Consider the following 137,517-nt stretch of genomic DNA (forward strand, 5'->3'; position numbering starts at 1 on the left):
CTAAAAACAAACAAACAAACAAAACAAAAAAACCCACTTCATGTATTGAGATTACATAAATCAAAGCATGTAAAAGCAGCTGTCACACAGTAAATGTTCAATAAAAGAAATGTTTGGTTACTACCAAGAGGTCATACCCACAGGGCATTCTGTAATGAGAAATGAGTAATCATGAAATGTGATTGTGTTCTAGGCATATAGTACCTTGAGGGGAAAAAAAAATACTCGCTTCGATTCTAGACTTCAGACTACCACGATAACTATGTAAGTGCTAGCTTTGCAATTTACAAAACTTCTAGTCACTGAAGTCATCTGGATTCCTTGGGTCTTTAACTTAAAGGGGAAGAGGGATACCAAAGGGGTTTGGCACATGGGCCCTCACCACCACCACCACCACCACCTCCACCACCACCACCACCACCAAGTGGCTCCCTGACCTTCCTAAGTGGCCTGTGGACTTGCCGTGTATCTCTAAGGATTGAAAACCAAAAGTAAACTATACGATTGTGGAGGCCTCATTTGGGTTATTAAATATCGCACCATCAGGGTCAAGCATTGATTGCCAGTCATTTATTAACACGGCGGTCAAGAAAAATATATGTACATTATTACAACTAAAAATCTTGTTGTATCATTATTATCAGAAATAGCTGGCGCGCCTTTGCACCCCTAAGACTGGGTAAACCGGGAACAGCAAGCTTGAGAAAAGCCTCAGTTTCCGCAGTGTCTGGTTGCGCACAGGGTAACCCGCCCAAGCTCCGCCCAAGCTCCTTCCGGTCTTCCGCAGAGTGCCACACAGAGAGTGGTCCCCCAAGCCTTTTCCGATGTCCCTGCTTCTCTTCATTCCCGCCCTGTCATGACTCCTAATCTTGGTGAAGGCCTGGGGTCCCTTCTGTCAAACTCTAGGTCATCAGCTGCGGCGCCGCTCACCAGGGCGAGCAGCCTGTGTGGTGTTAACTAGCAGTCCGGCAGCCGAGTTCTCATACGTGCGGAACCAAAGGTGCAGACTCGGTTTCCACCAGGTCGCGAAGAGAAGCGCCACTCAGGTTGCCTCTAGCACTGTGGCGGTACGCTCGCTTCCTAGGGGCCGCTTCCGCGGTTGCCAATGAGCTCGAGTCTCTTCCTTCCTGGGTCAGGCTGCTGAGAGCGAGAAGATGAAGGCGAAGGCCACCACGCCGGTGCCCCAAGCAGGGCCTATCAAGAAGCTCGCTCGGAAGAAAGCCAGGAAGAGGGTCAGGAAGAGCAAAGCGCAGGGAGGAAGCCGGGCTCCGGGAAGCCCCCCGGCAGCTGTCGCAGGCCGACCGCCGAAGGTCCCGGAGAACTTTTCTCAGAATTGGAAGGCGCTGCAAGAGGTGAGACTGGCGACAGGCTACCTTCATCCCGGACTTTTGGTCAGGTAGCCACAGACCACGAAGGAGGACTGCGGGTGGTTCCAAAACGTGAAAGGGCCAGTCAACACAGCACGGATTCCTTCACAGGAACTTTGGCCTATAGGCAGTAATGCAGTTGCCAATTTTAGTAGTAGCCAATGCTTCTATTAACTATAGAAGTTACTCTCTGCTTTACTCACATACCATAAATCCCACATTTCGGTTGCCATCCTGCCAACGTCTTAAACTATGTCCCCGAACTCTGTCCCAGGCTGTTTAGAACTCGTGTAGCTCAGGGTTTCCCCCGCACTAGTGGTAGTCTTTCTACCTTAGGTAGCCTCCTGAATGCTGGGATTGTGGGTGTGAGCCACTATACCCACCTTCATTCTTAAATTCTTACATTCTAGTTAGTCGCTTTTACTGTCCTTGTTTCTTAGATTGAGAAACAGAGCTTAAGGTGTTTGGTTTAAGGATGGTCACATAGCCTATAAACAGCAGAACTGGGATACTGACCATGCTTTTTCATCTGTTGACCTCCAGGAGTGTATGCCATGGAGCCTCAGTTAGTAAGAAAGAGAGTATAGAATTTCTTGAACTCCATAATACTCCACCTTGTTCCTTAGTGTGGATTTTCCTTTCTGGACACACAGGACCGGCCAAACCCTGTGGACAGCTCCAGCTCTCTAAGCCAGCTCTTGTTCTTTCTCCCATGATAGTAAAGTAAAATTAAATGCATGGATTGCATATTTACCATAGGGAACTTGGAGTTGGCTCTCTTCAGGTCTCTTGACTATTAGGTGAGTGGGTAAGTAGAAACCCACTACATCATCTCTCAGTTGGTTGCCATCTTAACTGGAGATTTGAATACAAGGAAGAAATTGCTCTCCTGGACTCTGCCTCTGCCTGGATAAGATCAAAGCTATGGCTCTTCTCATCAACCATCTCTGGTTGACAGGATTTTTTTTCTTTTCATTGAACTACCTTCTCTTGGGTGTTCCTCAGACCCTGAGCTGTAGCCAACCTCCAGAGATAGGGTAGAGAAAGTGATCATTGTGTTGACCATGGAAGTCACTCTAAATGCAACTCCAAATTAAAGAAGTGAAAGTGATGCTCCTGCCCCAGGCAATGAAGTGCCCTGGGGTGTTAAGTCACTCGGGTACACGTGGTATAGAGTTCGAAATGCAGAGTGAAGAAGCATTGCCAGATTATGCATTGTAATAAGCAAAGGAAAAGAATCTCAATGCCAGTGATTTAGGAGCATACATAAGGCTTTTCCAGGGGCTGGAGAGATGACTCAGCAATCCGGAGTGTGGATGCACTTCCAGAGGACCCTGCTTTAATTCCTGGCACCCACATGGTGGCTCACAACTGTCTCTAACTCTAGTTGCAGGGGACCCAATGTCCTTCTGTCCTCTGTAGGCACCAGGCATGTATGTGGTGCACAGATACACATGCAAGCAAAACACCCATATACATAAAAATAAATTTTAAAAATTAAAAAAAAGGCTTTTCAAATCATTTTCTCTCAGTGATGGTGACTGGAAGCGTGTGTGGATGATAGATACATGTTTGCATATACATTTACGTACAAGTTTCTTTATTCTGTAGTATGTCAGTTCAGAATTTAAATGTGGCATGTATTTAATTTTGATCCCATTAGCTGCTGAAACAAAAGTCACAGGCCCCAGAAAAAACTCTTGTCTCTCAGATGGATGACAAAGTGCATCCCCAAATAATCCAGCAGAACAAACAAGAGACTGCAGATAAATCAAAGGGAGAGAGGAAGAGGACGGAAAGAGACCGGACCACTAGGGGTGCTGTTACATCTACATCTAAGGACAGGAAGATACTGGAACCTCCCACAAATAGCTCTGGAACAGAACAGAAGAAAGGAGTCAAGAGGAGGACATATAGTGACATCTCTTCTCATCAAGGGGACATCAAGCATAAGTGGAAAGCTAAGGAGGCAGCTGTCTTGAATCAGTCCACACCCACTGAGTGAGTACCAACTCTGCTGTGGTAACGGGTATGTCCTTTGCTGCTGGGGACACAGATACAGATGGTCCTTACTAGGCATCTAGCCTCCACTGCCTTCACCACTAAGAGGAAATGAGCATTTGGCCCTGGTGCGGTCTTCCTCACCCGACCCTATGATGCCTGTCACTTGTTTCCCCTAGAGTGTGGATTGCCGAAGGCAGACCCTTTTGTATAGTCAGTGCTGTGTCTTTGGCCCCAACACAGAGCTTGGCACAAGGTAAATGCCAACAAAAACTTTGGCATAATGTGTGCTGGAACTAGAAGGAGTCCTCTGAAACCCAGTCCTGCCTCTTGCCAGTTGATGGCTTTGGGCAGGTTTCTGCATCCTTTCTTCCTCAGTGTGGCCAGCTGTATAATTAGGGGGACTGAGGTGCAGTATGTGCTGCTTAGTGTCTTTTGGCTGCTTACTGAGCACTGTGGTGACACTTCTCCTGGAAGGGATATGTTTAAAAGGCAGGCTGGCTCCTGCTAGCTGAGCCTTTCCTTCCCTTTAGCCTAAAGAAAAGCTTGGCTCTGGAGTGTGGGGAAAGAGGACATCTCCCTGGGAACCAGTATGGGAAATGTGTTTACGACAGCTTGGTCAAGTCAAGCTAAACTGAGCCCATGACAGACTATAGCACCTAGTGCTGAAGGGTAAAGTGGTGTGGGTTTGGCTGCCTCTTCTGAGTCGTACAGGCAGGCTGGACTAGAGGGGCAACAGGGCCCCTCCTTCCTAAGGCTGATGTAAGCAGGGGAGACACATAGATGTTTACATTAGCATTTGTATGGGGGTGGTCAGGGTAGCCTAGCAAAGAAGACAAAGGAACACAAAACAAGAGGCCTGTCAGTTGAGCCTTTTTTTGAGTAATGACATTGAAATCAAGCTGAAAAGCTGGAGTTCACCGGATAGCCATGGAGCATCCAATATCGACTCTTGTCTTCCTCACTCTTCCAAAATGTGGGGACGGTGCAAGGCATGGGTCCCTGTCTGCCATGCAGTCCTCCTACCTGTGTGTCCTGGTTGATAACGCATCTATCGTTTAATTAGAAGATGTCAGTGGTCATTCTGCTGAAGTGGGTCATGTTTCTGTTTTACATTCTTTGTGTTTTATGTGTCGTTCCTAAGTCTTAGATAATAGGTATATTCGCAGATTTAAAAGAACAACAGTGAGGGGCTGGAAAGATGGCTCGGTGGTTAAGAGCACCGGCTGCTCTTTCAGAGGCATGGATTCCCACATGGAAGCGCACAACTTTCTGAAACTCCAGTTCCAGGGGATCCCATGCATGCCCTCTTCTGGCCATCACAGGCACCAGGCATGCAAGTAATACTTTCAGGCAAAATACCCGTACAAATAAAGAAGTAAGGAAAGAGAGAACAGCAGTGAAGGGAAAAGGCAACAGCAGGCCCAGCTGGACTGAGTGTCCTGCCAGCCCTCATGGTGCCGCCCCTCACTGCCAGCCCTTCTGGTCCTCACAGCCTACCAGCTGGGCAGAGAGAGTCTTTCAACAGGCATCCAGTGCCCATGTCTTTTCACAGCCAGCTGCATACTCTCATCTTTGCCTCATAGGGAAGACATCTGGTTTGATGATGTGGATCCAGATGATATTGAGGCTGCCATAGGCCCAGAGGCCGCCATGCTGGTACGGAAGCGGCTAGGGCAGAGCAAGAAAACCATCTCCCTGGTGAAGGAACAGGCCTTCGGCGGGTAAGCTGGGCTCGAGCAATGGCTGCTGGGAATGTTCTGCCTTCTGGGGCTGGAATCTCTCGGGGAGGAGGAGCAAGCACTGAGCCATGACTGCCCAGCAGGTCTTAAGGGTGCAAAATGGTGATGAATGGGCTTGGCTCACTGGCCTAGAATCTCAGCCTGTGATATTTATTACACTGGGGCCTTTGGTTCCCCTCAGCCTGACAAAAGCCTTGGCCCTGGATTGTGAGATGGTAGGCGTGGGCCCCAAAGGGGAAGACAGCATCGCAGCCCGTGTCTCCATCGTGAACCAGTATGGGAAGTGTGTTTACGACAAGTACGTCAAGCCAACTGAGCCCGTGACAGACTACAGGACAGCAGTCAGTGGGATACGGCCTGAGAACCTGAAGCAGGGTATGATGCCCATAGGATTTGAGTGTAGCCATGGAGATGGTGGCAGGACTCATTTCCCTCCTGCCTTCCCTTTTGTGTTCCGAACAAGGCAGGACAGGGTCCTGGCACGTCTTCCTTTGCAGATACAAAAGATACCTGGCTGTTGTGCTGTTTGTGTCCTGTGCTTCTCTGCCTCCTGCCCGGGATGCTCTTAGGTTGCTTTCTATTGTATGGCAGTGGGGAATAAAATGGAGTGTGTTAGGGACCAACCAGGAGGGAGGCCGTGAAGAGTGAGTAGGCTACATGGTGGGAACTGGGGGTCAGATCACAGGGTCTGTTTGGGGAACTCTAGTGCGGTGTTAGCAGTGAGGCCTACAAAAAGATCCTTTGGTCATGACATTGAGAACAGGGTAGAGACCAGAAGACTGGTTCTGAGGTGGGAGTTGGATAGGGAGGTGGCTGGAAGAAGTGACCTAGCATAGCAGAGGCTAGGTCTGATTTGTAATAGGAGAGGACATCTAGGATGTTCTGAGCCTGCCTCCTAGAGAGACCTGGATACCACTAGAGATTCAACCTTGTAATCTCTCCCCAACTCCTCCCCACATTGCCTGTTTGCTTCTCTTGGTATCCATGGCCAACAAGGTGGCTCTGTTGCTCCTTGGACCATAGGTTGACCAGCAGCTCTTGCTTTCTGTCTCAGAAGGGAGGCTGGTCTTATTAGCTCTGAACAGAGTTGGGAAGTGAAGTGGTTTTGGTAGGAGTGGGGGCAGGGTGGTCCCCAAAGGATGTCTGCTGGGAAAGAGCAGCAGAGCAGATTCTAGGGTCCATGCAGCCCTCTTTGCACTGTCTGTGGGAAAGATCCAGTCTAAATCCACTTTGGAAGTCTAAGTATGAGTTGTAGTGAGTGGGAAGCATGTTGTTAGGTGTTCCTGACAGTCTTAAGTGCTCTTGTGCTTCTGGGGTTTGCTGACTGGTGCCAGTCCACTGACAGAGATTGGCTTTGAGTAGAGCTTGTCTTTTTTTTTTTTCAACTGTCCCAGAAGTAGGAGCAGAGCACAAGGCACAGTGGACCCCTCCTGTCTTTGCACTTTCCTGGGGTCCAGTGCGACACTTCTAGGGGCCTACCTCCCATCGAAGCTCTGTGTATCATTAAGGCCAGACTGATGACCTGTTGTCATCAGTCTGGCCAGGGAATGGGAGGAACTTCCCTTAGAATCTTGGTGAGTTATGTGTTGTTAACCACTTTTTTGTCTTGTTTTCAGGGGAAGAATTTGAGGTTGTGAAGAAGGAAGTGGCAGAAATGTTGAAGGGCAGAATCCTGGTGGGGCACGCACTGCACAGTGATTTAAAGGTGCTGGGCTTGGGGCCATATCTTTTCCTGTGAGCTACACACAGCCTCACATGCCTGTCTCTAGAAGCACTACTCTGGGGGATTTTTCATTTTGAATTTTTATCTTGACTTGGAAATTCTCTAGGAATAGTGTCAGGTATCTGAGCTCTGGCTGTGTTCGAGAGACCGCATTAGGTACTTGTTTTTAGAGTTCTGACTACACTGTGGTTCCAGTGCCAGAGTGCTGACAGCTCTATGTAGGGGGCTTTGAGTGTCACCTGTCTGATCTGGCAGATGGCCTGATGTCTAACTGTGTGCCCCATGACCAGAGACAAATTTCTTTACACTGTCAAAGCCCTGGGGTTCTTGTGTGCCCAGTTTATATCTAGGCATTGCTGTGATGCTGGAAGCCCAGCCTCCTGTTCTCTGGCATCTGAGGAAGACCTAGCCTGAGTTTATTACATGGGTCGCTTTAAGTTCACAAGCGAACTGCAGTCTGGTCCATTTGAGGGTGGAGCAGGAAAACAGGAGCATAGCCTACTTGGCATAAGGGACACCTCCGCTGCCATCTGGTCTGGTGGACTTCTAATGCCAGACACCAGAGCCTTACTAGGTGTCACCAGCAGTCATACAGTGTAAACAGGTCTTGTTTAATCCTTTGAAGATAGGTAGGGATCAGGCTTATGGGTGACAGAGCTGAGTTTTAGGGTACTGAGAGAAGGCTCCAGGAGAGCAGTGGGTACGCACCAAGATACCTCCCCCACTGCTTCTCAGCATCTCAGGTTGGCAGAGCTGACTGTTGCTGCTGCTACTTCAGCTGTCCCTAGAGGTGAGGAACTGGATGGGCATGTGTTTCCTCAGGGTGTCATTCTAGCTAGTCACCTCCTTCAAAGGCTGGCCACACATCAGCCAGTTAGGTGATAGAGCTCAGAGAACTCCACCTAGTGCTAGGGCATCTGACCTCCAGCTTCTGCCTTTTTAGATGCCTGCTGATTTAACAGTGGACATTGTCCTTCCTGGGTATGAACTGTGCTGTCACTATTCATGTGTCTCAGGAACCTTTAGATGGGAGTTCAATTCCCATTCTAATGTATGGGGCTGGGGTGTAGCTCGGTGGCAGAATGCATGCTTTGTGTGTATAAGGCCCCAGGTCTCATCCCAGCACCAAAGAAATAAAAATAACAAATGTTTAACAATTAAAAATTAACTAAAGTTTCCTGCTATACAAGACCTACTGATACGTTGAGTTACCTTAAAGACGATTGTCACCAGGGCCACACATGCTTCCTCTAGTGGGTTACTTTTTTGGGCTGTGTGAGTCCAGAAGTCTGCCAAGTTGCAGGGTAAGCTGTTCAATTTCATTTTTTTTGCTTCCTCATGAACAGACTCAGCTCAGATAGAGAAGGCAGTTGCAGGTTAATTGACTTTTCCTCAACATCTTGATGTCAAGATTCTATTCTATTTACTTTTTGATCCACCTGCTCCACCCCTAGAGTGCTAGGATTAAAAGTGTACACCACACCTGGCCAAGATTTATTTTTATAACATGGTTCTTAATTTTGGGCATCACCTTAAGTGAGAGTGATTAATTTGAGAAGCTCTGCCTTTTTCTGAGTCTTATACCTCCGGTGCCCTGTGAGATGTTCTTTGGAAAAGAGGGCTCCCCTGCTGCAGACTGAAATGAAGATACTTGTCATCATTTTCCTCTAGGTACTGTTCCTTGATCATCCAAAAAAGAAAATCAGGGACACCCAAAAATTCAAACCTTTCAAGAGTCGTGTAAGGGTACGTAATGAATGAGTCTTCAACCTTTGTTGGTCCCTTTCACTGACCCCGTGGCTAAAGGAATTTAGTTTGTTTTAGTTTCTCATTTTAACCTTTAAGAGTGTTTGCTGCATAAGTTTGATCCCTGGAACCCACATGAAGGCGGGAGAGAACTGGCTCCACAATGTTTCCTCAGATGTGGCTCCATGGTTAAGGGCACTTGCTGCTCTTGCAGAGAACATGAGTTAAATTCTCAGCACCCATGTCACGTGATTCACAGTCATCTATAACTCTAGTTCCAGGGGTCCTGACACCTCTAGCCTTTTCAGGCCCTGTACTTATATGCACATACCCACATGCAGATAGACATACCTATGAATCACTAATAAAAATTTAAAAATTAGCCGGGCAGTGGTGGCGCACGCCTTTAATCCCAGCACTCGGGAGGCAGAGCCAGGCGGATCTCTGTGAGTTCGAGGCCAGCCTGGGCTACCAAGTGAGTCCCAGGAAAAGGCTCAAAGCTACACAGAGAAACCCTGTCTCGAAAAAACCAAAAAAAAAAAAAAAAAAAAAAAATTTAAAAATTAAAAGCACTCTACTACTTGGTAGAGCTCCAGCCCCTGACTCCTCTATTGGCTGATAAGCAGTGTCATAAGCCACAGCAGGCTAATGGTTGCAGCCCTACATGCCACAGACCTCCTGGTGAAAGGGAAACTGGGTAACTTAGGTGTGCTCAGTAGCCAGCTGTGTCCTCCTTGGGCAGAGCCTGTGAAAGCACATTCAGTGGTATGCACCTTCTCTCTACAGAGTGGAAGACCATCTCTGAAACAACTTTCTGAGAAAATTCTGGGGATCAGGGTCCAGCAGGCAGAGCACTGTTCGGTAAGAATCATTGGGAAACAGCCCCTGACCTTAATACCTAGGCATGTATCCCTTGACAGTAGACACAGAAGAGGATCCTAAGCAGATCAGGCTTATGAAATGTTGATTGTATCTTAAATATTTACATTTAGCTTGAACTCAATACTTAGAATAATATACTGTAAGAATCTGGAACAAAATTCACCAGTCTAATTGAAGGCTGTTAGTATACTTACAGTTTTTTACTGAAAACCTGAGGTTGGGGACTTCATGGTAATGAGGCTTAGCTGATCAGAGGGATGCCAAGGAGGGAAGAGCAACAGTTCACTCTTGGAGGAACTGACTGGTGTCTCAAGAATTACCTCATGTGTTTCTAGCACACTCTGACCTCCCGCTAGGCCCCAACTCTGAAAGGTCCCATTACCCCTATACTGCCATCCTGATGACTTAGGCTCCAGCACTTGAGCCATGGGGAATAGAGCCTGTCTGAACCTTAACCAAGGTGCTTTAGCACCTTATGGCTCTGGGCTCTCCTGTGCCAACAGTCGTCTGTCCTGTCTGTCGTCCCCATCCGTTCCTGCTGCTGTAGGGTTTCCCTTTCTGCCCTATAAACAGAGTGGCCAAGTCTGAAGCACAGGAATTAGCTTGTGCTCTGGTGTCCCAGCCATTTCTTCATAGTTTTCTCCTTCACTGCCATACTTCCATAGTCCCCCTATGAGGTGTGCGCCTCTTTTGGCCTTGCAGTCTCAGTGCTGTGGCTATGATGAAGACTCAGTAGTCATAGGGTGGCTTCTGTGGCCTGTGGCCATGTGTTCTCACTAGCTGGGCATTCAACATTGTTGTGTGTCACCCAGGTCCAGGATGCCCAGGCAGCGATGAGGCTTTACATCATGGCAAAACGGGAATGGGAGAGCATTACTGCAGACCGGCGCCCCCCAGCCACCACCCCAAACCACTGCAGCGAGTACGCTTAGCACCAACCTACTGCTGTCACCGTCCCTCCATCCTTCAGCGACTCCTCAATCCAGTGGCAGTTGGGATGGGGTAATGGAGGCCCATCAGGTCTCTGCATAGCAGGGACTCTGGTGAGCATTTTCAGAGCTATGGCTGCAGGGTTGTGGCGTGTGAGCTGCTGGAACTTCCTCCTCCTGGACTCTGCTACCAGGACCTGGTCCTGCACCTGTGTGTCGAGGTAGACTAGTCAGATACCAAGACAGAAGTCAGGGGTCTGATGTAGGTTCAGAGGAAAGAGCATTGGAATGGATGAGTGTGCTGCAGTGTCTACATCTACTGACCACCTGTACTACCACTTAACAGTGAGCACAGCTGGATTCAGCCAGCAAGGGCACTCAGCACCTTCCCCTAAGAAGCAAGGAGCTAAGCTGGTGGACCTAAGGGATCCAGGCTAAGGGCCTTCAGTCTGCTGCAAACCCTCTGGCCAGCACAGCAGCTGCCCAATGACGACTTGATTAAAGCTACTAGGCTGGGGGTACTTTCTCACTCCTGTGTCCCTTGGCCCAGAGTCATCTAAAATGCCAACATCCAGTACAGTACGGTGTTCCCCACACAGTCCTTGGGGTGAGACTTGGGGCAGAGGTACACCCAGAGGTGTAAGATCCTACTACTTGGGGCACTGTGAACAGAAAGGCCATCTGCCTGCTGTGTGCTAGCAACAAGTACAGAGTGACCAATGAACTCTGTGGACCTACCTGACAACCCTTAGAATGTCGCTGTGAACTGAGGTGTGGCTCAGAGAGCACTCGTCCACTGTGTGCAAGGCCCTGGCTCCCATTCCCAGCACTGTCAAAAATAAATGGATGGGTAAATGAAGTTCGTGGAAGCTTAGTTTCTTCCCATCATCTAGGATTTTCCGAAGCCCTGCAGTGCAGGACCGCTGACACCACAGCCAGGCATGCCATGAACAGCTTAAGGCTTCTTTATTAGTCACCGCAAAACACAGTACTGGTCCTGGTGATACTTTCCAGGACCAGAAGAGCAGCATTTCAGGGCTGGAAGATAGGATCCTGAGGTGGGGAGGAGACCTTGGCTTCCGGCTCTGAAGCAGGTTCAAGCTGCTGCTCCAGGGGGTTGGGGTGTGCAGCTGCTTCTAGTGCCTGAAGTACTATGTCAGCATAAGAAATCAGCTCCTGGAAGGAGGAAACAAGCGAACCATTTGTTACAGTGGCTTCAGGATCCAGGAGCAATTACTTTGATGACACCCCCTGACTGGATGGAATCTTTGAGGTGGTCTAACTACCCTTCCCCCTTGGGATTGGATTCAGCCCAGCCACAGGAAGAGAGTCGTAGAAAAGATCACAGGGAGCTCTGGGTCAGTGCCATGTAAGTGTTCTGGCTTGATAGAGGTATCACCATGACTTACCAGGCTAGAAGTAAAACGTCCCCGGATCACCCGGACTAGGTCCTTAATGCCTCCAGACTCCAGCTCTGGCAGGATCTCCTCTGCAGGAGCAGAGTAGGTGATGAGGTTCAGGATCCCTGCCCACCAGCCAGATAAGGTCAGTCGGGTGCTACTTTTGTTTGGAATGAATGAGTGGGAAGTCACAGGGGTTTGAGACCAGGCTCTGGGGCTCCTTCCCTTCCTGCCAGGGAAAGGACAAGGAAAGGGTCCTCACTGTAGGAAGCCAGGTGGGCCAACAGCATGCAGAGGTTCTCAACCACCTCAGGGTCATCCTTGTAGAGCTCGTAGATATCTTGGAGGAGGTAGAGGCCACTGCTGCCTTCTTCCAGTACTGCCACTTTGAAGGCCACCAGTTCTGGGGGAGGGAAGCAAGGGAATTTGGGTTTTTAGTATAGTCTAGCATAGTTCCTTTGCAGCTGCCCTTTCTTCTGAGCCCCCTGTGCCCAGTGTCCCTGGGAAGTAGCATGACTCTGGTCCTAGGGTTGCTGGAAGAGCCCTCTTTGGCCAGGAATCCCAGCCTTCTGTGGAGGAAGCTCCTGAAGTCAGGGCTGTCCCCTGCTCTGGAGAATGTTGAAGAGGTGACTGCACCACTTTGCCTCTCTACAGCCTAGCTTTGCATCCGTTGGCAGCGAGCCCCATGCCCGAGGGAAACACAGCACTTGTGTTCCTCCTCCCGTCAGAGAAATGGAGGCTGTGATGTGGCACTGTGGAGAGGAGCTCTGCTGCAGGTGACCCTCCTCCCCTGCAGCAGTTAACAAGGTTCAGAGGGGCTGAACCTTCCCCACAGGGTGCTGCTTTGTATAAGGGTGTCAGGATAAGTCAGGGGGAGCTAAGATCCCTAACTGATTCCAGGGGGCCCCACCAGCTTGGGTAGTCCAGTAGACTGGCATGAGTAGAACCTAGCAGGAGTGAAACCAAGGAGATAGCTCTTGGAGCAAGGGAGGTAAGTCGTTACCAACCAAGGGTGAGAGCATCCCTGCCATTCACCACTGGTGACCATGACCCGTTCCTGGGCCCAGGGATCTCTACAAAGGACAGCTGTGCCTCTGTGCCAGTACTTAGTGTGAGGCCTGGCATAAGCCTGCACTTAGAGACAGACTTAGATACAGGAAATCCATGCAGCTGTGGGATGTGTATCGGCGGAGATGTGGTCCCAAGACATCAAAATCGAAAAGTCCCAGTGGTATTTCCTGAAAGCTGTTTTTTCCTGTTCCAGTTTGGGGTCACTAGGTGGACATCACTGGAGGGAGCCAGCTTTTGTCCCACCTCCATGGTGGCAACCTGTCTTGTCCCAGACTTACCAGATACCTTTGCAAGGCTGGCCAGGCCACGACAAACATTGTTCACCAGCAGTACTCGGTCAGGGCACAGTTGGATGCTTCTCAGAAACAGCTCTACCACCTTCTCAAACTGACTCTCCTTTATGCAGCCTACAGAGCACAAGCCTTGTTGCCTGATGTGTCCAGGGTCACCCTCCCTGTTACCAAGACCTCAGGCTGCTCACCCAACAATGACAGCAGCCAGAGCACTGCACAGCCAGCCTCAGCTATTTCCACATCCTCGGGATGCTTGGCCAGCACCAAGATGACCACAGGTGAGAACTTCTGCAAGGGCTCTTTGTCCACAGTAGCAGCTAGCACCAGGACAAGGATGGGAGACAACAGGCCAGGTATGAGCAGAAGTACCTGCTGTCTCTGTACCCCTCCACACTGCTCCCTCCCACCAAGAACAACAGAGGAGAATCAAGGGGATAGATGTCCTCAGAGATGGAAACGGGCTTTCCAATGCCACAGTCTGCGGTAGACTCATCAGCAGAGATGAGGACTTTTTGCATTTGTGGCTTCTGCAGTTTTCTGGGGTTGCCATGGCTTGGAGCCCTCTTTCCTAGGGTAAGACAGTATCTAGAAGAGGTGGGAGAGCAGACCTCGGAACCTCCATCCTAAACCAAAAACCAGAACAGGGCATCAAGTTCTGGCTGACCTCTAAAGCCAGGGGCTGCCTACTCATTGCACAAGGCGTCCTGAAGGCCTTCCTCTCTTACCTCACTTGTGTCTCACTGTGCCTATGTGCTAGACTCTCAGAAGAGCCCCAAGGGGCTGGGGTTGCCCTCCTGTGCTTAAGGGATAAGATAGAGAGTAGCAGCAGCTCTCTACCTGTGGGCTGCAACAGACTGAGAACTGTGGTGGTGTTGTGTTCCCCAAAATACTGTGCCCGCTAATAAACTTATCTGGGGTCAGAGACAGAACAGCCACAATATTAAACATAGAGGATAGGCAGTGGTAGCACACGCCTTTAATCCTAGCATTCCAGAGGCAGAAATCCATGTGTTCAAGGATACAGCCAAGCATGGTGACTCACTCCTTTAATCCCAGAGAGTGGTGGTAGAAAGCAGAAAGGTATATAAGGAGTGAGGACCAAAAACTAGAAGCATTTGGCTGATTAAGCTTTTAGCTGGTTAAGCTTCAGGCTTTCAAGCAGCAGTTCAGCTGAGAGCCATTGGGATGAGGACACAGAAGCTTCCAGTCTGAGGAAACAAGACCAGCTGAGAAGTTGGCCAGGTGAGGTTAGCTGTGGCTTGTTCTGTCTCTCTGATCTTCCAAGTGTTCACCCCAATACTTGGCTCCAGGTTTGTTTTATTAATAAGACTCTCTAAGACTCATGCTACAGAGAACTGCTGATACAGAGGCTCTAGCCCAGTGGTTCTCAACCTTCCTAATGCGACCGTTTGATACAGTTCCTCGTGTTGTGGTGACTCCCAACCATACAATTATCTGTGTTGCCACTGTTATGAATCATAATGTAATACCTGTTTTCTGATGGTCTTAGGTGATCTCTGTGAAAGGGTTGTTTGACCCCCAAAGAGGTCGTGACCCACAGGTTGAGAGTTACTACTTTAGCAGGTCTCATGCAGTGGGGCTTGTGGAGGGAGGGCCTTACCATCTATCAGAAGGGACCAGAGCAGGCTTAGGATAGCGAGGCAGATGTCCCTGTCCTCCTGGAAGTGGTACAGTTGCTCTTGGGCAATCTGAAACAACCCCTCTTCCTCCAGCTCTTCAGACAGCAACCCTGTGGACAGCCACAGGCACTTGGAGGAAAGGTATCCAAGAAGCTTTCCCCAACGCTGCCTTTTCCCAGTGGGCTGGTGCAATACCTGGTCTGCCTGGCTGGTCTATTTCATGCCTACCTCTAATACTCTTCTCACTCGAGTGTGCTTAGTGTAGGTGAGAAGTCAGAGACCTGGAGTGGCCCAGTGCCTAGTCTTAACCTGATCTCTTAGCCAGCCATTTGATTCTCGGCCTCTGTCCTCAGCCTTCAAGTAGTGCCCATGGCTGCCATTGAGAGCAGAGAACAGTATGACTATCCATCTTGGGAATGAGCCCCTCTCCTGCCCATCTCCCAAGGCCTCTGTTCTCTCCCTGGATTTTCAGAGCAGAAAGGAAGGGCAGAAGGCCCGCATACTCACCTTGGCTGGAGATGATAGTGAGCAGGTTGTAGACCAATGTGATAAGCCTCTCAGAGTTGGGGTGGCTCCTCAAGGCATTCATCAGGAAAGAGATGATAAAACTGCCCCTTGGGATCTCCGCTTCTGAGTCTTCTGCCAGTGCTGATTGGGCCAGAGAAAGAACATGAGTTAACCCCACAGTTAAGGCTCTAAGGTAGACAAGTGTCCTCCCTCCCTAGTGGGGAACAGCATCACCTCTTTGTATAAAAGAAACAGATCTGCCTATTCTCTAGGCACTGGGCAGGTCTTTGTAAACATGGGACCTTGCTCACCAAGGATGTGGTTGGTGTTCCAATTCCAGCCTCTAAGATCTTCCTGGGTCCTTCCCAATGACTGGGCATGAACATTTAGTATAAAGTATTTGCAAGAAGGCCTGGATTTGATTGCGCTCCCCCCCCCCCCCCCCCCCCCCCCCCCCCCCGCCGCCGCCAAAAAAAAAAGACACAATGTGGTGGTTAGGCCTTCAGTATTAAGACTAGAAAGGTAAAGGGGTAACTAGATGCTCCAAGCTTAAAGATGTAGCTAGTTTTCTTCCTGTTCCTGAGAGCTGGGGGAGGCTTCTACTAAGGACTTTAGTGCAGTGCTGTCCCGTGCTGGCAATCACACACTTCAAGCCTTTCCTGGCTAGGAAAGCGCACTAGACCATCCTGTCCAGCTCCTGGGACATGACTGGAGTACAGTCGAGAGGTCCCAGCAGGCTGGGTCAGGCTCCATGTAGACCTGGTGTAGGCAGACATTCATTATGCCCTCTACCACTCTGAGATGGAGTCACATAGGCACAGAAGGGAACAACAGACTGGAAAGGCAGATGTTGGGGATAGGTGGGAAGTTGGAGGAGCTGCTGAGGCTGAGGACCCAGGAGGGTGGGGCTTCTCCATCCAGTCTGGTGCCTACCTTGGCCCAGAATACGCAGCAGCAGGGAGCAGGTGCTGACCAGAATGTCCAGGATCCTCTCGTGTTGTTTCATGATGCTGATCAACTCCTCCACCAGCTCTGTGGGCCATGGCAGGTCTGCGGAGCACGCAGCACAGGTGAAGCGCAGGAACAGCTGGGCTGTGTGACCCAGACCTGATGCCCAGAGGCTGCTGGGAGCCCACTAGTGAATGAAGAGGGTCCAGGTGAGTGAACACAAGGGCAGAGAAGGACGACCAGCCCACGTGTTCAGAGTTCGTGAAGCACACCATCTGCCAAGGTCCACATTCTGTGTTGTCCAAGCTAACTGAACTCCAGCAGTTCTCCTGCCTCAGCCTCCTGAGTGAAAGACCACAGGCACAATAACAACTTGCCCAGCTCTGCCAAGGCATACACTTGGAGCAGCTTCATGAAGCAGGTCTTCTCAGTCCTCACTTTTAGACAGCAAAGCTGAGAGTCAGTGGTGAGCATTTGGCATTAAATGGCTGTGTGAAGCTAGCCTGTCTGACCCCAGGGCCTGTGGCTGTGACTGTCTTGAGACTTGGCTTGTGATGAGGACGTCAGATTCAGGAACACTGATGCCCAGGAAAAAGCTATAGGAAGTCCACTCTGACAAGGCTGAGGAAGAGACAGCTCCAAGGTGGTGGGTGAGGCCCCCTGTGGGATAATAGCCCCTCTTTTCCAGAAAAGCAAAATCTACCTTATCCTGGGCTTTATCTTGGTCACAGTTTAGCTATAAAAGGGACTTTAGGAGAGTGATGGCTAATATGAAGGGTCTGTTAACTCACTAGGAGTCACACCTCAGCCTCCATGTAACCTCCACTGTCCTAACCACCGAAACAGATCTTTGGTGTCCTTTGGATGTGTTTTGTGGATAGATAGACAAGTAGGAATGGATAAGACGGGTGGGTGGACAGATGGGAGGTTACAGGAAGGAAAGGATGGAGGAAGTGGTGAACTAGCTGGAGGGAAGGGTGTATGGATGGCATACAAGCATGATATTTGAGCAGGAGAGGCAGGAAAGCATGTCTGCGGACATTCAAAATTTCCCAAGAAGCTTAATACCCATCAAAGGGGATGCTGGTAAAGAGCTGTTCTCAAGCATTCTGGTAGGAAGGCAAGTTGGTGTGCTTATGGGGGATGTCTCTGTTATTCGGAGGTACATCTGACAAGCACGTACGGCCACATATGCCAAGTGACTAGTATACCAGGTGACCAATCATGGTGCTGTTTATAACAGTGGAAAACGAGAAGCACCTCAGATGCCCACTGTAGAGATGGTGGGACAGATGGATGAGGCTCTTCAACCAGGTGTGATGGTGCACACTTGTAATTGTAGGCACTCTGTGGGCAGAGGCAGAAGGATCACAAGTTCAAGGACTTTTTGGACTACACAGTGAGTTTGAGACCAGCATGGGCAACTTTGTAAGACTCTTTCCTAAACTTTAAAAACAAACAACAACAAAACCCCCAAAGAGCTGGGGAGGTAGTTCAGCATTGAAGTGGTTAACTAGCATTGTACAAGAATCAGTCTCTAGTACCTCTACAACCCCCAAAAGTGGTCCATCTTTTTTTTTTTTTTTAAAACAAAGCTTTGTCTCCCTATAGGTCAAGCTCACCAGGTCTCCATCCTCTTGCCTCAGCCTTCCTAATGCTAGATGGATTTCCTGTTGACCTTTTGAAATCATGCATAGAAGCCAGCCTCTCTCCTACCCTCCTCTGCTAGTAAGCATGGGATCAGGAAGAATTCCAGTTAGCAGCACTGGCCAGAAGAGCCTGCAGTGAAAGGCTGGCAGTTCCCACCTCCATCCACAATGCTCCATTTCCACCTCCCAGCCTTTCCTGGGAGCCTCTGGGGAAGGTGCAGGACCTTTACCTAGATCTTCCTCTGGCATTGTCAGAAGCTTGTTTAGGGCCCTGAGCTGGACCTCTGGTCGGGTGGAGAAATTCTGCATGACATCTGCAGGAACAAGAGGATATAGGAAACCCTACTGAGGGCCAAGCCATGGGGTGCAGTCCCGAGCCTTGCATCAATTAGGCTACAAGGCAGCACTCCTATCGTCACTTTTCAGAGGAGGGTGCTCAGGCCCAGGAACTCCCCTAAAATCAAATCCAAGTCTTTGGGAGCCTATTAGCCATAGTGCCTGCTGTCATACACTCTGGCACATAGGAAGCACACAGCCAGAGTGATGAAGACACCTGGTGTCCAGGGCATGGAGCCAAAGGGACTCTGGAGAACACGGGCAGTGAACAGGTCTTAACTACACAGGGGACATGTCCAATGAGAGCAGGGGGGCAGGGCACGGGCAGGTCCAGGATACTGAGAGCCAGGGAGGGTATACAGCATTCCGGGAGGAACCTGGAAACTGTTCCCACTCGCTAATCGTGCATAGCAGCAGGTCTAAGACCAAGTTGTGGGAAAGAGACACTAGGCGTCTAAAACTAATGCCAAGGCCACAGCAGCTCCCAGCACTGTCCCATGTCCCCACTGTCACCTAAAACGTTGGCCATGTTGCCTTCTAGTAGCACATCAGTGATGAAAATGGGAACCGCCTGCCGGTGCATGTTCAGAGCAACACAGGAGTTTCTGAAGGAGGTGCTCATGAAGGTGATTCGGATCACATCCCTGGCAGAGGGACAGAGAATACAGGTGGCTTTCCATAGGAGCTTCCCTCTGCCTTGGGCTATGGGTGACCCACAGTGGCAGATACTGAACACCAGCCTTCCTGGTGGGTGGGGGCTCTCTGTCCCAGGTGTATCTAGTAACCATCTTTGTGGTTCCACTTCTAGGGACCTACTCTGTGAAGTCATAGGACTCCCTTTGTGGAAGGGCCCCCAAGGATGGTCCTGGGTCTAGCACTTTTGCCTTCATGCCCCCTTCTTCCTTAAAAACATATGAACATTGGGTGGTGGTGGCACAGGACTTTAATCCCATCACTTAGGAGACAGAGGCAAGTGAATCTCTGAGTTCTAGGCCAGCCTGGTCTACAAAGGGAGTTCCAGAACAGCCAGGGCGGAACAGAAAAACCCTGTCTTGAAAAACAGAGAGAGAAAGTCAAAGGAAATGAGAATAAATTAGCCGGGCGTGGTGGCCCATGCCTTTAATCCCAGTACTTGGGAGACAGAAGCAGGTGGATCTCTGTGAGTTCGAGGCCAGCCTGGTCTACAAAGTGAGTTCCAAGACAGCTAGGGCTATTACACAGAGAAACTCTGTCTCGAAAACCCAAAAACAAAACCAAAACAACAACATGAACAGGTTTTCTGATTGACATTATTAGAACAGAAACTTTTCCTGGGCTCCTGAAAGTGATGTGTGTCCTTGAGGTTGTTCTCCGGCACCCACTGGGAAAGTAGGGCTGCTTGTATCTTTTTTTCAGAGACATATTCAAGCCAGGTACTCACACCTTAATTCTAGTAGTCAGGAAGCTGAGGCAGGAGGATCACTATGGATTCAAAGCTAGCTTGGGCCACAGAGTGAGACCCAATTTCAAAACCAAAACCCCAAATCCCCAGCATCTATCTATTCAAGATTAGGGCTGCCAGGTAGCTGAGGAATGTGTGTAGACAAATCAGGACAGCTTCCTGTGTGTGAAGGTGGGGAGGTGCTCAAAGGTCCACTGATGGGTTAAGAGAAGACCCAGCCCTGAGCTCACTTGATGGCTAGTCGATCCGAGGGTTTAATGTGCAGCATGAAGGGCAGAAGCAAACAGAAGATCTCTGCTCCGGGGATCTGCCTCTCCTCCATGGTCTTCAGGATGGGCTTCAGGCTGCCTGGGTGATGGCGGATGCCCTTCCTCAGATGCATGGCTTCTGTGTCCTTTGAGGAAAGAGGGCATCTGACTTGGACTTTCCTTAGCCATGAAGAAGACTGCTGCTGTCAATGTTCCTTCACCAGGCTGAGCAAGAGCTGAGGCAGGGGTCTGGGGAAAGTGAGCATACTGTAGCCTGCATGGAACAGAGGGAAGGTCAGGGTGGCATGGTTAGTAGGATGAGGGCAGGTGGCTTCTCCATGGGAAGCTCACGTTCAGGAAGGAGCAGGTGGCCATGTCTAGAATGATGCAGCCCAGGGACCAGATGTCAGATTTGCAGGTGAAGGAGAATTTGAGAGCTTCAGGAGCCATCCAGGACTTCTGGCAGGGGTCTGTGGGCAGGACCAAGGTGGGAGAACCACTGAGTCCTATGCTCGCTCCCTGGGGACAGGGAACAGAACAGAGCAAACCTGCCCAGCACTACCACTCCCCTTTTTAGTGTTTGGAGAGAGGACCCCCTGTACCCCAGATTGGCCTTGAACTCCTGATCTTCCTGCCTTCACCTCCCAGTGCTGAGACTTCAGGCTTGCTCCATCACACGCAGCTATATTGTCCCCATTTTAATGGTCCTTTGCAAGGACTTAAGTCAGGAGCCCGGCAGTCACCCTCCTTGGGTGAGATGAGAAGTGTAAGCTGCAGGCAGTTGAGGCCACTGTTATGACAGACCTTAACCTTTACCAAGGAGGCTTGTCTGTCCGGGCAAGTGTCTGCCAGGCTCGCCCGAGGGCCTGCCTGTCTGTGTGGCAACAGGCAGGAGATGGGAGAGCCATGTTCCAGAAAAACTAAAGTGTGGCCCTCTTTGAACAGCTTATCCCCTCTAAATGTCAGGACCTCAGGGCAAAGTTCTGGCTGCCCTGCCTTCTTCCTAAACATAAACCCTGCAGAAAGAACCGAAAGTACAGCGCCCTTGCCCTGTCCTATCAGCGTGCCTGAACTTGGGTAGTCACTCCATTTCCCAGCCAAACAGCAAAGGGCCAGACTCCAAGGACACACACCATTGACACCTCCAAACAACCCTTCCATGTACCCACCTAATCACCAACTCACCCACCCACACTCTGTGTGCCAAGGACAACCACTGCCACCGCAGGACTCGGAATTCCCTTCCAGGGTTGCTGTCTATCTGAGACAGCTGTTACAGACTTGATACTCTACCCCTTTTACCCTACCATCTTTTCATCCCCTGGGCTACTTCAGGCCTCTGTGTAACCTGCATGGTCAGTGCCTATATCCCTGAGGACTTCTGTACCCCCAAATACAGCTTTTGTCCTTCTTGGGTGCTCTCTTCCCCACAAGAATCAACATCTTTGGAGGACCACAACCATAGCTTTGTTCCCCAGGGCTCTCTCTCACATGTTGGTGTCCTTTGGACCCTGCACCTTACCCACAGAGGCATGTCTGTTGTGTTATGCCCTTGATAGGGAGTCTCTGGACCTTCTGAGCCAAAGAACCCAGCCCAAGGGTAGCCACTGCCCTCTGGGTGCCAAGAGCCACCACCTCCCTTGCCATTCATTCCTAGTCCCCCTCCCCCCAGCCACCTTCTTCTGCTCGGACATTCCACTTGGCTTCATGGGTCATCAGTGCCTGGGAGCTCAAGTCCTGCAGTTTACAGTAGTTGTCATTGATAAGGGCGATGTTGGAAGGCTTCAGGTTCCTGCAACCAAAAGCAGGGACCCCTGGTGCCATGCAGCTGCCTGGGTAGGGCTAGCACATGCCTGAGCCTTAAGCCTGCTCTCCCAACCCAGTTCTAGCCCTTTTCACTCTTCAAGAAAATGCCCTGCTCAGCCCACTTATTAAATAATTATTTCTTAAAACATGACGTCTACTCGGTTTCTATACATTAGGGAAGACCCCCCCCCCCCCCCCGCACTGTAAGTACAAACACCCAAACCTGAAGTTCCTCATTAGAGAAGGTATCCATTATTCTGTACATCTGGTGACATTAACATGGGAACCCATTCTCTTTGCACATGTGGCCCATGTAGGGGGAAGCTGTTTCCCAGATCTTCCCACCATAGATCTTGGGCCTGAAAGCTGGGTTCAGGGGTCAAAGGCTGGACCTGGATTGCAGCAACTTATACTGGCCTGTCCAGAGGCTGTGCCACTGCCGGCAACCTCACCTCTCTTCCTTGGCATCTTATCTCTGTTTCCTTGCCCTTTAGAACCACCCTGCCTGGCCCCCACACTCCCACAGCCCTGTGCCTTTGGCGTGAGTCAGGCGCTCAGAGGCTTCCTGGGGAGGTGCCCTGTTCTCTCAGAAAAGAGGAAGGGGAGCTCACAGAAGATGCTCCATCCTGCCCAGATCTGTCCCCCGGGCCTTGGCATCTGGACCTGGGGGTTTGGTCAGTCTCCAGAGGAGGCCCCATCACCTATGAATGATGTTCAGCTGGTGTAGGTACTCCACCGCGTCCAACACTTGGCTCAGCATGGTATGCATCCACTGAGGAAGAAGTTGGGGATGTGACATTGGAAGGGGCCTGGGAACTCCCTAAGGGGAGGTCTCTGCAGAGCTTTGTATGATCATACAGTCAGTGGGACAGTGACAGTGCTGGAGATGCTGGGTGCTGTGGGGCTGCCAGTGGCCACTCTGTGGGCCATGCTGCTCATGGAAGATGGCCCCTGTGGGTACTACATATGCTGAAGCCTCAGTGCCTGTCAGAGCTTGCACTTTATGCTGTTAGAGTGAAAAGAGCCTGTGAGAACATCATGGGAGTAACAAAATGCACTTAGTGCTTGGGGCTACCATTTTCAAACAATGTACCTAGGACTCCGGAGTCCCACATTAGGATTTAGAGACACCCTGAGGTGCCAGAGACTGGCTGGGTAGCAGGAAGCCCACATCCTCCCACTGTGGCCCCTATCCTGATAGAGGAGCTCATTTGATGGTTCTGTGAACATTTCTGTTTCCCAGATTTCCACCAATGACAAAGGTGCAAGCCCATTCCAGAGCCTGCCCCCGAGGCGCAGGCAATGCAATGAGCTACATGCCCCCTATGAGTCTCTCGGGGAGATGGTGTCTGGCCCACAGGAGCACAGAAATTCCCAGTAAAGTGTGCTCATGTCATCTTGGGAGGGTAAAAGTGAAAGTTTATAAGCTTCTAGAAGAAAACTAAGGAAGGCCCCATGACCTGGGGTAGGGAAGGCTGTCTAAGCCAGGACCAAAAGGGCCTGACCACAGGGAGGATATCCACCAACTGGCCTCCATTACACTGAGAACTGCCTTTCACAAGGTGATAGCAAACAAATGAACTGGCAAGCCCCAGACTGGGTAGGGATATATGGACACTGATATCCACCATATGTAAAAGAATGTCTACAAATCAATAAGAAAAAAACCAATTTGAATGGACAGAGGATTCAAACAGGCATAGAAGAAGAATTCTGAATGGCCAACATGTTGCTGGATGTGGTGAAGGAGGCCTATAATCCCAGCACTGAGAATGTGGAGTCAGGAGTATCAGTTCAAGATCATCCTTAACTAGTGAGTCCATGGTCATCTCAAAAACAAAACAAAAAACACAACATAACAAACCAAAAAAAAACCACATATCTAAAATGTGCTTGCCAGGTCTACTGATAGGGAGGTGCAAATTAAAGTCATAACAAAATGTCACTCACCCCTGAACTCTTGACAGGGAAAAGACAGGCCCAATGATGATTGGCCAGAGGGCCATATGGAAAGGGAACCCTCTCTGCTTCTGGGGAAAGTAAACCCTGACCAACCAGCTTCTGCTAGAACCTCCTGAAGCCACATCCCCTGCTGTCTGACCCAGCAACCCAGTCCTAGACGATTAGGCAAGAAACACTAGCCCTTCCACAATGCTCCTGGCAGCCTTACTCTACAGCCCTGAACTGGGGGTGACCAACGGCTCATCAGTGCAGGAGAAGCAGACCCACTGAGCACTGCCTTGCCATGAACAAAGGTGTCTAGCTGACCACAGGGAGAATCAGGGCATGGCTAGACCTCAGAGGCATGGGGCTGAGTAAACGAGTATTCAGTTTTGAGCCACACACTGAACTCATCTTGATAATTTTAGGAAGTGCATTACAGTCTTTGGAGGCAGAGCCCCATCAGTTGCTTCTGCCTTAGAACCTTCTGGGTCCTAAGGATGTCTAACCCTTAGCACAGGGTGGTGGCTGCGGCTGCTAGTGCTGTGTGCACATTTGCAGTGCATCAAGATAAATGCAATTGAGATATGTGCATATAGTGGCATAATGCCTCTGCACATGTAAGAGAAACCTAAGGCCAGACCCTTCAGTTCCTCTGTCTCCTACTACAGGGGCCTTAAGTGGTATAGGTTTAGGTAGCCCGCAAACCTGGTGGCCCAGAGTGTCTCTTACCTCAGAGTCAATATTCTCGCCCATCTTCCTCTTACTTTCCATGATAGTCTGGAAGGTTCCTTGGGGGGTATAGTCCATCACCAGGCAGAGGAACAGAGAGGAGATCTGTCAGAACACAAGGCCCCGTAACCAGCTGCCCAAAGTCTGGGCCTGGGGGTTGTGTAGGACCTCTTGCTCCAGGGCATCTTCCAATGGCCATCATCTGTGGTGGCAATGGTAGCACTGCCCAGTGGGGACCCCTTGCTCTCTTGCTCCCATTCCTGTGCTGTACCACATCAGGCCTTGTTAGTTGACCTTTCCTGAAAGTTGCAGTTGTTCCTGGCCTCGGCACATGCAGAGCCCTTTGTGGAACGGTCTTTACCCCTCGATTGCAGGATAGTTCCTCTCTTAAGACTCTGGGAGCTCCTCTGAGTATCCTACCCTGCTCAGGGCCCAGTATGTGGCCAATGGCCAGCTCTGTTTCCTCCAGTGAAACATCCTCTCTGAAAGCTTCAGGGTGCTTGGGAGACTCTGGAGGATTCATGCAGTGAGTGCCATCCCTAGCCCCGAGTTGTCAGCCTAGCAAGGAAAGATGGAGATAGGACACAGTAGAGGCCCCTCAGTCCCCTCTGATCCTTCTGGAGGTGTGATTTCGGAGAACTCTACTCATTGCAAAGACAAAAAGTCCTGTTGCCAATAGGGCACAGGTCTGGGAAGCCCCACTTAGGATCCACTAACTGTGAGGCACTGGGGCTTCAGACCCCATCATGAAATGAAAGTAGTGTTCCCACCCTGCTCTACTATCTAGTAACCTGTTCTGGAGCCATGGGAGTAAGGAGTCTACAGCTTTGGGACAACTGGGGGAGGAGGCAGAAGAGCAGCTTCCTAGTTTCAGCCCCTTCTACAGAAGCCAAAACCCCACCATTAAAGATGCAGTCTGGAGCCTAACACCGGACCTCCAGCTTTAGCTGTCTTCTACCCGAGGAACCCAGAAGTAGTTGCTCTTAGCCTCAGCTTCCTATTTTGTGAAATGGGCTGACAGGCCTCCCTGTGGTGAGGTTGTTAGGGGATCATTTGAGATCACCCACAGGACTCAGGCAATGCCGGCCTCTCTGTGTGCTGTCAGCTGCGGGGCTGTAGGTGTTTCAACCCACCTCACTGTTCCACATGATGAACATCTCATGGTACAGAGAGATGTTGGGGTGCTGGAGCTTCAGCAGGGGCATCAGCTGTACAGAGAGGGAACAGAGTGTCTCAGCCAGTACTGCTCTGCTACATATTTTCAAGCTCTGCTACATATTTCAATGAAGAGATGGGCCACCAGCTGCGCGCGCGGGGGGGGGGGGGGGGGGGGGGGGGGGGGGGGGGGGGCATGATGTGGATGCAAGGAAGCTGTGCAGCCTGCTGGAGAGAGGCCAGGAGGCTGGTGTGGGTCTCCAGAATGGGGTGATCGTGCTATGTGACCAAGACTTGTTCGTCAACCTTTCTAAGCCTCACAAGTACATATACAAATGGTGACAGGCTGGGGTGTAAGTTCAGGAATAGAGCCCTTCTCTTGCATGCATAGAGCCCTAGATTTGATACCCAGCACAACCCTAACCACCAATGAATTGGTGCAGACCCAGAGGGGTGCCAGGAGAGGAAACAGCCAGGCTGGGCTGGAGAAGGTGCTGTGCAAAGTCACAGTGAGAAAAGTACTTAGGAAATAAACCCAATCAGGCAGCAGAAATGGCCTCCTGGACATATTGCCAGATGGGCAATGACTTTGCCTGGAAACTGGATGGGAAAGCACCTGGCTTGGCAGATGTGAATGGGAATGGACAACAAGGCAGTGTGATGGTGGAACCTCCCATGCTCTTTCCACATGTCAGAATATGACCAGGTCCTTCCCTGCCCCACTGACACTGTGTGTGACACATGAGATGTTGACTGGCAACGTGCAAGGGCAGGCAACTCCAGAAGGAAACCAACTCACAAGTGACCGTCATGGAGGAGGAGACACCTCTCACCTCGGGTGAGATTTCTAGAAAGGCTCAAAGAAACTGCTCATAGGTGCTGTCCATAAAGCTGGTACCTGTCTCACCTGTGGCTGTGTGAGGGTAATTAATCATCCTCTCGCCCTTCCCTGACTCCTTCCTCTTTCCCTGCCTTGCATATTTGAGGCTGGTGCTTTACCACAGAGTCACATCTCAGCCCTTGGGCTGGAACCTCACAGTGCAGTCGAGGCTGCCCTCAAGATCCAGTCAGTGCCAGGACTGTGGGTGTGCACTAGCACACCCAATTCATTAGCTAGTTGACATTTTCTTTGTAAACATTTTCTCCGTGTGTCTCCCAAATTTGTACTGTTCTTCTTTTATAACTAGAAGAAAAAAAAATTTTTCCAGTGCTGGGGATAGTACCCAGGGCTCTGAGCAATTGAGGCATATGCCCCACCACTGAACTACAGCCCCAACCCTAAAGAAAAACATCTTCAGCAACTGTGAGATGGCCCAGTGAGTAAAGGCACCAGGAGAGAACCAACTCCCCAACGATGTCTTTTGAACTGCTCGAGTGTGCTATGAGTCACACATATGCACATGTACACACACACTAAACAAATGTAAAGAAAACAAGAATTTTTTTTTTCCAGACAGGGTTTCTTTGTGTAGCCTTGGTTGTCCTGGAACTAGCTCTGTAGAACCAGACTGGCCTCGAACTCAGAGATCTGCCTGTTGCTGCCTCCTGAGTGCTGGGATTAAAAGCATGTGCCACCACTGTCCAAAAAGAAGATTTTCTTAAAAAGATGGTTACTGGGGATCGTCAAGATGGCTCAGCAAGTTAAAGTGCTTACTTTGAAAACTTGACAATCGAGCCAGGTGTGGTGGTACATGCTTTTAATCCCAGCACTCGGGAAAAAGCACAGGCAGGAGGATCACTGCGAATCTGAGGCCAGCCTGATTTATATGATGAGTTCCAGGACAGCCAGGGCTACATAGTGAGATCCTGTCTCAAAAACAAAACAAAAAGAAAACATGACAATCTGAGTTCAGCCTCCAGAACCCACATACAGGTGGAGGGAGAAGTGACTCCACAGAGTTGTCCTCTGACCTCCACACATGGCTATGCATGTGCTTTTTGTCCCCCTCCAACAACAGTCATAAATAAATACAATATAAAAAGATGGTTAGTGGTAGAGCAGCCATTAGGGGACTGGTGTCCCAAGGGGCAATTAAGAGGTGGCTGTCCTGAGCATGGACTCCCTTTCTGACCACTGCAGGCTTCCCTTCACCCTGTCACTCAGCAAGTGAGCACCAAATGCAGTTCCTGTATTTGCTGAGTCCTGATCCTCTCCGGGAAACCACTGATTATTACCTCCTCCAGGGCCTCATTGGCGTGATGCTCATCAATACACTCCACCTGTAGGGCAGAGGAAGACAAGCTCAATGCAAGTGTGTGGTGAACAATGGCTGTTAGTACCGCTGCTGAGTGATCACTGTCACCGTCATTATCAAGCCACCACCACCACCCCCACTACCACCATCGCCATATCTACAACCACCACCCCCGACCTTCACCCCCACCACCACCATCACCATATCTACGACCACCACCCCGACCTTCACCACCACCACCACCATCACCATATCTACGACCACCACCCCGACCTTCACCACCACCCCACTACCACCAGCTCTACCACTTCTGCCTTAGCTTTGACCTCCTTCTCCACCGCCACATCAACTACCGGCTCCCACACTAGTACCATCATCGCCACCACTGCCATTTCTAGGAAAGTTAGTCAAACATAGTAAAATCTTTGACTGGGCATAGTGGCATGTGCTTATAATCCCAGTGCTTAGGAGGCAGAGGCAGGAGATCTCTGTGAGCTTGAGGCTCATAAAAAACCTAGTCCAGTCCTGCCTCAAAACCAAACCAAACCAAAACAAAATGAAACAAAAATCCCAAAATACTTATTCTAAAACAACGTAAAGAACAAATTGAACCAGTGATGCTGGGGACAGGATTTAGCTCAGTGATGTAGTACTGCATGCTTTTAATCCCAGCACTCTGGAGGAAGAGGCAGGCAGATGGATCTCTGTGAGTTTGAAGCCAGCCTGGTCTACACAGTGATTTCCAGGACAGCTCGGGCTACATAGAGAGGTCCTCAAACAAAACAAAACAATTAAACCAGTAAAATCTTTCAATAGTTCCTGAAGTCCTACTCCATGGATTTTTTTTACCCCAGGAAGTTATATGTGCTCAAGAGGGAAAGACCCTATAAAGATCTCTGAAGATGTTTATCACAGAGGTTCATACTGGTAAAACAAGGCAAGCTAAGCCGTATGAGGGGACAGGCTGGGCCAACTACAGCACACGAAGCAGGACTAGTTGGGAGGAGACACAGCTATCAGATAGAGAGGAGGAAGCCGTGGTGACATGAGACAGTGTCACTATATGAGATGTTATCAACCTCAGTACCGTTCTTACAATCATATAAGAGACTGGAAAGACACAGACTCCTGCCTATAACCCCTGACCTGGTTTTTATTTAGAAAAACCAGGCAGCTAGTTTTACTTGTGTGTTTGTTGAGACAAGGTCTTACTGTGTAGCCCAAGCTGGCCTTGAACTCCAGCTCTACTAGTCTTCCCCCCCACCCAAATGCTGGGGGTATAGTAGTGTGCCATCATGTCTGGTGTGGCTAGCTTGTAAAAAACTCTTTTAATTGCTCAGAAGACAGGCAGCTACTTTGGCCACTGGCGTGTGAGACAAGGCAGCTGACCCCACAGCTAAGCCCTGGGCTGAAGCTGCTGGGAGGCCTGGCAGAATATGGTCAGGCCCCCATCCCCAAGGTTCCTGTCACCACCCCAGAGGAAGGTGTACAAGGGACTTATACAGCAGCCACTCCTCTCTAGGGTGCTCCTGTGGGCCTACATCCCACCCCAGCTGTGCTAGTTATGTGCCCTTTGCTCAGTCTCTGTGATCCTCTACCCCCCCAACCCCACCCCCTTGGTAAGACCAATGGCCCTGTCCTAGGTAGAACTGTGCTACTGCTTATCAAATTCAAATCCTTTCAGAAACTGCAACCCTGGTGAGGATGGGACTCCTGAGTTTCACTATTTCTGGCTGGGGAATGGGGGTACTTGTTCTGGGTTGGCAGGATTGGTAGGTCCAGTGAGATGACAGCAGGCATGCAGACAAGCATCGTGGTTAGTGGAGTAAAACTTAGCATTTCTCCTCACCAAGGTGTGTGGGGGGAGGGCAGGGGCAGGGACAAAGAGGGAATTCCAGGAAGTCTCATGATACAGCCCAACCAGGCTTGTCTGGGGGATCTTCTGGAAGTCTGTGAGACCTCTCTAAGCTGGGATTTGGGAGAGCCACTGTTACAGACTGTATCCCATGACTCATGGGGCTCTGTTCCTTACCTGTTTTATCACGTACTTGGTGTCGGTTTCCATTTCCTCCACCACCAGGTTCACTCCCAAGGCCCCAGGACTGCATTCTTGCAAAATCTACCCTCAGGGAAGAGAGAGACTTTGAGGAAGTGCACACTGCTCTGTATTTCCCACATGTGCTGACTGCACACTGGGCCCCCCCAAAGCAAGCATCTTCTCTCAATTTTGCTGTGGAGGAAATGGCCTCAGGTGACCGAGAAGTCCTCCATGGTGGTGGAGCCAATACAATCTCCCTCGAAACCCATTCTGGAACGCTTATTTTATAGCCTCATGACTCTCTCCCAGACTGCAGGGACAGCCTGACAGTAAGAGCAAGCTGCCCTGGGACAAGGGATTTAGTGGTCCTAAACCACAGTGACACCACCTTCCAGCATCCTTCTCCAAGGAGAGCATCCCAACAAGGCCCTGTAATTGGTGAAGCTGGCACTGTCACAGCCTCCTTCAGGGCTCAGCACTGCAGAAGGTAATGCACAGCCACCCTCTGTGGCCTGTACTGGTGCTAGCTACCTACAATTTACCTGAGAGATACTGAGGCCTAGGGAGCAAGGTCCTTGCCTGAGTATAGCACTCTGGCGTCTGAGCCAGAGCTTGTGATGGAAGCCACACCCTCAGAGCTGGTTTAGTAAGCCAGAACTCTGTGAAGGTCAGGGCTGTGGGGTATAGGTGTCTGAGATCTCTGAGTGCTGAGGCAGTTATCCGGGTGGGGGAAGGGGACAAGATACCTAGAGGCAGTACAGGAAGGACAGATAGAATCAGGGAGTCCTTGGAAATCAGCCCAGGCCTGTAGGCAGTGGATCAGACCACAACATAAAAACTATTTTATTATTATTATTTTAAAAGTTTCTGGCAGCCGGGCGGTGGTGGCGCACGCCTTTAATCCCAGCACTCGGGAGGCAGAGCCAGGCGGATCTCTGTGAGTTCGAGGCCAGCCTGGGCTACCAAGTGAGTTCCAGGAAAAGGCGCAAAGCTACACAGAGAAACCCTGTCTCGAAAAACCAAAAAAAAAAAAAAAAAAGTTTCTGGCTACCAGAAGTGCATCTGCTTGGCTAATGCCTCTAAGCCTTCTCAGAGAATACTGCAAAAGGGAGGAAAATCTAACCCATGAAAGCAAAGCTTTTATAGCTGAGTCTAACATTTAATGAGGCTGACACTTTAGGTAAACGGCAGTTTAAAAAAAAATCCATTCAATGTTTTTGTTCTCAGTGTTCTGCCGCTAGACCTCAGCATACAGACACACGGAGGGAAGGGCACACGCACCATTCTCCAACCAGAGGTCAGATTGGGGGTTGGTCATCATTTTAGAGAGGGAAACTGAGGCCTGGAGAAGGGCTCGGAGAAAGTCACTTGAGGGACTATGGGGTCAGATTGTGTGGCCCTCAACCTGTCCCCGCTGCCCACGGACCCTGGGCAGCACCTGATACTTTTCCATGGTATCTCGAGGAGACACTCTATGCCTCACTGTCCCTCTGCTGGGTACACGGAAGACAGTCAATCCCCTCGAGCCAGGCCGGTAGTCGGACCCTCAACTGAGCATGCTCAGTAGTAACTACCCCGTGTGCCCACCCAACCCCCCTCAACCCCACTATCTGACTTCGATGACTCTGGGCGTGTCTGCCTATCCCTTTGGCACGCACACGGCGTCTTCGTACTCCGCCCCTTAAAGAAGCCGCAGAGAATAGGGCGCCACGAACGGGACGAAGGGCGGGGCCCGGTGTGTTGGGTTGGGTGGAGGGCGGGGCATGTACTGTGACGACAAGGGTAGGCGTGGCCTCAAGCTCCACAGGCGGGAGCTGTGGGTGGCAGGAAGTCTAGCGCGGTAGGCGGGGCCTGTTATACCGTGAGCGTGTAAAGTGGGCAGGGCTTCGGGTTCTACGGGAGATAGGGCTGGAGGAGGCCCGCAGGGGCTATAGGGGGCGGGGCCTGGAGCGGAGGGGGCGGGGCATGTCTATAAAGGGCGGAGCGCCGGCGGGCGGCCCCTTGAGCGTGGAGGGCGGGGTCTGGAGCGTGAGGGCGCGCGGCGGGCGGGGCGGGGCGCGGCGGGCGGCGCGGCCCCTTTAAGGCTTGGCCTACGTGGCAGCCGCTAGAGCCGCCGCGGCGCAGCGAGGCCGGCCGCCGGGCACTTCCTGTGGAGGCCGCAGCAGGCGCGAGCGCCGAGGAGCAGCCAGCTGAGCCCGCCGCCGCCGCCGCCATGGGCCAGAACGACCTGATGGGCACGGCCGAGGACTTCGCCGACCAGGTGCGGCCCGCCCCACAGCCCTCCAGCCCTTAGGGCCCTACGGACGCTCGCCCTCGCGGTCCTGGTTAGCTCCACGGAGAGATCCGCGGGCGTCTGGGCGGGGGTCGGCCAGGGAGGCTCCCAGGGCCCGCGGTGCTGCGCTCTGCCCTCTGCCCTCTGAACCACGGCAGCCCCTTGGGGACTCCTGGGGATGGGGATACTCTGTGTGCGTCCCGCTGCCCTCCGTCCGGGACCATGCTGCCCCTCCCTCTTCTCGTGGACTCTGCCCTGGTTGCCCGGCCTGGGTCCACGACGCCGGAGGAGAGGAGCCTGTCCCTCGGCTCGCTTTCCCTAGTGTACAGGTGGCGAGTGAACCACAGGGAAGGCCTGGGACGAGCTTGGGCCCGAGCGATTAGCCGGGCAGGATTAGAGCCCGAAAGAGGCGCAGGTGGCACCCGCTTTTTAAAATTAAGTTCCACAGGAATGGGGTGGGAGTTGTGTAGGTGTGAGCCTTTAACTCCTGAAATTACACCGTTAGGTCTGCGAAGTAATAATGGAGCCTGAACTAGCACTCACTGTAGGCTGAGTGGTGCCGGGCCCATCCGCCAGCCTGTTCTGGTTCACTTAGTGTGTTCGTGGCTGTCGGTGATACGAGGGAGCATTTTGTGGCCTAGACTACTAGAAGGCTTGAGTGTGTGTGAGCATCTTCAAATGAGCTGTGGGTCAAATAAGCTTCTCTACCCCTCCTTCGGAGGGGAGTCATCTCTCATGCATTCGGTTCTGTTGAACTACTTTCCTGTGAACTGATATTTTTTAAGTCATTTTCACCCCCTTTGGAAAAGGTTTTTTTTAAGGTCATGATTTTGCGTTAAAGACACAACCTTAAGATTGTATTCATCACAAAGACACAAAAGTTCTCAAGGACCAAGACATGTCTTCCTCATGTGCTGGGTTCCATTGACATAATTGTCAGTGACCCAGTTTTATCTCTCTGAGTAGCAGCTCTCTAAGAAGATGGCTCCATAGCCAGGGGAAGTTTGTGAGCTGCTGCTCACCTCACAATCTTCTACTGGAAAACCCTCCATTTTGCAAGTGGATTTCACAACCTGACCCAGATAAAATATCTCCAAGCAGCTGCCAACTATCGAATGATAGATTTCAACTAGAGGAAAAGTTCATCTTTAATGAAGTCCCCCATGCATTTTGTTTTGATTTAAGCGAAAGCAGCCAAATTTTGGGACTGGACACTTTTGTGGGGAACACGTGTCCATCTCCACCAAGTGTTTGGTTTAGGCTCTTGGACTTGGCAGTGGCCACCACCCAGGAAGAAACTCTGGGTCTCCTACTGCAAGCCTGGTGTTCAGGGCAGCTTGCATCCCAGGCCTGGAGTTACATTTCAGCTACACATCAGTGTGAAGATGCCAGTGCTGCAGATTGCCTGTTGCTTAAAACCAGAATTCCCAGTTAGTGTCTGCAGAAGCTGGCAGGGATTAGCCTCAGAGTCCACCTGGAAGATAGCAGAGGACACCACAGGGGCGTCTGTGAGACTGCTGGCAGATGTGACTCCTGCTCTTCTGAACCAGTGTCAGGACCTGTGTTGCCAGTGAGCAGGCAACAGGGATCCTTCCACAGGCTTCCCTGTGGCCTCACTGTGACCAGTCCTGGGAGCTTTTGTGTTGAATATTCATCTGTCACATAGAGGAAGGTGCTGATGGTCCAGCTTTTTAAATGAAAGGATCTAATGTGTTAGGAATCAGGTGTTAACTCTAATGTGTTGTCAGATAGTATCGCACATCCATGTTAGCTAGCCTTGTCTTTAAAAGACAAAAGTAGAACTGACTTTGCAAAAACAGATTCACCCAGAAAATCAGGCTTCTCATCTGAGACTTGGAAAAGTGTTCCTGACAGTGATGACAACAATGAGCCATTAAGTGGGCATCCCTACCTTCCTGGGAGGCTGGCCATCAAGGCTCCATCTTCCCAGGGCCACAGAGGTTTGTCATGATCTGCACAGTTCTGGTCTTGGTACCCCGAGGTCAGCATCCCCATATGTTGGTAGAACTCATCCTTTCCTTTTAGTGTGGTGGAGGCTGGTCCCTTGGGATATACACTGCCGGGGCTCTCCTGGCAGGTTCCTGTGAGCTACATCTCTGCCCTGGCATCGAGCTCCTTGCCCTTGGCAGCCAGGGAAGGTGTTCTCTTGCTCCCAGGAAGCCAGACCCTGAAGAAAATGCTGAGAGCCAGGAGATAGGCCTTCAGAAACCCTAAGAAACCAGGTGGGAAAGAGCTGGGAACCCAAAATCAGACCCGTGTCCTGTGGCTGCTGCTTGACTCAAGCTAGACAGATTGTAACTTCCAAGTGAATCTACACCAGGAACATTAGTGCTTAATGGATTCTGCCTCATGGCTGTTACCAGGGTGACAGGAAGGCTACACTGGGGGGCCTTCCTTTCCCAGTGTGGACTTAGGTGTGTTGACCTATCCTTAAGGGTGGCAGAACTAGACCAAGGAGCTGCTGTGGGCCTTTGTTGAAGTAGTGCCAGAGTGGGCCTGATGAGTTCCTTGCACCTCATGTACTTGTTTACTTGTGATTAACACCATATGGCCTGGGTAGGGCCTGGTGGGGGTGGAGGGGCGTGCGGCAGCTGAACCTTACCTTTCCCAGTGCTTTGTCTTGTACCTCTGAGACCTTAAGGATTGGGGTAGCTGACTCATGGCTCTGCTTGCTGGTCTTGACTGGAGGTTGAACAGTGCCCCCTACTGGGGAAGTGTGGTAGAAACAAGGGAGACTTGGTAGTGCCTGGAAAATGAGGCCCAGTCCTCACTGTCTTTGGCCCTCTTTTTACTGCTCTAGTCTTCAGAAAAAGGAAGGTGGTCTTGCAGCTCCTATGCCCGTGGTGCGTTGGATATCTATATACAGTGCTTGGGGGTATTTTCTAGGGGTCCTAGAGTCTAGGGGAGCCACCAAACTGTTGAGCTGACTTTGCCTGCCTGTTGCTGCTCTCAGCTCCTGAGTTTGTGGGTCTTTTGAACAGGCAGGAATCTAACGTGACATTTCCTTAAAGTTCTCCCAAACTGAGGGCAGCAGCTGCCCTGGATCCATTGTTCTGAACATGAGAAGGTTGGTGTTGCTGCTCTGTGTGTTGGCAGCAGCACTCCCTGTGTGATCCTGACCTGTTTCCTGGGTCCTGTCTCAAGACAGATAGGATTATGTCCTAAATCCCCTCAGTCCTCTCACACGATGACCCCCTGAGACAGACTTGACCCTCCTCATTTTTTTGTTTAATTTTTGCATGTGTATGAGTATTTTGCCCGAGTGTATGTCTATGTACCACTTGTGTGCCTGATGCCCAGAGAGGCCATATGAGGGCATTGGATCCCCAGGAACTAGAGTTACAGGTGGTTGTAAGCTACCATGTGGGTGCTGGAACCACGCTTGGGTCTTCTGAGCTCTTCATTACTAAGCCATTTCTCCAGCCCCTCTTATCATTTCTTAAGCTGCTGGGCTGCTTTACTGCCTGTTAGCACATCCTGCTTGTTTGCAAAGCTCATGAGAAGTCTGTTTGTCAAGGTGGGTTGATTTGACTGCCTTTCTTCCCACAAGCTTTCCTCATCAGCACCCACCACTGGCTTTTCCAGGCTCTGCAGTGAGAACTGTGGTTATGGAGTTTCTTTGCTCTTGGTAGTTGTGGCCAGTATGAGCTGGGACACTGGTAGTGGCCTGCAAGCACAGGGGGGGGGATGTGGCTGCTGGGAGCACTTTGCAGCAGCATGATGTGAGACAGGAACTGTGAACAACATGCATGTGAAGGGTCTGTCTTTGTTGTTAAACTTGGCTTTTCTCCTGTGTTCAGATGCACATCAAAGGAGGGCTGGTGACTGGTGCCCTGTGCCCACCTGACAGACGCTTGTCTTTGGAAAGCAGAGCCCAGCAGATGTGCTTAGTTCAGCACATATTACCTGCAGCTCTGCACTTTCCCCTAGAAGCAAATCACTGCATCGGTCTCCCAACTATGCTGGTGTGGAAGGGAGGTATGACTTGTCCCTCCCTCCATTACTGTCTCTACTCTTTAATCCTCTTGACCCAGACACTCCAATTAAGAGGAGCAGACTCTTCGGGACGTTTTAACTACATCTAGTAGATTGTGCTGGATTGTGTTTGTAGCAATTGAGCTTCTGTGGCGAGGTTCTTGAGGGAGGAGCAGGCTGCAGCAGGGCTGGGCTGGTTCACCCAGTGGGTGCAGCCCCATTGTAATTGTGCTGGGGAACAGTTCTCATTTGGAAGCAAGTCAGAACACCTCCAGTGTCTGTGGCTGCCTGAGAGTCCACACCCTCCTGTGATCTGCACAGCTTCCGTTAGGTGCTTCACAATATGAGGGTCATTGCTCAGGAGCGCTCTGAGATCTGTGGTGGTGGTGTTTACTCTCTGATAGGATACTGGTGATTGCATCACTGCTGGCGTATTTCTGGAACACAAGGGCCATGAGGCAGAAACTGGGAGGATAAATGGTGTCACTTGTCCTTCACCTAACAAGATGTTGTGTGTGTGCTCTCTACCAGGGCCCTAAAACTCAAGCAATTTGGAATCTCTTTTCTTCTTGTATTTATTGTGAGATTGGGTCTCTATGTTGCCAAACATGGTCTTGAAATACTAGGCTCAAGTTAAGTGGTCCTCCTGCCTCAGCTTCCCTAGAAGCTGCCATTGCAAGCATTGTGTCATCATGCCTGGCTATTTTTCATGTTTTAAAGCATGTCTTCTCTTTTTACTCTTCAGATTTTTTTCACTCTGCAAGTTGGGAAGGAATCTTAGCAGCTAGTAATTGTGTGGTCCTTACTTGTTGAAGGGTAACAAGCCCCCACCTAGCCTCCCAAAGTCACTGGCTCACTGTGCCTGGGGCACATTGCTGGCCAGGGTCAGACAAGGTTGGTTGGACAGGGTGAAAACAGTGGCCTGAGTACCTGTGCTCTGGCTCCCAGAGCTGCTGGCTGGTCTCTGTGGTGCCATCAGTGTGGCTTCTGCCGTCTCTTCAGGAGGGCTGAGTAAGCACGTGCAGACACACACCGGGGGCACAGGCTGCGTGTCTGAAGGATGTGGGCATCAGTGCTGTGACTTTTTTGCTGTTCCTTGTCCCAGGTGCAGCTTGTCTGTTCTACTGACCAGGCCAGACCTGGACAACCCCTTCGTGGGCTAAAGGCTGAGCTGATCCGACCACCCAGGTGCTCTGCAGCTGAGTTGGCAGCTTTAGCAGTGTCTTGGGCTTTGAAGAAGCTTTTTAAAGTGCTGAGAATTTGGAAATACTCCTTATATACATCCTCATCAATTTCAGCAGCTGGTTTATAGCGCATGTTCACTCTGCTGCCCTGGCGGGGTCAGATTCTGCCCTTTAGACTCTTCTTGACACGTCAGTCCATGGGTAGCTCCTTGATCTTTCTCCTGGGCCTCCAGGCAATCCTTGGATTTCTTTCACCTGCGGCTCAGTTCTCAAGAGAAGTATGAAAAAGTATGGGGTTTACTTACATGGCATTTGCACCTAGCTTCAATAGGGTGTGCTGTCCTCCTGATCAAGCCATCAAAATGCCATCTTCATAGGGACAAAAGGGAGCCATGGGTGTGCGTTACAGAACTGCCCTTTGCTGGTGATTTGCACACTTGAGTTTCACTGCAGTCATTGTCAGTCTCTCATATTGGCAGTTTTAACCTTGCTTTGGGTCATACAGGCTTTGAGAACATCCCAGGGCTTTCTAGCCCATAGCACAACTGTTCATCTGTACCACAGTTCCCCATAGGATATTGAACTTTCCGGAAGGATTTTGTTGGAGTGGGAAATGGTGGCAACAATAGAGGCATTTATTTTGGTGCCACAGTTGGGAATGCTGCTTGTGGCATCTTGTGGGTGGGCATCAGGGGTGCTCTGCTGCTCTGTATTCTTCAGTGCTGGGGAGAACCCTGGATGTGAGGGTCTGAGGTGTGAGAATCCCTGGGCTGGAAGATCTCAGAGAGCCTTTCAGAAAGTGTCTGTGCCTCCTACTTGTTAATGCCCCTCACTGGGCATGGAAACTGTGTGTCTTGTGGCATTTCTCCCAATGGCTCTGGAGCACAGCTGGTAGATAGTACTGGACATTGCCTTATGGTTCTGTGCCAGATGCATGTGATGTTGTCTTTGTCTCTGGGACTGGGTGTTAGATCATCACATGTGTCTAGACTTAAGAGGGGAGCACCTAGAACAGGTGCCGAGTACTGCATCTGCCCTGGGAAGGCACTGGAGCTGCTGAGAGCTGGCTTGTCTCCCTGCCCTGCTGCCCACGTAATGAGGCTGCAGCCACCTCACCAGTGTGTTCTGTGATCCTGCAGTTCCTGCGAGTCACCAAGCAGTACTTGCCTCATGTGGCACGCCTCTGTCTGATTAGCACCTTCTTGGAGGATGGCATTCGCATGTGGTTCCAGTGGAGTGAGCAACGTGACTATATTGACAGTACGTGGAGCTGTGGCTACCTGTTGGCCTCATCCTTCGTATTCCTCAACCTCCTGGGACAGTTGAGTAAGTGGCTCTGAGCCTCTCTAGTATTCTTCTGGGGCATCCTGTTCCCTTGAATGATACTCTCCAAACTTGTGGTTGTTGGCCATTGAGAAGCTGTGTGTGAACTTGAGGCCTGGGTACCTCCTTCTCAGGCTGAAGACTGATGGTGATGAATACTCAGGTGCTTGTCATCTGAGATTACAGCTTTAGCCATGCCCTGGGCTTTGAAGCATGATAGCCATGGTTTATTTCTGTGAGCTTTTTTTTTTTTTAAATTAAGATTTATTTATTTACTAGGTATACAGTGATCTGCCTACATGTATGCCTACAGGCCAGAAGAGGGCACCAGATTTCATTACAGATGGTTGTGAGCCATCATGTGGTTGCTGGGAACTCAGGACCTCTGGAAGAACAGCCACTGCTCTTAACCTCTGAGCCATCTCTCCAGCCCTTCTGAGCTTTTGGATGAATGGTCCTTCCCAGTCTTGTGCTCATTTCTTTTGCTATAGACACATGCCTGGTACGGTGACTCACACCTTTAATGCCAGCATTCAGGAGGCAGAGGCAGGTAGGGGCTGCCTCTTTTGAGTTCAAGGCCAACCTGGCCTATGTAATAAAGCAAGTTCTAGGGCAGCTGGGTCTATATTGTGAGACTCTGTCTATAAATAAACAAAAAAGCTGGACATAGCCCCTGCTTTGTAAATGTTAGATGCTAGGAGATGCTAGAGCCTGGGCAGTTAAGGCAATCAAAGAAGGAGGTGCCCAGAAAGGACGAAAGGTTTTAGTCAGCAGAGAACCAAGGAATTTGGATTCACATCGATCTTCTGACAACCCATCTTCTGGTGGCAGCTTTCTTACCTTTGCATGTTTGGAGGTGAGAAAGGACTTGTGCTTTTAAGCATTGCTGGATGTGCTCCATAGTGGAGCAGTCAGTCCTGCACTGGTGGCCCTTGGCACAAGGAGCTGTGGCTCTCCACAGCAAAGTATGGTCTGGACTAGTGTTCTTCAGAAGCTGGGCAGGCTCCAGGGCATGGGCCTTGCCTGCCATTAAGGCTCTGGGAAGATGCTTTGCTTGGGGTGCTGCAGCTCAGCAGCACTGGAACAGAGGTGTCTTGTTGCCCTGGATACACCACAGCCCCTAACTCTCTGTCCTCTTTCTAGCTGGCTGTGTTTTGGTGCTGAGCAGGAACTTCGTGCAGTATGCCTGCTTTGGGCTGTTCGGAATCATCGCACTACAGGTACACAGACACCTAGTGGTTTTCACTTTGGGTACATGGGGCGTGGGGTAGGTCTTGCTTTGCTTTGGTGGAGCTGTGTATTGTGTCTGGCATCTTCCCCTTCCTGTGTAGTTGGCTGTCCAGAGCACTTTTCCTTTGAGAGAAGTGGCTAGTCTTTCTTCCTAGCTAGGGTTTAGGAGCAGATGGTCTCAAACAGGTGCTAGCCATAGGTACTGAGCCATCATTCCTTTTTTCCTGAACTGCTGTGACAGAGACATAGGCCACAGATTGGCTGCAGCTGTATGTACATGAACTGGGAGTCACTGCATTTGACAAGTAAGAATGCCTAATTACCCAGAGTTGCATGCTTAAGCAGGATAGTTCAGCTGTACTGGTGGTCTTGCAGTCGCTTTGTGTTCTAGGACATTACAGCACAACTTTGATAGTCAAACAGGTTCAGAGGTCACACTGTTCTCTGTTAGAAATACTGAGCCAAGTTGTCCCAGTGATCTGCCTTCAGTGTCTTAAATAGTTTGTACATCTTATATTCTCATTCCATTGGATGATCCTGCCTCATACTGTTATGAAATCTATAGATATTAGTGTGAACTTGCTAATTGTTTTCTCTCTGTTCCTTCAGACAATTGCCTACAGCATTTTGTGGGACTTGAAGTTTCTGATGAGGTAGGTGCATTTTGGGTGGTAAGAGTAGAGTCCTTGGCCCTCTCACCTGAGCACCTGTAGGCTAGTGCCACCTTCTGTAGTCCCCACTGTGCCTCTGAGAAGCAGGGTTTCAATGGGCACAGCAGGGCTTTCGCCCACAGCTGGAATCCTGGCTTGATAGTGAGGGGTTCTGTCTTCTATATTGCATGGGTGTGTGGACTGAGGGTTGAGTAGAAGTGGGTAGAGACCAGAGCTTGGTTCCATGTGCATCCAGGTTCAACTCGTTGGTTGAACTCAGACCAGTCTGGTCCCATTGAGTGGTGGTTTGTTTTAGAGAAAGGGAAGGGTGGGCTTTGGTGTGCTCTGGCTTGGTGGACAGATGCCTGGTAAATGTAGGTGACATTTCTGTTCCTCAGGAACCTGGCTTTAGGAGGAGGTTTGCTGCTGCTCTTGGCAGAGTCCCGCTCAGAAGGGAAGAGCATGTTTGCTGGTGTTCCCACCATGCGTGAGAGCTCCCCCAAGCAGTACATGCAACTTGGAGGGCGGGTCCTGCTGGTCCTGATGTTCATGACCCTCCTTCACTTTGATGCCAGCTTCTTTTCTGTGAGTACCCCAAGCCATGTGCTACCTGTCAGCACAGCTGTGCCTGAGCACAGCCTGAGATGAGCCCATGCTTGTAAATGAGCCTCCCCAGCCCTGCTAGGGAGAGAGGCCAGTGCCCTCTCTGCAGACTCCTGACTTCTCTACTTCAGAGTTCAATTTACACCGTTGGCCAATACATTCTGGTTTTTTTGTTTGTTTTTGATTTATTTATTTTTTTTATTTATTATATATACAGCATGTATTCTGCAGGCCAGAAGAGGGCACCAGATCTCATTACAGATGTTTGAGAGCCACCATGTGGTTGCTGGGAATTGAACTCAGGACCTCTGGAAGAGCAGTCAGTGCTCTTAACCTCTGAGCCATCTCTCCAGCCCCACATTCTGGTTTTTATATGTCACACCTTAGAAGTTGGCAGAAGGGCATTGTTGGAGGAGGGGGAGGAGTGTTTCCCAGCATGGGTATCTAAGGTGGGTGTAGATGAACTGAGCTCTCAGAGTTATGGTAGAGACCAGGGTAGCACTTCAGCTTTTACTCGTCTTCCCCAAATATTTTACACTGAAATGTGGTGTTTGGGGGCTGAGAGGTGGCTCAGGGGCTAAGAGTGGTTTTTCTGCGACCAGTTAGAACCAGAGTTCAAATCTTAGCACGGGAGTAACTGGTCTAGACTAGTTACTAGCAAAGACTGTAATGTGGCCTTTGAGGAGAGCAGAGGCAGGATTGTTCAGATTGCTGCTTCTACCCTAGCTGAAATGAGCCCTAGGTTCAGAGAGAGACCCTTCTTCAAAAAGGGATAGCTGGAGAGTGATAGAGGATATCCAACACCCTCTTCTGGCCTCCATCCTCCCGCACATACACTCAAACACAAATACAAACAAATCTTTTTTCTTTAATGTTGCTTGGCCAGTTGTGGCACAGACCTGAAATGTGGCACAGACCTGAAATCCTAGTGCCTGAAGAAGCAGAAGCAGGAGGATTGTAAGTTCAAGGCTAGTTGGGGTTACATAGAGACCCTGAAAAATTATCTTTCACTCTCTACCACATGGCCAGAGAACTTTTCACATGTTCCCACATTTTCCTTGTTATAAATTCAGTCTTTGCACCCTTGTTTTACTGTAAACAATCAGAATCAAAAGTAGCCATGTATCAACCTGAATGCTTTGCTGCTGATAGGTTTCTTCTGCCAGATAGAAGTTCTGTATTCTCTAAGGTCCTAGGTATGGGCACAGTGCAGCTGAGTTCACTGCAACTTCTTTCTTTCATTATTATGGTTTTTCAAGACAAGTTTTTGTAAACCAGGCTGGCTTAGAACTCACAGAAATTTACCTGCTTCTACCTCCTGAGTGCTGGGATTAAAGGTGCGCGCCACAACGCCAGACCTTCATTTCAGTTTTCTAACAAGAATGGCCTTTGCTCTGTTTTACAAACTCTTGTTTCATGTTTACTGTTCATACTGCAACAGGATGCTGGCCAAGGCCACTGAACACTACCAGCGAAGTCCCAGTCTTTCCTTTGTCTTCTCAGCTCCTCCCAGAGTGGCTGTTGTTGCCCCATTTATGGCATTATACTCCTCTAAATGTCTCCAGTTTCTGACCATTACCCTGTTCCACAGTCTGGTGCTACTTTAGCAACAGCCTCACTTCTTGACACCAGTTTCCCGAGTTCATTCTCTGTTGCTGTAACTGAATACCACAGAAGGGTCTGTTTACAGAGAAGGATGTTTTATTTAGTTACGGCTCTGGAGGCAGGGAAGCCCAAGGTGAAGAGGTCATATCTGGTGAGGGTCTTGTAAGAACTCAGAGTACCAGCGGAATACAGGGTATCATAGGATGACACTGAGGAACAAGCCTTCATTCACAGCCTAATTACTCACCAAAGTCCTAACTGGCAAACACCACTGACAGGATTTGGGGGATTTTCCAACACATGGTATTTGGGGAGTACATGTAAAGCCATAGCATCTTTAATATAGAATTCTTGAAGTTCAGTATTTAGTATGTCTTAGGGTTTGTGTGCTCCCTCTGCTTATAGTTTTCAACTCTCATCATGTCCTGGTGAGAGTTATACAAGTGTGCACAGCTTTCTTCCTGACCTTTAATCTGAATGTTTTTCCTTTGAATCTGTGCAGATCGTCCAGAACATTGTGGGCACAGCTCTGATGATCTTAGTAGCCATTGGTTTTAAAACCAAGCTGGCAGCTTTGACTCTCGTCGTCTGGCTGTTTGCCATCAACGTGTATTTCAACGCCTTCTGGACAATTCCAGTCTATAAACCCATGCATGACTTCCTGAAATATGACTTCTTCCAGACCATGTCAGTGATTGGAGGCCTGCTCCTAGTGGTGGCTCTTGGCCCAGGGGGTGTCTCCATGGATGAGAAGAAGAAAGAGTGGTAACAGACAGATCCCTCCCCTCCCTGCCTGAGGCACAAGGCCCTGGACTGGTTCAGGGTAGAGTCAACAAACTGCCAGCGTTTATGTGTCCTCTTCCCTTCCCTTCCCTTGGTAAAGGCACAGATGTTTTGAGAACTTTATTTGCAGACACCTGAAAATTGAAGGTAAAATCTGCTTTGGAAAGTCTGGAGTCTGACTGTCCAGGGCTGGCCAGCTGGATGGTCATTCCTTAGCCAAGGCTTCAAGGAGACAGTTCGGTGGGCTATGGCTTCAGTCCTGTCTTTGAGTTTCTTTTGGGGGTTGAGGACCTTCAGGTTGTACTGAGCTGTACTTTATCATTCAGAGCAGTTTCCCTTTTAGTTTTACGTTTACATCCTTAGCTCAAATTACTAAATGACTTAGGATGGTCCAGCCAAACACCAAACAGTTAAAACCCTCCAGTTCAGAATCCTACCAATGGCCCCAGCATTTTATAGGATCAGTGAAAATGATAGAGAAACCCCAAGCCTAGAGAACAGAACAGTATTGGAGAGATGGCTGCTACTGTTGGCCCAGGTCCTTGATGTCAGCTGGCTGAATGCTATTTACTGGGTGAAAGGTACCCTGGGAGTTTTGATGGCTCCAGGCAGGGCTGGGGTCAGGGGCAGGAAGTTCTTGGAAAGCTGCTGGTTTGGGTACTGCTATCCCCCAAGCCTGGTGGTGGGAAGGGCAGGAGAGCAAGCTGCTCATGGGATGGCCCACCATGGAACCAGCCTGGGGAGCAGTAATGCCATGGGGCCCAAGTGAGGAGCTCCAGTACTGAAGACACCCAGGCTTAACCCAGTTACCTCACACTTGACCTTCTCAGAGCAAGACCTGGACCCCACAGGTCGTGTTCACCCCAGCTTAACTCCCGGTTCCAGGCTGAGTTTACCCCATCGACAGCCCTGATGCCACCATTTCCCTAAGGCTGTTGCTTGCTCAGATTTTTGTCAACTTGCTCTGCTGGATGCAGCCAAGATACTTTTTACAATTTGTGATGCCTTACCAATTTGATCTCAGTCCTGTATTTAAAGTTTTCTAACATTGCCTTACACCGTGTTTCTCTTTTTGGGGGTTCGGGGGGGATGTTTAATGCTGTGGTCCTGCTCATTTGCATGGTAGTGCCAAGAGGGTAGTTGGGCTCCTCCTGGACTTCCCCTAGGTCTATTGGAGAGAACAGGTAGATAGGCTTAGAACTCCTGGAGGGGAGCTGGCAGCTTACCTCACCCTTGGGTGCAGTCCTGGAGGTCCTTTCTGGCATCAGCTGGGTAGGTAGGACTGTGTCCTCTGAGTCATCTTTGGTCAATCCTGCCTCTTCCCCTTGCCTCACTGGCTCTGCAGTCTGAATCTACATTCTCAACACCCAGCCTGTGTTCCACAGCCTTACGGCCTGCCTACTCCTCCCTTTGTGAGTTCCAGCAGTGGCTCAGGCCATGACATTTCCTTACCAACCAGTCCCTTGACAAGCAGAGCTGCCTCTGTACACCGACCTGCTCCGTTACTTGCAGTGGCAGCTCCATGATATTCCAATTTGTGGAATAGGGCGCAGACTCTAGGAGGCAGGTGCATGCCTCTCGGCAGTGGCCCCCATCCCAAGGGTGCCCTGGCCCATCCACCAGCTTTCTGTGGGCTATGCCTGGGATGGGAGGAAAAAAAAAATCTACACATTGGTTTGGCAAAAACGGTTTCTGAAAATGCTTTAGCTTTATGTGGGAATAGGTATAAACCTCATTTTTATGCTGTATTTTATATCTTAGTTGTGTTTGAAAATGTTTTGATCTTTGGAAACATCAAAATAAATAATGGCATTTGTGGTATATAGTGTGATCCTATGTGGTGACCAGCCAGGGTGGGGGCCTGGCCAAGCTCAGGGTGCTACAGTGAGCTATATCAGCAAGGGTCACTGAAGACCACAGAAAAGCCATGCAGAGAGAGAAGTCCCTGCTGCTGCCATCTTCTGAACAGAACCTCCAGGCCCACTCTGGGCAACAGGCAATGTCAGGACATCAGTGGTCAGTTCCAAGGACACCCAGAGGCTTTCTCTGTACACTTCATTTCCCCAGCTGCTTAAAGGAACTGAAGTTCTTGGGCTTGTGGTGATGATGGCTCTTGAACTTCTTGGTCAACGAGGTGAACTGCTTCTGTGAAAGCAGAAAATAGTGACTAGGGCCTTTGCAAGACTACAGGGAAGGTGCTGTGTGTCTAAGGCTGAAGAGCAGTCTGCTTTCTCGACAAGTTTCCCCTTCTCTGCTGGGTCAGTGTGGGGCCAGGGAGAGGGCAGCACAGTTCACTAGACTGTCCACCCTGCTGCTCTGACAGAATCCTCATTCCTGCCTCATAGAGAAGTGGTGCTCAGCAGCTAAGTTCCCTGACTCCTGTGTACCCAGCTCAGAGCTGAGAAGCCATTGGTCAGGACCTGCTCCTAGACACCTGACGTGGCCTTGGCTTCCATATTTATAGGCTGTTACCTGACAGTGCACTTGAAGAATTTGCTAAAACCATGGGGAGCACTAGCTGTCCAGCCTCACTCAGCCTGGGCAGTGTAGCCCTCCTGACCTCAGCACTTCACGGCACACCACTCACCTTCTTGAGTTTACGGCCCCTCTTGTGGTCCACTCTGGCCTCTCTTCTTTCCCCAGTGCCCTTCTCTCTTGACTGCTTTGGCGTGTCTTCCTCTTGGTCTGTCAGAAAGTCTTCAGGAGTGGTGTTCTCAGGCTTGCCCACATCTTTTTTTGTGAATAGCTCAGCTGGAAGGAACAAACAGCCTGGCTGAGCTACACCATAGGTAAAAGCACCACTTTCCTGGGAAACATGGCTAACAGAGCAGGACCACAGGAAACCTAGCAAGAGACAAACATGAGGGCAGGAACCAGGTTGTACCTACTTACGTGGGTATAGATCTGTCATGCTGTCATCACTCGAGGATCCTCCCTCGTCACTGGAGGCTGGCTCCCAGAAAGCTGTTCTCTGGTCAGGTAGCCCATCTCCATCCATGTGGTCCTCCCTCTTCCTCCTCTTGTGCAGGAGGCAGGCAGGGACATACTCCACACCTTGTTTCTGACACTCCTCATCTAAGAGACTGGCAAACTTAACACTGGTGCCCTCTTGGTGCAGTTAAGCTATGGGCTGTATTGTGGTAGGGCTCTATTCCTTTATCCTACTGGACATGCATGGACAACCTGGAGGCTATGGCTGGAGCTCAGGGGAAGCTCCCTGGTCTCAGCTCTCCTGAGCTTGGAGCTGGAATGAGACTTAACAGAGGAAGGCCTTGCTAGGGTCACCACTGCTGTCCTCAGGTATTAAGGGGTCTGAGCTTCTTAGACTTCACACTTGGTTCAGCACCATCTCCTTGGGCGGGTGACACCAGCTCTAGCCATCACTGCTCTTGGGGTGGGGTGCCAGTCTAACTGGGACCTGGCATCTGAGGCCTTTTCCCCACTTCATTTCTGCCATCTGCTCCCAGGACCACTGTGGCCTCCTTAATGAGTACCAACACAAAGTCTCCTCCCAGTGTCCTGAGCAGGCCACTCAGCTGGTGACTTCCAGCCCCTCACCCTGCAGTGGTCTCAGTGCTTTCTGGCTCCATCTGAGCTCTTTGATACATCTTTATAATTCTCTCTCTCATGGGGATTCCTGCCCAGTTCCTCCCTGTCACAACCCAGGAGATGACAAAGCTAACAAGGGCACATCCAAGCCTTAGCTGCCATGTGTCAGTGCAGCCCAGGTACCAACTCCAGGAGCTCCAAGATGTGTGGGAGGAACTGGTTGTGCTGTATAGGATACAGCCTGCACATTCCTTACCTTCCCATTCTCTGAAATCTGCCTGTTGGGCTGGACAGAGGTAGTGCAATCCTTGAAGCCTCCTACTCATCCCCAGTCTCGGCAACATCCCCCCCCCCCCCCCCCCGCCCCAAGTACTCCTTGCTAAGGCCTGGCTCTGCCTAACTCCTTCATCTCAGTAGCCTCCAAGTTACCTAATCTCAGTCACTTTCTTACCCTCATCATTTTGTGGTGACATGGGAGACCTTCCTTCACCTCCCTTGTCCTTAAGCTGGCCTGAACTCTCCTGGCCTGGCACTATCCTCCCTAACTTACTTGGAAGTTAAATTACCACGGGAGTTCCTACTCTAAACCACTTGGGATGCCTTCCCACCCCTGGCTCTACCCATCAACACCTGAGGTCTGTGAGTCCCCTCATCCTCTGCAGCGTAGAGGACTGTTTGCACCAATCCAGATCCTGGTAACAGTCCCCAAGGTTCTCCTGCAGTATCAGATGCCTATGGACCTGTCCTGGAGTTCTGGCACTACAGCCTCAGCCTGAGAGCCACCTGGAGGTGGCTATGCAACAACAGGCCTCCACACCGTTCACCATAACTCCTTCTCGACCCACTTCTGGCTTTATGGTGGTAAGGTCAGGAGCCACTGGCCCTCTCCTCACTGTGCAAGACCAACTAGCAATGGACAATGAAGGATGATCAAGACACCTTTCTGGCTTTTGGGGGCAGGGGACATGCATCCTAAAACCTGAACCTCCAGTGGTGACTTACATTGATGGAGTGCTCTCTGATACCTCCGGCCCCGGGCATGCCTCAGCACATGCTCTGGGGACTTGTTGATGTGCCTCAGGGTGAGTTTGCAGAACAGTTGGTACCTACAAGGCAAACAGATGGGTATGGATGGACAGTGCACACCAAGGACCAGACTTGTGGGCTCCACCATGACTGAAAGCTGCAAACACCTGAAGTTTTGCTGAGGATGCTCTGCATCTAGTCAGCTACACAGGCGTACTTTCAAAAACAGCTTCCCAAACAATTCCACTCAGCATCTGGGATTAAGGACCCAGATTGTTATCCAAGAAAAAGAAACCGCAGTTTCACACTGCTCCAGGGTGCGTGTATGGGGAAACGGCTCAGGGAGTTCCATGTGAGGATATATCAACCACACAGTCATGGGGTCCCCAAACGGTGAAAGTGGTACTGTCCAGCCTGGCCTCGGGTGACGTGTCAGTGGAAGGTCATTATATGCTCGGAATAGGGGGCACAGGCTCTGCACCCAGGCGCTGGCCGGCCATCTACGTACGGATTCTTTGTGCTGGGCACGATGTGTGGCTCGAACGCTGTGTAATCGAATTCCGAGGAGGCTCTGGACAGTCGCTGGTATTTCTTGCCGCGAGTGTAGACCTGAAGCTCCGACAGACGACAGGGTAGCTCATGGCCAGTTAGGGAGCACCGCACCTGTGGGTGGGCCGCCTGTCAGCAGCTGGTTTTTGCCAGCCCCGCCCTTCTCCTACACTGTCTCCGGGGTCCCACTGCTCTCCGGGCACAGTACTCCCCGGTCCCACTCCTCCCCAGCACGGTCCCCCGGCTCCTTCCGGGTCCCGTTCCTTCCTGGCCCTATCCTCCCCGGCACGGTTCTCCCCGGACCTTGTGAGTGTTGGGCAGCAGCCTCAGGCTGGGGTGCTGGCGCAGGAAAGCCCGCACATCAGCTGGTAGTTCGTCCATGATGTGAGTTGCCCATCTGAGGCCGCTGCGACCACGTGGGGCAGAGCGCCGACCCGGAAGCAGATTTCTCGGTCCCGGAAGTGCTCAAAGATGGCCACCGTGAGGGCTTTCTCTGTGCTGCGGCAGCGGATGACGCGGTGGCCCCAATGGTCCTGCGCGGGGCTGGTAAGCGCGGGACCGGGGAGGACCCTGCCCAAGAAGAGGGGCCGGGAGGATCGAGCCCAGAGTGGAGTGGGGCTGAGGAGGACCCTGTCTAAGGGGACTTTGCCCAGGGTGGACCCAGCCTAAGAGGACCTAGCCTGGGGTGGTGCGGGGTCGGGAAGGCCCCTGTCCCGGACCTAGCCCGAGGTTGAGCGGGACTGGGTTGGACAGTGCCAGGTGCTTGCGCTTGGCGGCCTTGAGGTTCCCGAGCTTAGCCCCGCGGCTGTTCGATCCCTGCAGGCCCCGCTCCGCGTTGCCAGAAGGAACGTCCTCGGGCTTTCTTTCCGCTCAGGTGAGAAGGGCTCAGACCTGGTTGCAGTTGGGCCACCTGCCTTCATTCAGCCCGCAGTGGTCTACTAGGTGTATTGTACTGGGAGCGGACTGAGCACAGGTGCTGTTAATGGCCCTTTTCCCTCCATCCTCTGTGGGCATAACCGAAGTCTTGTGGTGAATTGGCCACCCAGTTCTGTTTGTTCTAGGGCTTCTGACCCCATGCTGGTATTGTAAAACTCCCTCCAGGGATTGTCTGGAGGCCAAACAGGTGTAGCAGTTCTACTGCTGAAGCAGCCACCGCTAAAGCAGAGGACGACTCTTTTCTCCAATGGTTCCTGCTTCTTATCCCTGCTACTGCTTTTGGCCTGGGGACCTGGCAGGTGAAGACAGGGGTCTAAATTTATTAGATGTCTCTGAGCCTTGGACCCCAATGCTGTTTGCTTAGCTCATGTTGTTTCTGTAGGTCCAGCGTCGGAAATGGAAGCTCAGACTAATTGCAGAATTAGAGTCTCGAGTCATGGCTGAACCCATCCCCCTGCCTGCGGAGTGAGTGCGGCTGCCCACCCAATCCATCCCACTTACAGCAGCAGTTGGGGCCCTGGCTTGTTTGGTGTCTTCTCAGTAATTTCTTTGTCCTTAGGCAGGAGCCCTCAAAATTTCCCACTAGACTGGCTGCTGATTGCCTTTATGAAGCTGCCAAAGGGCATGGAACGTAAATAGGAAAGAAAGATGTATTTTTCGATGCCAGATTTCCCTTTTCTGGTCCTGAAGGATCGCCCCATAGTGACAGTTCCTTGTAGGTGATAATGCAGGTATCAATATGGTGACAATTTTTAAAGTGTCCTCTAATTTTTTGTACTGTTCTCTTGAATTTGCAACAAGGGTTAACTCAGGATAAGTAACAGGTGGGAGTTTGGACTCATGTTTTGTTAATTTATGTAAAGTAGCCATACAGGAACACACACTTCCCTTGAAAAGCTGGGTTTGGTAGCACAGATCCACATACTCTTGTGGCATTGAAGGCTGATGCTGAGATAACCCCTCTGGAGGACACAACCTGTAATCTGATGAGCCTCACTGAGCCTTTCTTACCCTTCCTGCCTGGCGGGCTTGGTAGCTTGCAACCTGCTTAGAGGATTCTGACAAGCCTTGCTTACCTACAGCCCTTCCCCCCTTCTCCTTATAGCCCAATAGAACTGAAACATCTGGAGTACAGGCCAGTGAAGGTCAGGGGGCACTTTGATCACTCCAAAGAGCTGTACATGATGCCTCGGACCATGGTGGACCCTGCCCGAGAGGCCCGTGACGCTGGCCGAATCTCCTCCTCAGCGGAAAGTGGGGCCTATGTAGTCACTCCTTTCCACTGCTCTGACTTGGGGTGAGTAGGCCATGCCTGGGCCTGGCAGTTTCTCTCACTGTGCTCAACCAACCTTTAGACCCTTGAGGATCCACTGGATCCAACTAATACTGCCCGATAGTTTTCAGGATCTCCAATTCTGACATTAAACAGTTTTCTTAGCCAGTTCATTGATAGGGTTTGAGTCACTGAGGCTTAGCAGTGTTGGACTGGATACACAGAACAAATATATCTGTTTGAACTGTCCTGTAGATGTTGCAGTGACCATTAGTGATGATCTGTACTGGAATCCTTCCTCACCTCAAGGGACACTTTTATTATTGCTCCAGAGTCACCATCCTGGTTAACAGAGGATTTGTCCCTAAGAAGAAAGTGAATCCTGAGACCAGACAGAAAGGCCAGGTAAGACATGGCTCTTCAGTCTGGAAGATTACAATTAAGTCATTCATTCTCCAGAGGACTCCTGTAAAAAGCAATCTCGCCTTCCTTTGTAGATTCTTGGAGAAGTAGACCTAGTTGGCATAGTGAGGCTGACAGAAACCAGGAAGCCCTTTGTCCCCGAGAACAGTCCAGAACAGAATCACTGGCATTATCGGGACCTAGAGGCTATGGCCAAGATAACAGGCGCAGAGCCCATTTTCATCGATGCAGATTTCCGTATGTTGTGGCACCTGCCCTGGGAGAGCAAGCACTGTTGGCTGTTAACTGTCCCACCTCCCCTTCTTTCCCTGGCAGGTTTTCATCCTGCAGTTTGGTATGGGGGCAGAAGGAAACCTGATAGGTTCTGACAAAAGTGACTTGGAACTTATCACACAAATGGAAGTGCTCAGGATCACCACCAGAGGTGGAGATTAACTCCTACTGTCTCTACAGAGAGTACAACCCCTGGAGGACCCATTGGAGGGCAAACAAGAGTCACTCTTCGGAATGAGCACATGCAGTACATCATCACCTGGTTAGTCCTGCTGTCCCCTGTTACAATACCCTCTACCCATCCACTATATAGGCTGACAACTAAATTTCTTTCAATCACAGGTATGGACTGTGTGCAGCAACATCATACTTGTGGTTTCAAAAATTTGTGAGGCGGACACCAGGTGTGTGAAGTTAATGAACCTGTTCCTAACCAAGAGATCTACACGTAAAATAAAGATTGTTATTTTTAAAACCCTGGCTTGGTCTCAAGACATTTTATAGGGGGACACCACCAATTTAAGCATACTAACCCAAATAACCAAAGACCATTAGATGGAAGATAAGTTTGTAATTATATTTATGTACAGAAAACTTAGCAGTGTACATTTAACCCAATTTAGTGGCGAGTTCTTTGGCCTTTGCCTTTTCCAGCTTGGCAATCCGAGCCACAGATTTAGGACCCAGGACGTTGCCTCCCCAGTGGCGGCGGATCTGAAATGACAGAAACAGCAGTCAGTTTGGCCTGACACCCTACCCTCTCTCTAATGCATGCATCAGCTAACATCCTATATTCAATGGTTCCAAGTGGGTACTCGAATCCAACTGCTTCAAGCACTAACCAACCCATGTTCTAGAGCTGCTTACCTCATCATATCTGTCGTTGTAATTGGTCCTAATAGCTTCCACCAGCTTAGCCAGAGCACCCTTGTCTTCCCTGGCAAGGAAAGGGGAAAGGCCTTGTTACTCTTTGGGAAACAGGAGTAATTTTTCCTATAAGCTTTTATTTTTGCCTCAGACACAGTATGACCACACAGCTGATTCAGGTGAAGAAATTCTTAGCCATCATTGGCAAATGGTTCCCAAACCTGGGAGAGTTAAGGGAAGCTTAGGGATAAGCATGAATACTCACGAGTTAACCTGTGTGAAGGCAACAGTGGTGCATGTCTTCCTGTGGACCAGCCGCCCCAGCCTGGCCTTTCCCTTGATGATGCAGTAGGGGACCCCCATCTTACGACACAGGGCAGGCAGGAAGACCACCAGCTAGAAGCAAGCACAAGCTGTAGGCATTTGGAGCACAAGAAGCAGGAGCTACACTGCTTCTTTGTGGCAAATGCTCAGGGTTAAAAAGCTCATGTAACTGTACATCAAAGCTACTTCAGTTAAAGATTCACATCATTGCAAGAGCCACACAAACTGATCCCTTTTCCTCCAACTCATCAAACTGACTCCACCCTTCCAGAGGCAACACAGGACCCTGGTTCTGCACTTGATGGTAAAAACCACCAGACCTACCTCAATGGGGTCTACATCGTGGGCAATCACCACCAGCTGAGCCTTCTTGTTCTCCACCAAGGTGGTGACTGTATTGACCCCTGGAACACACAACCACTGCCTGAGTGCTTGGGCTGCTACAGTCACATAAAAAGCAGTTCCAGCCGGGCGGTGGTGGCGCACGCCTTTAATCCCAGCACTCGGGAGGCAGAGCCAGGCGGATCTCTGTGAGTTCGAGGCCAGCCTGGACTACCAAGTGAGTTCCAGGAGAGGCGCAAAGCTACACAGAGAAACCCTGTCTCAAAAAACCAAAAAAAAAAAAAAAAAAGCAGTTCCACCAAGCTGTGACTCAGGGTTAAAAAGCTCGATCTCACTCTTCACAGTGATTTCAGGTGAAATGATTTCAGAAGAAATTCACACATCATTGCACAGCCTGCCCTACCACCCTTCCTTTCCCAGGGGTCACCTACCCGCTCGGAGGACAGGTGGTCTCTTAGTTGGGACGTCCCCTTTGCCAGCGGCTTTCTTCTCAGCACGGGCCAGCAGCCTTTGCTTCTTCTCCTGCTTTGTCTCTGGCCTGTACTTGTGAGCAAGCTTGAGCAGCTGGGTAGCTGGGAAAATGATTCTTCAGTTAACTCTAGGCTTGAATTTTTTTTAGATTTGCTATGTAGCTTCTTGAGTACTGTAGTTACTTGGCAAGCAATCTCAGGCTCAGGCTGAATTCTAACTGTTGTCACTTGAAAGGCATTACAGGCCTATGTGGAGGGTCTCTGAACCCTTGTACAGCTGTGGCATACACACACTAAAACAATCTTTTTGTTTGTTTGTCGAGACAGGGTTTCTCTGTGTAGTTTTGGAGCCTGTCCTGGAACTCACTCTGTGGACCAGGCTGGCCTTGAACTCACCGAGATCTGCCTGCCTCTGCCTCCTGAGTGCTGGGATTAAAGGTGTGCACCACTGCCACCGGGCGAAACAAATTTTTAAAAAGCTGAAACCAAAAACCATCCTTGTGGCACATGCCTTTAATCCCAGCACTTGGGAAGCAGGATTTAGAGTTCAAAGCCTGCCTGGGTCTACATAAGGAGCCCAGAACAACATAGAGACCATCTCCACAGCCCCCTCCCCAAACCTACCCTTGTGTGGTATGTGCAGGTAAGAATGCCAGGGGTCAACGTTGGGCATCTTCCTCATATGCCTCCTCACCTTACTAATACGTTAAGTTTGCTGGCTGTTTCAGGTAGTGACTAGGGACCCCTTTCAATCCCTCCCCTGCCACATATATGGACACTGAGAATCCTCAGCTCTCACACTTGCTCAGTACCCCTTCTTTTCCTTCTGAAACCACCTCCCTGCACCACCAGTGTTTTAATGTGATGACACACACTACAAAGGACAAACTCAGGCCCCATCTCATGCCCTGGAAACACGAAACTGGGCCCGACAGCACCTCACCCGTTTGCCGGTCCAGGGCCTGCGTGAACTGGTTAATGGCAGGAGGGACTTTGAGCCGCTTGTAGAGGATGGCTCTTTGCCGCTGCAGCCGAATGTAGCGGGGCCATTTGACGAAGCGTGTGAGGTCTCTTTTGGGCTGGATGTCCTGCCCTGGGAAGTGAAGGGTGACACTACGAATGAGGAGTCACCGCTGTGCTGCCAGCCGGCTTCTGGGCACTTAGGAGGGCGTTGGTGCATCAGCGATCTTGGTGGTTCAAATGTCATCACCATTTTTCCGATAGCAAATATTCTTTTACATCATCTGCACACAACACACCCCCTTCTAACAGAAAGCCACGGCCTGCCAGCAAGCTGGCACAGCAGCCCAAGTACCCGCAGTAGCTATCTCCAAGCCAGGGCGGCCCTCGAAGGCCACCGTCCGCGTCTGTTAAGGGACGGAGACCATCCCCACCCCAAGTCCCCTGGAACCACCGCCTTGCCGTCGGGAAAGCGCTTCGATCCCACTTACCAATGCCGAAGTTCTTAGGCCTTTTCTCAAACAAAGGATTCACCACCTTTTTGGCCTCCTGTTTCTTCACGACGGCGGGGGCCGGGGCCACCTTCTTCCCCTTGGCCTTCTTTCCCTTGGGCTGGACAGGAGAGAGAAACCCCGTGAGGCTGTGTCTCCCGCCGTCGCCGTCCCATCGGACAGCAGGGTCGCTCCCGGCGCGCCGCTCGCTGCCGCTCCCTTTCAGCGCAGGGCCCCGAAGCGCCAAGGGAGTCCGCAGACCCCGCGAGACGGCGGCGGGTGGCGGATGGAGGCGGATGACGCGAAGGACCGCGATCACTCACCATCTTGCTCGGCTGGAGGAGAGAGAAAGAAAAGGGAATTGTGGGTAATATGTAAGCAGTCGCGGAGATCGCGAGAGCCGGCGCCTGCGCGGGATTTCGGATTTAAAGCGACGGACTCACTGGGCACTCGGTCGGCGTGGGCGGGGCCTGGGCGGGGGCGTGCGGAGTCGCGGCTGCGCCTTCGCTGAGGGCGGCAGGACCGGGCAAGGTACCGCGGGTCCCGAGTGGCGGCGGGCGGTAGTAGGGAGCAAAAACCGCGCGCAGGAGTGGGTGGGTGCTGTGCGCCTGCGTGGGGAGGGCCCGCTGCGGGCCTGTGTTCGCGGAGGGAGCTGATGTAGTGAAAGCCCTCCCTACCACCCCCCAGGTCAGACCAGACTGGGGCTCTCACCCAGGGTCTGTCATGGCCCAGCAGAGAGCCCTGCCCCAGAGCAAGGAGACGCTCCTGCAGTCTTACAACAAGCGGCTCAAAGACGACATCAAGTCCATCATGGACAACTTCACCGAGATCATCAAGACCGCCAAGGTGCGTGGACGCTGTTCCGAGGCCATACGAGAAGGCAGGAACTGGTTTTCCCTGATGTCTGGGTACATGTCTAGATTCTGCTGCAGGGGTGGGGATGCAAAGGGAATGTGATCAAGTCTGGTGCGAGTGGGAGCAACGAGGTGTCAGAAGTAAAGGTCAGCAGGTAAATAGAAAAGCCACATAATGACAATCGTGGGTAGAGCAGAGTAGAGGACTCTGGACGAAACTGCCAGGGCTCTACTTTAGTTACTGGGCAGTGGGCACCTGGGCTGAGTGTCCCCCATGCCGTAGATCGTTGTGATGACCGATGAGTTTGGTCCTCATGTTGTGATGACCCCCAACCATACATTAATTTTCGTTGCCACTTCATAACGAATTTTGCTACTGTTATGAATCGCCATGTTGAGAACTGCTGCTCTAATTATTTCTGAGATGCCTCAAGACCGCTGAGATCTGTCAGTTTCTGGCTGGTCCATCTGTAAGCTGAGAACAGCAGTTCAGGCTTTTGTGAGGAAGCCCTCCTTAGTTAGCTGCTCAATACGGTGCCTGCCCAGGAGGGGTCACTTGAAAAGGTACTTTCTGGCTGGGGATGTTGAAATTGTGAAGTGCTTGCCTAGCAGTTACAAAGCCCTGTGTTTGGTCCCTAGCACTGAATAAACTAGATGTTGGCACAGCTCTTTAATGTCAGGTTTTAGGAAGTGGAGGTAGGATCAGAAGTTCAGGGCAGCCTGGGTTACATGAGACCCTGCCTTAAAAACAAAGATGAAAAAATCTTGTCTTATGCCGGGCAGTGGTAGCACACGCCTTTAATCCCAGCACTCGGGAGGCAGAGCCAGGCGGATCTCTGTGAGTTCGAGGCCAGCCTGGTCTACAGAGCGAGTTCCAGGACAGGCATCAAAACTACACAGAGAAACCCTGTCTCGAAAAACAAAACAAAAACTTGTCCTTTTACTCCTTTATTGAGCATCTTATTTTGTGTAAACTTTCTCAAAAAGACTTGGCAGTGTCCTTTTGATGTGATGAAGTCACCTCTTGTCACCCACAGAACAAGAGGGGGTTGGAGTGGACATTGCCAGCTGTCTAGATAGGAGGTAGAGTGCGGGGTGTGCAGGAAGGCCTGATAAGCAGGCAGGCTGTGGTGATGGCACTCAGGGTGGGGTGGTAGCTGTTAGTTGTTGGGTTCCTGTGAGCCAGGCTAAGCCAGGTGGCTGCCTGGGCTGATTCTAGGCTTTCTTATTTGTCCCCAGATTGAGGACGAGACACAGGTGTCGCGGGCTACTCAGGGTGAACAGGACAATTACGAGATGCACGTGCGAGCTGCCAACATCGTGAGTGGCAAGGGTGGAAAACACCCCTCTAAGGGTTGTGGATGGAGTCCAGAGCAGCAAACGAGAGAACAGTGGGGTGGGGCAGAGCACATTTTAGGAAACTGCCCCTAGTGGTCACTGGCGGGAGGGGGGTTAGAGGGGGTGGCAATAGACAGTAGTAGTCAGGAGGAAGGCAGCCCTTCTTGCTGACATGAAGGTTCCCCAAGGCTGGTTGTAAATGGAAAGGCAAACGGCCTTTTGTCATATGTAAAATGTGAGCCCCTCTTGATCTTACAGGGAAAGCCCAGTAGGCCAGTGTCTGTGCAGTGGGTACCAGCAAATGACAATGTGTGGGGCAAAGACCCCAGTGAATCCTTGCAGGAGGAAACCCAGGGCATAGTCTTCTGTTGGCTTTGAATGAGTGCACAGGATGTATACATGGTGTCAGTGGTTGGTTGGGGAGGGAAAAAGCTCCTTGAAGTAAGCAAACTTATTCCACCTGTGGTCGGGGTGGGTTCTGATTGTGCCTTCCCAGTTACTTCCCTGTCCGCACAGATGGCTTTGTGCAGGCTAGTACTTTTCTTTGTGGACCATGAAGTTGAGATTTCCAGAGAACCCACTGTTGACCCAGCACCCGTTACACAGAGCAGGGTCACCGTCTCCGCCTCCTCTCATATCCTGATTATGATGGTGGCAGGTCCGAGCTGGCGAGTCACTGATGAAGCTGGTATCTGATCTCAAGCAGTTCCTGATCCTCAATGACTTCCCATCTGTGAACGAAGCCATTGACCAGCGAAACCAGCAGCTGCGCGCCCTGCAGGAAGAGTGTGATCGCAAGCTCATCACCCTGCGGGACGAGGTCTCCATCGACCTGTATGAGCTGGAGGAGGAATACTACTCGTCCAGGTACAAATAGGGCTGGACTCGCATGCAGGTGGTACCTGCTGCCTGCCCAGGCCAACTAGGGCCTTCAAGGGCCTTCAAGGGCTTTGTGTTTTTCCAGCCCTCCTTGGCAGCAAAACCCCTGACTAGAGCATTTGATGGACAGACAGTCACAGCCAGCCACCAGCTGGTGCCCAGGCCTCCCCTCAATGAAGTGGGGTGAAAAATCACAGGACTTGGTGTCAGCGGCTGAGGCCAGAGAAGGGCACCCCCCAGGGGGCAAGGAAGCCCTCCTGGGCAGTGCAGTCTCTGCTTTACTGCTGTAAATCTCTGTCTAGACATTTCAGCCCAGGCTGGATTGGCCTCTTGAGGCCTCTGGGACACCACTGCCTACTGCTTGCCCAGAGATTCAGTTCTATGTGGGTATCATCAGACTCCACAGTGTAGAGATGGTGAACACTGGGACTGGGGAAGGAGCTCAAGCACGGTGGCTTTGAGAACTGGCTTTGAGATACTTGGATGTCCTCGTGGTCCTGGAGCCTCCTGGTATCAGACCTTTGCTTGCCCCAGAGGATAGCAGTAGGTAGGATCTGTCACCTAGTCCTCTTCAGGGCCACTTGAAACCTGATACTTTCCTAACCAGAGAGGCCTTGAGAAATTAAGGGTACAATATGAAATATTCGGGAAGCTGAGGCTAGAGAATGGCGGCCTTGCTCAGACCCCCTTAGCTTGGTATTAGGTTCCGTCCAGCAGCACCTACTCCCAGGCAAACCTGTTCTCCCCTCGTGGTAGATGTGCTGCTCCTGCTGCCCAGAGGCTGCAGCAGGAGCCACAGGTGTCCATGACTGGGTGGTATGTGGTCTAGGGCTTGCTTTCCCCATCCTAGACTCAGTGTCACTGCCCAGCTGGAGCAGTTCTAAAGTTTTCCAGAGAGTTCTGGGGCTATCCTTGGTCCCAGTATTGATCAGCTTAGCAAACAAAGGGGACCATATCCTCTATCCCCAAAAGGCAGAGCTTTCCACTCACCCAGGATGAATTCCTTCACATCTTCCTGTCACTACCCTTTGGACATTTACCGCTTCAAGGGCTCCTAGGTGGATCAGTCATGGGACAGTGACTCAGCCCTGCTACAGGGGTTGATAGAGAAACCCTGGGGATGAAATTGCTTAAGACAGAAACCCAGAGTATCAGGTTTCCAAAGCCTCAGTTTCTCTGTGTCACCTGCATGGGTTTCTGGGACAACCTGTGTCCCCTCTGGGCAGTCACCTTTTCCATATTCCTCATGGTAAAGCATCTGCCCCTCTGCCTATGAATTACCTTAAATGTCAGTGCTCTTCTGTGCAGAGAGGCCAGTGGGTTTCATCTGCCCCTATCAGCTTCATGCCCACACCACCAGCAGCTGCCTAGCTTCACCTTTGTACAGCTACTCCTGCCTATATACTCACTGCTTGCTAATTCTGGCTTTGCCTCCCCTCCACTCTTCTGGGGATACTACTCTTCTGGGTAGTTCTGAGAGGGACTGCTGGGGGCAGGTATGGGGCCAGGGCCTTGTGCATATTAGACAGCTGTGGAAACAGATGTGTTCCAGGTAACCACTGCCATGACCGCTGAGGTTAATCCTTCTCTCTTCCCACCTCTGGTCTTCCCTGTATAACATGAGGAAATGGAGTGCATGAAGCTATAGGGCTGGAGCAGTGGTGTGTAGAGAAATGCCTGGACCTCTGTTACTGACTTTGTATAGTTAGGCCAATTCCCTGATAGGGACAGACACAGGTCTCAGCCACCATGATCTTTGTAAAGTCTTACCACTACCCTGCTGGTAAAGGGTGGGCGGTCAGGATGGGAGGAGACCCACAGGGACAAGGGGAGTCCCGAGTGTCAGGAAGGACATGTGGCCCGTGGGGAGAGCTTGCCTAGGTCACATGGCCTTTCTTTGGCTGCAAGGGTGGCTAGAACTGGTAGCCGAGGGGCCAGTACAGGAGAGGAAGGGGAGGCAGTCAGGTGATGTTCATTTCTTAACTCTGCGTCTGTCTTGCTTTCCCCTCCCTGGCTTTCCTCTGCCTGCTCCTGTCACTCCTGGGGGTTTCTTGTGGTGGCAAAGCTCAAGTCTCTGCGAAGCTAATGACCTACCTCTATGTGAAGCTTACTGGAGGCTGGACCTCGACACAGATTCTGCTGATGGCCTCTCTGCCCCTCTTCTGGCATCCCCGGAGACTGGTGCTGGTCCCCTGCAGTCTGCAGCCCCTGCCCACTCCCATGGTAGTGGCTCTGGCCCCACAGAACACACCTGAGCCTCTTGGGGTACCCTCTCAGGGCAGCCCTCCCCAGGGCCCTAGTTATCAGAAAGGAACTCCTGTCAGTCTCAGCTCCCACTTGGGGACTCAGGAACGTGGCCAGGCCAGGGCCACTTCCCTGTGATAGTTGGGAATGACGTTCAGTTACTTACAGGCAGGTGGCTCTTCATCTCTAGTGGCTACCTTCCTGACTGCCAGATGGAAAGTTTGTCCCATTGAGGACTCTTGAGTAGGGAGGGTGGCTGGTGATAGAAAGACAGCCTCAGCTTGTTGTTTAGAATTGGGAGGTGCTCAGTGGACCTTAGCCAAGCCCAGCCACCCATCCTTGGCTCAGGCTCCTGTGTAGAGAGCCCTGTCCACTGCCTGGTGCCTGGAGCACAATTGTCTGTGCCATATCTGATAGTCCTAGCAAGACTGAGAGGCAGCTAGCCAGGGCATCTTCCTGGGTTCTGCCACCATTTTCATTCTGCTACTTTTGTGATAAAACTGTTGAATAAAACATTCCTTTTTTGTGTTGTTCATCTTTCTTTTCTGATCAGTCCAAGATTGCCCTTGGGTTCCTTGAGCAATAGCCCCTCCTCCTCGTATAGCCTTGGGCTCCCGGGTGACCCTCTCCCACTAGCATCTACCAGGTCCTTGACATTTTGGTAAATGAATGAAAGATCTGCCATTACTTCAAGATAAAAGACTGAAGCACCTGTACTTCTGGTGCCACCTATTTCTGCCACCCCAACTTAGCACTGTCATGTCTGCATCTTGGAGTGGGCATGGGCTTGGAAGGGGTGTATCTAGAGCCACAGGCTGAGAAATTACGTGACAGAAACAACTAGGAACTCAGACCCCATTGCCTCCCTGTACCAGGCTCATCACTGACATGCAGAAATCATGATACTGGCCTTCAGCCTGTCACTCATAACTATGGTGAGCAAGTTTCATTCATGAAAGTAGTCAGCCATGAGGAACATGGGCTGGTCACCAGGTGGCCCAGCACCTACATAGCCAAACAGAAAGTAGCACACAAGTGGGTAGCTAGGGGCAAGTCACTGCCCCCATGAGGGAGTTTTCCATCAGAGTGATGTCTGCAATGTTAACTGCTGGAAGAGCTCGTAAGTGTCACGGAGAAAGCTTAGTCACAGAGTGGAGGAGTTTGGGGGAACACTAGAAGCAACGGTTTGGAAGGGTTTCCAAAAATCTTAATGAAAGACATTGTGTTTTATTCTGTCTGGTCAATTCTGTCCTTCACATTTAAAAGCAAAAATTGCCTTTCTCCAACTTGTGCTGTTGGGGGCACTGCTCCCAGAGAGACGGACAGGGATTCAGTTTTCTAGAAACTCAGAGTCAACAGTGATGTAACTTCAGTATCACCTTTTTTTTTTTTTTTTTTTTTTTTTTCCACGAGCATTAACTTGTGAGTGACTGAGACCCACACAAAAAGCTCTATGTAGCCATGTGTATAGCAAGGCCTATTCAGGCCCTACTAGGGACTCGCTTTTCCCTCCATTTCCTCATATATAGGCCATTTCAATGCCATCTGCAAGCCTGCAAGGGGTTTTTCACCCCTAAAGGCCCAGTGCCATCGAAACAACTGAGATGCCTGCATGTAATCTAGGATCCACGCCATACTCATGTCTCCGGTTGTCCCCCCACATTTTTTTTATACCTGTTTGTGTTTTGCTGTGAGTGGCTGTGGGGTGCTGGGTCGGATTCTGGGCTTCAGGCCGATGATAGGGAAGGAGCCAGAATGGCTTCCGTTTTGCCCGGCGGAGAGGGAGGGACTGAAGTCCCGACGCTTGGCCGAACCGGTGCGATCTCATGTTACAGGTTACTTCTTTCAGAGAAACGCCTCCAGGTTAAAGACTAGCCGGCCCCTCAGGCCTGGCTAATCGAGCTCTGAGTGGGCCGCGGCTGCGTACACTGTGGTTTGGACTGAGACAAATACTTGGGTGGTGGCTTCCGGTGCTCCTGAGCTAATAGCGAGCGTTGGCCTGGCGGCGCCTGCGCACACGGCACTTCCGGCGTGGTCAGGCTCGGCAATCGAACGCTCGGCTGTCAGTGCCTGCATGCATGGTGCTTCCGGTGGGCCATAGAGCCGTGGGACCCGCCGAGCGTGGCGTCAGCCCTGGTCTCCAGCCATGGCCTCTTTGCAAGCCAAGGATACCTATCTGCAGGACTTGGCCAAGAAGATCTGCGCACAGCCTGGCCCCGAGCGGCGGAGGAGCGAGTGGGGTAAGGCAGCCTACCCGAGCAGCCTTTGGGAGTGGATGCCGTCGCACGGGCCCGCTGTCCTAGGTTGGATCCAACCCTCCACGCGTGATACAAGAGTGAGCCGGTACTCGCTGGGACAGCTACGGCTCCTGAGGGCGCTGGGCCCTGATGGAGGGGAAGGTGGTTAGGGGACTACCAGACTCGAACGGAACGAAAAACGTGCTCGCTAGTAAAGTATGAAGAGGTCGTCGAGTTTTCTCACTGGCTGGTGGTGTCTTTCAGTTCTTGTCCGTATGTGTTTCATGCGTTGAGAGTACGTACACTCCATTCTTGGACGTTTAGTTTAAAATGCTAACATTTCCTCATCGTTAGAAGTGAAAGTAAATCTTTCATCATAAAGAGTTCTTTGCCGCTGGGCCTGGTTCGTGGGGAGGCTGAGTCTGAGGCCCTCGGAGGGTAAAGGCCCGCAGGCCTGTCTGGGCTATATACATTGATAAGTTCACCTTTGCATGGGCAACTTCAGGAAACCCTCCCGAAAAGTCAAAAGAACTGGAGAGATGGCTCAGCAGTTAAGAGCACTTGTTACTTTTGTATAGAACCCATATTCGGTTCCCAGCATCTATGTGGCAGCTTACAACAGTCGCTTAACTCCAGTTCCAGGGGATCTTATATTCTCTTCTGTCCTCCAACGGCAACAGACATGGTTATGATACACAGACATACATACTTACAACACTCATAAAATGAATGAATGAGTGAATGAGTCTTTTGGGGCGGGGGCAGTGACAATCATGGTCCACATGCCTTTAATACCAATGCTTGGCAAGCAGAGGCAAGGCAGATCACTGTGAATTCCAGAAATTCACAGCCCTCACCTTATTCTGGAGCCCATTTTGAATGACCGTGGCCTGTGAACACAGATTTTGGTTACCCCAAATTCCACTTTCCAACACAAAATGTTCTTGAAGCAGTTTCAGAACAAAGAAAGCCAAGGCAAGTTTAAAATACATTGGTGTATACATCAGGTAGTTATAGCAAGATGTGGGAAGCTTTTCTAGGCCCACGTATTGATGACATTTTTGTTTTTGTTTTTTGAGACAGGGTTTCTCTGTATAGCTTTGTCTGTCCTAGAACTCTGTAGGCCAGGCTGTCCTTGACTCAGAGATCTGCCTGCCTCTGCCTCCATCTCCAGAAGTGCTGGGATTAAAGGCGTGTACCACCATGCCTGGTGCTGATGACATTCTTAACTTTTAGGTTGATCTGCTGAGTTAATAGATTCAAAAAGGTTTTTAATCTATTAGTCACAGATATAGAGGTGGGCAAGAAATGGATTATTCATGGGACTAAAGCTAACTTGAGATAAGGTAATTGTCCTCTGGACCTGCAACATTCCAGCCTTTCTACACCACTGCAATTCTAATGAGTCCTTCGGTCTTTGCAGACACAGCAATGACAGGCCAAAAGTATGAATACTACTGTATCACCAAAGCCCACCCCAGCATGGGTGATGGCTCTCAAAAGCTAGAAACCTGGAGTGCACTGCACTACTTGTAGGCAGCTCAACAGGTTGGAGAGTGTCTGTTCCATGTGGAAGAAGGGGCTAGTGAATCTGGTCAGGTCCAGGACTTCCTGAAGCTTGGTGTTTAGTTCCTGAGCTGAAGGAGCTTCCCCCCAAGATGGAAGGTTTTATCCAGGAGGAAATTGCTGTACATGAGCCAAGTGTTCAGTTTGGGGTAGTAAGGAGAAAGTGTCCTACGTAGCAGGAACATTTGTTCCTGGAAGTAGGTGTTTCTATTTAGATAATGTGGTAATGACCAACCTGAAACCTGGCTTTGTGGTCTATTCCTCATACACATACCTGCTGGGTCAGGTGTGTGAGTGTAGTTTAGATTTCTTAAAAAATTGTTAGTTTATTTTTGTTTTTTGAGACAAGGTCTCGCTGTGTAGCCCAGCCTGGCCTCAAACTCTCAGCAGTCTTAGTGCCTTAGCTTCCAAATGCTGGGATTACTGATGTGTGGCCACCTGCTGCCCAGGCAGTTGGTGGCACTAAGCTCTGGACAGGTGGCAGTGACTTAGCCACCTGGATCTTTGGATCACTGGGATCAGTGCCTTTGCAGGATCTTTCTTTGCTGAATTGGTGAGAGAGAAGGGATTCAGCTTGTTTTGCATTTCAGCTGGCAGAACAAAACGCTTGGAAGCTGCCGGGCCCCCGAAAAAGAAAAGGAAGAAAACACAAAAGAAATCTCAGGAGCAGGGACAGAAAGCTACAGAACACAAGACTAAGCCCGTAGGGAAGACGGCTCCCACCTCTTCTAGGGCTAAGAAACCAACAGTATCCAAACAAGAGAAGAAGTCCAGCTCCCTGGAGTCTCCTGAAGGTGAGGGGCTCCAAAACATGCATGGTCAGAGCTGGGATGGGACCTAGAGGCAAACGTCCCCACTGCTCAAAAGTACCAACAGGTTTATGGTAATGATACAAGACTTTCCAGTGAGGGAGATCATAGGAGCAGAATAGAAGACAGAGTGCATGATGGTCCAGTGCCACATGACAGCCAGGTGACAAGGTGATAACAGACACTGTTTTTCTAATGTCATAGTGACCAACCTCATGATGCAGTTGTTACCTGTCTAAAGGAGCTGGGTTGGAACTTACTGGTGGCCTGTAAATCCACAAGTGGCACTGGGGAAGGAAGGGAGGGAGGAATGGTGGTGGGGAAGCTCCTCTTCCAGCCTAGTCTCCTTCCCTGCAGATAGTCAAGTCACAGCACCTGATTCTGTCTTTGCACTGGATGTCCTGCGACAGCGGCTGCATGAGAAGATCCAGCTGGCCCGGGGCCAGGTAAATGGGGAGTCTTCCTGAGCACCTGGAGCAGACTTGTAGAGTTTTCCCTCCCCATTTCTGTGCCAGCGTGGGGTGTGGAGCGGTGTAGTTCGTTTTTTGTTTTACTCTTTTTCTTTGGGGGCCCACCACTCAGTTCCCAATTAAATATTCAGAGACTTATTCTTACTTAGGAATGCCTGGCCTTAGCTTGGCTTGTTTCTAGCCAGCTTTTTTTTTTTTTTAGCTTAAATTATCCCATCTACCTTTTGCCTCTGGGCTTTTACTTTTCTCTGTTCTATGTACCTCTCCTTACTCTGCGTCTGGTTGTATGGTTGGGTGGCTGGCCCCTGGTGTTCTCCTCTTCTTGCTCCCCCTCTTCTCTTCCTGTTTATTCTATCTGCATGCCAGACCTGCATGTTCCTCTCTCCTGCCTTGTTATTGGCCATTCAACTCCTTATTAGACCAATCAGGTGTTTTAGACAGGCAAAGTAACGCAGCTTTACAGAGTTAAACAAATGCAACATAAAAGAATGCAACACATCTTTGTATCATTAAACAAATATTCCACAGCATAAACAGATGTCTTTAACTGATATTCCACAACAGGGCACCTCTTGGTTGAGGTAGCAGGTATAGTTCCTTTCTTGTAGTACCTCAGTCCCCAGAGTCATCTGCCTCCTCAATGCTCTGTGTCCCTCAGAGAAGCATGACCTCCTTCCTTTGGGGAACTGCCTCCACTGATGCCACATGGGTAGAGTATAACCTGAATTGTCCCTCTAAAGGTCAGTGTCCAGAAGTGAGGTGACCTGACTAGCTCTGACTTAGTGCTGCATGGTGCTGGCCACCCTCCTGCACTCCGATTTCTAAGGCTCTGTTCTTGAGTTTTAACTTCTTACTCTCCCAATATATGCTACTGACTGACTCCAGGTTCCTAAGGGGATCAAGGCTCAAGGCCCTCTATCCTGCAGCACAGGCCTGAGTTGGTCACATACACAGTGCTCTCTCTGGCTATCGCAGGAAGGGATACAGAGAGCACTCAGCCTGTGTCTGTCATGAGCAGAATATCCAGTGGTTAGGACAGGCACTCTATCCTAGAAACCCAACCTAAGTTCTGAATTCTAGGACAGTGAATGACCACACGCAAGATGAGGTGCTCTGGCATGCTGAGGGGGCCTGGGAACTGGAGCCATGATCCTTTCTAGGGGTTCCTCACCACACTGGTGCTATTCGCATCTGGGTAACAGGTTATATACTGGTGAAACATGGACGCCATGGATTTGTGGCCTGCATGAGGATTTCCTCTCATCTCAGCCATATGCCAGACAGAGGACTTCGAGATTGAAAAAACCCTAGTGAATGAACCCCCACCTTTTCTCTTTTACCCCCAGGGCAACACCAAGGAGCTGTCAGCTGCCACTCTAGAGAAAAGACAGCGGAGGAAGCAGGAGAGGGAACGGAAGAAGAGGAAGCGGAAAGAGCTTCGAGCAAAGGAGAAGGCTGCAAAGGCTGAGAAAAAGGAGGAGCCAGCCGAGGCACCCCCAGAAGTGGCCTGCAAGGAGCCGCAGGAGTCGGGGCTGATCTTTAATAAGGTGGGGGTTGTCTGGGCTGGGTGCCTTTGGCCCAACTTTGCATCTTGCTGATGGTGTAGGTGCATGCTGGTGACTCCTATCTAAGGGAACAGAAGACATTGGTCTGTGTCGCTGGTGAGATCAGTGTGCCATGTCATTGATGTGCTTTTACCTGTAGGTGGAAGTGACTGAAGATGAGCCGGCCAGCAAAGCCCAGCGTAAGAAGGAGAAGCGGCAGAAGGTGAAAGGGAACCTGACGCCACTGACGGGCAGGAACTACAGGCAGCTGCTGGAGCGTCTACAGGCGCGGCAGGGCCGGCTGGAGGAGCTGCGAGATCAGGACGCAGGCAAGGCCCAGGAGCTGGAGGCCAAGATGAAGTGGACCAACTTGCTGTACAAGGCGGAGGGCGTGAAGATCCGTGACAATGAGCACCTGCTGCAGGAAGCCCTGAAGCGCAAGGAGAAGCGCAAGGCGCAGCGGCAGCGCCGGTGGGAGAAGCGCTCGGAGCACGTGGTGGAGAAGATGCAGCAGCGGCAGGACAAGCGGCGCCAGAACCTGCGCAAGAAGAAGGCCGCGCGGGCCGAGCGGCGGCTGCAGAAGGCCCGCAAGAAGGGCCGGGTGCTGCCACAGGACCTGGAGCGTGCGGGCCTCTCCTGAGCGGTTTGCACCTGCCGGGTTCCTCCCTGGGCACCTAGGTGACAGACTGTGGGTCTCCTGCATGAGATCTACACATTCTTGCACCACACAGCCATAGTGAGGGCTCCAGTTGTGTGCCAACAGGATGCTTTGGCATCATCCTTAAGTAGGACGTGCCCTCCAGTCCCTGGGAGGGATAAAGGGGATCTGTGCACAAGTTTTGTGAGTGTGTGTGTGCGTGCGTGTGTGTGTGTGTGTATGTATGTATGTACACATGTTTCTGAAGGCTCCAGAACCAGGGGAGTAGAGATTGGGGTGAGGCACCCTACTGACCTCTTCCTACCCACCTGTATTTCCAGTGGCCATGAGAACAAAAAGCCTTGACTACTGCTGTGTTCACAAGCTCCTGGCAACATAAGAGCCCACAGGATTCTTGAGAGAATCGGATCCAGTCAGGCATGTCTCTGGACCAGAGCTCCAGAGCTACAAAAGCAAGTCCCGGGCCCATAGGATGTGCCTTGGGTCACATGGCTGCCTGTGGGCCAGCTGGTGGCAGAGGCTTGGGATGTAGTGGTATATTGGCTAGTTTATGTCAGTTTAATACAAACTAGAGTTATCTATCTGAGAAGAGGGAGCCTCAACTGAGGAGAAAACCAGTAGATTGGCATGTGGGCAAGTCTGGTATATTTTCTTTACTGGTGAATGATGTGCTAGGGCCCAGTTCTTTATGGGCAGTGCCACCTCTGGGCTGGTGGTCCTGGTTATATAGGAAAGCAGGCCAAGCTAGCCATGGGGAGCAAACCAGTAAGCAACACTTTTCTGTGGCTTTTGCTTTAGTTCATGCCTCCAGGTTCTTGCCCTGACTTCTCTTGGCGATGTACTGTTACTGGAAATGTAACATGAAATAAACCTTTTTTTGGTCATGGTATTTTGTTTTTATCACCGTAATAGAAACTGTAAGATAAGTGTCAGTGTGCTTTTGGTGGCAGGGAGTCTGGGCAGAATGGTTCCTAGGGTGCTGGCTAGGGCGAGGTTATGAATGGAGGTAGGACTGCTGTTAGCCAGGTGAGAGGAATGGACAGTCTATAGGTGCAGAGTCACCCTCCTAGGTGAGGGTGTGGGTGCAGGAGTGGGGTGGTGGGGCTGGAGTACCTTTGTAATTACCAGACTGATCAGAATTAAGTAAATGTTGGGTGTTATGGTGCACGCCTTTAGTTCACAGCACTCAGGAGGCAGAGGCAGGTGGATCTCTGAGTTTGAGGCCAGCCAAGGCTACAAGAGACCCTGTCTAAAAAAAAGAAAAAGTCATCTAGACACTTCCTGTGTGAGTCTGATGACCTGAGCTCAATCTTTAGCGCCTGCAACAAAGGAGAGCACTGGCCTTAACACTGGTGTCATGGCCCTCATACACTGGAATAATGGGGGGAAAGATCTAGAATATTGGGCAGCTACAGTTAGGCAGGCGACTAGAGTCTAAGTTTATGAAGTGGTAAAAAATACATATATACTAAAATATCCCAGGAAAACCACTGGTTATGGTTTGAAACTACAATGTCCTCAAAGGCTGTGTCTGAGTAGCTGGTCCCCTGAGTAACTGGTTGGTACAGGTGCTTTGTGGGAGCTTCCCTTGTGAAAGCTTTTTTTTTTCTTATCAAAGGTGGCGGTCCTGATGAGGGCCTTATTCCTTGGGCATCCTGTTCCCCCTTGTGCCAACTAGCTGATCAGATTGTAAAGTTGAGCCCACAAATGGAATCAGTCACGACCTGAGCCTGGGATAAAGGACAGGAGGGCTTGTCCATGTGTACTCAGCCCCATTTGGGTTGTGGTGCACCTGTGTTTACAAAAAGAAAGTGCTTTGCTGAATTACTTTGACTGTATGTGTTCCTTCATGCAACACTGAAATTATTTCCTAACAGCATGGCTGGCAGAGAAGGAACATTAAGATGGTCCTTAGCCGGGCGTGGTGGTGCACACCTTTAATCCCAGTATTTGGGAGGCAGAGCCAGGTGGATCTCTGTGAGTTCAAGGCCAGCCTGGGCTACCAAGTGAGTTCCAGGAAAGGCGCAAGGCTACACAGAGAAACCCTGTCTCAAAAAACAAAAAACAAACAAACAAAAAAAAGATGGTCCTTGAGGGTTGTAGCCTATCTTGCTTCAATCCTGTTCTCTGCTTCCTGAATTTTGCCATGATGTAACTACCAGCAACCTCAAACAGCAATCCTCCTCCTGCCTCAGGCTCCTGGGATTATAGATAGCCTCTACCATGTCTGGCAAACAATAAAAACTTTATCAAGAGCTCACAACTAGGGCTGGAGAAATGGCTCAGAAGTTAAGAACACCTATTGTTTTTGCAGAGGACCTGACGTTTGGTTACCAGCACCCACATGGTGGCTCACAACTGTCTTTAACTCCAGTTCCGGGGATCCAGCACCCTCTTCTAGCCTCTGAGGGTTCCAGGCACACATGTGCTGCACAGACACAAGCAGGCAAAACACCCATATATATATAAATAACTAGCTCACAACTAACCCACTCCTGTGATAATATTGCTATCGTTGCTAATAGGGTGAATGCCCTCCTGGCCCTCTTTTTGTAGAGTGGGAGATTTGTTTTGTTTGAACAAATGGTTTTAACATGTAGCCTAGCTTGGTATTGAACTTAATCAGCCTCCCAAATGCTGGGACTATAAGTGTATGCCACCACACCTGACTCCTTTTTTGTTTTTTAAAGACGGGTCTCTCTAGCCCTGGCTGTCCTGGAACTCACTCTGTAGGCCAGGCTGGCCTCCAACTCACAGAGATCCACCTGCTTCTGTGTCTTCCCTAGTGCTTCCATTAAAGGCTTGGCTCATAATTCTTCACATACACACAGACACACACACACAGACACACACAGACACACACACACACACACAATGGAGGAGGACACTCAAACTACAGCAACCACCTAAAGGCAGAAGTGGCTCCACTAGGAGAAAAGGGCAGAACAGCAGTCTTCAAGGGCACAACAGGAGCAGGGCTTCACAACCCACTCCACAAAAGCAGCAAGTGCTTCCAGGGAAAACAGAGACAGGAAGCTGTGAGGGGTGAGGAGCATGGAGCATCTGAAGGATGGTTTTTGCAATGATCCATCCAAGTGTTACAGCTCTGGAGGGAAAGGTATCCTGATTGGTTGGGAAGTCAGGCTATACCTACAGCTGTGAAGGGAGATATCCTGGATACCTACAGCTATGAGGGGAAAGGGTATACCTGAAGCTGGGTGCGGTGGGGGATGGTCTCCCTGCAGGATGTAGCAATCCTGCTCCTCTCAGAGAGAGTACCATTCCCTTACAGTTGAGCTCTGCTCCATTCCGCCCCCCACCCTTTAAGGGGGCTTCCCAACAGAGGTATCCATTTCTTCTTAGCTCAGGCACAAGATATTACTTCTGCTTCACTCTGCTACAGCGGAAACCCATGTAGAAATGTAGCTGGCTCCAGTCCGCTAAGGGAATGTCCTGGCAAAGATTCTGCGCCATGCCAACAAAAAATCTTCACCCAAACTCTTTTGAGAAAGATTTATTTGGGAAGGAGGAGTCCAGGAGAGTGGCTGACTCTACCAGGGTGGGAAAGCATGGCCCATAACTGAACAGGCAGAGGGGCTTATACAGGGCTTCCTAGGGGTGAAGTTTCTCTAGGGAGACAATTTTCTGCTCAGGGATTGGTTGGTTTCATTAGTCAGAGCTAGAGTTGGCTCTGGTTTCAGAGCCAAAGTGTGTTTCTCTCACTGTCCCATTTTAGCCTTTTGGCTCTAGTTTTGGGACCAGGGTATATTTCTTTCACTGGCTCTTGGTTCAGGGTTAAAGTGTTTCTTTCATTGGCTCGGGTCCCAGGGCCAGAGTGTGTGTGTGTGTGTGTGTGTGTGTGTGTGTTTTTCCCACTGGCTGTGGGTTCAGGGCTAAAGTGTTCCTTTCACTGGCTCTGGGTTTCAGGGCCAGGGTGTGTTTCTTTTACTGGCTCTGGTTTCAGCGCCAGGGTGAGTTTCTTTGGCTGGCCTTTTTACCCTACAATCCCCAAACATAACTGCATCTGAAAGTAAGAATATATATTCTTGGGCCTGCATGGTGGCACATGCCTTTAATCCCAGAAAACTCATTATGTAGACCAGGCTGACCACAAACTCACAGAGATCAATCTGCTTCTGCCTTCTGATACTGGAGCTAAAGGTGTGCACCAACCTGGCCTAAAGATTAACTCATAAAAAAAAAATAAAAATAAAATAAAATAAAATTAAAAAAACTTCTAGGTTTTTGTTTATTTTTATTTTTGAAATTAAAATATAATTACATCATTCCTCCCTTTCCTTTCCTTTCCTTTAACCCTTATGTAACACCCCCTTGCTCTCTCTCAAATTTATGCTTCTATTTCTTTGTTTCATATGTATATATGTATGTACATGTTTTTATTCATCTATTTATTTTACCTCCCAGCCTCAGCCTCCCCCTCTTCCTCTTCTCCAAGTCCCTCTCCCCCATTCTCCCCTCCTATCTCCCAATCCCCTCCTCTTCTGTCTCCATCCAGAAAAGGACAAGTCTCCTATGAGTATCAATAAAACTCATAGGCATATCAAGTTGCAGTAAGACTAAGCACCTCCACATGTATTTTTTGGTTTTTCAAGACAGAGTTTCTTTGTGTAATAGCCCTGGCTGTTCTGGAACTCACACTGTAGACCAGGCTGGCCTCAAACTCACAGATACCCACCTGCCTCTGCCTCCCAAGTGCTGAGATTAAAGGCATGCACCACCATGCTCGGCTCCTCCCCGTGTGTTAAGGCTAGGCAAAGTGACCCAGTATGAGAAGTAGAAGCCTTAAAGCCAGTAAAAGAGTTGGAGACAGCCCCTGTTCCCATTGTTAGGAGTCCCATAAGAGGACCAAGCTACACAACTGTAACCCATATGCAGAGTGCTTAGGTCAGTCTCATGCAGGCTCCCTGGTTGTTGGTTCAGTCTCTGCAAGTGTATGTATATATTTCTAAATCTATAAATACAACTTGCTTAGTCTGTATAATGTTACTTATATATATATATATATATATATATATATATATATATATATATATGTGATTTCATGGCTGACTACTTGATATTAAATATCCAATCTGGGGGCTCTTTGTGAGAGCCAAATTACATTTTAAGTTTTAATTACTATGCTTTAGAGATCCATAAAACAAAAATATTTCTGATCTACAAGCCCCTTGCCCAAGAACAGATAGTTCCTGAAAGGCTGTAGGCTATTGTTTGTGGGAGGTAACAAGCCACGTGGTTTTTATGCCCCTAAACAAGTTTGTTTGACCCATCTGCACAAGATGTGCTTGATCACATGTGGGCAGGGGGGATTCACCGGCAGGAAATACGTCAAGATGTACACTTACCTCTGATTGGATGTAGGCTGGAGGTATGTCAGGATGTATGCTTGCCTCTGATTGGACCTGATGGGAAATATAATAAATTATCTGTTTTCTTTCTTAAGCTGCTGCAAACTGTGACTTGGGGCCATTTCCCAGGAACCTGGGTATGGACCTGGCCAGCGTGTTAGAATTTCTAGCCACTCCCCCAGCTACATGACTGCACATGCGCTGTCCAGTAGCCAGGCAAGATGCTTAGTGATCCTAGGGCCTTACATCCTACTTAATGTGTGCTGCGTAGTCACGTAATGTATGCGCATGCATGGCATAGCTTATGTAAGCCCATATGCTGGGGAGGGGGACACCTATAAAAGAGGGTTCCACTTATTCTTTCCCTCTCTTCCTGCACGGAAGGTCATTCCATAGGCCTATGCACCCTCTTCTGTTCCCTTCCCTTAATAAACTCTTATAGTGGGTTCTGTTGTACCTCGTGGCTTCTCTCACATGGTAAACAGTACCGCTTAATAAATAACACAGAGCCCATCCACCTGGCCAGTATTTAATTGAAGTTTGCTTCAAATTTGTCTTTAAATTGTGGTAATGGTCTTACTCTCACTCAGTGGGGTTAATGTCTTCTCTGAGGAAAACTATCTCCCACTCTCAGCGTTTCTTTTTTTTCTTTTATTTTTTTCTTTTTTTTTTTTTTTCGAGACAGGGTTTCTCTGTGTAGCTTTGCGCCTTTCCTGGAACTCACTCTGTAGCCCAGGCTGGCCTCGAACTCACAGAGATCCGCCTAGCTCTGCCTCCCGAGTGCTGGGATTAAAGGCGTGTGCCACCACCTCCTAGCTCCTCAGCATTTCTTAGTTGCCCTTAAGGTGCCGTGAGAGTCCCCTTCCATGTTAGCCTATCAACTGCTGTTCTTATGCAGAGCTTGTGTGCATGTTGATGAGACTTCAGGGATGTAGCTTCGAGGAGACAAAACCTCACTACAAACTTCCTGTTCTTCTGACTCTAACAGTCTTTCCTCTCCCTTTTCTGCAGTGTGTTTCCTGAAACTTAGGTGCAGGAGCTGTGTTGTAGATGCAGCAGTTGGGGTGGGGTAACGCATGGTTACTCTGTTCTTTGCAATTTGATCAGTTGTGGCTTTGTTATGGTCGCTGTCTGTTGCAAGATATATTTCTGTGATGAGGGGGTTATTTTTATTTTTTGTTATTATTTTTGCTTGTTTATTTCCCCAAAGATCACTTATTTTTATTATGTATGAGTGTTTTGCCTGCATGTAAGTGCACTGTGTGCGTGCCTGGTGCCTGTGGAGGCCAGAAGAGGGTGCTAGGTCCCTCAGATTGGTTGTGAGCTACCATGTAGGTTCTGGGAATTGAACCCTCATCCTCTGCAAAACCAGCAAGTGTTCCTAACCACTGAGCATTTTCTCTGTTCTTAATAATTAACCCTTGGAGATCTGCACTTTAGCTAGGAAAGTTTTTGCAGGGTGTAGTGGCACATGCCTTTAATGGAAGGCAGAGGCAGGTGGATCTCTGTGAGTTTGAGGCCAGCCTGGTCTACAGAGTGAGTTCTGGGACAGCCAGAGCTGTTATACAGAAAAACACTGTCTCGAAAAACCAAAACCAAAACAAACAAACAAAAAATTAGTTTTTCTTAGAAAAGGGGTGGGGAGCAACAAATGAATAACCCAGATGCAAAATGGGTGATTTTGTGTTCCTGTGTTTTGCATGGATGTTTCTATACCCTGCTCCGCACTGGATTACTTATACTTTTGGCAGCACTCTTCAAGTACCAAGTCCTCTATTGGCATTTCAGTGGTAGTTATAAGAAAGTTCACAGTTTCCTGGTGATCAAGTTGGCTCACCAGGGTGGTGGCGGCTGCTGCTGCTGCTGCTGCTGCTGGGGAATGCCGGGGAAGGCGTTGAAGTTGAAAGACCATACTAAGGTTTTTGCCATGATAAGGGGGTACTTCATAGGTGAGGTACAGTCAAGAACTAGGAGGGAGTTTTATTACACATTGAAAGTACAAGAGAGATGGGGTGGGGGGTGCATTCTTCAAGAGAGTCATATCCTCTAGGGTTTTGATAGCTCTGTCTTATGGCAGACTTTAATACTTTAATAGAGAGGAAGATTATTCATGAGCTAAGATGGGAAGAAAGGCAGAGAATTCAAGAATTTCCCCTTAAGATTCTTTCCTGTCTTCGTATTGATTCTTCAGATGTGCCCCCATCATGCACAGTGTCAGGTGCATGATGGGGGCAATTCACAAGACTAATTATATGGAGACGACATTGTGATAAAGCAAAAGCAAAAGATGGTTAGTGGCAAGTCATCTCAGTTGGCCGTGTTGGTCCCAGTTGGTTTTGGTGAGTCTTGTGTCTTTACTGTCACTGGAGTTTTTAGGGCTGAAGTCTAGGCTCAGCTATCCGTCCGAACACATTAAATAAAGAGATGAATCATGATGAAAAACAGAGAAGAGCGTCATTCAATGCAGCCACACTGGGAAGAGCACAGATAAAAGGGTCCAGTGGTCCCAAGCCCTTCTTCAGGGTAACCATTGTGAGGTTTGGTTTGAGGAGATGAAACGGTTAAGCTGTTGACCAAAGTGTAGTCCCCACAAAACATGATCTCAGCTCTAGTCCTGCAAAGAGGTCTGATGAATTGTTACTCTGTTGGTAGCTGTCCTCCCTGAGCTAACCAATCTGGTTTCTACAAGACGGATTACTTCTCTTCCAGAGTAATTGTGCCCCTCTAAGGCTTGTGGGGGATTTATCCTGTGAGGATTTGCTCTTCCTGGAATCCAAAGTAACTCCAGAGAGAAAGGTTAAAGGCAACTTAAGTCTAATGTGGTGGCCCACGTCTTTAATCCAGCACTGGGGGGTGGGGGCAGAGCAAGAGGATCTCTGTGAATTCAAGGGAAGTCTGTGTGGTCCACATAGAGAGTTCCAGGACAGCCAGGTCTATATAGAGAGACCCAGTATCAGAATAAACAAACAAACAAACCAGACGAACAGAAAAAGATGACGTATCTCTGTGCCTTCTGCCCTAGTGAGGGAGACAGACACCAAGACAAGGCAGAGGCACCAGGATTTCATCTGGTGTTCAGTCATTTTGTGCGCCCAAGAGCATGATAAGCACTTTTAGCAAAAACTGCATAGTTGGTTCAGTACTGTTCAATCAGTTGCATGGTGCTCAGGCAATACAACTCTGCAGTGACATCAGCCACTGGCCACCTCACGGGCTCCTTTGCGTCATATGCCTACTGTCACAGTCAATCTTCAACTTGATTTTGTGGGAAATGGAAATGAAATGTACTGCTCTTCCCTCAGAGAGAGCTTTGCTTTTAAAGCATCAGGCAGGGCTTTTAAGAATGGGCCCCATGTGCATCTTCTTTGTGTCAGGTTCACTCTTCTTTGAGGAACCTGTCACCTCAAAGAGCTGTGCATTCGGGACAGGTTCCTAACCTGGCATTTGTCTTGTTGGACCCCAAAGTTTAGGGTCTCAAGTGGGCGCCCCAAGAACCCAGACTCCAGTCCAGTTGATGCAACAGCACGAGGATTTATTAAGCTTCTATATAGAAGGGCAAACTCTGCTCCTAAGAGCAAAAGCCACATCTTACTGCAGCCCCATGAGGGCTTTTAAAGGAAAAACCCACAAAAGCCATAAGATTGCAATTCCCATACAATTTCGTTTCACAAGAACATGGTCTGATCACAGAGTGATCACAGAGGGGGTACAGTTACGTAAACCTCAAGGTGGGTATCAGGGCGGGAGTGGAGCTTACACACAGGTCACGGTTGGTCCTTCCTGGAACACCTGCAACTATCCCAGTCACAGTTGAGCACATCTCTTAACAGAAATCTTTTACATTGTTATATTGTTACAGAGGTGATTGAGTAGTGGCTGAGTCAGGTTGCCCTGGGAACTAGATTTTTAGTTTCTCATTTCCTGATGCTTGAAGTTTCTCTCTTCCTGAGGCTTGGAGGTGTAAGCCTGAAGGGCTAGGGTCTTTCAGTCTAAAAGATCAAAGCATGTGTGCAAGTGAAAGATTACATCCTGTTCTCAAGTGTAATTGCACTTTGCTTATCAATTGTACTATTTTAAGTTTTTGTTTGTGTTTTGACAGATCACATGAGAATGTGAGGCCAAACTCTTACCCAGAGTGAAGTTGTATTAGAAACAAAAACCCAGTAGATGTCGGGCAGTGGTGGCACATGCCTTTAATCCCAGTACTAGGGATGCAGAGGCAGGTGGATCTCTGAGTTTGAGGCCAGCCTGGTCCATAGCAAGTTCAAGGACAGTCAAGGCTACATAGAAAAATCCTGTCTCAAAAAACACAAACAAAACAAGCAAACAAACAAACAAACAACAAAAAACAACAGAAAAAGACAAAAAAAACACACAAAAACCCTTTTTAAAAAATTTGGTTGTGTGTGTTTCATGTATATTTTCACACACAAATATAAAGAGGCCAGAAGAGGGCATTGGATACCCTGGAGCTGTAGTCACATGTAGTTATGAGCTGCCTGATATAGGTGTTGATGTAAATGGAGTTTCTGACCCCTGAGTAAAGAGCATAGACTAAATCCAACTATAATTAAATTTATTGATTAGCTGGTAACAGCACAGCAGCCTTAAAGCCAAATCTCAGGCATGTGCTGAAGGAGAGGTATGGGGAAAGGTTTTCAAGGGGAAAACCACAAGAAGACCTTCAATATCTACACAAGCAAGCAATAATTGGTCTTTTCTGCCAAGTTAAGTGGTTAGAGCAACTCAAAACAATCTTTGGGTACCTGTGTAAGCAAGTTACAGAAGCCAAAAAACGCAGTTAGTCATACCATAAACAAGTAGATGGTTATGGCTATACATTTCAGTATGGGGGTCACTGAGTCGGGGTTACTGGGAACTTATCTTCCAGGAACTGGAGTCAGAGACAAACTGCTAGTGGGTACCAAGATGGATGCTTGGCAAAACGGAGTTTCTTTATCCACTGCACGAGGGACCAAACTCAGGTCCACTGGGAGAGCAGGAAGTGCTTTTAACTGCTGAGCCATCTCTCAGACTCTGAGCCTTTTCTTGTACCCCTTGATGGTATCAGTAGGGTTTAGGGTTATTTATGGAGTAAAGAAGCCTGGGAGTCTGAGGCATGGAGAAAGATGAGGGGAGGTAAGGAAGGGAAACTAATTTGTGGTCTGAGTATAATCAAATTTTACAAGGCTCCACAGAACAGCTGTCTAGTAAACCAGGAAACGGGTACTGGCACTCTAGGGGTGAAATTATAATCCCATGTTTTCAAAAATGCCACGTGAAGGTCAGAGGACAGCTTGCCAGAGTCAGTTTTGTCCTTCTGATGATGGAGCAAAATTTAGGGTCAGGGCCCCCAGAAATGAACAGTGTTATTCTCATCCTTGGCCAGAAACAGAACTGTCTTTGGTTTTGTCTTATCTGCAGGTCAGGAGTCAGGGAAGGGAGCTCTGATCTTACAGCCCCACAAGTGAACACCCTTGCTTTGAGGCTATATGTGAGGGTGTGACGGAAACTCCAGCCACCAACCCCTTCTGGTGAATGCTTTGTATGGGGAAGTCTGAATTTTCATGGTGGAAATGGATTATATCTATCCCCCAGTTTCAGCTCATTTCCTAAGTAGTTCTAGGATCTCAACTCTTGCGTGAGGAATGTTACAGTAGTCTTGGGGAACCACTGAAGACAGATGTCAGGGCTCTATGAGGCCCATTAAAGAAAAGCTATTTCCTCCTGGTCAAAAAAAAAAATCCATCTCAGGTCTTGGGTGGTGCCCTCAAGATTAAAACATCAAATACCTTTGTCTCCTCAGGAGTTACTTTAGCTGAGTCTGTCAATCACCTGGCCAAGAGACCACCCCTTGACTGATTCACCCAAAGCCATTCTAAGGAGAGGGGAGAAATATTCTCCTCTTAATGAGAGAATTTGTTTTCCCAGAAAATCTACCCTTGGTACTATGATTATAGCGTTCCAACATGTGACATTGTGGAGCCTTCTCCTTTTTCTCTTTCTTTTTTTTTTTTTTTTTTTTTTGGTTTTTCGAGACAGGGTTTCTCTGTGTAGCTTTTGCGCCTTTCCTGGAACTCACTTGGTAGTCCAGGCTGGCCTCGAACTCACAGAGATCCGCCTGGCTCTGCCTCCCGAGTGCTGGATTAAAGGCGTGCGCCACCACCGCCCGGCTCTCTTTCTTTTTAAAAAGAGATTTATTTTATTTTTCTGTATATGTGCATGCACATGTGTGTGAATGCCCACAGAGGCCAGAAGAGGATGATGGATCTCTGGTAGTTACAGGTGCCTGTGAGGCACCCAACATGGGTGCTGTGGTCATCTGCAAGAGCAGCAGGCACTTTTACACTGTTGAGCCATGTCCCCAGCCTCCTGCTTTTCTAACTACTCAGAAAAGGAGAAGAACCTTTTTTCTCTTTTCTCTTCTTTGTGTCTGTTTTTTTTTTTTTTTTTTTTTATGAGCCTAAGGCTCCCTTTCCTGAGCTTTGGGCTTGCTCACTCTTTGTTTGGGTTTCCTCACTCCTAGCCCCTTTGTTCACCACAGGGTACTTACAAATGGCACAGCTTTCTCTCTTCCTTTTCGGCCTCTTCCTCCTCTAGACAGCCGCCAAGATTCACAATTTGTCTGCCTTTGTGCTTTTCTCTCAAACGCCAATAAAACTATTCTTTAGAGTCCCTCTGAGTCCTTTTATAAAATCTTTTACAAATGCTACTGGAAATCCAAAAGAGGAACCCCCAATTTCCCTGGTAACACTTCTATCGCACCATCTGGGTTCTGAGGTGTGAAACTCGGGTCCTTGGGCTTTGGCATCAATCACCTCTGTCCGCTGAGCCGTCTTATCAGCCCTGAAGGTCATTCTTTAGACACGTGTGCAGACCCAAAGGAAAGGTCAATGGTTTTTGCAGCTTAAAGCGGATAAAGCTATCTACAAACCTCTCCCAAACAGCCAATCCGTGCCAGGATGGTAGTACATCAGCAGTGGCTAGCGCGTATGTTACTTCTCCCTTTGCCTAAGCAGCTTCTGAAGCCAAGAATGAAGGGAGTGGCTGGCAGCTGGTGAGCTGGAGGCTGGTTCAGGATGTTTCAAGGATGTTTCAAGAGAAGGGACAATACTCTGCTTCTATATTTCTGGAGGGAGGGGAGAGCAGTTCAGACCTCTTCTAAGACAAACAAATATACTCATTTCATTGTGGTTACTCAGGTGGTTTGAAGGAGAAATGCCCCCATAGGCTCAGGCATTTTGAGCACTTGGTTCTCAGTTGTTGGTGCTCTTTGGGGAGGTTCGGGAAGTGCAGCCTTGCTGGAGGAAGTGTTTCACAATGGGTGGGTTTTGAGAGTGTAGAGCTTCTAGTTCACTCACTCCGCTTTGCACTTGGGGGTGCAGTAAAAGATGTGATGCTGCTCAGCTTCCTGTTCATGCTGCCATGCCTGGCGCTTGCTGCCATGCTTTCCTGCCGTGATGGGCTCATCTCTCTGGAACCAAATGCCAAAATTAACTGCTCCCTTAAGTTGCTTTTGGCCACAGTGTTTGATCACGGCAACATAGAAGTAACAAAAACAGTTTAAAAATACATCATTGTTTATAAACATGCGAGTTGGAGAGTGGGGCAAAGCAACCCTTCCTCGTACCTTGTTTACCTGAGTCACAAAGCAGAGGCCTGACTCTAGGCACACTGACCAGATTGGTATGTTTATCCCAAATGATGAACTAGTGAGGAAACTGATGGTAACTTGGGAAAAAGAGCCTTAATTCCAGCTGGGAAACAGGCCTGAGGGCTGTCTTGGGTATTGGTAGCAACCTTGAGGTTTGTAAATGGGGATGAGAACAAGGGCAAAAGTGGAGGTGGTTTTCTTAGCTCTGAGTCAGGGGATCAAGGCAGCCACTGGTCCTGGTGAGGAGGATAGCCACTAGGCTGAGGAAATTTCTTCTGCTCAGGGACAGTCTCAGCTTGCTTCATATTTGCATGTGATCGCGGAATCCAAGCCGAACTGGGAGGAAGAGCAATTCATAAACAAAACAAAACAAAACAAAACAAAACCCACCGATGTAGACAAATGAAGCACTACCACCGGTGGTTTCCCGCCCTTGCAGGGACCTCCACTCAGGGAAAGCTGGACCCTGCAGAAAAGAATTTCAAGATGAGCCAAATGATGTGAAGTTAGTGAGTTTATGAAGTATTTAGGAGGCTGGAGAGATGACCCAGGAGTCAGAGCATCCGCCGTGCTTGCCAAGGACAAGGTTTATTTCCAGGCACCAGCATCAGTTGGCTCACAACCACCATTAACTGCAGTTCCTGGTAATCTGATGCCCCTTCTGGCATCTGCAGGCACCCGCACACATGCGGCACACACACAGACTAGCAGATGTTCACACACACACACACACACACACACACACACACACACACACACACACAAATAAAAATAAAATAAAATATTTAAAAGTATTCAAACAAAGTTATAAATAAAAGACTAGTATACATGCTCAGGTCATGGGTGTGGGCTCGGACAGAGAGACAGAGAGGGACAGAAAGAGTGTCATGTTTAGATGTCTTTACAATGGCCATATGTTAATATATAATTCCATGTCTTTCTAAGTTACCTTAGCCAAAGGATGTATTTATAAGAAGGTTCGATAAAGCAAAGCTTAACTTAAGTAACATTTAAAAGCTAAGTAAAAAATGTATGAGCTGGTTTACTTGTTTTTTATCTTAAAGAATTTCATTTTGACTGTTTGGATTTAGGGTTGAAAGAGGAGTGATAGTATGTTAAAACACATTATTACAAATGTTCTGCTCTGCAGGAAGCATAGTTCACCACTTCCTGCTTTTTGACTTTTTAATGGTTTATTTATTTTTATTTTATGTGCATTCATGTTTTGCCTGCATGTATCTGTATGAGGGTGTCAGATCCCCTGGAACTTAAATTATAGACAGTTGTGAGCTGCCATGGTGGGTGCTGGGAATTGAACCCAAGACCTGTGGAAGAGTAGCCGGTGCTCTTAACTCCTGAGCCATCTCTCCAGCTCTTTGCTTTTTAAGTTTAATAGTTTGCTGCTTTATTTTTATTATTTATGTATTTTTATTTATTTATTGTGTATGCTTGCACTTCAGAGTGCATGTGGAAGTCAGAGGACAATCAGAGCAGTGGGTTCTCACTTTCCACCATGCCGGTCCTGGCAGTGAACTCAGGGTGTCAGGTTTGGCAGCAAGTGCCTTTGCCCACTGAGCCATCCTGGCAGTCTCCTATAAGCCAATGTATTAGTTACCTTTCTGTTGCTGTGGTAAAGCATCATGATCAATGTAACTTGCAGAAGGAAGGGTTTATTTGTGCTTGTGGTTCCAGAAGGACAAGTGCTATAAGCAGCAGGCGTGATGGCTGGAACTGGATACTGAAAGCTCACATCTTGAACTGCAAGCAGGAAGCTGAGAGAGCAAATTGCAAAGGAGAGGCCTTAAGCTCTCAAAGCCCACCCCCAGTGACACACTCCCTCCAGTAAGGCTGCACCATCTAAACCTACTCACAAAAGTATTCAAATGACGGAGACTGTGGGGACATTCTCATTCAAACCACCACAGCAAATAACATAGACAAGTAACTGAAAGGCATAGAAAGATCTATTCAATGTGGTCACACTGGAAGAGGGGCTAAAATGTTAAATGAACACCCCCTACCCTAAACACACACCACATCCATCCTCAGGCCCTGACAGGAGGCTTAAATGGAAGGCAAACAGTATAGGTAGCTGAGCAGTCCTGGTCAAGTTCTGGTCCTGCCCATCAGTGATCCATCATGGTCTTTTTACTTCTCGTGACCCTAAAACATTGGTCTTTACTGCTAATGACTGGGAGGGATCCCGGAACTGACTTAACAGCTGCCCAGAGTTTTCCCCTTGGGGGAGCCTGCATCTAGCTACATCCTTGTCAAGTTATTCCTCTTGTTTTCAAGGCTCTTTGTTAATGTACTGTTTGAACTGGCTGCTTATCACTGAGTTTAGAGGGAACTGTTGCATAGTTAGCTAGATATCAGCAGGCTCGGAGGACAGAGGGGCTGGACTCCACCCTCATAATCAATAGCCTGTAAGACCAGAGACGGAACTCAGGGCTGTAATTACTGTTCAGAGGAATGAGACATGCGTCATATCACTGGCCTTGGTGGAGACATAACATTCAGAACTTCCTGGAAAGTCATTATAGGTAACTATTAAAGCCTGGTTTCTGGAAACCTAAACCTTACAAGACTCCTGTATGGCAGAAAGCTTTGTGATGGAGAACACATGTGGGTGTTGCCTCTGCTGCAAGAGTGAAATCCAACAGGACTGACAGCTGCCTGGGGTAGCACAGAGTTGCACAGGAAAGCTGCCTGTTCCAAAGACTTTAGAAATAGTGTAAAATCTACCAGAAATGTAGAATGGTGCAATGGTCACCTTGGCCTTTGTCCATCTCACCCCCAGGGTGTGTGATTTTCTCCAATCTGCAGTGGACTTTGTCACACTGTGCTGTGGAGACCCTTGGGAGGCCAGAGTGAGATCCCAATGAGGTCTTTTGTGTTTCTGCTTGGTTACTGATTCTCTTCATCTTGTGGTAAGGCATAAACTCCCTTTCCTTGTCTAAGAAACATTTTTTTCCCCTATCAAAGGTAGTTAGCTCAACATAGGCCCACATTGCCTTAATCACCCCTTTCCTCTTCCCTCCAATTACCCAGTCTTGCAAGATTATGAAGTCATTCTCCCACCAATGAGAAGAGACACAGTCACCACCTGCATTCAGGATAAAAGACAGAGTCTGTCTTAGTTAATTTCTATGGCCATGACAAAACACCATGACCAAGGCAACTTACTGAGGAAAGCGTTTAAAGGGGACTTACAGTTTCAGAGGATCCATGACCACCATGGTGTGGAGCCTTGCAGCAGGCAGGCATGGTGCTGCAGCAGTAGTGAGAACTCACATCTTGATCCACAAGCGGGCATCAGAGAAAGACTCAGAGTGTCATGGACTTTTGAAACCTCATAGCCCATGCCCAGTGACACACCTCCTCCAACAAGGACATACCTTCGAATTCTCCCTAAACTTTACTCCACCTGGGAACCAAGTATTCAAATACGTGAGACTATGGAGGCCATTCTCATTCAAACCACCTCAGAGGCCATCTTGGCTATGCATGCTTGCTGTCTGGTTTTTGGGTTCTGTCTCACCCTTTTGACAAAAAGAAGTTGGTTTGCCGAGTTGCTTTCACTTTATCTGTGAGTTCCTTTATGACACAAGCTTATTCTTTTCCCACACTTGAGTTGAGGCCACAGACAGTTCCTTTACAGTTACAAATTCCTCTCATGTACACTTCTGCTCCATGTGGCACAGTCTCCCTCACTTTCCTGCCTTGGTGATTGTGTGCCTCAGACCATTTGCTTCAGCTCCACTTGACTTTGATCATATGCTACATCTGTACTCACCTAATTCTGGTACCCTTTTCTTTTCTTTCTTTCCTTTTATTTCTTTTGGTTTTTTGAGACAGAGTTTCTCTGTGTAGCCCTGACTGTCCTGGAACTCACTCTGTAGACCAGGCTGGCCTCAAACTCAGAGAGATCCACCTGCCCCTGCCTCCCGAGTGCTGGGATTAAAGATGTGCACCACCACCAGACTTTGTTATCTTTCTCTAAAGGAAGGTGGCTACACCAATGTTCTTTCCTGAGTCTCTATTGCCATGTGATGGACTTGGTATAGTTCCTGTACTGGATTGAATGGTGTCTCAGTTTCTTTTGCTGTTGCTATGATAACACACCCTGGCAAAAGCACTTAGTATTTGTTTTGGCTCATGGTTGTAGGGTACAGTCTATATTGGTAGAGAAGTCCTGGATGTAAGAACTTGAGGGTAGCTGGTCACGTGGCATCAGCACTCAGAAAGCAGAGAACAACGGATGCTCCTGACCAGCTAGCTTCCTCCTTTTATGAAGTTCAGGACCCAATCTTAGTGTATAGTCCTGCTTTAGAGTGGGTCTTCCCAAGAAGGGTATGGTGGCACATGACTTTAATCCCAGCACTTGGGAGGCAGAGACAGATGGATATCTGTGATTTCCAGGCCAACCTGGCCAGCATAGTGAATACAGGACAGCCAGGACTACATAAAGAGACCCCGTCTCAAAACAAACAGGTTTTCCTGCCTCAAGTAAACCAATCAGAATAAACTCTCACAAACATGGCCAAGCTAAGTTCATCATGATACCTCACAGATATGCCTGAGGCTGGTCTCCTAGGTGGTTCTAGAGCTTGTTAAGTTGACAACACTAACATCACAAGGAGGTAATACCAGATCTCACAAGGCAGGGGTCCCCTCTGTTTTTTTTTTTTTTTTTTTTTTTTTTTGAGGTACTTATTTTGTACAAGGTACTAATTGGGTACTCAAAGACAAAAAACTAACCAACACACCAGGCAAGAGAACTCTAGAATTGGGCAGGACCGATCAAGTCTGGTTCTCAGGTTGGCCTGAAAATGATGCCACCAAATGAGGTAACTACAGAATTGGGAGGGAATACTACACATGACTGGCAGGAATCTCATGCTGGGAGAGGGAAAAGGTTGAGAGTCTGGTGCTGTGTCCAGAGGGGGAAGGGGTCACCCAGGAAGTAAGTTTCATCCAATTCTGATAGCTTATTGGACCACCTTTGCAGGAGACTGGAGCCAAGTCAATGGCTCAGTGATGGGCTGAACCAGTGATAACACCTCCCATGGACCCTTGAGAAAGTCAACACAAAAGTGACTTTAAATACTTGCTCAAATGAGCAAATAAGTGGGAAACACTGCCTTGCTGCCTGTGTTTGGTTCTGACCAGCCTCCTCTCTCTTCTTCTACTCAAGATGAAAAGTCATTCTTATGCTGGGCATGGTGGCTCATGCCTTTAATCGTAGCACTTGGGAGGCAGAGGCAGATGGATCTCTGATCTCGAAGCCAGACTGGTCTACAGAGTGAGTTCCAGTCCAGCCAGGGTTACATAGTAAGACCCTATCTAAGACAAACAAATAATCTAGTAATAAATAGTAAATCTAGTAAATAAATAAATCTAGTAAAGCCATTGTGGTCTGAGTCCATAATGTACCCAATATAGTAAATAAATCAATTTCTGGATCTGTGGATTCCTACCCACTTCCAGTACTCTGGGCTTGCATTGTGGGATCTCTCCAGGGGAATGATTGGAATCAATTACAACAGAACAGTAATCCAGTTGGAGATACTTACCAATGACCTAATAAGTCAATTGAAAATCAAGGGGGACAAGGAAAGTTTGACAAAGGTGGAGACAAACACAGCCTGAGAGACATCTCTTTCCAGTGTGCCTGTCCCAACCATCAGAGGAAAGTATCATGTCAGGGTGCATACTCTCAAATCCTGGATGACTATGGGTAGATGATCTAAAAAAGGACCATCAAGCCAGCTGGCCCCAAATGCTTGGAACAGCAAAACCATCCTCACCCATTGTATCCCAATGACAGTTACAGGATAGATCTCTCCTGACTTGATTCAACACATTATTGTACATTGTCTATCATAATGGTTTGCTATTGAGTAGTCACAAGGCCAGGAGAATGCAGAGTAGCTTCTTCTAGCACCCAGTGACTCTGTAGTGCTCACCCTTGTCCCTGATTATCCCTGGGATGGATTAGCAGATGTACCCTAAGATTTCCTTAGTCACTTGAGTGACAGGGTTCCCAGTACCCAAATGGCACTTCATAGTTATTTGTAACTCCGGTTCCAGGGATCCAATGCAGTCTTCTGGCTTCCATGGGCAGTAGTTGTGCATGTGGTGCACAGACATACATGCAAGAAAAACATTCATACACAAAAAAGACTTAAAAAAAAGAATACAGGAAGGGGTTAATGGGGGCCTACCCTTCCTTCAGGATTTATATGCTGTTACTGGTTGACAGATGAGAGAGAGAGAGAGAGAGAGAGAGAGAGAGAGAGAGAGAGAGAGAGAGAATTTCTTCATTGCCGTGGCCACTGATAAAGTGCGCATGCTCCTGAACAAATTTTCACCCATGCTTCTATAAACAATTGCTGTGGGATGTCTTTCTGCATGCTGCGAATATGTGTTGCTCTCATTGGTTGATAAATAAAGCTGTTTGGCCAATGGTGAGGCAGAATAAGGTTAGGAAGTACTTTGAAACTGAAGATGGAGACGAAGAAGGGTGGAGTCAAGGGAGACACCAGCCCACTGCCCAAGGAGCAACAAGATGCCAGCAGACTGGCAACACATGGCCACATGGCAACATATAGATTATTGAAATGGGTTAATTAAGATGAAAGAGCTAGCTAGCAAGAAGCCTGAGCTATAGGCCATACAGTTTGTAATTAATATAAGCCTCTGTGTGTTTACTTGGGACGGAGTGGCTTCAGGACAGGCAGGACACAGGAAAACTTCTAACTACAAACAGTACTTATTAAACTCATTCATTACACACACACACACACACACACACACACACACACACACACACACACACCATGAATGTAGAAGAGGGGTTAGTTGGGAGGAGGAATGGATCAGTAGGAGTGGGAGGGGTGATAGTATAACAGAGGTGTAGATATGATAAAATTATGTTGTGTATATATACATAGATTATATACATAATGAAACTCACCATTATGTATAGTTAATACATGCTACTAAAATCATTTTGAAAAAGAATGGGCCTGGTGTTCTCTAGTCTGGTCCAACTCATTCTGGAAGATTCTGGAAGGCTAAAGGCCTAAAAACATTGTGTTCTTAGGAACCGTTTTGTTTGAAAGCGACTTAAGAAGTAAGACATACAGAACAAGAAATGGTGGTGATCAGCTGACTTCAGGTGCTTCCTCACTAGGGGACTTTTGTTTTCTCTTTTTGATGGTGGATCCACCCTCAGATGACCTTACGATAATGTATTTCCATGTCCGTATCCCTTGGTTACCCTTCTAATCCTCAAAATTAGTGAGTGGAACCCTACAACTCCCGAGGCAGAGAAAGACTGATATTAAGGAAGCATGTTGACAGCACTGTCACTCTGTCACCCAGTGTCATAGAGCTCTGTCCTGTGAATGACAGCTGTCATCTTCATCAGAGCAGCTGGGACTCTTGCAGAGACTCCGAATATCAGGCTCGTTGATGGTGATGTTCCTGTGTAGAAATAAGGGGTGGGGCTGAGCAGTGGTGGCCCACGCCTTTAATCCCAGCACTCGGGAGGTAGAGGCAGGCGGATCTCTGTGAGTTTGAGGCCAGCCTGGGCTACAGAGTGAGTTCCAGGACAGGCTCCAAAGCTACACAGAGAAACCCTGTCTCAAAAAACCAAAAAAAAAAAAAAGAAAAAAGAAAGAAAGAAGGGGTGGAATCCTTACCCGAGATTCTGGCCAACCCCCCTACACCATAGCCAGCTGTATGTAATTCTGCTGCAGGACCATGCGGTATCTGTTATACGGCAGTTCCATTAATTGAACAATTCCCCTGGCAGGGAGTGAGAAGCTCAGGAGGAAGGTCACATGTCTGGAAGGCTCCTCCCCGTCTTTATAAAAGGAGTAAGCCGCTGTTGGAGGAGGGTGTCTGACCAGTCAATCCACAGAGAGAGGACCTTCTCTGACTGGAGAGCTGCCTGTGAGCTGTGCAGAGGGCACCAGGGCTGCAGCCTTCTCGAGCTGTCACCGTGTTGGGCGGGCTCTGGGTGGTGCAGCTGCTCTTGAGTCTCCCCTGCTCCTGTAAGTACCCCTCACCCACACTCCTGTTAGAAACCCCAGTAAAAAAAAGGCTTGCTCACCATGGCTTGCTCATCCTGCTTTCCTATTCAACACAGGACCACATACCTAGGGATGGCACTGCCTAGAGTGGGCAGAGCCCTCCAATGTCTATCACTAGTTAAGAAAATGCCCTACAGCCTTGCCTACTTCAGCTTTTGTCACATTGACCAAAACTAACCAGGGACATTGAAAGGTTTACAACAAGCCCCCACGGTCAGGCGTGTCTGCCTATGCCTGGCGGATACTTCCGCCTGGCTAGGTCCAGGTCCAGATAGCCATTTCCGGGTCAGGGCATCTCGCGGGACCAAGATCCATGACGTCCCACTAGCCACGTAAGCGCGCAACGTGGCCATGTGATCTACGCGCTTGCGCGTAGTAGTGACGCTGATCTGTCCCACGCCCAGCCTTTAAATCAGGCGCCATGTTCCCGGTTCCTTCTTCCTCTCCACACACGTGTTTCCCACAGGCCTGCTCACTCTCTGTCCCTTTAATAAAACTCTTGTTAGCGGATTCTGTCGTGTTTCGTGGCATTTCCTTGCAGGGTAAGCACACAACGCAGTCGAAAAACTAACAGACATCCCCAAAAGAAAAGAGTTCTGTTTTGTTTGTTTTTCAAAACAGGGTTTCTCTGTGTAACAGCTCCTGGCTGTCCTGGAACTCATTGTGTAGACCAGGCTGGCCTCAAACTCACAGAGATCCTCCTGCCCCTGCCTCCCAAATGCTGGGATTAAAGGCGTGTGCCACCATCGCCCAGCAGAAAATAGTTCTTGTATGGCAGTTTCCTCCAAATTGAAACATTTAGAGGGGGAGGCTCCTGAGACTCAGAATGAAAAGGAGACCTACCCAGGGTTATAGAAGCAGAAAATAATAGCTGGGGGAGGGGACTCTGAGCAGCTGAGCTGCCAGGAGGAGGTTCTAGGACCTGACAACTGCCTTCAAGCTATGCAGAGAGCAGCAGGATTGCGGACTTTGCCTGTGTTGGGGGTGACTTTTCAGTGATGCAGCTGCTTTTGAGTCTTCTCTGTTCCTTTGTGTAACCCCTCAGCCACATTCTTGTTGGTAAGCCCAATTAAAAACTCGGTTCATGAAGTTGGACTTGGTGTGCAACTGTTACTTTGGTCTGACATGGGTTCCATCTCTAGGGTGAGTCGATTTATTTGGATTTGTAGCTTGTAGTCCACAGTCAAGAGAAGCCAAAGAAGGAATCCAGATGGGAGCTGAAGCAGTGACCACAGAAGAATGCTGCTCACTGGCTTGTTTCTGCTGGCTTGCCCAACCACTTTTCTAATTTTGCCCAGGCCCACCTGCCTAGGGATGACACCATCCACAGCAGGCTGGATCCTCCCACATCAATCAGCAGGCAAGATATGCCCCTCAGGACATGCCCACAGGCCAGTCGATGAAGATGCTTCCTCAACTGAGGTTCCCTCTTCCCAGGTATGTCTAGGTTTGTATGAAGTTGACAAAACTTACTATGACAAACCTCCAAAACTAAAAGCTAATTTGGTACCTTTTTGGAATGTCTGGGTTGTGCTGGATTTGGGTTTTAAAGTTTAGTCTCAGTCCTAGCTAGAACAATAAGACAACAAAGCAGATCAAGGGGATACAAATTGGGAAGGGAGAAGTCAAACTTTCACTATTTGCAGATGATATGATAGTATACATATATAAGTGACCCCAAAAAATTCTATCAGGGAACTCCTACAGCTGATAAAAACCTTCAGTAATGTGGCAGGATACAAGATTAACTTAAAAAAAAACAAAACAGTAGCTCTCCTATATACAAATGATAAATGGGCTGAGAAAGAAATCAGAGAAACATACCCTTTATAATAGCCACAAATAATATAAAATACCTTGAGGTAACTCTAACTAAGCAAATGAAAGACTTATATGACAAGAACTATAAGTCTCTGAAGAAAGAAATTGAAGAAGATATCAGAAAAATGGAAAGACCTACCATGCTCATGGATAGGTAGGACTAACATAGTAAAAATGACCATCTTACCAGAACTAATCTACAGATTTAATGCAATCCCCATCAAAATCCCAACACAATTCTTCACAGACCTGGAAAGAGCAATACTTAACTTCATATGGAAAAACAAAACAAAAACTCAGGATAGCTAAATCAATTCTGTACAATAAAGCAACCTCTGGAGGCATCACCATCCCTGACCTCAAGCTTTACTATAGAGCTATAGTGATAAAAACAGCTTGGTATTGGCATAAAAACTGACATGTGGACCAATGGAATCGAATTGAAGACCCTGACATTAATCCACACACATATGAACACCTGATTTTTGACAAAGAAGCCAAAACTATACAATGGAAAAAAGAAAGCATCTTCAACAAATGGTGCTAGCATAACTGGATGTCAACATGTAGAGGATTGCAAATAGATCCATATCTATCTCCATGCATAAAACTCAAGTCCAAGTGGATCAATGACCTCAACATAAATCCAGTTACACTGAACCTGATAGACGATAAAGTAGGAAGTAGTCTTGAATGCATTGGCACAGGAGACTACTTCCTAAATATAACACCAGTAGCACAGACACTGAGAGAAACAATTAATAAATGGGACCTCCTGAAACTGAGGAGCTTCTGTAAGCCAAAGGACATGGTAAATAAGACAAAAAGACAGCCCACAGAATGGGAAAAGATCTTCACCAACCCCACATCAGAGGGTCAATCTCCCAGAATATATAAAGAATTCAAGAAACTAGACCTCAAAATACCTAACAATCCAATTAAAAAATGGGCTAAATAGCTAAACAGAGAATTCTCAATAGAAGAATCTCAAATGACTGAAAGACATTTAAGGAATTGCTCAACATTCTTTGTCATCAAGGAAATGCAAATCAGAACCACTCTGAGATACCTTCTTATAACTGTCAGAATGGCTAAGATCATAAACACTGATAACAGCTTATGTTGGAGAGGATGCAGAGCAAAGGGAACACTCTTCCACTGTTGGTGTGAGTACAAACTTGTACAGCCACTTTGGAAATCAGTATGGTGGCTTCTCAGAAGATTGGGAATCAATCTTCCTCAAGACCCAGCTATACCACTCTTGAAAATATACCCAAGGAATGCTCAATCATACCATAAGGACATATGCTCAACTATGTTCATAGCAGCATTATTCATAATAGCCATAACCTGGAAACCTAGATTCCCCTCAACTGAAGAATGGATTAAGAAAATGTGATGCATATACACAATGGAGTACTACTCAGCAATAAAAAACAATGACATCATGAAATTTGCAAGCAAGTGGATGGAACTAGAAAATACCATCAGAAGGATAAACAGCAAGCCTTCATTCAGTACTGATGGAATCAGATGCAGAGATCTACAGCCAAGTACCAGGCTGAGCTCCCTGAGTTCAGTCAAAGAGAGGGAAGAGGGATTCTATTATGGTGTTATTTTATTTGTGCTGAAATGTGATTTTATTTGTATGTTAAATAAAGTTGCCTGGGGATCAGAGCTAAGAGCAAGTCATTAAGCAGAAGTCTGGTAGTGGTAGCACACGCCCTTAATCTGATCACATGTCAGGCAGAATCTCTGTGTGTTTAAGGACACAGCCAGCATGGTGACACATACCTTTAATCTCAGTACCAACCATAGAGAACTGGAGGTCTGTATAGACAGGCAGTGACGAGGAAGTCATGTGGTTGGGTTTAGAGCCAATGAGAAGGCAGAACAGAAAGGCAATAAAAAAAGGACACAGGAAGAAGGTCTCTCTCTCAGGTGAAGGAACAGTAGCGAGTGGTAAGATAAGGTGGTCTTAGCTCTTGGCTACTGCTGGATCTCTGGGCTTTTAACTCTTTATTTGGCTCTGTGTTTCTTATTTAATAAGGACCGCTTAGAATTACACCTACATTCTATGAGTACCCTTGATGAGCATCAAGATCATGATGGGGAAACCTACAGATACAATCAAACCAAACTAGTGGAAATTCATGAAATTTAGACCAACAGCTGTGGAGTCTCCATGGGACTGGACTAGGCCCTCTGCATAAGTGAGACAGTTGTGAAGTTTGATCTGCTTAAGGGCCCTCCTAGCAGTAGGATCAGGATCCATCCCTGGTGCATGAGCTGGCTTTTTGGAGCTCACTATCTATGGTGGGACAGCTTGCACAGCCTTTGATGCAGGGAGAGGGGCTTGGACCTGCCTCTAATGAATGTACCAGGCTCTGCTGACTCCATATCTTGTTGGAGAAAGGACTGAGGGAGTGGGTTGGAGGGGGGAAGGCTGAGGGGCGGGAGGAGGGAAGAGAGGGGAAAAAGTTTGGTTTCAGGGCTGGAGACATGCCTCAGTCATTAAGATCATTTGTTATTCCTGCAGAAGTCCCAGGGTTTAGTTCCCAGGACTCACATGGAGGCTTACAACCATCTGTAACTGGTTCTAGGGGATGCCTCTTCTTATCTCTGTGGGCACTGGCTTGTGTACAGTGCACAGATAGACATGTGAGCAAAACACCCATATACACAAAAATGAATACAAAGTTTTTTTTAAAGATTTATAAAAAATTAAAATTTGGTCACACTGCTGATCTACTTTATGAGGCCACACCCTCCCATCCATCTCCTCACTTAAACCCCCTTCTCTCCATCATTCTCTCTTTCTCCTTCATATACCCATGTTCTCCTAGTCTTTTCCTTAATAGCACCCCCTCAACACATCACTTTATCTAGAGTGTTACAGTGGAAAAAGTGAATCAGTCTTTACCCTGACTCTGACTGAGTACACTGCTCTGGCCCTTTGTGCTCATGCTGTTATGAGGGAAGAGAGAAGGCTCTTGATAGAAAAAGCTCTTCCCAGTTAAATATGACCCTGGGAGTTCGTGTCTTCAGATACTGTCTAGCACTCACACAGGTGGTGGTGATATACATAAGGGGACTCCAGCAAAGCAATTTCATTATTATGCAGTGTGTGTGTGTATGTGTGTGTGTGTGTGTGTGTGTGTGTGTGTGTGTGTGTGTGTGTGTGTGGTGTGGGCTGCACTCCAGGGGCCAGCAGAGATGGCTGTGATGCCACGGAGAAGGATGGTGGTACACATGGATACAGATTAATAAAAAATGGCTGTTGGTTCAAGAGGAACATAAAATTCTGTTGCCCCAAGTTAATGGAAGGTTATTAAGGGATGTCATGACTCATGTCACCTGTAAGAGAAGCATTCGCTACTCTGGTCTTTCATGGCTTTGGGAGAAAAGGATTACAATCTATAAATCCCAGAAGTTGTCAGGGCATGCCCCTGCATCTCTGTAGGAACCCAAGAGGTGGGGCCAATCATCACCTTAATCACACAGCACAAAGAGGCAGACAGTCCCAGAAGACTGGCAATTAGATTTTACCCACTACCACCCTGTAGAGACTATAATACCCACTGGTGCCTGCTGACACTTTCTCAGGGTGCACTGAGGCCTATCCTACCTAGACCAAAAGATTCAAGAAGTTGTCAAGACCTTTTTTGAAAGAAGTTATTCCCCACTGTGGACTCCCCAAATCACTCCAATGTGACAACAGGCTTCCCTTTATCTGTAAAATAACCCAAGAGATCTCACAGGCCTTGGGCATAACCTACTATAGGTACATTTCTTTACTCTTTCAGAAATGTAGACTGGGCAAAGTTATCTATTAGGATCTCTCTGGCAAAAATATGCCCAGAAGCCCCAGAAATGTGGTTGTTAGCTTCCTAATGCTTTAAAAAGTAGAATCAGACTGGACACGGTGGCACATGCCTTTAATCCCAGCACTTAGCAGGCAAGAGGCAGGTGGATCTTTGTGAGTTTGGCGGTAGCTGCCCGGCCTACATGGTGAGTTCCAGGCCAGCTAAGGCTACACAATGAGACCCTGCCCAAAAGGACAACAAAACTCTTAGATTACAATCATAAGGCACTTTCAGCTCATGATAATAAGATCTTGTGAGCCACAAGGACAGCCAAGAAACTTTGTGTTATTTACATTCTGGGGGGAGGGGGTCCCCATCAGATCAGTTCCTTCTGAGTTGCAAGGGCCCTTTCCAAATCCTCTTGAGTCCACCCATGGTAGTAAAGCTATAGGGCCAACCCTTGTAGAGCCAAGCCTCCAAAAGGAAAACCTGCTCCTTTAGGTCTCCAAAGTTTCATATCATCCTGAACATCTGTACCCAAGAACCATTAAAATACTTAAAACTTCTATAAGAACATGTTTCATTATAAGTCTATCAGTCACAGCCTCACTTTTTGCCCTAAGTGGCAGCTTGGTAGGGTTTCATCCAGGTACTCTGAGTGCAACTGTACATACTCACTGACTACAACTTCTCACTGTTTCCTTCTATTCTACCCCAAGAGTTTCTTTTTCAGAATTGTCCTTTGAGTGCTCACATGTGTGTGCATGCACTCACCCGTGTGCAAGCATGTGTGTATGTGTGTGTGTGTGTGTGTGCATGTGCGTGCGCGCACGCATATGGGCTCATGAGTACAGGTGCTTGAGGAGATCAGAGATGTCAGATCCCCTGTAGCTGGAGTTATAGGCAGTTGTGAGCTATCAAACATGGGGTGGCTGGGAACTGAACTCAGGTCCTCTGGAAGAGCAGTAATTGCTTTTAGCTGCTGAGCTATCTCCCCAGTCCTGTGCTAGTCAGTTTTTTGTCAACTTGACACAAACTAGAGTCACCTGGAAAGACAGAACCTCAGTTGAGGAATTATCTCCACCAAACTGCAACATTTTCTTGGTTGCTAATTGATGTGGGAAGGCCCAGCCCACTGTGGGAAGTGCCACCCCTGGGTGTGTGGTCCTAGATTGTGTAAGAAAACAGATGGAAGTGAGCCATGGTGAGCAAGTGTTCCTGCCTCCTGTCTCCTGCTTGAATTCCTGCCCTGGCTTACCTTGATGATGACTCTAACCTGTAAGACGTAATAAACCCTTTCCTCCCTAAGCTAGTTTTGTCCTAGAAAGCAAACTAGAAACAAGCCCAATTCACCTTTAAAAAGAATTAAACTATCTTTGGTTATCCAATAACACCAAATGGTCAGCCCTGAAAATATATGTACAAGTAAGTTACATTACAGAGACTGAGCAGGGTATATTTAGGAATGTGTGTGTGTATGTAACAATAATTCATAAAAATAGGTCACAAATTTAAAAGAGAGCAAGGATGGTTATATAGGATGTTTTGGCAAGAGGAAAGAGAAAGGAAAAATGATAAATTATATTACAATCTCAAAATTAAAATAAATTATAAGAAAAAATTGTTTATTGGTGCTAGAGACATGGTTCAGAGGTTAAAATCACTGATCCCAGCATCCACATGATGGCTCTCAACTGTTTGTAACTCCAGTTCCAGGAGACCCGATGCCCTCTTCTGGGCTCCAGGGCATGCATTGCATGCAGGTCAGACACACAGGCAGGTAAAAACATGCTACAAATAAAATAATACAATACAATTTTTATTTTGTTTATTATTTTACATGTATGGGTGTTTGCCTGCATGTATTTCTGTATACCATGTGCATGTCTTGTGCCCTCAGGGTCACTGGATGGCCCGGGAGTGGAGTTACAGACAGTTAAGAACCACCATGTAGGCACTAGGAATTGAACCTGGGTTCTCTGGAAGAGCAGCCAATGCTCTTAACCACTGACTGAGGCATCACTTCAGCCCCTCACCTTGTTTTTTTGAGACCGGGTCTCTCCTTGGCCCGGAGCTCACTGACTAGGCTGGGCTGGTTGGTCCAGGAAGTTCCAGAGATCTTCTGTCTCTGCTGCCTCAGTACTAGGGTTACAAGTAAGTGTGGCCCTCCTCCGTGCCAGGCTCTTACATGTGTTCTAGGGGTTGAACTCAGGTCCCCATGCTTGCACAGCCAGCATTTCACTAACTGAGTTTCCCCGCCTTCGCCCTGGAATTCCTCTTGTGTTTAGACACATTCTCAGTATATAACCTAGGGTATGTGTTTGAATGTTCTCTTTTCTTTTTCATTAATTGCAGTAAACCACGTATACCCTGAACTTAATTCCTTTCCAGTCTGGACCCAACAGTGTGTTATTGATGTTAGTAAAAGTAATCACTGCATTTGGGATGACTGCCATTTCTAGTGTCCCTGGTCTGTGGTGTGGGTCTCCTCTCTGCAAGGCCATGACTGAATACAGCTCCTATAACTCACTGAGGAGGAGTAGTAAGAATCAGCTACGAGCCAAGCAGCCACCATGTATTAATTCCCAATGGCCCATATATATCACCATCCTGGACACAGGAAGTGTTTTTCTTTAATAGAAACCAACTACCAAGCATGGTACCTATAGCCCAACACCAATTATGTGACAGTTAATAAAAGTTTCCTCTGAATTGAAACAACCTTTCCAGGAGGGAAGGGAAGGCTCCTGAGACTCAGGAGGTAGACAAACATCACATGTCTGGAGAAGAAGAAACTCACAAGATTCTTAAAGGCCCCTCCTCAGCTTTATAAAAGGAATAAAGAGCTTCGGGACTGTTGAGCTCCCTGTGAGCTGTGCAGAGAGCGCCGGGGTTGTAGCCGTTGTCCTCACTGGTGTGGTGGGGGTTGGACTTTTTGGTGAAATAGCTGCTTTTTTGGTGGAGTCATCCCTGCTCCTAGAAGTAACCCCTCATGCATGCTCTGGTTAGTAACCCCAATAAGAACTCATTAGGTTACCAGGCTAGACTTTGTTGCAGTGATGACATCATTATCAATCATTATGTGTTCCCTTCCTGTGGTGAGTAGACACACATGTGTTGTTTGCATCTTAGAAAGAAATCTCTCACACAACATGTGACTCTGTTCCTAAACTCCTTAGGGGTCTTGACAGATAGTCACAGAGGTAAAGAAATGGGGCCGGAGCTGGGGCGGCAGTGGCGCTCACCTTTTAATCCCAGCACTCGGGAGGCAGAGCCAGGTGGATCTCTGTGAGTTCGAGGCCAGCCTAGTCTACAGAGTGAGATCCAGGACAGGCACCAAACTACACAGTGAAACCCTTTCTCAAAAAGCAAAAAAAAGGGGGAAAAAAAGAAAGAAATGGGCTGGAGACAAGGCTCAGTGGTTAAGAGCACTTGCAGAGCAACTGAGTTTGGTTCCCAGCACCCATACATCAGACACCTCATAACTGCCCATAACTCCAGCTCCAGGGGACCTGACACCCTCTGTTGGCCTCCATGGGCATTGTTCTCATGTACAACCCCCATCTCTCTCTCTCCTCTTCTCTCTCTCTCTCTCTCTCTCTCTCTCTCTCTCTCTCTCTCTCTCTCCTCTCCTCTCTCTCTCTCTCTCTCTCTCTCCTCTCTCTCTCTCTCTCTCCTCACTCTCACACACACACACACACACACACACACACACACACACACACACACACACACGGCAGAGGGGAGGGAGGAAGCTCAGTCATGTGTTTAGGAGCACTAGCTGCTCTTCCAGAGGACCTGGGTTCAATACCCAGTATCCTATGGTGTTTCACAACTGTCTGTAACTCTAATTCCAGAGGATCTGATGCCATGTTCTGGTCTCCTTGGGCAATAGGCATGCATGTGGTTCACATATATACTGTTGTGGGGTATCCACCAGAGAAGACTGCTTGTACATGGGTTTTAGCCAATAGAAACTCTCTATTTGCCTGCCAGCGACTACATTGGGTGTTTGGGATCCCAGTGTAGCCCTGAAACTTTCTCAGGGTAAGATTTTTAGGCACAAAAACTCTATCCTGAGCTGACATACTTCAGTTAACAAGAAAAGTTAACCAGATGTGGAACTACAGAGGCCAAAAAGCAAGGTCAGTATATTTAGAGACTTCCCCAGAACTATGGACTTTGATGGATTAGGTCTTTGTCTTTGTTTTGGCAGGTGGTGCTGTCTCAGTGCTGAGTTTTATGGCCTGAGTGGTACTCCCACCATGGAGTAGTTATGTTAAGGTCTGGGACCCTGACATACATATATGCAGGCAAAACAGGCATACATAGAAAATAGTAAAGCAAATCTAATTAAAAGATGGCCAGGCATGGTGGCAAATGTTTTTAATTTCAGCAGTTGGGAGGCAGAGGGAGGTGGATTTCTGTGAGTTCAAGACCACATGGTCTCAGTAAGTTCCAGGACAGTCAAGGCTACACAGGGAGACTTTGTCTCCAAAAAATATCCCCCAGAACCCCTTCAAAAAATGAGGTGCAAGACCAGCTTGTTTTTGGTGCCTAGAAAATTTAGAAAGTGTCAGTTATATGCGTGGGAGGTGTGGTCCATTTGTCCATTGTCTTTTCTGTGCTTTAGGCTGTTGCTACATCTGAACTGCAAAGATCCTGATGTCCTCCAGAGCTGTCTTCACGGTGGTAGCTTCCCTTCTTCACACCCTAATACCTCTGCTTGAAGTACTTACTTTTGCATTCTGTGGGGTGTGCAAATTCTCAGACCCTCTGGATACCCCCCTGATCTTACCCTATTCCAGGTAGGGCATCTTTTACTTTACAGGGAGTGTGGGAAGCAACTGCAACATCAGTATTGAGATGGATTACAGTACTGAAGTGGACACAGTAATGAGTAGATACAGTACTAAGTAGATACAGTACTGAGTAGATACTGTTATAGTTTAGTGGCTCTGAGAATGAATCACATTGAAGAACAAATCCATGTTAAAGTTTTATTGAAAGGGTTGGGGGAGAGAGGATGCAATCCCTCAAACCCATTGATTAATTATCCCTAGGGTAATAACCCTTAATTTTTTTCTATAGGTGATGATGGGTATTCTTCTGCAAAGGCACTGTGCAGGATCCTCCTCTCGTTCTGACCCTTACCCACAGGTTTTCCAGCAACATCCACAGGATGGCACTCAGGAAAGCCCTTCAAGACCTTCTTATTTGAGGTGTGGGGTATGCCTGTTAAGGCATGAATATAATGGTCTTTGTAGCCCAGAAAAACATGTTCAGGGAAGAGGAATCTAGAACATATTTTATTCTTTTATACATCTCAAATCACTTTCTCCTTATCACCAATTATGCTTTCCCATCTTCATATAAACAAACCTTAAAGCACCTGTTCCTTTCTCATCACCACGGCATCACCTTGACACTCAGGAGACACAGGTGGTTGATTGCTGAGGGCAGTCAACAGTAAAGAGTTACGTTGAAACTATTCTGTGAGTCTCCTTCTTGAGTCTGGGAGTGTGGATATCTCTGGGGTGTTGTTTCTTACCACCTGGGTACCTTTGATAGCCTTTAAACCTTCAGCTCTGTGACTAATGGGTGGTGGTCATACAACCACAGCCAGTTAGTTTAATTAGAGATTTTGAATGTCATTGGAGATACATGGAGAGAAAATTGATGAAGCAAGGTGTGATTAGTAGAGACAGGAGAACATGGAGAGGGGTCAGGAAGGAATGAATACGGGGTTCCCAATCCGGTAAAAATGAGTATGGTATGGGGTGAAACCTCATTCTTCTGGGAATTGGAGATAAGGCAGTTGATATCAGTGTCCTCTGAAACTTAAGGGAGCAGGGTCTTATTGGGGTTGATGTGTATGAAGAAAAATTATCTTGAGTGGGGATACAGGGCTTGAGGTGGATAAGTGAATCCAATGAGGGAGGCCCTCAAGCTTAGCAGCTGTGGGGGTTACAAGAATTACCTCGAAGGTGCCCTGCCATTTAGGGGAAAGGTGCTGTGGGATATCTTTCTGTATACTGTGAATATGTGTTGCTCCCATTGGTTAATAAAAGAAGCTGCATTGGCTTATGGCAGGGTAGGATGGAGCCAGGTGGGAAATCAGAGAGAGAGAGAGAGAGAGAGAGAGAGAGAGGAGAGAGAGAGAGAGAGAGAGAGAAGAAAGTCAGGGCAGATGCTGTAAGCCACCACCAAGAGAAACAAGGTGTGAGAGAACAGGTAATGCCATGAAGCCATATGGCAAAACATAGATTAATAGGAATGGGCTAAGTTATAAGAGCTAGCTAGCAAGAAGCCTGAGCCATAGACCAAACAGTTTGTAATTAATATAAGCCTCTGTGTGTTTATTTGGGACTGAACAGCTGTGGGATTGGGTGGGACAGAAACTTATCCCAAAATTTGGTGCCCATGTGATTCCCATCAAAATTCCAACACAATTCTTTTTTTTTTTTTTTTTTTTTTTTTTGGTTTTCGGAGACAGGGTTTCTCTGTAGCTTTGGAGCCTGTCCTGGAACTCGCTTTGTAGACCAGGCTGGCCTTGAACTCACAGAGTTCCTCCTGGCTCTGCCTCCCAAGTGCTGGGATTAAAGGCGTGTGCCACCACCGCCTGGCCCAACACAATTCTTATAGACATTGAAAGAATAGCACTCAACTTACTATGGAAAAACAAAAAAACTCAGGATAGCAAAAACAATCCTGTACAATAAAAGAACTTCTGACGGTATCACCATTTGTGATTTCAAGCAGTACTACAGAGCTGTAGTAATAAAAACCTCATGGAATTTGCATAAAAACAGACAGGTTGATCAATGGAATCAAACTGAAGAACCAGATATAAATCCACACACCTCTGGACACTTTTTTTTAAAAATAAAGAAGTCAGGAATTATACAGTGGAAAAAAAGAAGGCATCTTCAACAAATGGGTGTTGGTCTAACTGGATATCAGCATGTAGAAGAATGTAAATAGATCCATATCTATTACCTTGTACAAAACTCAAGTCCAAGTGGATCAAGGGTTTTGGCATAAAACCAGATACACTGAACCTAATAGAAGAGAAAGTGGGGAAAACATTGGCACAGGAGACAACTTCCTGAACAGAACACCAATAGCACAGGCACTAAGATCAACAATTAATCAATGGGACCTCGTGATATTGAAAAGCTTCTGTAAGGCAAAAGACAGCATCACGGACAAAATGGCAGCCCACAGAATGGGAAAAGATCTTTGCCAACCCCACATCTGACAGAAGTGTTAATAACCAAAATACACAAGGAACTCAAGAAACTAGATGTTAACAAATCAAATAATTCAATTGAAAAATAGGGTACAGATCTAAACCGAGAATTCTCAACAGAAGAATCTCAAATGGCCAAGAATCACTTGAAGAAATGTTCAACATCCTTAGCCATCAGGGAAATGCAAATCAAAATGATTCTGAGATTCCATCTTATACCTGTCAGAATGGCTTAGATCAAAAACACTAGTGACAGCTTACATTGGAGAGGATGTGGATAAAGGGAACACTCCTCCATTGCTGATAGGAGTGCAAATTTGTACAGCCACTTTGGAAATCAATATGACAGTTTCTCAGAAAACTGGGAATCAATCTACCTCAAGACCTAGCTATACCACTCCTGGGTGTATACCCAAAAGATACTCCATCCTACCACAAAAATGCTAGTTAAACTATGTTCATAGCAGTTTTATTCATAATACTCAGAAACTCTTGAACAACCTAGATATCCCTTAACTGAAGAATGGATTAAAAAATGTGATACATTTACACAATGGAGTATTACTCACCTGTTAAAAAAATAATATCGTGAAATTTGAAGGCAAATGGATGGAACTAGAAAAAATCATCTTGTGTGAGGTAACCCAGACCCAGAAAGACAAACAGGGTCTCTACTCAACTTATTAGTGGGTATCAGCTGTAAAGTAAAAGATAATCATGCTAAGGTTCACAGGACCCAGAGAGGCAAAGTGACAAGTAGAGCTCAACCAGGGGATTTATGAATCTCCTGGGAAGGAGAAATAGAATAGATATGTTGGGTGGACTGGGGGTGGGTGGGAAAGGAGGAGGGATCAGGTGGGGGAGGATGAAGGGAAAGAGTACTGAGAGAGACAACTGGAATGGGGGGGGGCAATTCAGGGGCAACGTAGAAACCTAGTGCAACAGAAACTCCCAGGAATCTAAGAGAATGACCCTAGCTAAGACTCCTAGTAATGGGGGAAACAGAGCCTGAACTGGCCATCTCCTATAACCAGGCAAGACTTCCATTGGAGGGATTGGGACACCAACCCAGCCACAAAACCTTCGACCTACAATTTGTCCTGCCAGCAAGATGTGCTGGGGTAAAGGTGGCACAGAAATTGTGGGAATGGTCAACCAATGACTGGTCCAGTGAGACTCATGCCATGAGAGGGAGCCCACCCCTGACACTCTTGGGGAACCAGAAACTAGAGGCTGGATGGCCCAGAGATCTAAGATAGAACCAAAAGTGCCCTTAAAAAAGTAAATGAAATGATTCCTAATGATATTCTGTATGTTTGTAAACAGGAGCCTGGCATAGTCACCATCAGAGAGGCTCCATCCAGCAACTGATGGAAACAGATGCAGATACCCACAGCTAAACATTCAGTGGAACTTGGTGAATCCTGTGGAAGAAGGGGAGGAAGGATTGTAGGAGCCGGAAGGAACAAGGACACCACAAGAAACCCACAGAACCAACAAACCTAGACTCATAGATATTGAAACGACAATCAGGGAGCCTGCATGGGTCTAACCTACACCCTCTGCATATATGTTTTAGTTGTATAGCTTGATGTTTTTGTGGGGACTCCTAACAGGGGGAGTGGGGGCTGTTTCTGATGCTTTTGTCAGCTTTTGGGACCCTTTCCTCCTACTGAATTGCTTCATCCAGCCTTAATATGATGGGAGGTACCTAGTCTTATTGCAACTTGATATACCATGTTTGGTTGATATCCCTGGGAGGCCTGCCCTTTCTTGAAGGGAAATGGAGGAATGGATTGGGAAGAAGGAGGGAGGCACTGAGAGGGAGAGAAGGGAGGGGAAACGCGAGTACAGATGTAATATATGAGAGAATGAATTAATAATAAATGTGGGTCTTCTTTTCTCCATTAAGCCTCTGTGAAATCATCTTCACAGACACACCCAGAGATACACTTCTTTCTGTGGTGATAATAAATCCAGGCAATTTGACGATGAAGAGACACCATCATGGTGCCCAACTGGATTTATTGCGGGAAAGGCAAGTGTGTTAGTCGCTCTCCTCACTGCTGTGGTAAGATACCCAAGTAAGTACTTTAAGGACACTATGTACTCACTGTAGGGAGAGGGATGGAATTGTGTCTAGTTTTAGCTACTCTGAGTGAAACCTACCCCCAAAGAGTAATAAATAAAACAAAACAAAACCCCAACTACGACCAGGTGACACCAGATCTGATGAAGTACTGGAGTGTGATAAGTGGGTCTGACATTTGTAGCTTTTCCAGCTGAGAGCCATGTGGCTCACTAATTGAGGAACTCCCCAAGAACAGGGAAGGGATTGGCTGCAGGGCAGCTGGAGGGGATGACTGGAGCCTATCCTGTCTGGGTCCAGGAACAGAACCTCATTCAGGAGGAATGCAGCAGGGCTGATGACTAGCAAACACCTCAGTGTTTTGTCCTCCCAAAGAAGGAATGGAAGGTTCCAGAAGGACATGTTGAAGATAACAGCATTCCTTACTTTTTTATTCCATGGGTTTAATTTAATTAGATGAAATTTACTCTTCTGGCAGTGGATTTTCCTGTGAGTTCATAATAAATGCATAGAAAATTATATATGAACAGGGTGTAGTGGCATACACCTTGAATCCCAGCACTCAGGAGACAGAAGCAGGTGGATTTCTGTGAGTTCTGATCTATATAGTGAGTTCCAGGACAAACAGAGCTGCATAGTGAGACTCTGTCTCAAAAGTAAAAGTAAGGAAAGAAAATTAAATATGAAAAATTATTAATCCCATAATTTGGCAGATGTGTTTTACAGATGTGTACAGATATGTTGCAAAAGGCTCTCTATGTCTCAGTTGTGAAAGGTATTTGCACCTTTCACAACATTTCAGCACATAATATTGAACTAAAATGTGGAATGAGGGCTCAGGATATGATTTAAATAGTAAGAGCTCTGGCTGTCAGACATGAGGGAGGACCTGAGTTCAAATCTTCAGCTCTGTGGAGGGCAGAGACAAGAGAATTGCTGGGGCTTGCTGGCTGCCAGCCTAGATCCAAGTTCAGTGAGAGATTCTGTCTCAAGGGAATAAGGTGGAGAATGATAGCACAGGATACTTGTAGATGTAACTGTCTTGTTAAATAAGAAACACAGAGCCAATGCAGAGATGAAAGCCCAAGAGGTCAGAGGATTAGCTAAGCACTAAAAACCTTTCCCTTCACTGCCGCTGCTGTCCTCCTCAGCAAGTGCACTACTTCCTGTGTATCTGTCTTTATATAGACTTTCTGTTCTGCCTTCTCATTGGTTGTAAACCCAACCAAAGGACCTCCTCGTCACTGCCCATCTATACAGACCTCCAGGTCTTCTATGGTTGGTATTGAGATTAAAGGCGTGTGTCTCCATGTTGGCTGTATCCTTGAACACACAGAGATCTGCCCAGCTCTGCCTCCCAAGTGCTGGGATTAAAGGCGTGCAACACTACCGCCCAGCTTCTGCTATGGCTTGCTATTAGCTCTGACCCCAGGCAACTTTATTTATTAACATACAAATAAAATCACATTTCAGTACAAATAAAATATCACCATAGATACTGGACATTCTCCCCTGGCCTCTGGACATGTGGGGTAGGCATTTGTCCTTATACACACGTGTGCATACCTTCTACCCAATATGGCATTGAATAAGAGAGATATGCGCTTGACGTTCTGATAGAAGAAGCCACTGGATGATCTCTAGTATGGCATTTGGGCAATATAAACATATTTTGGTACACACCATTTCCAATTTGATGGTGATCACCTATTCAAAAGTATAGAAATAAGGAAAGGAAAAGATGTTTGTAGAAGTTATTAAAATGTGGATGCAAATATTAGAATAACCTGGAAAAATAAAATTACAATTTCTCGGACATATGACTGAGAGGCTCAGAGTTGGGACAAGAACCAATGTTTATGAAGAGTGTTGCTGATCTCTGAAGTGGTGTGTGTTCATTTCTTCGATTAAAGAATGAACCAGGCCGGGCGGTGGTGGCGCACGCCTTTAATCCCAGCACTCGGGAGGCAGAGGCAGGCGGATCTCTGTGAGTTCGAGGCCAGCCTGGTCTACGGCGCGAGATCCAGGAAAGGCGCAAAGCTACGCAGAGAAACCCTGTCTCGAAAAACAAAAAAAAAAAACAACAAAAAAAAAAAGAATGAACCAGAAGCGGGTGGAATGAGGGCCTGTGGAGGCACCTGCCATACAAGAGCTTTGGAGATGTGGTGGACCTGGGAGAATGGTTTGAGAGATGGGAGAATAGCAATTTCAGGTGTAGCTAAATGGGACCATTTAGCTGGCCATTGTGGTCTTGCTTTCTCCTTGAAGCAGCCAGAGAAGTTCTGTTTTTCATGTTCTGGAAACACTTGGAGTCCATTTCCCTCTGTCAATCTCCAAGACTTTTCTCTGGGAGATGGGGCGGGGGGGGGGGGGTAGGGGGGTAGGGGGGGAAGGTCTTGTGTTTCTGAGTGTGTTTAGAGCACACCACAGCCCCACATCTGTGCAGATGTGTTGTGCAGGTTGAGGACGGTGCTCTCTAAATCCCAGGGCAAATCCAAGGCTGGTGGAAGATGGGCAGGGAAGGCATGGTGGCAGAGCCTGAGGTGGCTGGTCACACTGCATCCACAGTCAGGAAGCAGAGAGAGTGGAACACTGTTGGTACTCATACCGCAGCCCAGGGAGAGTGCCACCCACACCCAGGGTAGATCTTCCCTCCTGAGTCGAAGCTCCCTGAAATGCCCAGAGGTTTGTTTCCCAGTTTTAACATTAAGAAATATGGCTCTTTTCTCAAAGGAGAAAAGAGACAGTTTATTCTGGAGGCCAACATGAGTGACCACGGCCCAGGAACACAGACTTGAGGTACCCCAGATTTCATGTACTGATGTGGCAACAGTTTGATGTAGGTTTTACAGTAACAGAACAAAGAAAGCCACCAATCAAGACACTTTCATGAGTTAAAGCACAGTGGGGAAATCTCTGCTGCAAGCCTTGGATACTATCTGATGATATTCTTAGCCTTTTGATTGGTATACATAATGGTGTGTTAGGTTAGAAAGAATGGTGTGTTAGGTTAATGTATTTTAGAAGGTTTTTTGTGTTTTTACTTTTACTTGTTAGTCACAAAGATGTTAGGTCAGACACAGGGTGGGCACATAATGACTATTAAAGAAGGCAAAGACAGCCCCAAGGTAAATTGTAGCTAAATTCTTGACTAGCAACATTCCAACTTCTCATAATCAGTTAATCAGCCTTGTAGAAGGTACTTGGAAGGTTTAGCGTCTTTGGTTTTTCTTTTTCTTTTTTTGACCTATATGACAACATCAAATGCTTTATTGAGGGAGGTGAAGTTTGGGAGTTAAATACTATCTATTTTTGAAATAGGATCTCTCACTACGTAGCCTAGGCTATCTTGGAAATTGCTGTGTAGCCAAGACTAGCTTAGAAATCAACAGCAGTCTTTTCCTTGGCTCCTCGGCTTCCCAAGCAGAGACAATAGGCTCATACCACCAGGCTAAATTGCAATTCTTGACTGCTCCTGGCAGTCATTGTATGGCTGCTGCAGTGCTCCCCGGGCCTGGGCCCAGTGCTGCTGCCACTGGGGCAGGGACAGGCCCTGGCAGAGCTCCCCAGAGAGGGCAGCTTGGCCTGGCTGCTCCCACCAGTCCCCAACAAACACTTACAGCTTGGGGGTTCGGTCCAGGGCCTGTTCCATCAGGTCCTCCAGCTTCTTCAGGGACTGCTCCATAGCCTCGTTCTGCTCCTTTTCTTGAGTTTTTCTAAATCAAGTTGACAAGATTAGCCAGCATTTGGGAGGTGAAGACAGGAAGATCTCTGTGAGTTCAAGGTCAGCATGGCCTACATAGTGAGGTTGAGATGCCTGGGATACATAGTGAGACCCTGTCTCAAAACAAAACAATCAACAATGATCAATACCAACAACAAATGCCGACCACAACACCAAAGCAAACCAGAAAGAATGTCACAGTTTATCTTCAGTGTTTAGGCCACTGATCATTCTGAGTTAGGTTATGTGTGTGGTTAGCGTCTGAGTGACACAGAGGATTCCTCATTTGACTTCTGCTGCTGTAGCATGATCCTGACCAGATGCCCCGTCCCGCGGGCCAGGTTATTTGATGAGACCCGAGGAGGCACCTTCTGAAAGATCAATGGGGGCGAGAGAGAAAGGAGACCAGGCGCATAAAAGAAGACAGAGTCAGTCTGAGTCGCGTCGAGGTCTCGTTTATTGACTGGGTATTGAGGCTTATAAGCAGGGCTTCAGGCAGGGAGGGGGAGCAGGGGAAGCAGGGAGAGAGAAAATTCCTAAGGGAGGGGTCAGGGCGAGGTCGCTTTGATCCCAGGCCCCCTGCAGCTGACAGGCTCCAGAAAGTTTATCTAATCTTATATCCTGCAGTTAGGCCAGGAACCTTCTGTCAAGGCTTGACAAAGTCCAGGACACAGCTGTCCAGAGTCGGTCCCCAACAACCAGAGACCTCTGAGCATCATCTCTAGTCTACAGAGCCTACTTTACCCAATAGACACAGGCTGGGGACATTGAGGGGATACCAGGGGGTAGTATAGAGACCTGTCTTTCTTGTTCACTGAGTATCCCACCATCCATGAAACAGTCCACACACTGCCTGCGACAGATGAAGGAGCTGACCCCCTGCCTTACCAGTTGCACTCAGGAAAGCAGGGCCTGTTCCTTGCCTGGGCAGCACAGTAGAGCTGGCCCTGATGGTGTAGGTGCAGGACAGCTGATCCCGAGGGTGTGAAAGCTGGAGAAGTGGCCCTGCCTCTTGCTCATTGCTGCAAGTAGTAAACTAGCCAGGGTAATGCTGGAGAACTCACTCTGGTGGTGAGGACAAGGGAGAGCTGGTGGGCTGACCAACCCTGCAACTACTCAGGCCCAGAACCAGGGTTATGAGTTGGCCCACCCCAACATCCACCCCATCTATGACCTGCAGGAGCATGTGAAGGGGACAGTCCTGCAGACCCAAAGCTGCAGGATCTCCATGACACAGGGCAACAACAGGATGTCCAAGAGGAGTCCTAATGAGGGCAGAAGCTAGAGGCCTTGAACCAGACCAATGACTCTTTGCAGTGAACACTTGCAAGTAAAGATGTATGGATTAAAGGGTGTACTGTGTGACTCACTGTGTCACACTACAGCTTCCATGACAAGATTTTTCCCTTTTTTTTCCTCTTAAATTTTACTTTATTTCATTTGGTGGGGAGGTTGCAATGGCAGAGGGTGTATACAAAGGGATGGGGAGATGAATCAGATCAAGATGCATGATGTGAAATCCACAAAGAATAAACAAAAAGAAAATTAAAAAACTTTTTAAGAAATGAGGAAAAAGAAAGAAAATAAGAAGAAACATCTTACAGATCAACAGCACTTTTACCCTTGAGGAGCTGGGCTGAGTGAGAGTGGAGACTGGAGAGAAGAGAGTGCCTTGGTGGGCAGTCTGGACAGAGGGGCCACTGGCCAGGGCTTCTGACTCCTCTTGACCTGTACCTCCTCCTGTGCCTGCTGAGAGGCTGCATTGGAAGTAACAACTGGGGGACAGTGAGAAGCTGCCTCACTCTGAGTTGCCCAGTGACCCATTCCTGAATGGAGGCCACAGCTGGAAGTGCCTGCACCAGCTGAGCTCAGAGGCCATGCTCTTTCTCCTGAAGACCCGGGTCACAGCAGCCTGTCTTGATGCCTCCGTTTGCCAACACCTTCAGAACCCAGTGTGTCATAAGTGCCTAGGACCGGGAGTTTTCCATCTAGACTTAATTGCAAGGTATGGGAAATATCACTGACCTGTGGGTTGTTTAGTGGATGTGCATTCAAGGTGCTCAGTGTGGGGAAATGAAGCCATGTTGGAGTCAGGAGAAGAAGGGCTGGGGACATGGGTTCCAGCTCCAGTGCTGAATAAATGGGGTGGTGCTGCATGCTTGTGATCACAGCATTTAGGAAGTGGAAGCAGATGAGGTTCAAGACTGTCCTGCAGAGTGTGTTCAGGCCAGCCTGTGATACATGGCACTCTACCTAGAGATAAAGAGAGAAAGAGAGATGGGGAGAAAGATGTGAGGAGGGAGAGGAAGGAGAGGATGAGATGAGAGGGAGAGGAAGGAGAGATAAGAGAGGATGGAGAGATAAGAGAGAGGGATGCTGGGCAGTGGTTGCATATTCCTTTTATCTCAGCACTTGAGAGGCAGAGGCAGACAGATCTCTGTGAATCTGAGGCCAGCCTGGTCTACAGATCAAGTTCCAGGACAGCCAGAGCTGCTATACAGAGAAACTGTCTCAAAAAACAAACAAATAAACAATCAAACAAACAATAAATAAATAAAAAAGAGAGAGAAGGGGGGGTGAAAGGAAGAGAAAAGAGATGAGAGAAGAAGAGAGGGAGAAAGATGAAAGAGAATATTCTAGAACAAACAGTCAGGAGAGGAGAGCTTGGGGAAGGGTTAATAAATTAGGAAGGAATCTAAGACAAAGAAGACAGAGGGACAGATTTGGGGCACCACAGCAAAGGGAGACTAGAGTAGACAGAAGGAAAAAGCATCCACAGTCCCTGGGATCTGAGAGGTGGGTGAGACACTGCCTGCGTCCATGGTGATACCTGGCTGAGGACACCTGGTTCCTGTAGATACATCTGGGCAAATCAGAAGTCTGCCAGAGTTCTTCCCCGCCCACAGGTGTTCAGGACTGGGTTTTCTCTCCCGAGGGTGGGTCCTGCTGTGTGCCCAAGGTCTGGGCTGTGCCTAACGACTTGCTACCCAGAAACTGAACCATCCAAGGTAATGCGATGGACCTCAGAGGTGAGCTGAGGGGTGAGGAGGGGCTGTGGGTTCCCTCCATTTACTGCTCACCATCTGGTTGGGGCTGCATTGCTGCTGTGCCAGAGGCTCAGAGGCGGCAGGGCCAGGCCTGCTGGGCTGTCAGAAACCCTTAAGGTCCTTGGCTCTGTGTGTTTGTGCATGTGTACTGGTGAGGGGTGGGTGAGAGGTGAGTGGGGCAGAGGTCTGGGCCATAGTGGAGAGTCCCGACCTGAATATGCAAGGCTGCTGTGGAAGGACATTAAGTGCAAGTGACCTGCCTCTCTCTTAATGGGGCATCTTCTTCTCCACCTGTCTAGACATTCCAGGACAGTGGTGGTAGCCAGTGGCCGTGAAGCTGGCCTTCCAGGAGCGCAGAGGAGTCCATGTCTCCTGTGGGAAGAAGGGGAGGAAGGAGTCCAAGGGGAGAGTCTCCAGGTGACTGAGTGACCAGCAACCCTACAGGACTGCAGGTGGCTGGAGAGGAGGTGTGACGGGAGGGAGGGTGGGCTGGCTCCCCAGGCTTCACCTGGTCAAGCCCAAATCATTTTGATAGAAAAGGGCATTCTTGGTGTTGCACAAAGAAACACATGAACAAAGCACAGTTAATTCAGGAAGGGAATTTCATTTTGCAAAAGTGGTGTGCTATGTGCGAGCAAGGACATGGGCGCACAAAGCACACTTAGATTTTATTTTAGTGCCAGTGGTGACTGTGACTCACCCCATTGGTGGGAGCTGGACCTTACAACCTGAAGTCATTGATTGATTCCTAATCAGCATAAAGGGTAAGGGCATGATAGAGTCAACAGGCATGTACACCAGAGTTTACAAGATGGGGGAGGTTACAGAGTATTGGCCCCTGATGGCTAACCACCTTAAACAGAAAAACCTTATTTCTCATATTCTCTTTTTTCTCCCTGTGGTAAAATACATATAACAAAATTACCATCGTAAGCATTTTTTTCTCACAACAAAGAAGACAGAGTTTTCTTATTTATTTCTGCATGTGATGTGTACATGTGGGCGTGTGTGTGGAGGGAGGTCAGAGGACAGCTCTGTGGAGATGCTTCTCTTCTACCTCCTGGGTTTCAGACTCAGGTTGCCAAGCTTATGCAGAAGGGCTCTAGCTACTGAGCCATCTTACTGGCCAATCTTAGCAACTTTAAGTGAAAAGCTCAGTGTGCTTAAACACCTTCACACTCAGTTTGGTAAGGTGAAATTAGGGGTGGGGGACGAAGCTTGGTGCTGTCCCCACCCACCAGCTAGGGGCAATGAGTCCTGACAAGTGCCCTGTGCATTCAGGTGCTGCAGGTCACTGATACTTTCCTGGCATGACCCAGGATGGTTCGGTTTCTGGGATTTAATATGGGATGAGGGTGAAGTTGGGTGAGAAAACAAGTTGTGCTTGAAGCTGTAGCCTGGGGTGGGGGTGGGGGGGGTGGAGGGTGCCCCTGGAGCACACTGGAGGTGCTGTGGGGACAAAGGGAGCAAAGATGGTGCAAAGGGATGACCAGAGCAGGAAAGCCAGGGGTGTGTGGAGGGCTGGAGGCCCAAGGGAGCCAGTTTGTCCTCCCCTGGGTCAGCCATGGTTGGTGGGGAAACTCTAGGAGGACAGAAGAGAGAACTGGGTCAGGGCTGCCCAGGTGCCAGGGAAGCAGGGTTAGAGGCAGGGAGTGGGGATGGGCAGATGGGAGAAAGGCTGGGACTCCTGACCTGGGCAGATTTTTCAAGTTGCTCCACAAAGGCAAGGCCAGACATGGACGGGGTGAGGCTTGCGGAGGTGGGTGGGTAGGGGGAGAAATGTCATCATTTGTTGTCACAGAGCTCAGTTGTCTGCCTGACCTACTTTACATCCTGTTCAGCTCTGACATCTCTTGTTGTTCTGGGTCCCCACCCACCACTGCCCAGTGCTTTTATGTCCCTAAGTGCCTGCACTTTTACCTATTTTAGGCATCTTGGTGCAGGCAAAGCCAAAATAAGCACAGCCAAGATGTGAAAGGGAAAGACTTACTGTCCACATCAGCCAGGGGAGAACGGAGCCGTTTACAAAGCAACGCTCTCCCTGAGTAAACTAAGCTTTCAGTGAGGGTGCCTGCACACAGTCATGTGTGGGATGGCCAATTCCTGAGCATAAATTTCAATGGGTAGCATTTGAGTTGTATTTTAGTGATAATCGCTACACTGTTACCATCCCAGCCTTCAGAGATGGTCCTGCAACAGGATCAAATCCCATCCTAAGAGCAGATGATGGGGCTAGCCCACCTGTAGCCCACTTCACAGTGGTATTGGAGTGATTCAGTGTGTGATAAGAGTGATTCAAGTGTATTGTGAGTTCCTGTCCCAACACCCAGTTTTCTCCCTTCCCAATTCTCTATGTGCTCCCTAATCTATCACCTCCCTTTCAGCTATGTTTTTATTACAAAGATGTTTGGTAGTGCACTCAGACCATCTTAAAAGCTCACCTGTGGGGTCCCATTGCCTATGATCAGCACAAAAAAGGTCTATTTGGAGTATAAGTGACATTGGTAAGGATCCCAGGCTCGGATGCCCAAGCTGTTATAAATTTTAGCATAGCCTTTGGATCTTTCCTGGGTACATAGGCCTGCAGATCTGTAATCCTGGGTGATAACTGAAGAATTTTAATAGCAGCAGCATATAGTGGAAGGGGAATGTAAAACAAATAGTGTAAAGAAACCTATCCGTGGGCACCGTGGCAAGTAAAGAGCTCAGGCAGGTATGCATATTATTTAAAATAATATGGGGAGCATTAAGCCAAGTGACAGGATGAAAGACAGTGTACTTAGGAATAAGTGCCCAATAAATCTGCCCATAAGCAGAGGCCACTGAGGTCTGATCATGAGACTCACAATGAGCAGATTTGCAGGGGACAAGTCTGCCCCAGATTTCTTAATCCCTGCACCCCTTTATCAGATGTCTCCAGGCCAGGGGCAGAGTACTCAGGCAAGGACATTTTACAGCCTCTGTGAGAGGCTCTGCTGGACCAGGGTTGAACATGTTTTTCTGGACTACAAAGACCATTATATTCATGCCTTAACAGGCATAACCCACACCTCAAATAAGAAGGTCTTGAAGGGCTTTCCTGAGTGCCATCCTGTGGATGTTGCTGGAAAACCTGTGGGTAAGGGTCAGAACGAGAGGAGGATCCTGCACAGTGCCTTTGCAGAAGAATACCCATCATCACCTATAGAAAAAAATTAAGGGTTATTACCCTAGGGATAATTAATCAATGGGTTTGAGGGATTGCACCCACTCCTTACTGAGGTTGTAGTTTTAATAGTTTGTTAGCCAGCTCAGCAATAGCTTTTCCTGCGGGATTGCAAGGAATACCAGTTTTGTGCAGAATACCTAGAAAGGAACAAAAGTTTCGAAAGCTTGTGAAGAATAAATAGGTTTGTTATTTGTTTTGATCATGTGAGAAATTCCTACAACAGCAAATGTAGCAATACAGAGAGTCCTGGCATTCGCTGAGTTGTGGCCCAGGTAAATTAAAAGTGTGCAGGCACCAGGCAGGCAAAGGCTAACAGGAAGGACATAGAGAGATTCCAAGGAGACATTGCCTCTGGCTTGAATTCAGGAGTGTTAGCACCTAGGCTTTGAACTACCAGGAGGTCTCATGACTGATAATTGCTTAGGCAAATGGTTCCTTTAAACAACTCCAGATAAGAGGTTTTGATATGAGGAAATTGCTTGCTAAAGGTGTAAATTGTGGAACAATAAAAAAGCTTTTATGCTAAGCAACAGGCATTCATTTCACCAGAAGCTGATTCACCCTGCTGCTTTTGCTAAAGCCCAAATTCACTCTAGAGTGACCCTAGTTTTTCCACGGACTGCTCAAAACAGAACACGGACAGAAGGAACCATGAACAACAAAAGAGGTGTGCTGTGGGAATTGTAGAATCTTATCACAGGGGTAAGGATGTAAGAGCTGTCCTGTAGAAGAGGGTAATTGTGTTTGATATGAGAGACCAAAATTATGTAAAGAAGTAATTTGGGAAGCATCAAAAAGGACAATAGAATCTGGGTTTCCATAACTGAATTGATCATTTACATCCTTTTCCTACTTGATACAAAGTTAAGTTAATAGAAGTGGGTAACAGACCTTTGGGGTTGAGATGGTAAATTTGTCCCTTTTATGATGATTAGGGCAGGGGTCAATTGAGCCAGCATGTCTGTAGGGAGTACAGGTGTATTCAAAATATAAAGGTATACAATTAAGTCACAATGCACTTTTGTCAGTTGAATATTTTGAATAGCTTTCTCAATCGTTACACAGGGTTTGAGACTTAGCAGTGAGGATCCTCATAGAGCCTAGGTCAGAATCTCCATTAGCAACATCAGAAAGAGGTTGGTATTCAGCTGTGGAAATGTGTAGGGGTCCTTCACATAGTTAATATCACACAATAGTTTTTGAAAATTATTTCATGTTTTTAAGGATGACATTTGAAGCTGTACCTTTTGAGGGCATGTATCCCCCATATATCTCAACTATTGAAAAGGTGCTATCCATTTTATTTTTCTGGTGTGACTTTGGACAGTATGAGTTTTGTTAGTAAAAAGAATATCATTCATATATTGTATAATGTAAGCTTGAAGGTATTTTTCCTGCATGGACAACAAGGCTTCTGCCACAAAACATTGACATATATTGGAGCTGTTTACCATTCCCTGATGAGGAAATTTCCACTGATCTCCCTGTACAGGTTCCTTATTATTAAGTACAGGTACAGAAAGGCAAACTTTTCTTTATCCTGATAGTCTGAAGGAATACCAAAAAAGCAATCTTTTAAATCTCTCACAATAAGAGACTAATCTGTAGGAATGACCATGGGTGTGCACAAACCTGGTTGCATGGGCTACATGTAAGCCTCCATGCTACATGCTACGGCAATGGTCACCTTTCTGATCTCATTGGTCTGGTGAAAACAGGAGGATTCCAAGGCTGTTGGAGGGTCCCCTATGCCCCACGTCCAGTTGTTGCTATACTTCAGCTCTTCAACTATACTGTAGCAATACTTTGAGATATTCCATCTCCCCCTTTTATTGGCCACTGATTAACCCAAATTGGAGAAGTCAGTCGACCAGATGACAGGAAAAGCACACATCTAGGTTGGTGCATTATCAGTGACAGTTTTTTTTTTTAATAAATTTGGATGTCCTAAACCAAATTGACCAATTTTAAACAAAAATCTCAAAGGGTGACACTAAACCATCTTTATTTTTCCCAGTTTTAGGGACATAGGTACTTTAATTCTACTAGAAGAGACAGTAACTTCCATCTGAGAGAACAAATCTCACCCCCATATATTCACAGGAATGTCTGCCACAAACAGCTCTATAAATTCTGTATATCCTTTATGACCTCTCTATTTTAATCTCAGAACTCCTTGTTTTTACCCCAGTTGGGAACTCAACCTCCAATCAAAATGGAGGACAGTTTAAGAGTAGGCCATTTTTGTAGCCAAAACATAGAAGAAATAATAGTAACATTAACATCAGTATTGATAAGACCAGAAAAGGTTTTATAATTTAAGAGTGAAAAAGAAGGTTGTTCCCTAGTAATGTGCTGTGACCACATGATAGGACATTTTCCTGTATTTCCAACCCCCTGGTATCCTCACTCTAAACTTCTTTGGTTCATGGGACATAAGATAGTAACAGCAATTGAGGAATAGAGCGTTCCTTGTCAATAGACAACAGTCCTCTTGAAGACCTAAATACCTTAATTTCTCCAGGATAATCTTCATCAACTGCACCAGGGACAGCAATAACTCCCTTTAAATTTAGACCACCTGCCCCCAAACCTGATCCCACTGACCTGGGGAAATTCCTGTCAGCACTGCTTGTGTGTCCATTGCAATAGTAATACTGCTAGCAGGTCAAATCCTGCACCTTCCGAGGTTGTGCTGGGAGAGATGAAACACTCCATTACCCACTGGGTATTGTAACAGGGCAAAAGTTTCTCCATCTTGTCTCAGCTGAAGCCATCTTTGGTTTCTACCCCCTGTTCTGAAAAGTCCCGTGGGAAAGCACCCAATCCTGTTCTAGAAACTCAGGGTCGAAATGCCCCAGCTAACTGCATGTTCTTGGCTCTTGTTCAACTGCTTGCTTGCTTGCTTCTCCATGCAACTGCCAACCAGGATGTAGTTTTTCTGTGTTCTTTGTCTTTACAAACGCCCTGTAATATGCATTTGGGGCTGCTCTGTAAGAAGCGTTTCTCCCCAGGCATTTGCTGGTTGGCTTAATAGAGACTCTCAATTCGGACTTTGGTGGTGCTGAGTGGTCTTTGGGTCCTCACTCTGTAACAGGGATATCCCTGGAGTTGTTGATAACTGCAATTTCCTGGTGTCACAGGAAGACAGGCAAGGGGTTGCCCATCTTTATAAAACTTGTTCTCCACTGATTAGCCAACAAGTGCAGAATTTGGCATGGTAAAGTTACCATTAGCTTGTCTGGGAGCCACAAGTTCTTCTGCAGATGCCCTGGTTTCCCCCATCCAAAGCAAACTGGCCTGCCTAGCCTCCGCGCTTGCCTGTAATGGACAAAGACTTCGTGTTTGCTGGCTGAGCAACCACCCATCTTTTTTTTTTTTTTTTTTTTTTTTTTTTTTTTTTTTTTACTGCTTTTGTAAGGCAACCGAGAAATCAGCAAAAGATTCTGAAAGGCCCAGGAATATTTTGAGGAAGGTCCGGGTAGGTTTCAGGTAGTTTTTTCCATGCTCACAGTGCAGCCAGTGACCTGTGTTTCTCTCTCAGATGAGGCTGTTGACAACAGGCAGTGGCTGTGGCAGTGGCAGCCATGACAGACACTTACCAGCAAGAAGCTGAGGGAGGAAAGCATGCACGAGGCTCTTCCCGGGAGCCCTCTACATCGGGGCCACTGCAGGAAGGTGCTGGCCACTCAGTTCGTGGTTCTGGAAATGTCTTCCCTGGAGCCCTCTACATCGGGGCCACTGCAGGAAGGTGCTGGCCACTCAGTTCGTGGTTCTGGAAATGTCTTCCCTGGAGCCCTCTACATCGGGGCCACTGCAGGAAGGTGCTGGCCACTCAGTTCGTGGTTCTGGAAATGTCTTCCCAGAGATGTGTCTTAATTGATTCTAGAGCTTGTCAAGTTGACTGTTAAATTTAACCACCACAGTAGGGTTGGCTGGTTTCATATGGTTGGATTTTATGAATTCTTTATGTACCTTGGATGATAGTCCATCAGATAATGTCTTTTGCAATCAGTTTATGGCTTGTCTTTCCTTTGCTCCTTTGTTAGAGCAGAAAAAAAATTAATTTTAAAGAAAGGTAACTTAATCATTTTTTTCATGTACCCAGACTTTGGTGTTGTGTCTAAAAGGTCATCATCAAAACCCTTATGCTCTGCATTTCCTCCTGAGTGATCCTTTAGGAATTATATTGGCATTTAAATCTGTGAGCTGTACTGATTACCTTTCATGAAGGCTAGGCAGTGTCTTGCTTGTTTGGTTTGCTTGTGGGTGTTCAGCTTATCAGCACTGTCCTTTCTCCACTGTCCTTACTCCTTGCAAAAGATCAGTGGACTGATATCTGTGGGTCTATTTCTGGGCTCTCTGTTCTGCTCCACTCATCTATTTGTCTAGTCTTTCAAATACCATACTGCCTCAGGCAGTGTGAGTCCTCTGGCTTTATCCCTCATCACTGTGTCAGCTTTCCTGGGGGCTTTTGCTTCCCCACATAAATTTTAAAATTAGTCTTTTTTCCCCAGACAGAGTCTCTTATCTCAGGCTGGTGTTGGACTCATTATGTAGCCAGGGATGACCTTGAAATCTTGATTCTCCTGCCTCTACCTGCAAAGTAGAGCTGGAATCAAACGCTGGCTTTGTATATGCTAGGAAAGCCACTCTACCAACTGAGACAAATTCCCAGCTCTGAATCAGCCTGCCGATACTTACGGAATGGCTTGCTAGGTGGGGGATGACTCATCCCTAACAGGCTTGAGGGCCAGCCGGCTGAAACAAGTAAAAAAGATGCTTTCTGAGCGCCAACCTGGGTCTGCCTAAGGGCCTTAGCAACAGCAGCTGAGACAGGATCTTTGGGGTAGAGGGCATATACGGCTTGCCTCTTCCTGAATAAACTGAGCTTGTTGTTTTGACATTCTCCCAGAGTCTGCACCTACTTGACCCCCTCCCCCAAAAGGAACAACAAACAGCACAGGACCCTGCTCCAGCTAGGATTCTGATGGTGCTCTGTATCACAGGCTGGGAAGAGCAGGTATCTCCACAGCTTTGAGTCTTCTGGTGCATAAACTGTGGTCTCTCTCTCTCCTAACAGGCCAGGTGAGGGGAGGAGAGAGAGTGGAGCCTTGGGATTTGCATGGCTGGTTTCCAGTTCACTAGCTCTCAACCAGGTAGTGGAAGCCTGAGAAGGAGTGGCTAGGAGAGAAGTGAAGGGAGATGGTGAGATGTACCGCGGTCCTAAGGCCCCAGGTTTCTCGCCCACAGAGGCCCTGGGGCCCAGGCCTAACATCGGTGGGAGGATGAAGGCAGTTAGCTGACAGGAATTAGAAAGGACAGGTGAGTAAGAAACGTGAATTCAAAAATTAATCAAGTTACGGGGGAACCAAACTCCTTTCTGCTCGACCCCGTCACCTCTGGGCGACTCTGTGTCACCTGCTAAAACTGGGTCACAGAAAGCGAAGCAGTGAAGAGGTCACCAACAGGCCTGGACACACCAGCCAGAAGAGGGAATCTGCTGCCACCATGGTCCTCGTGCACTCAACCTTCCTCTCCGCAGGGTCCAGTGTCAGCCCAGAGATCCTATCTGGCAGAGCACAAAGCCTAGGTCTTGGGACAGGACCATGGGGCTGGAGACGCGGAGGGGTACACCGGAGTCCTGGAAACGAGTTGCAGGGTGTAACAGGCCGCTAGTGCGGGGGGCTGAGGGTCCCTAGGCAGGAACTGTTCAGGATGCTCTGGGGTGGGATCAATGGGAGGGGCACCAGTGTGTTTGTCCCTAGGTCGAGCGTGTGCCCCAGGCTAATGGTCTGGATGACACAGGCCAGGAGAGGCGGGGCTTCTCGGCACCAGCCCCAGCCTTTGGGCGGGTGACCTTGGCTTCTGTCTGCGGAACTGTTGTCTTTAGAAGTTCCGGGAGTAGGAGGGTCTGTGTTCCCGGGCGTGTTCCTCCCTGCCAGCATCCTTCGGGCGGGCTTTGATCGCTGATGCTGCGGTGGTGGGCGGCGGGAGCTGGAGCAGGTACGGTGGAGCGATGGCAAAGCTGCGGTTAGGTGAGTGACCTCAGCGGGACAGCCATAAGCAGCGCGGGCTCTGTCGCCGGGTTAGGGTCTGAGGCCTCCTCTCTACACTCCCCTCCCTTTTCTAGTCCCACCTGGGTGGGAGCGCAGTCTCAGGTAGCCTCCTGGAAAAGCTTCTGGAGTCCGCAGGGAAATGGGAGCTAAGAACAGAAGAAGGGAGGACTCAGGGGATCCCTGCAGGTGGAGTGAGTATCCACCCCTGCCCGAGGTGCATCAGGCTTTTCATTAAACTTTTTATCTCCTTGAGCACTGGACTTAGCTCCATTACACCTCTGGTGCTCCTTTTCTCCTCACCCGGGACATTTTGTAGTTTCTTTGTCCAGCTTGTTCCTTTTCATTATAGGTCTGCTTAAGTGATTACTGAGAACAACAATGTTATTAGCCCTGTCAGTAGTAGGCTGTCTTTAAATCTTCGCTTCTGCACCGTTAATGCAAAACTCTTTATTTTAGCCTCGGGCATATTTTTTGGACAAGGGCAGAAAGCAGCCGAATTCTTTGCCAAATTATCACAAGAAGGGTCCTTAGGCCATTACTATTCTTCCCCTCTGAAACCTGAGCTGGGCCCTCGTAATTTATATCCTCTCAGCACTGCTGTCTTCCATGCTCCTACGAGGATGCGCATTAAATCTGGCTTAAAGAGTTCAACCACTTTTCTAGTCCAGGGTCGACAACCAAGCCACAGCAAGACCCCACTCCCTGGTGTTGTTGTGCCCAGGTCGTAAGACCCCCAAGCAAGACTACCACAGAGCCATTATCCGATGCAAGCACACAGAGGTTCTTACTAACAAAGCAAGCAAGCTTGGTCCGGTGTCTAGCATCTGGCACAGCGGGTGGGGAGAACGGGCCCCGAGCACTCACTTTAAGGGGTTTATATAGGAAAAGTTTACATGCAGCTTGGGATTGGATGAGGGGGCTAGGGGTGAGGTAAGCATAAGGTTACTAATTGCTAACAGGATTCAGGGTATCTATAGAGACATAAATTTTTATTCCCTATGTCCTGCTTTTGTGGACACATTCAGATTTATTGCTGAAGTCTTACACTCCTCTAAGGTCAACGTCTGGTCAGTTGAGTCCATTACTCCCTATATCTTGTTTTGCCAAGTCCAGGATGCATAGATTTCTTATTCCAGCCTTGTAAGTTCAATTTCTGATCACTTCTAAAACTGCTGGTCAGCAAATACCTTTGGAAGAGGGGAGGGGGAAGCGTCTCTCAAGATGGCTACTGATTTTTCCTTTTCAGTACCAACTTCTTTCTGTCTTACTGTTCTATTGCTGTGAAGAGACACCATGACCACAGCAACTCCTATAAAAGAAAGCATTTCATTGGGGGCCTTGCTTATAGTTTCCCAGCCTTATAGTCAGTCCATTATCATCATAGTGGCATACATAGCAAGCACTAGAACAGTAGCTGAGAGCTGCATCCTGACCCACAGGCAGCTGGCAAGAGTGTGAGAGAGACTGGGCTAGACTTGGGCTTTTGAAACAAAGTTAAAAAAAAAAAAACCTGAGCTTCCTCCAACAAGGCCACACCTTCTCAAGTAGTGCTACTCCCTGTCGACAATGCATTCAAATATGAGCCTGTAGGGGCCATTCTTATTCAAATGACCACCGTTCAGTTTCCCAGGTATGATTTTAATATGGCCATATGCCCCTATAGTCTCAACTCACCCCTATGTCCTTGATAGAGTGTCAGTGCAGGTTGGATTTAGGGTAGAACCAAAGCTCCATATTCTGGTCACAGAGGCCGGAAATGGACCCACTTGTGTGTAGTTAAGTGGCTTTGTTTGTTTTTGTTTTTGGGCTAGGTTTCTTTGTGTAGCCTTGGGTGTCCTGTAGGCCAGGTTGGCCTCAAACTTACAGAGATCTGCCTGCCTCTGTCTCCTGAGTGCTGGGATTAAAGGTGTGTGCTGCCACCACCTGGCTAGATAAGTGTTTTTAAAAAATGATTTAATGTTACTATTTTAAAATTATGTGAATGAGTATGTCTGTGTGTAGGTATGTGAACAAGTACTTGTGGAAGCCAGATATCAGCAGGCCCTCTTAGCGTGCAAATTACAGGAGGTTGTAAGCCACCTAATGTGGGTGTTGAGAATTGAACTCGGGTTCTGTGCAAGTGCAGTGTGTCCTCTGAACTGCTGAGCTGTCCCTCCAGCTTGAGTGAAAATATTTTTCCTTTTTTTGATTTATTTTTATTGTTTGAGTATTTCATACATGCATAGATATGTTTTGATCAAATCTACCCTATATCCCTCCTCTGTCCCTTCATCTCCTCCTCTCTTCCTCCCCACACATTTCCCTCACAACTTCTTGCGATTTTTTTTTTTTAACCCACTGATTGCACTTAATGCCACCTGCATGTGCTTGGGTGTGGGGTCATCTACTGGAGCATGAGGAGCTTCTCAGAGGCTGCATTCCTGAAGACAATGGACTCTTCCCTCCCCAGCAGCTGAGAGTTACCAATAGCTCCTTAGATAGAAGTGGGACCTCATGAGCCGCCACCATCCAGGCTGGGACTTTGAGCCAGTGTTTTTAAACACGCACGCACGCACGCACGCACGCACATGGGCACACACACACACACACACACACACACACACACACGAACACCCAGGAGTGTGAGTACTGAGGCCAGAAGAAGGCACCAGGCAGGCATTCTCCTTTATCACTCTTTACCTGTTCCCTTGAGGTAAGGTCTCTCTCTGAAGCTGAGGCTCAGTTTCCTCAGTCAGGCTGGAAGTCAGCAAGCCTCTTTGATCACCACCACCACCACCACCACCACCACCACCACCACCACCACCACACTCACTCAAGAGTCCTGGTTACAGACTTTCATTCCTGGAATGCCTGTTGTGTTACATGGATACTGGGATCCCAACTCAGATCCTCGTGATTGCTTAGCAAGTGTGCTTAATTCCTGAGCAATCTTTCCAGCTCCCACCACGTAATTTTTGATGAATGCTAGAATGATGTGACAGGAAGATGTATTTTCATAAATGGCTGAAACTATTGGGGCATTTGAAAAAAAGCAATAAAAAATAAAATCCACTCATGACCCTGTGGTGACTCTTGACAGCATCGTGTTATGTAAACAGCCAGGCTGAGGGCACATGTGTCTCCTGACTCCTATGTAGATGAGGAGGGGAATGTGGGGGCATACACAGCAAGGGGAGTTCCTTGTTCAAACATTATCAAACAATATCTAAAATGGACATATTTTATTAGATATAAATTATGCCTCAGAATAAGTTTTTAGGGTTGTTGGTGGCATATGCCCTTAATCCCAGCACTCAGGAGGCAGAGGCAGATAGATCTCTAAGTTCCAGGCCAGCCTGGTATATAGAGCAATTTCAGGACAGCCAAGGCTAAGACAGAGAAACACTGTCTCAAAAAACAAACAAACAAACAAACCCAAAAAATAAAAACTAAGATAAACACATACAATTAATTAAATAAATAAAATAAACAGAGTACCGCATCAAGTGGTTCAAAGGGGAAAGTAACGGACTGGGACGGGAGAGGTAAGCCTTTTTAGATAGAAACCTTTAGGAACACAGTGTGTGAGTGTGGGAGTGCATGTGAGGGTCAGAGGACAACCGTGGGTGTCAGTCCTTGCCTTTCACCTTGTTGAGACAGGGTCTCTATGTTGTTCCTCCCTGTGTGCAGGCTAGCTGGCCTGTGACTCTCCAGGGACCTCCCATCTCCCCTCCCATCTCCTCACAGGAGTGCTGGGATTTCACATGACTGGATTTACATAGGCTCTGGGGATCTGAACTGAGGTCCTCATGCTTGTGTGGCTGTGACAAAAGCCTTACCCACTGAGCTCTTTCTCCAGAGCCCACATATGAGTCTATTTACATATGTGTCTTTAGGACTATTTGAACTTGATTGTGAGAATACATAACTTTTAGAGACATGAAAATCACCTGAGGCATTAGGGGCATAGTCCAGTGGTGGAGCACTTACCTAACACTCATCAGCTCTGGGATTCAACCTCAGCATGAGTAAATATCACTAGAACAGACCAATTGCTGTCCCTGTGGGTGTGAGCATACAGGGGCCAGAGGGGGAGCAGTGACCCTGAAGTATTCATTTTGGTTCATTTCAGTTTATCGCAGGAAGGGGTGCTCAGTGGCATGAGGACTTGAGGGCCCAAGGGACCTTGAGGTCCCAAGGGAGCAGCTGGAGTCCTGAGCAGGAAGTGAACAACCTTCTTTACCTTCTGAGTGCTCAGTGGGACTGGAGCTCCAGCTGGGATTGGGGCTGAGATAGGGCACAGTGGTGGCTGCAGTGCTCAGGATGACCTCTGAGTCTCAGGAGAGGCCTGGAGGGGAGTCAGGTCAGGAAGGGGGTGAGTAACGGGATCCTGTGCTGCTGTTTTTCAGGAAGACCAAAATGCTACTCACTTCACCTCGGAATCCTTCCCCTCACAGTGGTTGCCTTGGTCTTCTTTGGGTAAGAATCCAGGCTGGTGAGGAACAGCTCCTGAGACCCTGATGGGGACCCTGAGACTGTGAGCATCCCCACTACCACGGCAGTGACGAGGGTGCTCTTGGCCACTCACACAGTGGCATGTCCAGCTTTTGCTTGTCCCCATAGGGCAGGCTCGGTTGCAGGACAGATGTCCGTCCCCCTCTGATTCCACATATGGGGCTGGGTGCCCAGTCATTTGGCCCTAGCTGTGAGGGTGGACCTGGAGAAGGAGAGGAAGGCAGGCCTGGAGGATGGACTGCAGCCCTCTCTAGATGCAGACGGTTTGTGAACACTCACAGAGTAAAGACACTGCCAGGTCTACTGAGGCTTCTGCAGACACAGCCAGGCTGTGCGGTCTTGGGGCTGTCTGCAGCTGCTTCAGGTGTCCAGATGCAGGCCTTGTCCCCAGGGCCCTTCTTGCCACCTCTTCTTCCAGCAGGGTGAGCTTGCTTAGTCCTGTCACCTGGCCCTGCATCCCCACTGGGAACGTCTGTGCTCACTGGGTACAGTGGTGCATTTTGGAGGGAGGGACAGCCAGCCAGTCTCAGGTCTGTGTCCTGAACAGCTGCCTCTGTGTGTGTCCTTCCTGCAGCTATGGGTTCCCAAGCCACAGAAGCCAGGAACTGGGAAACTCAGAAGCTGGGACTAGGTGAGTGGGTATAAAATGTATGTTGTGTGGTGTGTGTGTGTGTGTGTGTGTGTGTGTGTGTGTGTGTGTGTGTGTGTGTGTGTGATATGTGTGTGTGTCATACACATGTGAGAATGGGCTACCGGCTGGATGAACTTTCTGCTGCCTTCTGCCTTGTGGCCTCTGACTCTACCTCTCCATGGATGGGTCCAGTCCTTCTCTAGGCTGCCCCCTGCTGTCTCTAAAGGGAGAATGTATTGGGGAGGGAGCACTGTTGTCTTTCCCGTCTTCAGCCTCATCCTCCCTTCTGTACCCGCCTTGGCAGCCCCAAGAACAGCTTCCATTCCCCACCCACCACCCCAGCAGCCTGCTGAGTGCAAGGGCTTTGCCTTCTTCTGCAACCAGGCCCAAGTTGGAGGTCCCTCCCTCCCTCAGTCCCAGATCCTGTCAGTCTGCCTTTCGGGAAGGCATCTCTTGGCTCTGCTTTCCTGGACCTGCTGCAACCTTGCATCAGCCACATGCCTGTTCATCTGTCTCAGCCCTATTTCCCTTACAGTAGCTAATAATCCTTCAGCACAGAAGGTAGGAGGCTTTCAGAAATCAGATCCTGCCTGCTGACCCTCCCCAGCAGCCTGCGCCTCTGCATTCCTGCCCAGCCATGCATGCCCTTGAGTGGGACTCTGGCCATGATCTTTGTCTATGCTGTGCTTCCCACTAGACTACACTGCCCCCACCTGCTCTTTGTTCAGTTCCCTCTTGTGTCAGTTTTCCACGGCTGCAGAGCACTCTGCCCCGCCCCCCACTTGTGTTGGGAGGCAGTCACACCTTTGATGACTCTCCAGAGCTCCCTGGCTTTATGTGTATGAGTGTTTTGCCTGCATGTATGTCTGTGTACCATATTTGTGCCTGTGCCCAGAGAGTCCAGAAAAGGCCCTCAGGTCCCCTGGAACTGGAGTCACAGACAGTTGTGGGTCTCCATGCGGGTGCTGGGAACGGAATCCTGTTGTTCTGCAAGAGTAGCCAGTGCTCTTACCACTGAGCGTCTCTCCAGCCCTGCTCTCTGCTCCACAGGCCGGCTTAGAACGCAGCTTACTAGCAGAAGTGGCTCTTGTCCCTTGGGGCCTGACCTTTTGAGGGAACTTCACACTGATGTTGGGACTGGTCTCTGACCGAGACAGAGAGCCAGGACTCTGTGTGCCACCAGCTAAGGAGAGGACCAAGGCAGGCTGCAGGCCCAGGTCGGATGGTCGGCATCTTCCAGGGACAGACATGTTCAGTCTCATCCGGCTTGTGCATTAAAGTAGTCCTTAGATCTCCCAGCCCTAAGTAAGGGGAGGGGTGTCATGATTTCCTCTCCCTACTTTATGTCAAGGGAGACTATCATCTTCCTGCTTCGGCCCATCCTCTTCTCCCAGGGTCATGGACGTACACAGTGGCTTGGTTGACACTGCTCATGCAGGTCTGTTTGCCTGGTGCACAGCTGCCAGTGACATGCATTCCAGGGACCTTCCTGTCACCTTGAGTTCTGGTGTTGTCTTTTTGCAGGATGGCCTATGCCCAGCCAAAGGTGCTAACACCCAGGTGAGTAGATTTGGTCAGTGCATGGGAAGTGCCGTAAAGGTACTAAAGGAGGATTTGCTTGCAGTGGGGATAGTTCAGCAGCACACCTGAGGCCTGGGCCAGTCTCCAGCACCGGAAAAAACCAAACCCAGAAAAAACCAAAGACCTGATTGTGATTCTCGTTGTCCTTAGTTCACAACCCTTTCAGAGTCCGAGGGTTGTCTGACTCAGGTCTGGAGCCCGGAGCATCTCCTGTCTGTCATTTCCCATCTGGGATTGGCTCCTTGTTTCCTGTCTCTGTCATCAGTTTTCAGAGATGTGGTGGCTGCAGTGACTGTAAACTCAGTTGTTTTTAATGGTTGGTGGAGTGGGGTGGGGGTAGTCAGTGAGAGCTGCTGCTGATTGGCCAGGCCCCACTGGGGAGGGTGGGCAGCCCTGGGGCAGCTGAGGGTGTGGAATCTGAGAAGGGCTCCTGCAGGCATGTTTGGTCACATGTTGACTGTGGCTTTGTCCTCATGTAGTAGGAAAGATGTTCTTGTCCTGACCCCTTGGCTGGCTCCCATCATCTGGGAGGGGACCTTCAACATCGACATACTGAATGAACAGTTCAGGCTTCGTAACACCACAGTTGGACTGACCGTGTTTGCCATCAAAAAGTAAGCAGTGGGTGCTGGAGAGATGGCTAGTGGGTAAAGCACTTGCTTCAGAGGACCTGAGTTTGATCTCTAACATCCATGTAAAGGCTGTGCATGGTGGCATGCCCCTGTCATCCCAGCACTGTGGGTGGAGGGGAGAGACAAGTGGATCGAGGCAGCTTTCTGGACAGCATAGCCAAACAGTGAGCTTCAGAGTCAGAGAAGGGATCCTGTCCAAAGAACAAAACAGATGAATGACAGAAGAAGACACCCCAAATCAACTTCTGGCCTCCACACAGGCATACAGGCAGGTAAACATGGCTATATGCAATGGGCATGCGCACACATGCACATATGTGTGTACACACAATTGTCAAGCTGGAGGCCAGGCATACCATGCTTGTATCTAGGATGCAGTGGGGGTGGGGTTGGTTTACTCTGCCGCCATCTCTATCTCTGGTGGGCTCACAGGTGAGTGAGCCCAGCTCTGCCTCTTTCCACAGCCCCAGACCTGCTGCCTCTTCCTCTGTGCTCTCAGCCAGGTGACACTTGCATCCCTCAGCACACACTTTAGGTGGGTGTCCTCATCCCCAGGGCTGGCAGCAAGGAACAGGATGTCAGCAGAGCTGCGACCACCCATGTGTCCTCAGATGCAGGACGAGGTAGACAGCAAGGGTGTGAAACCTTTAACCTCAGCCCTGGGGGTGATGACCTGTGAAGCCCTGAGACTCTGGTCAGGCTCACTTTAGGCCACAGACCAGAAACTTGCCCTGTGGAAGCCTGTGGGGAGCAGGACAGGGTGGCATTACTGTGTAGAAGGCTGTGGGGAGCAGGACAGGGTGGCATTACAGTGTGGAAGGCTGTGGGGAGCAGGACAGGGTGGCATTACAGTGTGGAAGGCTGTGGGGAGCAGGACAGGGTGGCATTACAGTGTGGAAGGCTGTGGGGAGCAGGACAGGGTGGCATTACAGTGTGGAAGGCTGTGGGGAGCAGGACAGGGTGGCATTACAGTGTGGAAGGCTGTGGGGAGCAGGACAGGGTGGCATTACAGTGTGGAAGGCTGTGGGTGGCTGAGACATGCCATTTGTGCTGTCTGCATACGAGAAGGGGCTTTGTCCTTCCCTGCAGTGCTGCGTGAAATCCAAGGATAGCTCTGAGGCCTTTGTACCAATTAGACTTGAGAGAGGTTTGGGGCTCAGCTGGAGGGATCTTAGGCACCTTGAGAATGCCTGGAGCTCCTGTGGACAAAGGACTTCACAGTAACAAGACACAAACACTACTTTGACTGGGTGCTGCTGGGTACATGAGCAAGAGCCCTGCCAGGAGTGGGTAGGTGCTCTGTCTGTGGGAAGAAGGCCTCTGAGGGAACTAGGTGAGAGCCGCATGGGAAAACAGCCTGTTTCTGACATTGAAGTGGAGAGGGCTTGGCACACTTGCCAGGTGATGGGCATCCCTGTTCCCATGGTGGGGGCACATGGCCCTGGGGGTCATCAAGGGAGAAGCAGCCATCTGAAGCAGATGAAGACTTCTTGGTATGGGAGATGACATAGAACCTGGGGTAGAAGCCTTTTGCCCTGGGACCTGAGGATTTGGCTTAGGCTTGCCCTTCTTTCTAGGGTACCTGCCTCCCTTTCCCTGCCTGCTCTGTGAGACTGATTCTTCCTCTGGTGGAGTGAATGTGGGATGACACTTAGGGACATACATGAGTTACTGAGTGCCTTGTCCACAGGCACTTTCCAGCCTCTGATGAGGAAGGTCTGGGATTTGGAGACTCCTACCTTTCCTGACAAGGGCCATGGAGAGTGCCACAAAGGAGGGGTGCAGGTCCCAGGCCCTTACAGATCCATCCAGTTCCACCAGGGTTTAGAAAGTGGGGCCCTGTGAACACAGGCTCTGCTCTGGCAAATGCAAGAGTGTGGGGCATAAAATGTCTTGGGATGGAGCTGTCATTGGGGGGATGGTGACAGTCACATGGAGAGGTGGCCTGCTGAGGGGTTGCCAAGACAAGAGATACCTGCAGGAACTTCAACCTGCTGCCTGGCTGAAACCTTCCAGGCCTCTACCGCAGCGTTCCTTGCTAAGATGTGGTGCTGACGTTGCACCCTTCTGCAGCAAAGGAGGGTGAGGTGAGGTACAGCCTGCAGACTGGTCAGGACAGCTGTACAGTGGGGATGCTGCCACTTCAAGCCTCCAGGTAGCCATGGATTCTGCAGCCTGGACCTGCCCTGGCAAGTCTTGCCCTAGCTGCACTAAGGCTCTCCATACCCCTTTGTCCTCCCTCACAGGTATGTGGTGTTCCTGAAGCTGTTCCTGGAGACAGCAGAGCAGCACTTCATGGTGGGACACAAGGTCACCTACTATGTCTTCACTGACCGTCCCTCTGACGTGCCGCAGGTGCCCCTGGGTGCAGGACGGAAGCTGGTGGTGTTAACTGTGCGCAGCTACACCCGCTGGCAGGATGTGTCCATGCACAGGATGGAGATGATCAGCCACTTCTCAGAGGAGCGCTTTCTGCATGAGGTGGATTACCTGGTGTGTGCAGATGTGGACATGAAGTTCAGTGACCACGTGGGTGTGGAGATTCTCTCAGTACTCTTTGGTACCCTGCATCCTGGCTTCTACAGTAGCAGCCGAGAGGCCTTTAGCTATGAGCGCCGGCCACAGTCCCAAGCCTACATCCCCTGGGATGAGGGTGACTTTTACTACATGGGGGCCTTCTTTGGGGGGTCAGTGTTGGAGGTGTACCATCTCACCAAGGCCTGTCATGAGGCTATGGTGCAGGACAAGGTCAATGGCATAGAGGCTGTGTGGCATGATGAGAGCCATCTGAACAAGTACCTGCTATACCACAAGCCTACAAAGGTGCTGTCCCCAGAGTATGTGTGGGACCAGCAGCTGCTGGGCTGGCCCTCCATCATGAAGAAGCTGAGATATGTGGCTGTGCCCAAGAACCATCAGGCAATCAGGAACAGATAGCTGAATTCCTATTGGGGAGGACAGACCTATGTCCAGGGGCACTCCAGGCTGCGTGGAACTGGAAGGATTTCAGAGACATTGGTATCACCCTCCAGCAGCCCTGGTACCAACCCCTTGGCTCACCACACACTAAGCCCCTGGAGTGACAGCCTCCAGCTCCCACTGTGTCCCTCTGCTCCTTCTATTCAGTGAGATGGTAGCTAGAGCCTTCAGGACATTGGGAGAAACTCTGTCATGCAGTTACCTGGGGGCCTGAGCATCCTCACACAGGCGTGTGCCTTCCTCTGCTGGGAGGCTTGACAGATGGCCAGTGCCCTTAGGAATAGGCAGGAGGCAGGGAGAGTCACAGATTACAGAACTCAGAGGTGCTTAGCTCCTGTTTAGCCCAGCTGGCAGACCAGCATCCTGTGACCTTTGCTCATTTTTGGTTTATTTGGGAATACCTAGTGATCCAACCTGGGAATAAGTGTATTTCTAGGCAATATAGGAAGTTTTACATTTTCTTTTAAAAATTTTAGTAATTTTATTTATTTATTTATTTTTTTAAGATCTGAGTATTTTGTCTGCATGTTTGCCTACATGCCAGAAGAGGGCATCAGATCCCATTATAGATGGCTGTGAGTCCCCATGTGGTTCCTGGGAATTGATCTCAGGACCTCTGGAAGAGCAGTCAGTGTTCTTAAACACTGAGCCATCTCTCCAGCCCTCTTTTTTTGTTTTTGAGGTACTTGGGATTGAACCCTGGGCCTCATGGGTGTTAGTCAGACATGCTACCACTGGTCCGGGCTCTCTCTTAGAGACACATGACTGAACTTGCTGAGTGTTAGGTCCACTACATTATTTTTATACTCTAGTTTCCATTTGAAATTTCCATTAATAAATAGATGGTTACTTTTTCCCCCTTTTACAGTGTTGTGATCAAATTCAGTTCCCAGCATCAAATTTTACATTTTTTTGGGAGGTAGTGGGGGTTCGTGTTACTTTTTTTTGCGTTTTTCTTTTTATTTATTCTGTGCGTCTTTTACAAAGTGTACCTTGATCCCATTCATTTCCCCATCCCTTCTCATCCACCCTCCGCCCCTACACCCCATCCCCAAATAAAACAAAAGCTAGGGGAAAAAAAGAGAAAAAATTAAAAATCTTGTCATGGAATCTGTAGTGTGACACAGTGAATCACGCAGTAAACCCTTTAATCCATACATCTTTACTTGCAAGTGTTCTTTGGAAAGAGTGTTTGGTCTGGTTCGAGGCCTCTGGTTTCTATTACACTGTTGATGCTGGGCCCTCACTGAGACTCCTCTCGGATATCCTGCTGTTGCCTTGTGTAAGGTCCCTTCTAGTGCTCCAGCAGATCATAAATGGGGTGGATTATTATTATTATTTTTAGGGCATGTTGCCTTTGTTGTGAATTCAAGGTCTCCTTTTTTTAAAATTTTTTTTCCATTTCATATCAACCACAGTTTCCCCTCCCTCCCTTTCTCCTGCTCCCCCACCTCCTCCCTACCCCACACTCATCCACTCCTCAGAGAGGGTAAGGCCTCCTGTTGGGAGTCAACAAAGTCTGGCACATCAAGTTGAGTCAGTCCCAAGCCCCTTCTCCCTGCATCAAGGCTGAGCAAGGTATCCCTCCATAGGGAGTGGGCTCCAAAAAGCCCGCTGATGAACCAGGGCTAAATCCTGGTCCTACTGCCAGGGGCCCCACAAACAGACCAAGCCACACAACTGTCACTCACATTCAGAGGGCCTAGTTAGGTCCCCTGCAGGTTCCCCAGTCATCAGTCCAGAGTCTATGAGCTCCCAATAGCTTGGAGCTGCTCTCTCTGTGGGTTTCCCTGTCATGATCTTGACCCCCCTGCTCATATAATCCCTTCCCCCACTCTTTGACTGGACTCCAGGTGCTCTGCCCAGTGCCTAGCTGTACATCTCTGCATTTGCTTACATCAGTCACTGGATGAAGGCTCTATGATGACAGGGTAGTCACCAATCTGATTACAGGGGAAGGCCAGTTCAGGCACCCTCTCCTCTATTGCTTGGAGTCTTAGCTGGGATCATCCTTGTAGATTCCTGGGAATTTCTCTAGTACCAGGTTTCTCCCTAATTCCATAATGGCTCCCTCTATCAAGATACTTCTTTCATTGCTTTTCTTCTCCACCTCTCCCCCTACTGGACCATCCCATTCCCTCATGTTCTCATCACCCATCCCCTTCCCTCTTCCCCCTCTCCCAGTTTACACAGGAGATCTGATCTATTTCCTCTTCCTAAGTGGATCCATGCATGTCCCTCTTAGGGTCCTCCTTGTTACCTAGTTTCTCTGGAATTATGGATTGTAACCTGGCTATCCTTTGTTTTACATCTAATATCCACTTATGAGTGAGTACATACAGTGTTTGTCTTTCTGGGTCTGGGTTGCCTCATTCAGGATGATTTTTTTCTAGTTCCATCCATTTGCCTACAAATTTCATGATGTTATTGTTTTTTATAGCTGAGTAATACTCCACTGTGTAAATGTACCACATTTACTTTATCCTTTCTTTGGTTGAGGGATACCTAGGTTGTTTCCAGGTTTTGGCTGTTACACATAATCCTGCTATGAACATAGTTGAGCAAGTGTCCTTGTAGTATAATTGAGCATCCTTTGGGTATATGTCTAAGAGTGATATTGCTGGGTCTTGAGGTAGACTAATTCCCAATTTTCTGAGAAACTATCATACTGATTTCCAAAGTGGCTGTGCAAGTTTGCACTCCCACCAGGAGTGGAGGAGTGTTCCTCTTACTCCACATCCTTTCCAGCATGAGCTGTCATCAGTGTTTTTGATCATAGCCATTCTGACAGGTGTAAGATGGTATCTCAAAGTCATTTTGATTTGCATTTCCCTGATGGCTAAGGATGTTGAGCAATTTCTCAAATGTCTTTTGACCATTTGAGATTCTTCTGTTGAGAATTCTCTGTGTGGATCTGTACCCCATTTTTTAAATTGGATTATTTGATATTTTGCTGTCTAGTTTCTTGAGTTCTTTATATATTTTGGAGATCAGACCTCTATCAGATATGGGGTTGGTGAAGATCTTATCCCATTCTGTAGGCTGCCGTTTTGTCTTATTTACTGTGTCCTTTGCCCCACAAAAGCTTCTTAGTTTCAGGAGGTCCCATTTATTAATTGTTACTCTAGTGTCTGTGCTACTGGTGTTATATTTAGGAAGTAGTCTTCTGTGCCAGTGTGTTCAAGGCTACTTCCTACTTTTTCTTCTATCAGGTTCAGTATAACTGGATATGTGTTGAGGTCTTAGATCCACTCGGACTTAAGTTTTATGCATGGCAACAGATATGGATCTGTTTGTATTCTTCTACATGTTGCTATCCAGTTATGCCAGCACCGTTTGTTGAAGATGATTTCCTTTTTCCATTGTACAGTTATAAATTCTTTGTCAAAAATCAGGTGTTCATAGGTGTGCTGATTAATGCCAGGCTCTTCAATTTGACTCCATTGATCTATGTGTGTTTTTATGCCAGTACCAAGCTGTTTTTATTTTATAGCTCTATAGTGGAGTTTGAAGTCAGTGATGATGATGCCTCCAGAAGTTCCTTTATTATACTGGATTGTTTCTGCTATCCTGGGTTTTTGTTTTTCCATATGAAGTTGAGTATTGTTCTTTCCAGGTCTGTGAAGAATCATGTTGGGATTTTGATGGGGATTGCATTGAATCTGTAGATTGCTTTTGGTAAGATTGCCATTTTTACTATGTTGAGCCTACCTATCCAAGAGCATGGGAGATCTTTCTATTTTCTGATACAGATGGGGTGAATGTTGGGGTGGGCCAAGTTCTGGTTCCGGGCCTGGCCTGCTGCAGGGTTGGTCCACCAGCCAGTTCTCTGTCCTCACCACTCGGGTGAACTCTCCAGCATTGCCCCAGCTAATTCACTTCCTGCAAAAACGAGTGAAGAGTGGGGCCAGTTTTCCTGCTTTCACACTCTCAGGGTTGGCTCTCCCATACCCACACCCTTAGGGCCAGCTCTATTGTGTTGCCCAAGTAAGGTACAGCTGATGAGGGGTAGGACAACCTTCCTGCTCTTATGACCTCAGGGCCAGCTCCTCCACCTGTCTCAGGCATTGATGGGTGGGAGGTGTGTGTGGGGGAAGGTATCTCTCCTTCGCCCACACTACCACATGTCTGATGAGTAAGGGGGACAGCTCTCCTTTGCTCATAAGATTGGGACTGGGTCACCCTCACCTTTGACCACCGGAAAGCTCTGCTGTGCTGCCTAGGTGAGGGGCAGGGCCTGTTTCCTGAGTGCTGCAGCTGGTAAAGGGGGGGTCAGCCCTCTCATCTGTAGGTGGTAAAGGGTGATGGGTAATAGAGGGCATCTCTCACCCTCCCACACCACCACATGACAGACAAGTAGTGGGGACAGCTTTCCCACACTTACAACTTTGGGGTGGGCTCACCCACACCTCTGCCAACAAGGTTGACTCTGTTGTGTTACCCAGGTGAGGGGCAGGGCCTGCTCTCCCAAATATTGTAGCTGGTGTTACTTGTTTTTTGTTTTTAATTTTTTTTTATTGATGCAGAATCTCTAGTAGCTCAAGCTGGTTTCATCCTTACTATGTGGCCAAGGATGGCCTTGAACTCCTCATCCTCCTGCATCTACCTCCAGAGTGCTGAGATTACAGGCATGCAACCACACTTAGCTCTGATGGTCTTAATTTTCTTAAGACCTCATTTATCTTGTTCTAGAACAGTTTCTGAGCCCTGAAGTCCCTCGTGTCCTTGGCTGGTTTCCATTTCTCACATTGTAAGGATCTTGTTTTTTTTTTTTTCTGTGACATATAGGTGGAGTTTTTCCTGTGTTTTGGCAGCTGCTTCCCAAATAACCATCAAAGAGGCTTAATATTAATTGTAAAAGCTCAGCCAACAACAGCTCAGGCTTATTATTAACTAGCTCTTACATTTTAAGTTAACCCATATTCCTTATTTATGCTCTGCCAAGTGGTGGTACCTTGGTTAGCATGGCATATTCATCTCCTGCTCCCTCTGTGTTTGGCTGGTGACTCCTGACTAGATGGCCTGTAATTTGCTACTAGACCTGGATGGCCTGGAACCCAGAGATCCGCCTCCCTCTGCCTATCACCACACACAGAAAAAATTTGTTTTCTTCTATTAAATGTGGATAAGCCACCAATATCCATAAACCTCTCCCATCTTGACACCCCATGCATGTGCTATCTGCCAAACTTTGGACACTTCTGAGACTTCCCATCACATTCTTCTTTTTCTCAGCAATTATGAATTAGCCAATTACTTCACATTCTGAGGTCCAGTTTCCACCAATGGGATAAGTCACAGTCATGACCTGTGTTACCACAAAACAAGTGAACTTTCTGCCTGGTGTGCTGGCTCACTCTGTGTGGTAGAACATTCTGCTTTGATAGCTTGGTTTCAATTCTTTGTGAGTTTGTGAGAATATTCTCCAACAACATGCAAAGTAGAGTGTAGTGTCTGACCTTCTCTTCTGTGGTTGATAGATTTCCTGAATTCTGGGCACTCTCTGAAGGATCTACAAAATGATAAGATACAGGGTACAGATAAAGTTCCTTGAGGCCAGGAGAGTTGTTTAACCTCAGAGATTATGGTAGTTAAGAAAGGGAGATGGGGATTAGCGTGTGTGGGGTTCAGACAAGGCTGGAGACTTAGAGGGTCCCCATAGCCTTCTAGGAGCTTCTCTGGGTCCTCTTCAACACCTCTTTGTAGTGGTATTCCTGCTGAGCTCCTGGCTTGGCTCCAGAGAGCAGCACCTAGCCTTCATCCTTCCTTTGTTTAACCACACCTTTTGTCTCTCTTATCGCCCTATGGGAATCTTGTTGGAGAGTCAAGGATCAGAGAGTCCCCCAAGGATCAAAGGCCTATGCAAAACTTGGTCCAGGAAACCCGGAAAACCAAGGTACCTGATAAATCAAGTAATTTGCACATGGCAGTTGGTCTCTGGGAGCTCCTTTTGGGTTGCTTTTGAAGGTATGGAAATTAACTATCTAAACTGTAAGAAAGAGTAAATAAATATGCCCTAGGTGAAGGAAAGAGTGCTTCAGTCCTTCGAGGCTGGACCCCCCTGCAGCCATGATAGGCTAAATTCCTTCTTAAGATGCCTCTGTGTCTTCATTCCACGGATCCGCGTGAACCCACACAGCTACACCTCTCTGTCTTCATTCCCACTCAGGGTTGGTTTCCAGTTTGTGGAAGTTGAGAGTTGGGAGTCTTTAAAGGAATGGGTAAAGTAAGGTACAGATCTGAATATTAAGACGGAGAAAGTCCAATGATTCTTCCTGTTAGGGGCTTTCTGGGTGCTTTCCTTTTTTCCTTTTCCTCCAAACTCCATACAAGCTCCCAGCTCCATTTGAGAAGAACCAAAATGTATCCACATGGATGCTGTCAGTGGGAACACGCCCAGGCTCCCTTGTCAACTCCACTGTCCTGTTCCTGAGATTCCTCCTAGGTTTTTGTTGTGTCCTGCCTCCTTCTGTGAGGCTGTGCTCATAGGTCCACACCAGAGAGAAAAAACAAAACAAAACAAAACAACAACAACTTAAAATATTGTCAGTGTGCATCTAGGAGCACACAACTGTAACCATAGCACCTGGGGTGAGGGGCTGGGAGGCAGGAGGATCAGTAGCTTCAAGGCCACCCTCAGCTTCTTATCAAGTTTAAGAACAGTCTCAGCTACGTGTGAACTTGTCTCAAAATATTAAAAAATAGAATAAAAAATAAAAGCAAATGGCAGACTATCAGGAAGTTGAATTCCTGGTATGGAGAAGGGTGTCATGCAAGCTTACCCCAGCTTCCCTCATTGGTCACCCCTACCTGACTGTGCTATGATGGCAGAGCCAGGAAGCTGTGCTGGGGAACATGTGTGTCCCACACCGCTTTCCCTCCTAAGACCCTGCGAGCACAGCGGTGCAGACCCAGCTGGAGGGATGGCCCCTGAGGTTTGAACCGAGCCCCCCATCCCACCATCTCTACTATTTCCAGCTACGTCAGTTTCTTTCTTTTTTTACAGGGTTTCTTTGTGTAACAGCTCTGGCTGTCCTGGGACTTGCTTTGCAGACCAGGCTGGCCTCGAACTCACAGAGATCTGCCTGCCTCTGCCTCCCAAGTGCTAGGACATAGGCATATGACAGGCATATGCCACCACTGACCCACTGCTGTGCCAGTTTCTGACAACAGCCAAGTTGCTCTGATTGCTTACACACATTCTATACCTGGAGGTGGCAGTGTGTTTAATGTGGTGATTCCCTTACTGAAGGGCCTTTTGATTCTACCCAGTTTGAGATGATTGCAGCCATGAGCATTTGTGAGGCTTCCTTGTGGATCTACCATTTGAGTTCATACCTTGGAGTGAGATAGGTGGGTTGGGGAGGGGGTGGGTGAGAGTGTGTTCCATTTTTGTAAGATGCTGCCATGTGTCTCTTTCAGTGGCTGCAGCATTTTGCACTCCCTCAAAGATGGAGGTTCCAGTTGCTCCCTTCCTTATCAGTATTGATGATGTCAGTGTTCAGGGTTCTGTTCATTTCAACACAACATGTCCTATTGTTTCATTTTGTG

General features: G+C 48.5%; 9 protein-coding genes, 2 long non-coding RNA genes and 3 other non-coding genes across 19 annotated transcripts; 8 read left to right on the forward strand and 6 right to left on the reverse strand.

Annotated features, from left to right (window-relative positions):
* Nucleotides 1–887: 887 nt before the first annotated feature.
* Rexo4 (REX4 homolog, 3'-5' exonuclease) lies at nt 888–11,249 on the forward strand. Its single transcript, XM_052724357.1, has 8 exons — nt 888–1,352; nt 3,031–3,368; nt 4,955–5,092; nt 5,292–5,485; nt 6,727–6,815; nt 8,505–8,579; nt 9,366–9,440; nt 10,274–11,249. The coding sequence occupies exons 1-8, from the start codon at nt 1,155–1,157 to the stop codon at nt 10,391–10,393; spliced, it is 1,227 nt and encodes a 408-aa protein (XP_052580317.1). The 5' UTR covers nt 888–1,154; the 3' UTR covers nt 10,394–11,249.
* A 112-nt stretch (nt 11,250–11,361) lies between these two features.
* On the reverse strand, nt 11,362–31,509 carry Stkld1 (serine/threonine kinase like domain containing 1). The gene is made up of 19 exons (XM_052724358.1): nt 31,229–31,509; nt 29,785–29,871; nt 27,733–27,777; nt 25,536–25,610; nt 24,403–24,507; nt 22,431–22,501; nt 21,600–21,715; nt 20,275–20,393; nt 19,906–20,069; nt 18,748–18,878; nt 18,129–18,212; nt 16,235–16,351; nt 15,302–15,442; nt 14,776–14,904; nt 13,343–13,471; nt 13,140–13,268; nt 12,053–12,193; nt 11,800–11,879; nt 11,362–11,566 (listed from the first exon to the last, which is right to left on the reverse strand). The coding sequence occupies exons 1-19, from the start codon at nt 31,241–31,243 to the stop codon at nt 11,423–11,425; spliced, it is 2,022 nt and encodes a 673-aa protein (XP_052580318.1). The 5' UTR covers nt 31,244–31,509; the 3' UTR covers nt 11,362–11,422.
* Nucleotides 11,455–14,451, forward strand: LOC128101320 (uncharacterized). Its single transcript, XR_008215051.1, has 2 exons — nt 11,455–12,566; nt 13,268–14,451. It is a non-coding gene; the product is annotated as an uncharacterized LOC128101320 (long non-coding RNA).
* A 355-nt stretch (nt 31,510–31,864) lies between the features above and the next one.
* Surf4 (surfeit 4) lies at nt 31,865–45,257 on the forward strand. Its single transcript, XM_052726451.1, has 6 exons — nt 31,865–32,050; nt 38,382–38,568; nt 39,709–39,785; nt 40,405–40,448; nt 40,844–41,030; nt 43,156–45,257. Exons 1-6 carry the CDS (start codon nt 32,003–32,005, stop codon nt 43,420–43,422), a joined length of 810 nt encoding a protein of 269 aa, XP_052582411.1. The 5' UTR covers nt 31,865–32,002; the 3' UTR covers nt 43,423–45,257.
* Surf2 (surfeit 2) lies at nt 45,112–48,996 on the reverse strand. Its single transcript, XM_052726454.1, has 6 exons — nt 48,864–48,996; nt 48,520–48,674; nt 47,988–48,091; nt 46,329–46,511; nt 46,024–46,187; nt 45,112–45,581 (listed from the first exon to the last, which is right to left on the reverse strand). The coding sequence occupies exons 1-6, from the start codon at nt 48,939–48,941 to the stop codon at nt 45,492–45,494; spliced, it is 774 nt and encodes a 257-aa protein (XP_052582414.1). The 5' UTR covers nt 48,942–48,996; the 3' UTR covers nt 45,112–45,491.
* Nucleotides 48,982–51,945, forward strand: LOC128102571 (surfeit locus protein 1). Of its 4 annotated transcripts, none has more exons than XM_052726447.1 (9): nt 48,985–49,106; nt 49,383–49,434; nt 49,662–49,795; nt 49,879–49,961; nt 50,602–50,793; nt 51,102–51,174; nt 51,267–51,429; nt 51,646–51,727; nt 51,808–51,945. In XM_052726447.1, the coding sequence occupies exons 1-9, from the start codon at nt 49,032–49,034 to the stop codon at nt 51,875–51,877; spliced, it is 924 nt and encodes a 307-aa protein (XP_052582407.1). In that variant the 5' UTR covers nt 48,985–49,031; the 3' UTR covers nt 51,878–51,945. The 4 variants fall into 4 exon arrangements, with proteins under 4 accessions (XP_052582408.1, XP_052582407.1, XP_052582409.1 ...); XM_052726449.1 differs by having other exon boundaries at nt 49,045–49,106; nt 49,622–49,795; XM_052726448.1 differs by lacking the exon at nt 51,267–51,429 and having other exon boundaries at nt 48,982–49,106.
* A 71-nt stretch (nt 51,946–52,016) lies between these two features.
* Rpl7a (ribosomal protein L7a) lies at nt 52,017–55,260 on the reverse strand. The gene is made up of 8 exons (XM_052726452.1): nt 55,243–55,260; nt 54,920–55,040; nt 54,412–54,561; nt 53,430–53,570; nt 52,981–53,060; nt 52,598–52,728; nt 52,333–52,402; nt 52,017–52,179 (listed from the first exon to the last, which is right to left on the reverse strand). Exons 1-8 carry the CDS (start codon nt 55,243–55,245, stop codon nt 52,075–52,077), a joined length of 801 nt encoding a protein of 266 aa, XP_052582412.1. The 5' UTR covers nt 55,246–55,260; the 3' UTR covers nt 52,017–52,074.
* LOC128102727 (small nucleolar RNA SNORD36) lies at nt 52,798–52,869 on the reverse strand. Its single transcript, XR_008215493.1, has one exon. It is a non-coding gene; the product is annotated as a small nucleolar RNA SNORD36 (small nucleolar RNA).
* LOC128102728 (small nucleolar RNA SNORD36) lies at nt 53,303–53,389 on the reverse strand. The gene has a single exon (XR_008215494.1). It is a non-coding gene; the product is annotated as a small nucleolar RNA SNORD36 (small nucleolar RNA).
* Nucleotides 54,644–54,717, reverse strand: LOC128102736 (small nucleolar RNA SNORD24). The gene has a single exon (XR_008215501.1). It is a non-coding gene; the product is annotated as a small nucleolar RNA SNORD24 (small nucleolar RNA).
* Nucleotides 55,261–55,344: 84 nt separating the features above from the next.
* Nucleotides 55,345–60,764, forward strand: Med22 (mediator complex subunit 22). Of its 2 annotated transcripts, XM_052726456.1 has the most exons (5): nt 55,345–55,450; nt 55,607–55,765; nt 57,013–57,093; nt 57,770–57,978; nt 60,056–60,764. In XM_052726456.1, the coding sequence occupies exons 2-5, from the start codon at nt 55,643–55,645 to the stop codon at nt 60,243–60,245; spliced, it is 603 nt and encodes a 200-aa protein (XP_052582416.1). In that variant the 5' UTR covers nt 55,345–55,450; nt 55,607–55,642; the 3' UTR covers nt 60,246–60,764. The 2 variants fall into 2 exon arrangements, with proteins under 2 accessions (XP_052582416.1, XP_052582415.1); XM_052726455.1 differs by lacking the exon at nt 55,345–55,450 and having other exon boundaries at nt 55,457–55,765.
* A 1,503-nt stretch (nt 60,765–62,267) lies between these two features.
* On the forward strand, nt 62,268–68,402 carry Surf6 (surfeit 6). Its single transcript, XM_052726446.1, has 5 exons — nt 62,268–62,474; nt 64,628–64,831; nt 65,204–65,292; nt 66,663–66,863; nt 67,021–68,402. The coding sequence occupies exons 1-5, from the start codon at nt 62,381–62,383 to the stop codon at nt 67,498–67,500; spliced, it is 1,068 nt and encodes a 355-aa protein (XP_052582406.1). The 5' UTR covers nt 62,268–62,380; the 3' UTR covers nt 67,501–68,402.
* A 20,070-nt stretch (nt 68,403–88,472) lies between these two features.
* LOC128102251 (uncharacterized) lies at nt 88,473–103,415 on the forward strand. Its single transcript, XR_008215363.1, has 3 exons — nt 88,473–88,604; nt 89,942–90,080; nt 102,849–103,415. It is a non-coding gene; the product is annotated as an uncharacterized LOC128102251 (long non-coding RNA).
* Nucleotides 103,416–119,356: 15,941 nt separating this feature from the next.
* Nucleotides 119,357–136,059, forward strand: LOC128101861 (histo-blood group ABO system transferase 2-like). 2 transcript variants are annotated; one of them, XM_052725284.1, is made up of 6 exons: nt 119,357–119,596; nt 124,038–124,107; nt 124,718–124,774; nt 126,299–126,334; nt 126,835–126,969; nt 129,234–136,059. In XM_052725284.1, exons 1-6 carry the CDS (start codon nt 119,563–119,565, stop codon nt 129,922–129,924), a joined length of 1,023 nt encoding a protein of 340 aa, XP_052581244.1. In that variant the 5' UTR covers nt 119,357–119,562; the 3' UTR covers nt 129,925–136,059. The 2 variants fall into 2 exon arrangements, with proteins under 2 accessions (XP_052581244.1, XP_052581245.1); XM_052725285.1 differs by having other exon boundaries at nt 119,363–119,628.
* The last annotated feature ends 1,458 nt before the right edge of the window (nt 136,060–137,517 follow it).

Source organism: Peromyscus californicus, unplaced genomic scaffold (genome assembly GCF_007827085.1).
Source record: "Peromyscus californicus insignis strain IS unplaced genomic scaffold, ASM782708v3 Scaffold_7__1_contigs__length_154581171, whole genome shotgun sequence".
NCBI lineage: Eukaryota > Metazoa > Chordata > Mammalia > Rodentia > Cricetidae > Peromyscus > Peromyscus californicus.

Bases quoted from the DNA above. Each gene is read 5' to 3' on its own strand.
- Med22 (XM_052726456.1), top strand. From the start codon at position 55,643: ATGGCCCAGCAGAGAGCCCTGCCCCAGAGCAAGGAGACGCTCCTGCAG. The intron at 55,766-57,012 runs GTGCGTGGACGC...ATTTGTCCCCAG, and splicing joins AGATCATCAAGACCGCCAAG to ATTGAGGACGAGACACAGGT. The intron at 57,979-60,055 runs GTACAAATAGGG...GTGGTGGCAAAG, and splicing joins GAGGAATACTACTCGTCCAG to CTCAAGTCTCTGCGAAGCTA.
- Rpl7a (XM_052726452.1), bottom strand. The intron at 54,562-54,919 runs GTAAGTGGGATC...TTCACTTCCCAG, and splicing joins GCCTAAGAACTTCGGCATTG to GGCAGGACATCCAGCCCAAA. The intron at 52,180-52,332 runs GTAAGCAGCTCT...CTGTCATTTCAG, and splicing joins ACAACGACAGATATGATGAG to ATCCGCCGCCACTGGGGAGG.
- LOC128101861 (XM_052725284.1), top strand. From the start codon at position 119,563: ATGCTGCGGTGGTGGGCGGCGGGAGCTGGAGCAG. The intron at 124,775-126,298 runs GTGAGTGGGTAT...GTCTTTTTGCAG, and splicing joins AACTCAGAAGCTGGGACTAG to GATGGCCTATGCCCAGCCAA. The intron at 126,970-129,233 runs GTAAGCAGTGGG...CCTCCCTCACAG, and splicing joins ACCGTGTTTGCCATCAAAAA to GTATGTGGTGTTCCTGAAGC.
- Rexo4 (XM_052724357.1), top strand. From the start codon at position 1,155: ATGAAGGCGAAGGCCACCACGCCGGTGCCCCAAGCAGGGCCTATCAAG. The intron at 5,486-6,726 runs GTATGATGCCCA...TCTTGTTTTCAG, and splicing joins GCCTGAGAACCTGAAGCAGG to GGGAAGAATTTGAGGTTGTG. The intron at 9,441-10,273 runs GTAAGAATCATT...TGTGTCACCCAG, and splicing joins AGCAGGCAGAGCACTGTTCG to GTCCAGGATGCCCAGGCAGC.
- Surf2 (XM_052726454.1), bottom strand. From the start codon at position 48,941: ATGGACGAACTACCAGCTGATGTGCGGGCTTTCCTGCGCCAGCACCCC. The intron at 48,092-48,519 runs GTACGTAGATGG...TTTGCCTTGTAG, and splicing joins GTGCCCAGCACAAAGAATCC to GTACCAACTGTTCTGCAAAC. The intron at 46,512-47,987 runs GTAAGTCACCAC...CCAGTCTCTTAG, and splicing joins TCAGAGAGCACTCCATCAAT to ATGAGGAGTGTCAGAAACAA.
- Surf4 (XM_052726451.1), top strand. From the start codon at position 32,003: ATGGGCCAGAACGACCTGATGGGCACGGCCGAGGACTTCGCCGACCAG. The intron at 38,569-39,708 runs GTAAGTGGCTCT...TCCTCTTTCTAG, and splicing joins CAACCTCCTGGGACAGTTGA to CTGGCTGTGTTTTGGTGCTG. The intron at 40,449-40,843 runs GTAGGTGCATTT...TCTGTTCCTCAG, and splicing joins GACTTGAAGTTTCTGATGAG to GAACCTGGCTTTAGGAGGAG.
- Stkld1 (XM_052724358.1), bottom strand. The intron at 18,879-19,905 runs GTGAGCTCAGGG...TCCCTCTGCCAG, and splicing joins TCGGATCGACTAGCCATCAA to GGATGTGATCCGAATCACCT. The intron at 13,269-13,342 runs GTGAGCAGCCTG...TGTGCTCTGTAG, and splicing joins CTGGCTGCTGTCATTGTTGG to GCTGCATAAAGGAGAGTCAG.
- LOC128102571 (XM_052726447.1), top strand. From the start codon at position 49,032: ATGGCCACCGTGAGGGCTTTCTCTGTGCTGCGGCAGCGGATGACGCGG. The intron at 49,107-49,382 runs GTAAGCGCGGGA...CGATCCCTGCAG, and splicing joins AATGGTCCTGCGCGGGGCTG to GCCCCGCTCCGCGTTGCCAG. The intron at 49,962-50,601 runs GTGAGTGCGGCT...TTCTCCTTATAG, and splicing joins CCCATCCCCCTGCCTGCGGA to CCCAATAGAACTGAAACATC.
- Surf6 (XM_052726446.1), top strand. From the start codon at position 62,381: ATGGCCTCTTTGCAAGCCAAGGATACCTATCTGCAGGACTTGGCCAAG. The intron at 65,293-66,662 runs GTAAATGGGGAG...TTTTACCCCCAG, and splicing joins TCCAGCTGGCCCGGGGCCAG to GGCAACACCAAGGAGCTGTC. The intron at 66,864-67,020 runs GTGGGGGTTGTC...TTTTACCTGTAG, and splicing joins CGGGGCTGATCTTTAATAAG to GTGGAAGTGACTGAAGATGA.